A 144,179-nucleotide genomic window follows, 5' to 3' on the forward strand; every position below is an offset into this window, starting at 1 on the left:
ACCTTGTGAGCCTAGCACCCCAAGTGTGATGCCTCAAATGCTTCACACAACACCAAATGCTCTTGGAAAGATTCTTGAGATAATACACACTTCTTAAAATCGGCCAAGCCCTCTAGTTTCTTAGTGTAGCCGATTTTGGTGGAGAATATGATTCTTATATAGTGTTGACACATCTAGGGTTACACCATGTAAACCCTAATGTGTCATGACTCTTCATTTCCATGACCCATGGGTTTGTAACTCCCATGGAGCATCCATGGAGCATCCTATTGGTAGAACCCAACTTCATAATCCATGGAGCCTCTTAGCCCACTATATAAGATATGGATGATTTACATAATCAACCCATATATTTAATTAGTTCTCTTTTGACCACTTAATTAATTATAAATTAATTATTGATCAAACTAATCAAATAATATTATTAATATATTAGAACTTATAACATATTAATAATCTCCAAATGTTATTTCTCTCATTTAGTCTATCCAATTGCATGCTGCCATGCAACCCAAATGGACCATGCCGGGTCGGGTCAAGTACATACCAGAAATAGTTATGGACTTAGACACCTTATCCAACAGCTTCGTGCATGAGGCCTACTAACGGTAAGACTGACTTTTACTCATACATATATATAATGTTAGACTTTTAATGTTATATATAGTATAGGGTGTATTTTACACCTTTTAAATATTAGGTGGTCAAATTTAACAATTATACTTTTAATTCAATTAAATTTTAAACCAAGAACTTTATGGATTTATTAAACCTCTTTTAATTATACACCTAAATTAATTAATAAAACCATAAGGGTGTGATTTGAACTTTTTCAAAACAATACTAGGGTTTTAGAATTTAACATTCCTAATTAAACTTTTAATCAACTTTTAAATTCCAAAACTTGAGGGCAAGTTTTGAAACCTTTTTCAAAATATTAGGGTTTCAACTATATAAATTTCAAAACAACAAAACTTTTGGGTTCAAATTTAAACTATAAAACCTAAGGCGAAAATATGAAACTTTTCATAACAACAAGTATCAAATAACAAATAATCTAAATTAACAATTAATCACATAATTATCCATATTTGATTTATTTAATAATTTCTTGCAAAACAATTTACCAATTTAATCAAAATAGTTAATCAATTATCACATAAGGAAATAAATATTTTATTAATTGATAAATATCTTCAATTAGATCAAGAATATACTAATATATATCATAAAATCGGATTTATATTGATCTAATATGATAAAGGCAAGTATCTCAAAGGTAAACAGCAACAAATCCTGAAAATAGCTCCATCTGACGCTCGAACTCGCCGAGTACCACATTGTACTCGCCGAGTTGAGGCCTACTCGCCGAGTACACTGTGGTACTCGCCGTTTTCATCAGGCAGATAGCTCAAAACTCGATTTTGCAACTTGAACAAACATACAAGGCATCAATACAATAGAAACCAATTAAGTCTCTGATACCATTGATGGGTTTTGGTCCTAAGAACATCTTATGTGCTCATACAAACCCTAATGCTTGGATCTAGGTTCCTCTATTGTACATGCAGGTTATCCAAGACTATAAACCCTAATTCTAGCATTCAAGTAATCATATTAATATGAGAATAGGTTTAAGATGTTACCTTGATTGTTATGTAGCAATAACAATCCCAAATTTCCTTGTATTGACTTTAGAATGCTTAGACTCACAATTGCCACACCTCTAATGGTTCACAAACACCATAAGCAAGAGGATGAAGAGGAGAGAGTATGGAAGCTGCCCAAAACGTGTTCTAACCCTAGAAGGATGATTGTCCACGTTTTTGGGTCATAAGGGATCTATGTATAGGAGGCTATTAGGGTTATCTAACAAGGAAACCCTAATTTGGATGCTTAAGCCCTAAGCAACCCATGGACTCCTTTAATTAAGGCCTTGGACGATTTCTTATGGGCTTCCCCATAGAATTCGTCCACTCCTTAATACAAGGCAATCCATGGCCCAAATTGAAATTATCTTATAATTACAATTCCAGTCCCTTAAGTTTAATTAATCCATTTTAGTAACAAAACTAATTACTAATTAAATATTGACTAATATTAATTAAACAATATGATTTCTCCTTTAATATATTATTCTCATAATATATTAATAAATCATATTTAATCCTTTCTCTCCATAATTCATCCTATCAAGTTGCTTTGGTGAAGGCAACCCAAAAGGACCATGCACCATCGGGTCAAGTACATACCAAAATAGTCTCGAGATGGCGAGTCTCCCTGACAGACTCCCATATTGAACCCAAGCTAAATCTAGCCCATAAATGTCCTAACTAACTACTCGACTTCTGATATTAGGGATTTCCTATTAGGAACAGAATCATTGACCAACTATCCCTTAGAAATCACTACACTCGTCAGTAGGCTCAGATAATCCTTCGAGTAGGAGACCCACCCCTACAACGGTTACACTCAGATGAGAGCTTTGCAACATGGTCAGATCAACTACTCTGAGGTTATTTAATTCAACTGCAAACAACTTATTGTATGCCCCAAATGACATGCAACTGCACACCTAGACCCCAAATCACTGAAATCACTCCAGCTCATCTTGCCGACAAATAGTTGCTTTCCCGAAGAGCAACCGGGACATCCCTGGTCCCAACACGTCTGTCAATTGTCCGGAACACCGGACACCTACCTGATTGGTGAGCCTGCATCCCACGCACAACTGTCCCACATGACCTCCAAAAGATACCTCGTCTGACAATAACCGCCCTATCTGTACCGCCACTTATGGCTCCTTCAATCCTTTGATTCATCCGATCATGATAGGCTGCCAATCTATCGCCACTGAATCCTATGCAAAAAGGTGAATGCTACCAGAATAATTGTAGTCTTACATCACAACTGGTTTCCTTTGACCCACCGCTCCCTGATTCCAATTATGTTGTGACCTACTCATAACCTTGCGAACTGGCCTACAATGGCCTAAGTCATTTGAACGAATACGTGAATACCACAGCTACCCTGCAGTCTATCTATATCTACCGTACTATCTGACCGTTATGAAATCTATGGCTTCCCCGGTAGTCTTATAACACTTTCCACACTATCTGACTACTATTTAATGCTACGGCTCCCCCGTAGTCTTACAACACTTTCACCTTACTAACCATGAGTGAATGCTACGGCTCCCCCGTAGTCTTACAACATTTTCATACCAACTGACCATTAATGAATGCCACGGCTCCCCCGTAGTCTTACATCACTTCCATACTAACTGACCATTAGTGAATGCTACGGCTCCCCTAGAGTCTTACAACACTTTCATCCTAACACAATCGTAGCCCAATTCCTTACCCTTAATCTACCGATTCGAAACACATACAGAGTTGAGCACACACTCCACCAAACAACCAAACTGAACTCCATTTATGACTTGACTTCCAACCTGTCTCCCTAAATTATATTATCAAGCCCCCAAGAATATGTGATACACATGACGGGGTGTCATACTGGACTCCAAACTCGCACATCCCTCCAACCAGATAGCGACTTGGGCCGCCATTTTCCTCGATGAGGATGAGAAACTCATTCCGGTCTAATACCAGCCCCATCCTAAATACCTACGCGATTCTCCCCTACTTAGATTTGACTAAGTCTTCGCAATACATGAGATTTGAAGGTTTCCCAATACTTCTTACTCTTAAATAACCAACTGCTGACAACATGTTTCTTACCCATGCGAGTGTTCTATTACTGGCCCAAACTCCAAAGACCACACAAATTCTAAAGATCAGACAAACACCTCTCGAACCCTAGCAAAAATAATAATCGTAGACGCCTTGAAATGATGTCGCACTTATATCTTGAAATCCAAATAACCGATGCCCATATTCATGACTTTGCAGTAAACCACTTCCCTTAGCGCTTCCAAATGCCGACCTAAGCATAATGGCTGATTCACCAATCCTATCTGTAGACCTTTCGCAGCATCTCCCTGAACCGATCTCGACCATACACCCAAATAACATTGAATGCTCCAAACCAGGAAGGAGGGAAATGAGATATGACAATGTTTGAAGGCATTATCCAAACACAAGCAGGGAAACAAACCCAGAGATACACTTACTAAAACCCTTGAAACAAAAAACTCTCTCGTGCAGTTTCCCGCAAGTACCACACTGAATCCATCACTGTTGGCCTCTCAAAGATTGACTCAAACTTTTGGGTCCCTTTCTGGGGCCCTCCAATGTATGTACATGATCTGATCCCCTCTTCCCAATGTGTCCCAGATCAATCCCTCGTTATTGGCTCTAGAAATCATGACATTCAGGGTCTCGCACCCTGACCCACTCACCAGTTCTGAATGGTGCCTCATCATTAGTTATCCCAAAGAATCCTTTGGAAATTATTCTACAAACCCTCTATTATCAAAGTGTTTACTGCTCAAAGAGCAGTCTAATGAGAGAAGTATCTCAAAAAGCTAGTATAAGCCAAATTGATCTTAATGAGATTTAATTGTCAACTAATAAAGAACCTAAAGTTAGCCCTAGTACTCAACCAAATGTTGATATACATATTGCGCAATTTGACATACATCCACCTCCTCCTCGTAGATTTGATAGCTTGTTTCATTAACTAGTGTTTTATGGTTTCGTATAATTGAGGAATATGATAATTAGTTTGCTGATGCTCTATCGTGAAGCTATCAGGAATCGACAATTAGGCCAAATGCTACAAGATGGAAAGAGGCGATGGAGAGCAAGATTAAATCCATGTTTAATAACCAAGTTTGGAATTAGGTTGTTCCTACATTGGGCGTTAACATTGTTGGGTGTAAATAGGCCATTGACAAGAAGAATGAGACGGATGGGAATGTACACATATTCACAACACGACTGGTTGCAAATGGTTACACTTAGAAACAAGGAATTGATGATGAGGAAACTTTCTTACCAGTAGAAATAATCAAAATATAAGGATATTACTGGCCATTATCACATTTCATGATTATGAAATATTGTATATGGATGTGAAAACATCTTTTCTTAACAGAAAACTATATGAGGATGTCTATATGGCAAAAACAAATGGTTGTGTGTATTCTAAATATCCAAATAGATTGTCCAAGCTTAATAGGCCCATTTATGGGTTCAAACAAGCATCCTATAATTGGAACATTTGTATCAATGAGAAAGTCAAAGAGGTTGGTTTCTTAAGAAACAAAGATGAGAAATTTGTATATGTTGAAGCTTGTAAAAGCGTTATTATCTTCCTTGTACGGTATGTCAATGATATATTACTCATAGGCAATGATATCCCAAAAAGTGTAAAAGATTGACTTGGGGAATATTTCACATTGAAGGTTATGGTAAACGTCATGTATATACTTGTTTTACAGGTCCATAGGGATATATTTAAGCGATCTTGAAGATCTTGAAGAAATACAAGATGCAAGATTCAAAGAAAGGCGTCATGCCTATGCAACATGGAACGAAATTGACTAAGACTTAGTGTGCTGGTACTAAAGATGGACTGGATAGAATGAGTAGAGTCACATATACTTCTGCTATTCAATCGACCATGTATGCCCTGATATGACTAAGACTTAATAGGCCCATTTATGGGTTCAAACAAGCATCCTATAATTGGAACATTTGTATCAATGAGAAAGTCAAAGAGGTTGGTTTCTTAAGAAACAAAGATGAGAAATTTGTATATGTTGAAGCGTGTAAAAGCGTTATTATCTTCCTTGTACGGTATGTCAATGATATATTACTCATAGGCAATGATATCCCAAAAAGTGTAAAAGATTGACTTGGGGAATATATCACATTGAAGGTTATGGTAAACGTCATGTATATACTTGTTTTACAGGTCCATAGGGATATATTTAAGCGATCTTGAAGATCTTGAAGAAATACAAGATGCAAGATTCAAAGAAAGGCGTCATGCCTATGCAACATGGAACGAAATTGACTAAGACTTAGTGTGCTGGTACTAAAGATGGACTGGATAGAATGAGTAGAGTCACATATACTTCTGCTATTCAATCGACCATGTATGCCCTGATATGACTAAGACTTAATAGGCCCATTTATGGGTTCAAACAAGCATCCTATAATTGGAACATTTGTATCAATGAGAAAGTCAAAGAGGTTGGTTTCTTAAGAAACAAAGATGAGAAATTTGTATATGTTGAAGCTTGTAAAAGCGTTATTATCTTCCTTGTACGGTATGTCAATGATATATTACTCATAGGCAATGATATCCCAAAAAGTGTAAAAGATTGACTTGGGGAATATTTCACATTGAAGGTTATGGTAAACGTCATGTATATACTTGTTTTACAGGTCCATAGGGATATATTTAAGCGATCTTGAAGATCTTGAAGAAATACAAGATGCAAGATTCAAAGAAAGGCGTCATGCCTATGCAACATGGAACGAAATTGACTAAGACTTAGTGTGCTGGTACTAAAGATGGACTGGATAGAATGAGTAGAGTCACATATACTTCTGCTATTCAATCGACCATGTATGCCCTGATATGTACAAGGCCTAATGTCTCATGTTCCTTGAGCATGAATATTCATTATCATGCCAACCCAAGAAAAAGTCATTTGATCACAGTCCAGAATATTCTAGAGTATCTCAAGAGGACTAAAGATATACTATTGGTGTATGGTGTTAAGGAATAGTTAAGAATAAAAGGTTATGTAGATGCAAGTTTCCCAACTGGTAGAGACGATTCTCAACCATAGTCGGGTTTCCTGTTCTTGATAAATAGAAGAGCAATAACTTTGAGGAGTTCCAAGAAAGAGATTGTAGTATATTTGACGACATTTTTAGATTGTATTATGCTAATGAAGCTGAAAAAGAGGTTATACAGATAAAGAAGCTCATTAGTTATCTAGGTGTTATTTGTAGCATAATTGATCATGTTGAGATCTTCTATGGAAATGAGAGTGCAATCGATTTTGCTAAGGAACCTCGAGAACACAAGTGTACAAGAAATATAATCATAAAGTTCCACTAAATCAGAAATCTTCTGGAAGACGGGGACATCATAGTGCTTTGTGTATCATCGGAAGAAAACCCAACTGATCCACTAACCAAACCTTTATCATAGATGAAACATGATGATTACACTAGATGAATAGGCCTTACATTTGCTACTGAGTTGGTTTGGATTACTTACTTTGTAGTTTGTATTTTGTAACTGATAAAGTTTTTATTGTATATGTCTTGGTAATTACATTAGTGTACAATCTTCCACAGTCAGACCTACTTTTGGAAGTAAATAGTGATTTAAGACTATCATGGAATTTTGGTAGATTACTCATGGAGATTTATAGAGGACTAGAATGCGATTAATGTTCATGAGTGATTAAAAGTGGATATTTTTAGTATTGAAGTAACCTACACTTAGAGATTACTTCGTTGATTAAATCATGAGTAATTCTAAGATTAAATTATTTCATATTCCTCATATAGAAATGCATGACATTTTTTGGTTTCTCCCAACGTTGTTCTTAATTCGCAGCTATACTGGGTTTAGCCATATATTACATGAGGAACACGTAAGATCTGTGTATCCAAAATCTTGATGTGAAACGACTGTCACGATCCGATACAATCATTAATGGAACATCGTGAAGTCTTACTATCTCCTTCACATAAGCATTTGCAAGCTTATCGCTAGACCATCTCTCATTGGCTGCTATGAAGTGTACACTCTTAATGAACTGATCAACGACTACCCAAATCATGTCGTGATCATTCCTTGTCCTGGGCAGTTAAGTCATAAAATCCATGGTGATGTCTTTCCATTTACTCATGGGTATAGGTAAAGGTTCAAAACTCCCATACGGTTTTTGATGTTGCACTTTAACTCTCGCACATGTTACACAATTTGCCACATATTTTGCAACATCAAGCTTTATCTTCGGCCACCAATAGTAAGGGTTCAGATCCCTATACATCTTAGTGCTTCCAGCATGAATCGATTAAATGGTCTTGTGAGCTTCTTCCATCAAAAGGTCTCTTATTCCTCCCATCTCAAGCGACCAAATCCTATCTTCGAATACCTTAAATTCTTGACTATTAGTAGCAAATACCAATGTTTTGCCTAAACGTTCTTCCTTTCAGTCATTTTTCTCCAAAGCTTCTTCCTGAGCTTTCTTAATGCTTTCCACAAATGTGGAGAAAACTTCTATTCTTAACGCTCTTAGCCTCTTCCTTTCCAGGTTTATCTTTAGACTTAGAGCATCAGTTATGACATTTGCTTTACCAGGGTGGTGAAGTATCTCACAGTCATATCCTTAAGTAATTTTATCCAAAATTTTGCCTCATATTCAGTTCCTTCTAATCAAAGAAATACTGGAGACTTTTATGATCAGAGAAGAGTTTGGACTTTGTGCCATAAACATAATTCCTCCAGATCATGAGTGTGGTAGTTCTTTTCATGCTCCTCCAATTATCAAGATTCATATGTTATCACTTTATCTCTTTGGGTCAGTACATAACCTATCCTAACTCTAGATGCATCCCTATAGACTGCGAAGTCTTCGACTCCGTCAGGTAAAGAAAGATTTGGTGCTTCACACAACTTCTTCTTTAATTTCTCAAATACTTCTTCATGTTTCTTTCTCCATGTATACGTAGCTCCTTTATGGGTCAAAGTTGTCAATGGAGCAGCCATCGAAGAAAAGCCTTGGATAAACCTTTGGTAGTATCTAGCTAATCCTAGAAAGCTTCGAGTCTCAGTGGGACTTCTTGGCCGTTCCCATTTCATCACAACTTCAATCTATGTTGGGTCAACAATTATTCCCTCTTGGTTAACCACATGACCCATGAATTGGACTTCTAGAATCAAAAAATCACACTTGGAGAAATTTTTATACTACTTATCTTTCTTCAAAACTTCCAATACTTCTCAAAAGTGTTTGCAATGCTCTAGTTGGCTCTTTGAGTAAATCAGAATGTCATCTATGAACACTATTACAGATTTATCATGGAATGCTTTACAAACTCTATTCATCAAATCCATAAACGTTACTGGAGCATTGGTTAGGCCAAATCACATAACCAAGAACTCGTAGTGTTTGTATCTTATTTTGAACGCGGTCTTCTCAATATATTGCTTTCTCACCTTCAGCTGATGATATCATGACCTAAGATTGATCATTGAGAAATAGCTCGAACCTTGCAGTTGATCGAATAGGCCGTCAATCGTTGGCAATGGATACTTGCTTTTAACCGTTTCCTTGTTCAACTCTCAATAGTGTATGCGCTTCCTCATGCTTCCATCCTTATTCTTTATGAATAACAGCAGAGCTCCCCATGGTGATGAACTAGGTCTAATGAAACTGAGGTACAAGAAATCCTAAAGTCGCATCAAAAGCTCCTTCATATTTTTCGGTGCTAATCGATATGGTGACGTCGCTATTGGTGTCGATCCTATCATTAATTCTATTCAACTCTACTTGCCTATCAGGGGGAAATCTAGGAAGATCTTTGGGAAAGACTTCTGGATAATCACACACCACTGGTATTCTTGGCATCTCTTTCGTCTCCTTCTTTGCGTAGATAAAAAATTCCAAGTATGATGTGTATCCCTTGGACAAACATTTTCTGGCTTACATCAGGAAAATGATTCTAGAATTCATTCTATATTTGTCCCTATACACCATAAACGACTCTTTTCTAGATGGGTTTACTCTCACCAACTTCTTTCTACATAGTATCTCGACATCATTTGCACTAATCCAATCCATTATGTCGCTTCCCGAAACCAGAACGGCGGAAACTTTCGGGGGGTGGAGGACGTCATGTACATTATCACAAAAATTATACAATAGGAATCAAAGCAAACACAACCATTACATTCATAAAGTATATTATTTATATTTGTTTGATACATAGTTTGTATGACATCAAAATGTATAGCAAAAGTATAAATGATGCTACTCTACAAGCTCCGTCTTTTCAAAACATGCGAGTGTACTTATCATACCGGTTCCCTGAGAATACAAGAGATTTTGAAAGTGTACCAACATTTAAGTTGGTGAGTTCATAAATATGCTTTAGTGATGGAAAACATGTCCTTGTACTTTGAAAATGCTAGTATGTTTGTCTAGAAAATCCAACATTTTCTATAATGAATGTAATGTAGTCATGTATGTTCCTTGTAAATGTATATTGTATTAGTGTACTCAGTACTAGAAAATAGTGTATTATAACTAGTTTTGTATGAAAGCCTTTGTATAAATGCCTGGAATACCACTAGCTGTAGTGTACTGTAGTAGAGTTTGTATGAAAACCTAGGTATGAATGTCTGGTTATCACCAGCTGTAGTGTAAAGTAGTGTACTATAGTTTCATTAATTAAAATAAAACCTTTGAAGTAGTGTTAATCATGTAAAAAAAGTTTTAGTTATATTGTTGTAAGTTACATATAACCATGCTTGATATGACCTAGTGACCTCTACGATGTTCTTCAGGTGTCTGAAAGTTATTACATTTGTCACCCTAGGCCTGCCGACCTAACTGTACCTAGCATTTTATGCGTCTGAAAGACACAAATCTCACGCTCTTCATCCAGCTGACTCTGGTTATACTGTATATGATTTAATTCCGTACCCTGATGGATACAATTGAAGTGGTGACTCACAACCATGTATTAACTAGTTTATGTGTAGTGTTGTAGTCTTGTAGTGTTGTCTTCTACTGTAAATTGTATGTATTGTATTATATTAATGTACTTTATATTGTAAAATAATTATACTTAAATAATTATTTTTGTAGTGTATACTTGTATCAATGTATTAGAGTAGTGCTTCCCATACTATACCTATTATAGTTTGAAGAAATGTTCTTGTTCCTTGTATTGTATTTAGCAAAATAGTGTAGCGATTCTCAAACTATACCACTTATAGTTTAACTGTAATGTACTGAAAACATTTGTAATCTAATTGTATGACAGTAAAATACCTGTATGCTCGGCATGGTACAAAAGGGTTAAACATATATGAATATTTTTATGAAATGTAGCAAATTCTCAGTTTGAATCGATTGCAAAGGTTTTAAAACTGTTTAAAGAGTTTGTATAAGACAAAAAATGTACTTGTGTATTACTTGTGTCCCCCCAAAAAAATATAAAAAAAAAATTGAAAATGTAGGTGTATGAACTCACCTTAAATGTGCGTTAGCTTGAATAGCGAGTTGTAGAGACGACTCTCGGGTAAGCGTACGTGCGAATAACGTTATCCTAAAAACAATTGTTTCTGACGTCGTATTTAAATTAATAAGATAATAATTTAAATAATGAATCAAATAATGTTAGACATAATAATTAAAGCATTAAACAACACTTTAATTATTTAAGGAATAATTACAATAATTATTTGGAATTTTTTGAAATGCTGAAATCGGTTTTCGGTGGACAAATGGAGTTTTCGGTTGGATCTTGATGTTCTTGGGTGATATTATGAAGATTTGAAGATCATATGAAGATTTGAAGCAGGGTTTGAATGTTCTTGATGAGAATATGAAGATTTGAAGGAATCTGGGTAAAATTCTTGAAGATTGAGAGAGTTCACGGATGATACTTGAGAGAATTTTGGGGGTGTCTTCAGATGAAATTTGCAGAAATGGATTGCATTTTTGACAAAACACTTATGTATAGGGGTGTTTACGGGTCATAAGTGGTCCATGGCTTTGGGTTTTCGGTCCTTAATGGATACTTAATGAGTTTTTTCCCCCAAAGTCAACAAGGGAGAAGAGTTTTTGAGTTTAAGTCAAAGGGGGAAAAGGGTTTTCACCCAAGTCTTTTCCAAGGATGGGTTTTCGGTCATAAAGCAACCGAAAACCCCAGTTGGTTTCATTACCGTAAACCCTCTTGATCTATATTCCAAATTCGTAAACCCTTTTATTTTAATTTCTTGGACCGTAAACCATGTGTTCTAGAAATCTAGAACCAAAAAATCATATATGGGGGTGTTAATTATGGCTTAAACATTAGTGTATCAACTTATGTTAGATTATAATATCATAATTCAACTTGGAACTTGAGCTACATTTAATTATTAGTTTATATGCATGCCCTTAAGGCAATAGAGGATATGCATACACAAGAATTGAAATGTAGTTTTTGAATCTTATTGATTTGAGAATGACGGGTTGTTACATTATCCCCCCATTAGACGAAATTTCATCCTGAAATTCTTTCTATAGCGAGTAGACCGTGGACTAGGGAAAAGATGATGGTACTTATGTTGAATCTAGTCTTCTCGCTCCCAAGTGAATTCAGATCCCCGCTTGGCATTCCAACGAACTTCACTATTGGTATGCGACTTTTTTTCGTTTCTTTGACTTCCCTATCCATGATTTCAACTGGTTCTTCTACAAAGGTAAGACTCTCGTTTATCTCGATTTCATCGAATGGAATCATAAGAGTTTTGACATGTGGAAGACAGGGTGTACATTGTTAAGTTCTTTTGGTAAATGGAGTTTGTAAGCTACTGAGCCAATTCTAGTGATGATCTTGAATGACCCAATGTACCTTGGATTTAGCTTCCCACACTTTCTGAAGTGTATCATGCCCTTCCATGGTGAGTCCTCCAACAGAACATGGTGACCAACCTGGAATTCCAAGGGTTTTCGTCTCTTGTCTGCGTAGCTCTTTTGTCTATCTCTCGAGGCTTTAAGTCGTTCTCGTATTTGGACGAGCTTTTCAATGGTTTCTGGAATGATTTTCAGGCCCGTGAGAGTGCTATCAGGAACCTGTCCCTTAGCTAGCTGCATGTCACCCACTTCAGCCCAACACAGAGGGGATCTGTACTTGCTGGCCATATAGGGCTTCGAATGCGGCAGCCTTGATGCTAGAGTGGTAGTTGTTGTTATATGAAAACTCGACAAGTGGTAAATGGGTATTCCATGCTTTACCAAAGTCGATTACGCAGGCTCTCAACATTTATTCTTGTGTTTGAATGGTTCTCTCACTCTACACGTCCATTTGTGGGTGGCAAGCTGTGCTCATGCCCAACCTAGTCCGAAGAGATTTTTGTAATGACTGCTAGAATTGCGAGTTGAATGTACTGTCTCTATCCATGTATTCGTATTATCTCTCGGATGTAATTTCTGGTTAGTTTCCCTCGGATGTAACATCTGGTTAGTTTCTCCATTTTGTTTGTTTCTTTGATTGCAGGAAGAGGGCAGACTTGGTTAATCTATCGATAATTACCCAAATAGTATCATGACCACCCGTAGTCTTGGGTAACTTGGTTATAAAGTCCAATTTAATTCACTGCCACTTCTACTCAGGTATTTTTGGTTTCTGTAGCAAACCTGAGGACTTTTGGTATTCTACCTTTACTATGGCACAATTTAGGCAATTGCCCACGTAGGTAGCTATTTCGACTTTTAGGTTTGGCCACTAATAGAGTTTCTTCAGATCCAGATACAACTTATCTGAGCTAGGGTGAACAAAGTATCAAGCCTTGTGTGCATCATTCATGACTATGTCTCTTTAACCATCGTACTTTAGGGTCTAGATCCAGTTCATGAAATAACAAACTCCGTCTTCCTTGATCTCAAAAGTCTTTTACATTCCTCTTAAGGCTTCACTCGCTGTATTTTTTGGTTTTAAAGCTTCTAGCTGAGCCTCTTTGATTTGCATAGACAAATGTTAATGGATTGTCATGGTTAGTGCCTTCACCCTACGATCTGATTTCTCCTTTCGACTAAGGGCATCCGCTACTACATTGGCTTTACTGGGATGATAGCGAATTTCGCAGTCGTAAGCATTGAGTAACTCTACCCATCGTCGTTGTCTCATGTTAAGTTCCTTCTGATCAAAGATGTGTAAAGGCTTTTGTGTTCGGTGAAGATGGTGCACTTGGTACCGTAAAGGTAATGTCTCCTGATTTTTAGTGCGAAGACCACTGCTCCCAATTCAATATTATGAGTGGTGTAGTTGACCTCGTGCACCTTTAGCTGTATTGAAGCATAGGCAATAACCTTTCCTCACTGCATAAGCAAACAACCTAGCTCATGATTGGATGCATCGCAATATATAACGAAATCCTATGTCCCTTCTAGAAAGGAGACTAGATAGGTGTGTTGCATTGGGCTTGCTTCAAGGTTCAGAACACAATGTCTTGTTTCTCTCCCTAGGTAAAAGTTACACCCTTCTGAGTCAAGGAAGTAAGAAGTTTAGTGATTCTGGAGAAATTTTGTATAAATTTACGATACTAGCCAGCAAGACCCAAGAATTGGCAGATTTTTGTGGGTGTTCTTGGTGCTGACAAATTCTCGATTGCCTTTATTTTGGAAGACTGCACATGTATGCCTTCTTTGCTAACCACATGACCAAGGAAAGTTACATTCCTAATCCAAAACTCTCATTTTGAGAATTTCGTGTATAGCTTCTCCGTCCATAATGTTTCTAGAACTTGTCTCAAGTGCTGACTATGTTCTTCCTCACTTCGTGAATAGATAAGTATATCATCTATGAATACTATCAAGAATTTGTCTAGAAAAGGACAGCACACCCGATTCATTAAGTCCATGAACATCACTCTCCTGGACTTGTAATTGCTGGTACCCTGATCTCAGGTCGGTCTTCGAAAAGTAACTCACTCCTTGGAATTGGTCGAACATATCGTCTATTCTGGGTTGAGGGTAGCGGTTCTTAATGGTAAGCTTGTTCAGTTCGCAGTAGTCTATGCACATTTGGAAAGATCCATCCTTCTTCTTCACGAACAAGACCAGTGCTTCCCAGGGTGAGAAGCTTAGCCTAATGAATTCCTTACTGAGCAAATCGTTTAGCTGGCTGGATAATCCCTACATTTCTGTTGGTGCTAGACGATATGGCGATTTGGCTACGGGGGTAGCTCTAGGAATGAAATCGATTCAAAACTCGACTTGGAGTTCAGGAGGAGCTCCTGTAAGATCTTCAAGGAATATCTCATGAATATTGCAGACTTCGGGGATGCTCTTGAGTTCTTTAACTTCTTGTTTTTCATTAACTACATAGGCTAGGAATGTGTGGCACTCTTTTCGCATGTATTTTTGAGCTTTGATGCACGAAATGATGCGAAGGTTCTTGCTGAGTTTGTTACCGTAGATAACGAGGGCTTTGCTATTTGTAAAATTGAGGCGAATGGCTTTTTTCGTAACAAAGGACATCAGCATGATGACGACTTAGCCAATCCATGCCGATGATGACATCGAAGCTCTTTATGGAGACTGACATAAGGTCAATTTGAAACGAATAATCGTTTAGGGTGAGGGTACAATCTATGAATACATCGTTAGTGCTCTCTTTCTTCCTGTTAGCCATCTTAATAGTGAACGTTTCACTTAGTGGTTGTGGTTTGTGTTTGAGTAAGTGTTTGAAGTTATGAATAACAAAACTCCTCTCTGCACCACTATTAAAGAGAATGCATGCATAAGAGTTTTCAAGGAGGAATGTAGCTGTGACTACTATGGGATCTACTACTGCCTCTTCCTTAACAGGCTTGCCCTACTCCCGCTTCGAAGGTTTGAGCATTACGTTGTGCAGGTGTCTTGCAGAAGCGGGATGTATGCCCCTTCTTGTTGCAGCTAGTGCATTGGAATTCCCGACAACGTCCATGATGAAGGAAATTGCATTTGTCTCACATCGGGAGAGTTCCAACATATCAAATCGTAGGTGCATGAGTAGTGGGAATAGCAGCAGGAATGGTAGCAGCTTGGACTTCCCTTTCGCTTGTTCCAAAATTTCTTCTTTCCACCACCTTCTTTAGGTGGTTCGGAAGTGGTTGATATGGAATCTTGGTGATCTCCATGATCTATGAATGTCTGTTCCAGACGTTTGGCACATTCGAACATGAGTAGATTGGCAGCCAAGAAATTTCCTTGCGTCGGGGGAGTTAGTCCCCATATGAATCTTTCCACCTTCTTGCTCTCGGAGGTGACCATCCCAGGACATAGAAGAGCCAAGTCACTGAACCTAGAAGTGTAAGAAGCGATATCGGAGCCCATCATCTCCAGACTCCAGAGCTCCTACTCTAGCTTTTGCATTTCACCCTGTGGAGAGTATTCAGCTAACATTAGTTCCTTCAAATCGTCCCAACTCATAGCATTGAGTATTAGGAGAGTAACGAATTTGACATGGCTATTCCACCAAGTTAGGTCTCTATCGGTGAAGGTGCATGCTGTAAATTTTACTTTAATAGCCTTCGGGAACACAAATCTCAAATATTGATTCAGTCTTCTCGAACCAACGGGTTAAGGCAATGACACCTCCAGTGCCATCGAAGGATCGAGGTTTGGCATTGGCAAAATCCTTGGTTGAAAACTCCTTATGTAACCCATGACTATCTCCGAAGTTTGATGGGTTGGCACCACCACCTGCCCTGCTAGTTCCACGTGCATTGATTTTTGTCATAGCGGCAGCCACGACGGCTATTACTGTTACTTGAAAGATAGAAGGATCATACTGAGGAGGTGGTGGTGGTGGATTTGTTGGAGGATTGTTGTTCTTTCTTTTGGACTTCTTTGGAGGCATCTTTCTCTAAAATAATTTAAGAGAAAAATGATGATAAGTCCTCTATGGTGGTTATGATTCAGGTGATATTGAACAAGGAATATCTTATCTTGATAGTTATAGTGTTTTATTATGTGATTTATAGTGGAAGTCTACTAATATAAGTAAAAATCGTCTTGAAATTAATAGCAACACTTGGAATGAATTTCGTATGATGTGATCTGTGCCTAATCCCTCCTATAATCACATAGTGTACACAAATTATATATAACTAAAACCAAATAGACCTTCGATTAAGTGATCATACTCTAACACCACAACCAAACAAGGAATAGGAAGTAAAGCTAAACCACTTATTCTAAGTCTCTAAAATCTTACTTATATATATATATATATATATATATATATATATATATATATATATATATATATATATATATATATAACATATATGTATACACTTAGCAATTTTAGATCTTTCAGTAACAGTTCTTTGTTTTCACGTGTTTGGCTCTAGTATTATAACGCTATAATATACTCGTATAAAATTTTAATTGTACGTTTGGTTCTAGTGTTTCCATTGTATGGAGTTTTGGTAGGTTTTATACTTGTTGGAACACCACTATCACTCCCAAACACATGTTGGTCGTATCTGAAATAAATATAGTTGATCAGACTATATTTATCATAGATATGATTACATAACTATCCAGGTTTAACCGTGGTGTCCAACATCTAAATACTTTTCTTTTGTTCTTCTTGTGACATTGTTTCTAGTATGTATGTATACTTGTGTATACTTTTTATAGTGTTTATAGTTGTATATCATGTAAGGTTTGATATACTTAGTTCACTAGAAACAATGCTCTGATACCAATCTGTCACACCCCCAAACCGGAACGGCTGAAATGTTCGGGGGAGGAGGAAGTCATGTACAATATCACAACAATTGTATAATAGGAATCAAAGCAAAACACAACCATTACATTGATAAAGTATAGTATTTCCATTTGTTCGATACATAGTTTGTATGACATCAAAATGTATAGCAAAAGTATAAAAGATGCTACACTATAAGCTCTGTCTTCTCAAAACATGTGGGTGTACTAGTCTTACCGCTTCCCTGGGAGTACAAGTAATTTTGAAAGTGTATCATCATTTAAGTTGGTGAGTTTATAAGTTTGCTTTAGTGATGGAAAACTTGTATTTGTACTTTGAATATGTTATTCTGTTTCTCCATAAAATCCAATATTTTCTATAGTGAATGTAATGTAGTCATGTATGTTCCTTGTAAATGTATATTGTATTAGTGTACTCAGTACTAGAAAATAGTTTACTATCACTAGTATTGTTTTAAAGCCTTTGTATGAATGCCAGGAATACATCCAGTTGTAGTGTAAAGTAGTGTACTGTAATAGCGTTTGTATGAAAACCTTGGTATGAATGCCTGGTTATCACTAGATGTAGTGTAAACTAGTGTACTGTAGTTTCATTAATTAAAATAAAACCTTTGAATTAGTGTTAATTCCGTAAACAAATGGTTTAGTTATACTGCTATGATTTTCATATAACCATGCTTGATATGACCTAGTCATATCTACAATGTTCTTTAGGCGTCTGGAAGTTCTGACATTTGTCACCCAAGGCCTCCCAGCCTAACTGTAGCTAGCAGTTCAGGTGTGGGATTGTCAGTCCTGTATAGATGTATACACAAATCTCTTGCTCTCCCTACAGGAGACTCTGGTTATACTATATATGATTTAGTTTCGTACCATGATGGATACAATTGAAGTGGTACCTCACAACCTTATATTAACTAGTTTACGTGTACTGTTGTAGTGTTCTCTTGTACAGGAATCGTATGTATTGCATTGTATTAATGTACTTTGTAGTGTAAAATAATTATACTTAAATAATTATTTTTGAAGTGTATACTTGTATCAATGTATTAGAGTAGTGTTTCCCAAACTATACCTATTATAGTTTGAATATATGTTCTTGTTCTGTGTATTGTACTTTGCAAAATAGTGTAGTGATTCTCAAACTATACCAATTATAGTTTAACTGTAATGTTCTATAGTACTGAAAACATTTGCAATCTAATTGTATGAATATAAAATACCTTTATGCTCGACAAGTTCAAAATAGATGAATATTTTTTATGAATGTAGCGAATTCTCAGCTTGAATCGATTGTAATGGTTTTAAAACTGTTTAAAAATGTTTGTATAAGACACAAAAGACCTTGTTTTTTACTTGTATCCCCCCTAAAAACATTAAAACATTGAAAATTTAGGGGTATGAACTCACCTCATATGTGCATTAGCTTGAATAACGAGTTGTAGAGACGATCCTCGGGTAAGCGTACGTGCGAATAACATTATCCTAAAAATAACTATTTTTGACGTTGTATTTAAATAATGAATCAAATAATGTTGGAAATAATAATTAAAGTCTTAAACAACACTTTAATTATGTAAGGAATACTTACAATAATTATTTGGAATTATTTGAAATGTTGAAATGGGTTTTTGGTGGATAAAATGGAGTTTTCGGTTGGATCTTGATGTTCTTGGGGGATATTATGAGGATTTGAAGATCATATGAATATTTGAAGGAGGGTTTAAATGTTCTTCACGGGAATATGAAGATTTGAAGAAATCTGGGTAAAATTCTTGAAGATTGAGAGAGTTCACGAATGATACTTGAGAGAATTTTGGGGGTGTTTTCGGATGAAATGTGGAGAAATCAATTGTGTTTTCGACAAAACACTTATGTATAGGGGTGTTTACGGTTCATAAATGGGCCATGGCTTTGGGTTTTTGGTCCTTAATGAGTTTTCGCCCCTAAAGTCAACTAGGGAGAAGAGTTTTCGAATTTGAGTCAAATGGGGAAAAGGTTTTCGCCCAAGTCTTTTCCAAGGATGGGTTTTCGGTCATAAAACAACCGAAAAAACCATTTGGTTACATTTCAAAACCGTAAACCCTCTTGATCTATATTCCAAATCCGTGAATCCTTTTGTTTTAATTTCTTGGACCATAAACCACGTGTTTTATAATTCTAGAACCCAAAACACATATATGGGGTGTTAATTATGGTTTAAACCTTCGTCTATCAACTCATGTTATATTATAATATCATAATTCAACTTGGAACTTAAGCTACATTTAGTTATTATTTTATGAGCATGTCGTTAAAGCAATATAGGATATGCATACACAATAATTGAAATGTAGCTTTTGACACTTATTGATTTGAGAATGACAGGTTGTTACACATTCCCAGTAGGATATCGAAATCGTTCAATTCAAGGGGTAACAACTCCTCATGGAATTTATTCTTGTTCAAGTTGATGGAGATGTTTTTAATGCAATCGCTAATAGATATGAATTTACCACTGACAACTTCTACAACTAGAGAATTATCAAGTTTATCTACAGGCAATGCTAGTGTTCCATCAAATTTATGTGATATAAAGAATTAATTTGCTCCTGAGTCAAGTAATATACTGGTAGGGAAACCATTTACGAGAAAGGTACCTGAAGCGATATCTACTTTATCCCTTGCTGCTTCTAGGGTCATTTGGAATGCTCTTGCCTTTGGCCTCAACGTAACATTAGGCCTTGCTACCTCTTTTTTCTTTAGGCAGTCCCTAGAAATATGCTCTTCTTCATTACATCTGAAATGAACCTTGTTGTTGAATGTACACTCATTAGCGTAATGCTCAGACGTTCCACTTTTAAACAAGTCACCTCCTCGCCACATTTTCCTAAGTGTTTCTTTTTGCATTTATCGCACCATCTTGCTTCACCTCCTCCTCCTCCTCCTCAAAACTTCTTAGAGCCAGACTTCAAGAACTTTCTCTTCTTGTTAGACCATGAAGATCCTTCAAACTTTCTCTTCTCACCAACTTGAACCTTGTTGGCGGCTCTACTGTTAATCATCTCTTCAACAAACTTAGCAGTCCAGATGGCCGCCTCAAGAGTGGGTGCCTGACGTACTGGCACAACATACTCCCATGGTAGTCCCTTCCTATACTTATCGATTTTTGTTATCTTATTAGTGACAATGCGCAAAGAAAACTCCATCTTGTCCGTGAACACATTGGTATACTCGTCAATTAACGTGTTGCCCTTCTTTAATGTCAGAAACTGATTCTCTAGTTCTAGCCTGTTTTGGGTTGAGCAGAACTTGCGTTTAAAGTGTACCAAGAACACTATGCATGTCAATTGTAGTGGCTCATTGGGGCTTATGGTCTTCCCTAAAGTATTCCACCAACGAACAGCACCACTTCTAAACAGACACACTGTATAAGTGGTTTATAGCTTGCCCTTGCAACCACACATTATGAAAGCTAGTTCCATTTAAGAGATCCAGTCCATAAATCCGATCGGATCTTTTTTCCCAATAAAATTTGATGGTTTGCAAGTCGTGAAATCTTTACACTTGCATCCATTCCTTTCAATCCCTTCATCTTGGTTATTTCTTCTAATCACTAGCGATTCAGCTCGGCTAATAGTTCTATTATAGTTTCGTTCTTCTGACTGTCGCTCATTCCATCTAGGCTACACAATTGGCATAGTAGGTCCATCCCTATTCTATGGAAGTAGACGCCTTGTCTCTTCCTGTGACAACCCGAAATTCCTAACCGATACATTCTTCATTTTAATCAAAGTTAGCATCACTTTACTATTTTGTAATATGTTTTGGGTCCATATAAAGTGCTTTAGACTTAATACAATCGAGATATGAGTCTTGGGGACGGTTAGAATGTGTAAAACATCACAAAATCGGGCAAAGACACCAAGAAAGGTGTGTACGGCCACACCCCCGAGTGTGCGGCCAGCCAATCGCACACAGCCAACCGCACACCCCCCTAGCCTCACACTCCAGCCTATATAAAGGGCCTAAGTCAACCTTACACCCTTTTTTACGCTCTTTCAAGTTGGAGCATTCTCTCTCAAGAGTTCTTCAAGTTTTCCTCTCCAATCATCAAAACAAGTAAGTAATACCCTTATATCTTTACTAAAACACGTTGGATAGCCTTTGTCTCGAGTTTGATCCATGAAATCATTATTTTAGGTGATCTTCATGTCTGTACGGCCGCACATACATCATGTGTGACCGCACACACATCTTTTGGCCCTAAAATGGGCTTATACACTTACCCAAGCTTAACATCGACCAAAACACCTTCTTAGAATCATTACAAAGCCTTGGAAAATCGATTTGGACAAGTTTGTAGGAGTGTGTACGGCCGCACAAGCCATGTGCAACCGCACACATCCTTTTTAGGGTCCAAAATGGCCCCAAACCCCCAATCCGGCCAAGCAATGGTCAAAACACCTTCACTAGAACGTCTTAAAGGCTTGGAACCATGATTTTGACACACAGTATAGTGAGTGTGCTGCTGCACACACACTTGGCCGCACACTCTGGCCACACACACACACACACAAAATCCATGCTTTTGTGGCCTTACACTCCAATATAGGGTCATACACCCCTTATGTGCAACCATATGAGTTGATAACACCTAATTCTAAGTGTTTTTATGTCCTTAAGGCATGTCTCTATCACCATTAGTGGTTATATACATTAATGTATTCATACATGTGTAATTATATGTTAAATAGGATTCGTTTTTGCTCGAGACTCCATTTGACACCCAACAATCCTAGCGATCTTTCATTCAAGTTACTCACTGCAGGTGAGTTCATACCCCCTTAATTAACCTTTTAAATATTTTTAAATGCTTATAAATGCTTTTTTGGGGAGGGGGGAATACAAGTTGAATCTTGCTACTTATTATATCAATCACATGTGATTAATAACTAGCATACAAATGGATTTACTACACTTTTAGCTGTTTTACCAAACATATTATTTAAAATGACTTCCTCAAAAATTTTTACACATTAAAACTCTTTGTCAAACTGTCTTACATGTTGTATGTTTCCTTTCAAACTCTGTTACAATTGTGTTTCAAACAAAGGTTTTCCTTATACTTTAAACTTTCTTATTAAACAAACTACCTTCAAATCGTCTTATAAATTGACATCAAGTCATCATTTCTTAATTATTAAACTTTTCAAAGGTTTTACAAAACTTATTTTATACGTTTATATTGTCAAATGCATGTCAATATGCGTATATTTATATATGTAATGTTTAAAGGACTTAGGACGACTAGCTCGCTTTATTTTCTTTTCCTCGTTTGGATGTGGCCTTAGGGCATCGGTAATTATAATTGGTATAGTTAAGGATTACTACTCATTACTACTAATACAATGACACTTACCCAAATTAGTTCAGTCATGAGTCAATACATTATATACTTTACGTGAAGAACACTTTGAACATTATACCAGAAAATATGCTATACAATATACAAGAGAATGTGACATACTACTTTTTGATACGACACTTTATTGTGCTATCACCTTGTAACCAGAGTCTCTTGGAGGGAGATCGGGCATTATGTTTATAGATCTATATGGGACAGACACTCCCACATCTCGACTGCTAGCTACAGTCTGAGCCGATAAGGCGCAAAGGTGACAAAATGTCACCATACTACGTATGACCTTGAGGGTCATCAGATATTCGGCCGTCGATCAGCATGGTTACATACGAGTTCACATTCAAACCTTTAATTAACTAATTAAGAATTAAAGGCAAAATAGACTTTTCGAGGTATATTGTTCATTTAATATCACCTGGAGTCTACATATTTACTTTAGACTCCCCGAGGCGTATTGTACATTTAGTACTTCCTGGAGTCCGTATTGCATTACCTTGTGATTCTATCACATACTCGTTTACGTAAACAATATTTTCATACATATAGCTTCACAGGGGAAACCCCTACTTTTATAAAAGAACGAACATACAAACAATCGGGTCTTGGTAGAAGACTACTTTTTACTAGAAAATATAGGTTTTTCTAGGGAATATACCATTCACAAACATTTGAAATCAGTTATTACACTACATTGTTTCAAACATTTTTATACAATCAAGGACACTAAATACTTATGAACTCACCAGCTTTATGGTGATACTTGCTTTCAAAATAACTAGTATTCTCAGGTCATCAGTAGACAAGTACATATGAAGCTTTTGAGAAGATGGAGCATATACAAGACCTCTCTTTTATTTTGATTATACTTTTGCTGTCTTACAAACTGTAAAGAACACGCTTTTATTATAATTAGTATATTAATGCAATGGATGTTGTTACTTGTCTTTACTATTATGCGTTGTTGTGATACTGTACATGATGTCCTCCACCCCAAAACATTTCCGCCATTCTTGGTTTTGGGGTGTGATAGATTGCTATCAAAGCATTGTTTATAGTGAATCAAGTATATCAACCCATAAAAGACATACAAACTATAAACACATCGGGATTAAAATACTCTGACCAAGAATATATAGTTTTAAATAATAAAATATTTAACTAAGTAAATATATACATTTAACCATACTAGTATCAGTATCATACTAGAACAAAGGAAAAGTATTATGATTGTTGAACAACACAATTAGGCTTAGATATTGTCAAACCTAAGTGGATATAGGCTGATCAACTATATTTTCTGAGGAGTGACTAGCATGTGCCTAAGAATGGTTGTGCTGCTGCAACAAGTCTAAAAACATACCAACACTACCACTACAAGAGCATTAGAGCAGAATACTATAGGAGTACTTTGCATTACTCTAAATTACATATGTGAGAACTAAAAAGGTCGTTACTTGTAGGGAAATAGTTGCTCAGTGGATACTTTACGGTTACTTGTGACTAAAGCGCTATAGACTGAGAATCTGTGATCTTTGCTTTACTTCTTGTTCCTTGTTTGGTTGTGGATTTAGAGTTAGGGTCACTTATTCGAAGGTCTATCCGGTTTCGTTTGTATGTAATTGGTACACACTATGCAAGTATTGGATTAACTAGTAATGACCATCTTATAATTATCTGAGATTAGTATGTCTATTAACTATTCTTTCCCCTATTCTCGCGTAAGTAGCATGGCTGGCTTCCATCTCCCTGGCGATCCGTACTATCCGAACCAAGGCATTGGAGGATGGCTTGATGAGGAGCCCGAAGAAGATCACCCAATACCATTGGATGATCACTGTGTAGAAGGTTTTTCGGATAGTTCCGACTCCGGACCAGAGGTCAACAACCTACCCCCGGTAGCCCAAAACCCAACCCCCGCCCGAGATTTCAAGGTCCCACTCCCATGTGGGCAATAACCTTGGATCAATGGAGTGACGAGCAGGGTCAGCCCTTACCTTTCAATGGACACCGAAGCTTTTACAACATAAGCGAGGGATGTTCAGCTGACCGAGTACTACCCATTATGGTCCGTAGGATTACTAGAAATGTCGAGCAAAGTCATGCATCCATCAACCGAATTGTGGAAGTTGACGCCAACTCTGGCGTTAACACTGTCCGTATTCGCTAACTCGAAGAAGCTATGGATAGGACTAGGAGGACCAATGAGGCTCTGCAACAACAACTGGATACATCCCGAGTCGAAGTCATGGAACTCCGAGTGCGTCAGAGGGCGCACGAACAACATCTTCAGGAAGCTGTACGCCAATTGGCAGACCTGAGGGTTCGCCCAAGGGATACCTGTCGCCAGTAGAAAATGTCAACTTACCTTTCTCTTTTGGTTAAGGAATAGCCTTTCCTTTTCTATGCTCTATGGAGCACTTGTCTATAAACATTCCTAACTTTGAAAGTACTCTAACTAGACTTCTGAACTGCCAACATTTTCCCTTATAGTTTGATGTAAGACCTATTGTTAGATTATTTTTCCCGAACTCAATTTACATCATTAATACCAGTAATATTGGCAGTTGTCTACTCTATGGGAAAAATCTATACTTTCATGTTCCCTACTCTATTATGATGATTCTATCTGATAGTTGGACTATGGCGACTTTGTCAATGAACCACTATAATCATGGTTACAATCGATTCTTACTGTTAACATCATTTTCATAAACTTTCAGTAAAAGATGCCGCCTCGCAAGCGTCCAATCAGAAAAATGCCCGCAACTAAAGCTCTACCACCACCATCCCCTCCGCAGTTCGATCCAGTAATGTTTCAGGCAGCTGTGACCGTAGCTGTGACCGCGACCATGGAGCAAGTAAACTCTGGTGGTGTTAGTGGAATGGGGACTGGCAAGGTGAAATCCACCCACGTGCACGGGAGTGCACCTATAAATATTTCATCAGCTACAAAACCTACATACTTCAATGGAACCGGAGGGATCCTTGCACTATCTTAATGGATGGAAAGAACCGAAGCAATCTTCGAGATGTGCTCATGTCCCGAGGGAAGCAAGATAAAATTTGTTGTTTGCACCTTCACCCAAAGGGCCCTGACATGGTGGAATGGCCATGTCAAATCACTTTCCCTAGTAACAGCTAACGTCATGGGCTGGGACACATTGAAGGACCTTATAACAAGGGAGTACTGCCTGAGGGGTGAAATTCAGAAACTCGACGAGGAACTCTGGAACATCAAAATGCAGGGTTCCGACATATTGGCTTATACAGCCAAGTTGTGCGACCTGGTGGCTCTATGTCCTAACATGATTCCCACCGGAAGCAAGAAAATTGAAAGATACAGCTGGGGTCTGGTGCCCCCATATCGGGGGAACGTTCTAGCTTCACACCCTACGACCTTTGATAGCACCAAGGAATTGGCCTAAAGGATCACCGATCACGAGATTCCTTCTACTCCATCAACAGCTACAACGACTACCCCGCATCAACCAAGACATCTGACAACAAAAGGAAGCAAAGTTGGAACGGGAAGAAGGGAAAATCAGCTCAATCCTTTTCCAAGAACCAACAGACTGTGGCTATCCATGCTGTCACTACTCCTGCTACCCCTATACTAGCCAAAATATATGCAGGGATCCTACCCAAGTGCACCAGTTGCTCCTTCCATCATAACGGCCCATGTCGTGAAATGCACTACACTAATTGGGACCGGAAGGGCCAAACCACTCGGTTTTGTAGATCTCAACCCAAGCCCATCACTCAGGTTCCCAATACTGGAGTGACTCAAGCCTGCTACGGGTGCAACGAGACAAAGCACTTCAAAAGAAACTGTCCGAAAGTTGGGAATACGGGAGGAACAGGGAGACTACTTGCTATTGGCCACAATGAAGCCGTGGCAGACCCCACAGTAGTCATGGGTACGTTCCTTCTCAATAACTCTTATGTTTGTATCCTATTCGATAGTGGGGAAGAAAGAAGCTTCGTAAACCAAAACTTTAAGCACTTACTTAAACCATCACCGCAAACACTAAAAGAAACCTTTATCGTAGAAATGGCTAACGGAAAGACAGAAAGTTCTAACGAGATTTACATAGGTTGTACCCTCATGCTAGATAATCATTCATTCCCAATCGACCACATACCAGTATCAATCAAGTGTTTCGATGTCATCGTGGGCATGGACTGGTTGAGTCTCCATCGTACCGATATCATGTGTTTTGAAAAAGCCATCCGTCTAAACCTACCGAATAACGAAACCTTCATGATCTACGGAGACAAACGCAGTACGAGCCTTCGTATCATCTCAAGTATCCAAGCCCAAAAGTACTTGCATAAGGAATACCGTGCATTCTTGGCGCAAGTTGTTGATACGAACCAGAAAACAAAAGACCTGAAAGACCTCCCCATAGTACACGATTTTCCTGACGTCTTTCCGGAAGAACTCCCGAGATTACCCCCGCAACGCCAAGTCGGGTTCCAAATCGAGTTAACTCTAGGAGCGACCCCCGTAGCCAAATCACCCTATCGTCTAGCACCTGCTGAGATGCAAGAACTACCCGGCCAACTAAACGAACTGCTCAGCAAGGACTGTATAAGACCAAGCTTCTCAACCTGCGGAGCACCGGTCTTGTTCGTTAAGAAGAAAGACGGATCATTTCGTATGTGCATCGATTACCGGGAACTCAACAAGCTCACAGTCAAGAATCGTTATCCTCTTCCTCGCATAGGAATTTTTTTGACCAACTGTAAGGGTCGAGCTACTTTTCCAAGATTAATCTAAGGTCCAGATATCACCAATTACGAGTGCTTGAGAAGGATGTTCCGAAGACAGCCTTCTGAACTCTTAACAGACACTACGAGTTCGTAGTGATGCCATTCGGATTAACTAATGCGCCCGTAGTATTCATGGACTTGATGAATAGAGTATGTCATCCTTACTTGGATCAGTTCGTCATCGTCTTCTTTGATGATATACTTATCTACTCTCGAAGTACGGAGGAGCATAGCGATCATATGTGACAAGTCCTAGGAACCTTACGATCAGAGAAGCTTTATGCAAAGTTCTCAATATGCGAATTTTGAAAACGAAGAGTCGAATTTTTAGGACACATGGTTAGCGAAGAAGGAATCCATGTGGACCCATCCAAAATTAAGGCTATTGAGAACTGGTCAGCGCCGATGACGCCTACGGAAATTCGTCAATTTCTAGGCCTCGCTGGCTACTACCGCAGGTTCATTCACAACTTGTCTCGAATCGCGAAACCCCTTACAACATTGACCCAGAAAGGCGTGGCCTTCGATTGGGAAGAGAAACAAGAGAAGGCATACCAAACCCTGAAGCGAGCCTTGTGCACCACACTGATACTGTCCCTCCCCGAAGGGACAGAAGACTTCATAGTCTACTACAATGCATCCAATCAAGGGCTCAACTATGTTCTGATGCAACGAGGTAAGGTCATCGCCTACGCCTCAAGACAAATGAAGACACACGAGGTCAACTACACCACACACGATCTCGAGTTAGGATCAGTTGTGTTCGCCCTAAAGGTCTGGAGACACTACCTTTATGGTACAAAGAGCACTATCTCTACAGACCACAAAAGCTTACAACACATATTCAACCAGAAGGAGCACAATATGAGACAACAACAGTGGGTCGAGCAACTCAATTGTGACAACCCGAAATTCTTTCCGCCATTTTAACCCGTTTCTTCAATAAAATTCGTCGTTTTTGAATTGTTTCCGTTTCATTATTAAATTAAGTCATTAAATATAAGTAATTTATTATGACTTAATGGATGCTGAAACACGTTAATAACTTAGGAACCCCTTGAACTCAACTTTTGGGGAGTAAACATGAATTTACTGCCCAAGAACATGCTTGGTCCATAACCTCATTATCATGGGCAGTAAACTCCTTTTAAGGTGTTAAAATGCCATCTAAACACCTCCTAAGCCTTGGATTAAAGTCTAGAAACAACCACAATCGATTTAGGGGCTTTAAACTTGATTAAAATCACCCCTATAGGAGCTTACGGCCGTAAACCCCCCCAAGGATAGGTTCCTAGGCCGTAAACTCCCATACATTAGCCAAATGATGCCATAAATACATTCCAAGGCTTGTAAAATTAGTTTGAATCACATGTGATTGATCTAAGGCCACCAAATCATTAAGAGAAGGAAGGTATAGGAGCTTACGGCTGAAACTCCTAGTTTAGGGCCGTAAACTCCCTTTGATGGTTCCTTTGGTAGTTTAACTCATTCCTATGCCTTAGATAAAATCCTAGCAACTTTCCCCAAGTGATATTTGACCATTTAGAACCTTAAAACCCATCATCCATGAGTTCACGGCCGTAAACTCATGTGGACATGGTCTTAGGGCCATAAACTCCCTAAGGAGTTTACTCTTGAAGAGAAAACACATTATCTAAGCCCTATACGTCCGTAGATGTCACCCGGGTCACTCCAAACACCTGATTTGAAGTGTTTTCGCATCTTGGAGTGTAAAATCATATATAATTAGTGAATTAATGTCTAATTAGATACATTTGTATATCATTCCATATTACATAGGAACCTCGCGCGTTATCAAGCCCCGAACCAACGTCTAGCATCCAAATCGACTCAATTCCCGAATGGTGAGTTCATACCCCTACACCTTTTTTTTTGAGTTTTTCAATGTTTTCAGGGGGGGATACAAGCAAAATATAAATGTTTTCAAAATCTAAAACTGATGTATTTCTATAAATATCTGGCAAACTTATAGATATCTTTACCCCTTATGTATTATGCAGAGCATAAGGGATGTTTTATCGATTATAACTACATGGATTTCAGTAAAGGAAACAATCAAATCAATCAAATTATTATTGGAATAATTTGGGATCTTTAGTTCTTGTTTAACGAGCACAGATTTATGTAAAGTTATTAGATAAACTATGTCTGATTCAGTTTATCTCTGTTTAATTTAGAGTATATTGCCAGATAATTCCATTATATTTAACTGTTTTCACTGTATTATGTTTCAAAATGAGTAGTATGTTTGATAACGTCTGAAAAAACCGTGAACAATTTAATACTAGCTTGTGAGATTCGTCATTATTAAACCCTTTGGGTTATCAGTAAATCCTCCCCGGAAGTGTAACTAGATTCTCCTAGAGGGAGAGCGTGGAATTTGTGAATAGATATATTCGGGACTGGCAATCCCACACCTAAACTGCTAACTACAGTTAGGCGGGCACACCCGGGGTGACAAATTTTGGATATCGTCCGACGTCTGACGAACATCAAGGAGGTCTCGGTGTCATGTCAGCATGGTTACCCGACTCACAATACGTATTAATATAAGTTTCTTCACGGATTTGATTTTATATCTACCTTCAATCTATATTTTTATATCTAATACGGGATGGTATTCCCATGGTTTTGAAATCTATATCTGGTACGAGATGGTATTCCCATGGTTTTGAATCTATATCTAGTATAGGATGGTATTCCCATGATTTTCAATCTATATCTAGTACGGGATAGTAATCCCATGACTTTCAATCTATAGTTTTGTGTATTAAAAACTACTTTATATCTAGTATGGGATAGTATTCCCATGGTTTTCAATCAATATTTTTATGTATTAAAAATATATACTGTTGTATTGGATGATAATTCCCAATGGTTTTCAATATATAGTTTTATGTATTAAACTATACATTGTGGTATTTAACTAAACTTTACTTTTAGGAAAATAAGGGTTTTTCCTGGGATAACTGAACTGTACACAACCGGATCGTATAACAAATAGATAACTAAACTATACTTATAAGAAAATATGGGATTTTCTTGGATAACAAACTTTTTCGGAAAACCAAAGGAAACATGTTCATTTTCATAAAACAAAACACTTATAAACTCACCAGCTTTATGCTGATTTTCAAACTGCTTGTATTCTCAGGTCCATATTAGACAGGTACCCAACGATCCTTTTGGCGAAGACAGAGTACGTAGAAGACACGTCATTACTTTTGTTCATACGAGATATATATATATGTATAACACATGTAACTCTTGTTTTCAGACAATGTAAATGAATCTATGTAATGTAAAGTTTTGTGTTTACTATGCTTACTATGTACATTGGTGGTGATATTCATGACGTCCTCCTCCCCAGAACGTTTCCGCCTACGGTTTCAGGGTGTGACAGATTGGTATCATAGCCCTTGTTTATAGTGAACTAGTATACCAAACCTTACATGGTATAAGACTATAAACACTATGGGGCCTAAGTGCTCTGAACTAAAAGTATACCTTAAAATATAAGTATTTTCAAAAGTATACAAGTATACCTAACCGTTGAAATCCGTAACTACAAGTAGAACAAAACATAAGTAAATAGGTGTTGTACGCTGCGGTTAAACCTGGGCAGTTATGTAGTCGTGTGTAGGATCAATATAGCCTGGCCAACTATATTCATTCGAGACACAACCAACATCTGCTTTGGAGTAACTTTGGTATGCAGCATACCTAAAACTTACCCAATACCCAAACAACGAGTCATCGTCACAACAAATCATGAAATACTATGGGAGTATTTCTCGAGCCAAATCCGTTATAGAAACCCTCATTCCAGCATTTGTAACAGCCCGGATTTCAAGGTATCTTTATTGTTTTGATTTTTTTTATGTTTTGAGAGGGGACTCGGCGAGTTGGAACTCAGACTCGCCGAGTAGGGTCGCGATTCTGGACGCGGGATTTGTCTGGACTCGGCGAGTCCAGGATATGGACTCAACGAGTCCGCGCTGTTTAATAAAACCCTAATTTCTCGGGGTTGGGACCTATTTAAAGGGCCTTATGGTCGTCATTTGTACCCAACCGTCCATAGAGAGAAACCCTAGAGTGCTTTAGCGATTTGAGAGAGGAGGGAAGCATTTCTTGACCTTTGTGTGTTGTTTAGCAAAGAAGAGGGAGGTTCTAGCCAAGAGGAGGCAAAGGAGATTGCTATTCTGTGGATTTGAAGCTTAGATCTTCGATCTAGAGGTATGATTTCGGCTCATTTTCTGTTTTGTGAAGTATATTTGGTTTTAGGGTTTCTTGTAACCTTTGTTGGGTTGATTGTTTGGCCAAATAGTCCCATGCTAGTGATGAGGCCTTGGATCTGGATCCATAGAGGTCCAGAGAGCCTTATTCATCAAGCTTTATGGAGAGCAATGGAGGTTATGACCTTGAGTAGTGATATTTGTTGATAACCCTTCATATATAGCCATATAGAGGTTGTTTGGGCACCAAGTTTGGGGCTTTACGTGGTGAATCAGTCTAGGAAGGCCAGATCTATGAATTGTTGGAACAGATCTGACCTTAGATGCAAGTTTGAGTGATTGCATGGCATGGAGTCGCCGAGTCCGATGAGCAGACTCGGCGAGTAGCTTGAAGATTGCCTTGGATTGGCCAGTGATTGATCCAGTCGAGTCATGGGTTGACTCAGTGAGTCAGGGCGAGTTGAGTCAGGGTGGCCCCGCGACTCTCCAAGGTGGAACTCGTCGAGTCGGGGGAAGCACTCGACGTGTAAGAAGGGAATCCTAGGGAGTTGGCGAAAACGTCTAGACTCGCCGAGTTGCCCTTGCACACTCGCCGAGTCCGGTCAAGTTGACCGTTGACCGTTGACCAGAGTTGACCTATGTTTGACTTCTTAGGGATAGTCAAACTTAGAAGATAAAAGTGTTAACAAGAGATGTATGATGTCATAGGGAGATTGTAGCTCGGCGGATCGAGTACGAGTGACTTCGGGATTTGCTAGCTATCGATATTCGCGAGGTGAGTCTTCTCACTATACTGTACCTGGAAGGGTTTGTCTGTGTGACCGGAAGGTCGGATATGATATGAGACATATGTGCTATATGTGATAAGTTAATTGTTATATGTGCTATGTATGATTTGTGTGGGCCGGAAGGTATTATGTTATGGGCCGGAAGGCGATTATGTTATGGGCCGGAAGGCGTTATAATATGGACCGAAGGGTCGGCGTGGGTAGGACCGGAAGGTTTACCCAGTAGGGACGGAAGTCCCCTGAGATACATGGACCGGAAGGTCAGGGCTTGGAAAGGCGTATGTGCGTAAGTTGTATTTTGGGGAACTCGCTAAGCAATTATGCTTACAGTTGTTGTGTATGTGTTTCAGGTACTAGCGAGGACCGTGGGAAGGCGCCGGCGTGATCTGTACACACTGATAGATGATTTATGATCTTGGGATTCATATGATTTGTATTATGATATGACACGTGGAATGTTTATGCCTTGTTTTGGATGAAAACACTTTATCTTGAAATGAAAAATTTGTTTGAAAATTTCCGTTGTTACAAATTGGTATTAGAGCCTTGGTTTGAGGGATTCGGGTGCACCTTCGGGTGTAACTAAACTCAAACCGAGGATTTGAGGAAAACTTTTAAAATAAAGGCATAAACTTTTATAAATGATTTTGTGGTAAACAAGAATGAAGCAGTGTGTACGATCAGTCAGCGCCCGAACGGTAAAGATCCCCAAAATACCTTACAATGTTATGTTAAGAGATATGATAGGATATAAATTGTTATGCATGCTAGAAGACTAGGTATTCATGATAGGACTAGAGTGGCCTGATTTGTGATGCCTTAGTCTAGGGAAGTATGTCGATATGAGATGCTTTGATAGCGTGCAGGTAGTTAGTGCATCACAAAAGTAGAGTACTCACGATTCGGGGTTTGGGGAGGAAGACTTGGGATGAATGCTGATGCGGTGTGGTCGGTAGTATTGGGCCCGTACTACCGAAGGCACCGGGTCAGTGGGCAACCCAAGTAAGAATCTCTAGATATCGGAGACTGAGTAGGGTTGCGTTATCGAGTACGATTATACTCGATAAAGTCTCTGATAGTTTTATGTTGTATTTCAGAGACATCATGGTTGGACCACGCCACAGACCGAGTAGGAGCAGTGTGAGTGATGAGGAGATTCGTCAGATGATTCATGAGGAGGTGGCTGCGGCGATCCGGGCCGAGATTCCGAATATGTTTGGGTCTATTAAGACCACTTTGATGGAGACTTTTGATGAGCGGTATGCCGCGTTGACTGAGGCTGCAGCCGCTGCAGCTACCGCAGCTGTGGCCGCTGCCAGGCCATAGGGAGGTGACTCGTTGCTGTTTCGGGAATTCAGCAACACGAAGCCACCTGAGTTTGACGGGACGTAGGATCCGATCGCTGCGATGAGGTTGATCGCTGATATCGAGGGGTGCTTCTACACTTGTTCGTGTCCGCAGCATCTGAGGGTACGGTTCGCTTTGAACCAGCTCCGTCTGGGAGCGAAGGATTAGTGGAAGTTCGTGACAACGAACTTCACTTTGGCAGAGATTTCAGCTGTGATGTGGGAGAGGTTTACCTCTATGTTCAGAGACGAGTACGTACCCCCGGTGGAGAGGGAACGGTTGGTTCAGGAGTTCTTGACCCTCAAGCAGGGTACTGATTCGGTTACGGTGATCACGCGGAAGTTTCATGAGAGGGCGATGTTCTGCCCCTAGCAGGTGTCCACAGAGCAGGCTCGGATGAGCCGGTACTTGGGTGTGTTGAGGAGGGATATCCGGGAGTTTGTATCAAACTCCCCATATCATACCTTTGCTGAGCTTCAGGCGAATGCCAGGAAGCGCGAGATCGAGTTGGAGACCCAGGCCAGGGAGGAGGCCGAGTCTCAACGGGTGGATCGGCGGCCGGCTCAGTCTCAGCCGGCAGCCAAGCGGACTAAGTCCGCCGATTCGAGGACGGGAGGTCCGAAGGGCCGCACTTGCGGAAAGTGCGGCAAGGGTCACGAGGGGACATGTCGATCTGGTGCCTGCTACAAGTGTGGCAAGAAAGGGCACATCGCTAGGGATTGCCCCAAGGGGTTTATGGTTTGCTTTCATTGCAATCAAACCGGCCATCGGAAGGCCGAGTGCCCTCAGCTTCTTCAAGGATCTGCACCTGCTGCCAGGGCTACTGAGACTCGACCGGTGAAGGCCGAGGCCCCGAGGGCTCGTGGGAGAGCCTTTCAACTGACTGTGGAGGTGGTCCGCGCTGCGCCCGATGTTGTGGCAGGTATGCTTTATTTCATGTATTTATTTTGATGTTGAGATGTTATGCTTATGTTATGATATACGTAGGTACTTTCCTTGTGAACTCTGTGCCTGCTTTAGTGTTATTTGACTCGGGTGCGAGTCGGTCTTTCGTATCTTTGGCCTTTAGTCAGCATATCAGCGTTAGTCGTGAGCCGTTGAGTCGGCCTCTGAGAGTTTTTATAGCTTACGAGAGGGTGATTTGTGCCACGGAGGTTCTCCGGGGATGTGTGTTAGAGATTTTCGGGGTCGAGTTTCCGATTGATCTGATTCTTATTGCGATGGGGGATGTCTGTGTCATTGTGGGCATGGACTGTATGAGCCGATTCGGCACAGTCATCGACTGCGAGCGTCAGCTGGTGACTATACGAGACCCTAGTGGGGGAGTTCTTTCGGTGTACAACAAGGGTACACATTCGGGATCAGCCTTTTGTTCGGCCGCTAGGGTGAGGCAGTGTCTACAGCAGGGTTGTAAAGGTTTTGTGGCGTATGTGATGGATACGCGAGTGACTTCCGAGAGACCGAGTTCAGTTGAGGAGGTACCGGTGGTACATAAGTTTCCAGATGTCTTTCCCGAGGAATTGTCGGGTGTGCCTCCTGTGAGGCAAGTGGAGTTTGGTATTGATTTGATCCCGGGGGCTGCGCCTATCGCTAAGGTGCCTTATCGCCTTGCACCTCTAGAGATGCAAGAGTTGTCCTCGCAGCTCCAGGAGTTGCTGGGGAAGGGATTTATTCGGCCGAGCAGCTCGCCGTGGGGAGCACCTATCTTGTTCGTCAAGAAGAAGGATGGTTCACACCGGATGTGCATTGACTACCGGGAGTTAAACAAGCTGACGGTCAAGAACCGTTACCCGTTACCGAGGATTGACGATTTATTCGATCAGTTGCAGGGAGCATCTTGGTTCTCCAAGATCGATTTGAGTTCGGGATATCATCAGGTGAGAGTGCGGGATGAGGACGTCCAGAAGACAGCGTTTAGGACGCGATATGGGCATTATGAGTTTGTGGTGATGCCTTTTGGGCTCACCAATGCCCCGGCTGTGTTCATGGATCTCATGAACAGGGTATGTAGGCCGATGTTGGATCGGTCGGTGATTGTATTTATCGATGATATTCTGGTGTATTCGAGATCTAGAGAGCAGCATGAGGAGCATTTGAGGGAGGTCCTTGGAGTTTTGAGATCGGAGAAGCTTTATGCAAAGTTCTCCAAGTGTGATTTCTGGTTGCGGGAGGTACAGTTCCTAGGACACCTCGTTAACCAGGAAGGGATTCTGGTCGATCCGGCCAAGGTTGAGGCGGTGATGAGTTGGGAGGTGCCGAAGTCACCATCTGAGATCAGGAGCTTCCTTGGGTTGGCAGGATATTATCGGAGATTTATCAAGGATTTCTCCAAGATCGCAGTGCCGCTCAGCAGATTGACCCGGAAGGGTGTCGCATTCTCATGGGGTCCCGAGCAGCAGACCTCCTTTGAGACACTTCGCCAAAGGTTGTGCGAAGCCCCGGTATTAGCTCTCCCGGAAGGGATGGAGGATTTTGTAGTATATTGTGATGCATCGATTTTGGGGCTGGGCGCAGTGTTGATGCAGAGTGGTCATGTGATAGCATATGCATCGAGGCAGCTGAAGCCTCATGAGACGAGATATCCCACGCATGATCTAGAGTTGGGGGCAGTAGTGTTCGCTCTCAAGATTTGGCGTCACTACTTGTATGGGGTTCGATGTACGATATACACGGACCATAAGATTTTGAAGTACTTGATGGATCAGCCCAACCTAAATATGCGTCAGAGGAGGTGGGTGGATGTGGTCAAGGATTATGATTGTGAGATTCTGTACCACCCAGGCAAGGCTAATGTGGTAGCCGATGCGTTGAGCCGCAGGGCGGGGAGCACTCCACTACGAGATGTATGTTTGAGATTGACCGTGATAGCTCCGGTATTGGATGCCATTCGTGGGGCACAGGCCGAGGCTGTGCGACCGGAGATGCAGAAGAGAGAGCAGGTTGTTGGTTTGGTTTCAGAGTTCGTTACGGATGGACGAGGGCTTATGACGTTTCAGGGTCGGATTTGGGTACCGTTTGTGGGCGGTACGCATATTACTTTGATGGAAGAGGCTCATCGGTTGAAATTTTTGATCCATCCGGGGGCTACGAAGATGTATTTGGATTTGAGGAAAGAGTATTGGTGGCCCTGTATGAAGAGGGACGTCGCATGGTTCGTTGAGAGGTGCTTGACCTGCCGCAGGGTTAAGGCCGAGCACCAGAGACCGCATGGCAAGTTGCAGCCATTGGAGGTTCCCGAATGGAAGTGGGAACATATCACTATGGATTTCGTCACCAAATTGCCGAGAACTACCAGAGGAGTGGATGTAATTTGGGTGATTGTGGATAGGTTGACGAAGAGCGCTCACTTCCTTGCCATCAGTGAGAGTTCTTCAGCGGAGAAGTTGGCGGAGATATATGTGAGGGAAGTGGTATCTCGGCATGGGGTGCCGATCTCGATCGTTTCAGACCGTGATGTGCGCTTCACTTCTAGATTATGGAAGAAATTTCATGAGGAGTTGGGTACTAGATTGCATTTTAGTACCGCATATCATCCCCAGACAGACGGCCAGAGCGAGCGGATGATTCAGACACTTGAGGACATGCTTCGAGCATGTGTGTTAGATTTTGGGGGTAGCTGGGATGCGTATTTACCCTTCGCAGAGTTTTCCTACAACAACAGCCACCATTCGAGCATTGGTATGCCACCCTTTGAGCTGTTGTATGGTAGGAGGTGTCGGACCCCCATTTGTTGGGGAGAGGTTGGGCAGAGAGTGATGGGCAGTACAGAGATTGTGCTTCAGACGACAGAGTAGATTCAGCAGGTCAGACTGAGGTTATTGACCGCCCAGAGCCGACAGAAGAGTTATGCAGACAGACGCCGGTCCAAGCTTGAGTTTCAGGTCGGCGACTTCGTTCTCCTGAAGGTCTCTCCTTGGAAAGGAGTGATTCGATTCAGGAAGACGAGCAAGTTGGGACCCCGGTATATTGGGCCATTTCGTGTGATTGCAAGGGTAGGCCGGGTAGCCTATCGTTTGGAGTTGCCAGCAGAGTTGGGGCAGATCCACGACACTTTTCACGTGTCGCAATTGAGGAAGTGTATAGCCGATGAGTCGGCAGTGGTTCCATTAGAGGATATTCAGGTGCATGCGAGCCTGAATTATGCCGAGAGGCCTGTGGCCATCAGGGATCGGAAGATCAAGGTTCTGAGGAACAAGGAGGTACCTCTGGTGTTGGTTCAGTGGCAACACCGGAAGGGATCGGAGATGACCTGGGAGCCGGAGCGCGAGATGCGGGTGCAGCATCCAGAGCTATTTTCAGAGCGAGACTTCGAGGGCGAAGTCTAGTTCTAGTGGGGGAGAATTGTAACAGCTCGGATTTCCAGGTATCTTTATTGTTTTGATTTTTTTTATGTTTTGAGAGGGGACTCGGCGAGTTGGAGCTCAGACTCGCCCAGTAGGGTCGCGATTCTGGACGCGGGATTTGTCTGGACTCGGCGAGTCCAGGATATGGACTCGGCGAGTCCGCGCTGTTTAATGAAACCCTAATTTCTCGGGTTTGGGACCTATTTAAAGGGCCTTATGGCCGTCATTTGTACCCAACCGTCCATAGAGAGAAACCCTAGAGTGCTTTAGCGATTTGAGAGAGGAGGGAAGCATTTCTTGACCTTTGTGTGTTGTTTAGCAAAGAAGAGGGAGGTTCTAGCCAAGAGGAGGCAAAGGAGATTGCTATTCTGTGGATTTGAAGCGTAGATCTTCGATCTAGAGGTATGATTTCGGCTCATTTTCTGTTTTGTGAAGTATATTTGGTTTTGGGGTTTCTTGTAACCTTTGTTGGGTTGATTGGTTGGCCAAATAGTCCCTTGCTAGTGATGAGGCCTTGGATCTGGATCCATAGAGGTCCAGAGAGCCTTATTCATCAAGCTTTATGGAGAGCAATGGAGGTTATGACCTTGAGTAGTGATATTTGTTGATAATCCTTCATATATAGCCATATAGAGGTTGTTTGGGCACCAAGTTTGGGGTTTTACGTGGTGAATCAGTCTAGGAAGGCCAGATCTATGAATTGTTGGAACAGATTTGACCTTAGAAGCAAGTTTGAGTGATTGCATGGCATGGACTCGCCGAGTCCGATGAGCAGACTCAACGAGTAGCTTGAAGATTGCCTTGGATTGGCCAGTGATTGATCCAGTCGAGTCATGGGTTGACTCAGTGAGTCAGGGCGAGTTGAGTCGGGGTGGCCCCACGACTCTCCAAGGTGGAACTCATCGAGTCGGGGGAAGCACTCGACGTGTAAGAAGGGAATCCTAGGGAGTTGGCGAAAACGTCTAGACTCGCCGAGTCCGGTCAAGTTGACCGTTGACCATTGACCAGAGTTGACCTATGTTTGACTTCTTAGGGATAGTCAAAATTAGAAGATAAAAGTGTTAACAAGAGATGTATGATGTTATAGGGAGATTGTAGCTCGGCGGATCGAGTACGAGTGACTTCGGGATTTGCTAGCTATCCATATTCGCGAGGTGAGTCTTCTCACTATACTGTACCCGGAAGGGTTTGTATGTGTGACCGGAAGGTCGGACATGATATGAGACATATGTGCTATGTGTGATAAGTTAATTGTTATATGTGCTATGTATGATTTTTGTGGGCCGGAAGGCATTATGTTATGGGCCGGAAGGCGATTATGTTATGGGCCGGAAGGCGTTATAATATGGACCGAAGGGTCGGCGTGGGTAGGACCGGAAGGTTTACCCAGTAGGGACGGAAGTCCCCTGAGATACATGGACCTGAAGGTCAGGGCCTGGAAAGGCGTATGTGCGTAAGTTGTATTTTGGGGAACTCACTAAGCAATTATGCTTACAGTTGTTGTGTATGTGCTTCAGGTACTAGCGAGGACCGTGGGAAGGCGCCGACGTGATCTGTACACACTGATAGATGATTTATGATCTTGGGATTCATATGATTTGTATTATGATATGACACGTGGAATGTTTATGCCTTGTTTTGGATGAAAACACTTTATTTTGAAATGAAAAATTTGTTTGAAAATTTCCGTTGTTACAGCATTGCTCCTCAATCTTTCGTTTAGCGATAATTTATTTGCTTTGATAATTCTTTCCTGCTTTATCGCTTAATAGAATTCTATATCTGTCTTAATGAGATATCCCCTATTCCATATCTCTTGGTTCAATTCAGAGGACTTATGATCCTCTCTTTCCTGATCTTTTTAGATCAAGATGCCTCCAAGAAAGAGACCCAACTCAAAGAACAACAACAATCCTCCTCCGCCACCACCTCCTCCCCAATTTGATCCTGCAATATTCCAAGCAGTTGTTATTGCCGCAGTGGAAGCCACCTTATCTCAAATGAACCCCAGTGGTTCAGGAGGTGGTCCCCAGCCCCAAAACCAAGATGATAGCCAAGGACACCGAAAAGAGTGTTCCTATAAGGACTTTATGAACGTGAAACACACATCCTTCGATGGCACTGGAGGTGGCATTTCCCTAAACCGATGGTTCGAGAAAATCGAATCTATCTTTGAAATATGTGCCTATTCGGAATCTGATAAAGTGAAGTTCGCCGCTTGTACCTTCACCAATAAAGACTTGACTTGGTGAAACGGCCGAGTCAAATCCCTAACCCTACCCGTAGCCAATGCCATGGGTTGGGAGGCCATGAAAGAACTTATGCTTGCAGAGTACTGCCCTCAAGGCGAGATGCAGAACCTAGAACACGAACTCTGGAACCTGAAGATGAAGAGTTCCAATATCATCGCTTACACTTCAAGATTCGATGACTTGGCGCTACTCTGTCCGTGAATGGTTACCCCGGAGAGTATAAAGATTGAGAGATTCATCTGGGGGTTGACCCAGCCAATCAAAGGAAATGTCTTGGCTGCAAAGCCAGACACCTATGGCAGCGCTAAATGTCTTGCGCAAACCCTGATCGATCACGGAGATAGCCCTGATGAGGACACCACCACTCCTAAGCTAGTTAAGAGTAGTGGTGGAAGTAAAAAGGAATTCTGGAACAAGCGGAAGGCCCAAAGTACACAAGGATCCTCTAAGAAACAGCAAACGGAAGTAGTCCACGCCACTAGTGCCCCTGCTGCTATTTCTGCTATTGGATCCACTGCTCAGACTCCTACCAGCGGATATACCGATACCCTTCCTTGGTGCAACAAGTGCAGCTACCATCACCGTACTCCCAGGCCATGTCGCAAACGTCTCTACAACAACTGTGGCAAGAAGGTCCACCTTGCTCGAAATTGCATAAAACCAACCCAATCAACAAATCAATCTTCTAGAGCGGGTGTCAGTCAAGCCTTCTACGGTTTTGGCGAAGTAGGGCATTTCAAGAGAAATTTCCCCAAGGCAACAACAACTGGCAACACTGGAAGAGTCCTAGCTATAGGACAAGATGAGGAAGCCGCCGATCCCACCGTTGCCACAGGTATATTTGTCACACCCCGAAAACCAAAGGCGGAAACATTTCCGGGGCGGACTCCATGTTGAGTATCAAATCCAATGCATATAGTAAGCAAAGTAAACAACCATTACATTACATATAAAAGTTTACATTTTTTCAAAAGTAAATTGTACAAGTGTGATACATAGTATATATGAACAAAAGTAAGACGTGTCTTCTACGCACTCCATCTTCGCCAAAAGGGGTCATCGGGTACCTGTCTAATGTGAACCTGAGAATACAAGCAGTTTGAAAATCAGCATAAAGCTGGTGAGTTTATAAGATGTTTGTTTTCTGAAAAATGTATAACTTTCCTTTAGTTTTCTGAAAAGGTTGGTATCCCAGAAAATCTCATATTTTCTTATGTAAAACAGTTTAGTTATCATTTGTTACTAATTCGATTACGTGTTGTATGCTACCCCAGGAAAATCCCATATTTCCCTAATAGTTTAGTTTGATTGAATATTGCAGTGTATAGTTTAATAAATAAAACTATATATTGAAAATCATGGGATTACTATCCCGAACTAGATATAAGATAGTTTGATATACAAGGAACTATAAATAGATATAGATTGAAAACCATGGGACAACCTTCCCGTACTAGATATAAGATAGTTTGATATACAAGAAACTATAAATAGATATAGATTGAAAACCATGGGACTACCTTCCCGTACTAGATATAAGATAGTTTGTTATACATGAAACTATAGATAGATATAGATTGAAAACCATGGGACTACCTTCCCGTACTAGATATAGATTGAAAATCATCGGATTATTATCCCGTACTAGATATAGATTCAAAACCATGGGATTATCATCCCGTACTAGATATAGATTCATAATCATGGGATTATCATCCCGTACTAGATATAGTTTCAAAACCATGGGATTATCATCCCGTACTAGATATAGATAGAAAATCATGGGATTATCATCCCGTACTAGATAAAAGATAGATATAAAATCAAATCAAAAACTGTAAATAAACTTATATTAATATGTATTGTGAGCCGGGTAACCATGCTGATACGACAACGAGACCTCCTTGACGCTTGTCAGACGTCGGACGATATCCATAATTTGTCACCCCAGGCGTGCCCGCCTAACTGTAGCTAGCAGTTAAGGTGTGGGATTGTCAGTCCCGAATAGATCTATTCACAAAATCCACGCTCTCCCTCCAGGAGACTCTGGTTACACTTCCGGGGAGGATTTACTGATAACCTAAAGGGTAATGACGAATCTCACAAGCTAGTACTAAATTATTCATGGTGTTCTCATACGATATCAAACATACTAAACGTTATGAAATATAATACATTGAATATAGTTATATACAATGAAATTATATGGCAATACATTCTAAATGAAATAGAGATAAACTAAATCAGACATAGTTTATCTATTAACTTTACATATATCAGTACACGTTAAACAAGAACTAAAGATCCCAAATCATTCCCATAATAATTTGATTGGTTTGATTGTTTCCTTTACTGAAATTCATATAGTTATAATTCATAAAACATCCCTTATGCTCAGCATAGTACATAAGGGGTAAAAATATCTGTAAGTTAGCCAGATATTTATAGAAATACATCAGTTTTAGGTTTTGAAAACATTTATAGTTTGCTTGTATTCCCCCCCCCCTGAAAACATTGAAAAACATTGAAAAATAGTAGGGGTATGAACTCACCGGACGACGAAAGTTTCTGCTTGGATCCTAAACGTCAGTTCTGGGTTTGCAAACGCACGAGGTTCCTATGGATTATGAAAAGATACACATTTGTATCTAATTAGGACTTGAATTATTTATTAGTTATGGAAAAACAATTCTAGTTGCAGAAACACTCCATTACAAGTGTTTGGAGTGACTCGGGTGACATCTAAGGACGTATAAGGCTTGGATATGTAGTTTACTCCACAAGAGTAAACTCACAAGAGGGTTTACGGCCCTAATGAACCTTTCCCCTTGAGTTTATGGCTGTAAACTCATGATGGGGTGTTCCATGATGCTAAATGGCCTTATATCACTTGGGAAAATTAACTAGGATCAAAACTAGGGCATTGGAATGGATTAAACTCACATATGGACCATTTAATGGAGTTTACGGCAGTAAACTAGGATTTTACGGCCGTAAACTCCCCCATACTCAATCCTTTGATGTTTTGGTGGTTCTAGGTCATTACAATGCTCATAGGAAGGTTCTAGGGTTGATTCCATGGCTTAGGAAGTGTTTGGGACTTGAATTGACCTTGGAAAAGTAGTTTACGGTCTATGAAGATGTTCTTGGGAGTTTACTACCTTAAACACATGCGTTTACAACCGTAAACTCATGTTTGTCCAAGATTCATGGGTTTTGGTGGTTGAAAGTCAAGCATACTAAGTTCTAAACCATTTTTAAGTCATACAAGGTGTCAAGGGCACCTTAACACCCATAGAATGATTTTAAGGTCTAAGGTGATGATTTTACGGTCCAAGAATGTTCTTGGGCCGTAAACTCAAGCTTGTCCCATTTAAGTAAGTTTTGGTGCATTTCCTGAAGGATTCTAAGGTTCCATACTCTCATGGAAGCTTGTTGGAGGTGTTTAGGGGCAAACTAACACCTTAAATTGAGTTTACTCCCCAAGAATAGGTGTTTACAGTCCAAGCATGTTCTTGGGCCATAAACTCATGTTTATGTCCCAAATGATGAGTTCAAGGTGTTCTAAGTCCAATTTGGTAAACCCTTAAGTCATATCTAAGCTCCAAATGAGGTTTGGAAGGGTTTTAAGGCTCAAAAACCCTCATTATATGTGTTCAAGGCCTAAGGAGCTTCTAGGACCGTAAACACATGTTCATGGTCCCATTCCTCATATTTTTCACGAATTTGAAGGCCAAAGGTGTTATACTAGGAGTTAGGATGGTTACCTTGATGATTTGGAGCTTGTTTTGGATGATTTTTGGCTTGATTTCAAGTTTTAGAGAGAGAAAGTAGAGAGAGAGAGTAGAGAGAGAGAGTGGAAAGGCTTCAAATGAGGCCCTCTCAACTTTATATATGCTCAAAGTTTGGGACACGGTGGAATTCTACCCGATACTGACGCTAGACGAGGCTTTTGGTCGCACCCGATTAATTTATCGCAATTACGACTTAGACGAAACTAAATATTTTCTAAATGAAAATAGAAAATATTTTATTGAATTAAAATGTATCCCAACACTTATGAAAATTAAATAGAAGTCGCAAATAAATTAAATTAAAACAAAGTTAATGGAAAAATTGGGACGTAACGGTTTCATTGACGGAACCGGGTTAAAGTGATGGAATAAATTACGGGTTGCTACATTATCCTCCCGTTAGAGGGAATTTCGTCCCGAAATTCAAACTTTAGATGCGACTCGCGGATTTGGAAGGAGAATATGGATACTTCTGTTCTTTTGCATCATCACGCTTTCAAGTGAATTCAGATTCTCTCATGCAATTTCGGGGAACCATTCACTTATCAGAATACGGCTTGTTTCATATGTTTAACCTTTTGATATATGATTTTGATTGGTTCTACCATGAAGCTCAGACTTTCCTTGATTCCGGTCTCATCAAGGGGATTACTATGGTTTCATCGGGTAGGTACTTCTTAAGGACAGAGACGTGAAGTACCAGATGGATGTCACTATGTTTTGTAGGTAGTCAGAGTTTGAAGGTTATGGGATCGATCCTAACGAGGATCTCGAAGGGTCTAATGTATCACGAGTGAAGTATTTCTCACTTCTCAAAGCATATTATGCTTTTCTGGGATAAGGCCTTCAACAGGACACACGCTCCAACAGGAAGGCACATCTTCATGTGGCAGAGGAGCTAAGGGTCTGATGATTCTAAAGGAAATTTCTAGGAGGTTCTGCGATAATAGTCGGCAGAACCCAAGAATTGTCGGGTTTCTATAGGTATCTCCGGTGCCGACTAATTCCCTATAGCCTTAGTTTTTGGAAAGGTCCACGGGTATGACTACTTTGCTTATCTATATGACCAGGTAAAATGGTTTGACCGAAGGGCACCACTACTAACTCGTAGTGATCATATCAAGCCTTGGTCACTGTCTTGGACACGTCATCCTTACTGAGGTTTGGTTACGAGGTAGTTCCAGGGATCAGGCCGGTGCGAGACTTGATTAGACGTTTGGAAGGAATTCTCGGGAATTCTTCTGGAAAGACATTAGGGAAAGAGCTGCAGACTTACCTTTTTCCGATGATTACACGGACAAAGAATGCATGGCACTCCTATCGGGAAAACTTCTTAAGCCTTGATGCACGAAATGATGCAAAGGTTGGATTTAGGTTTGATGTCGAAGATCACGAGAGTCGGGTCGGGGAAAAGATTTAGACGGGCGACCCTTTCGAAACCAAGAATAACAACATGGATGAGACTCGGTCATTACATGTCAAAAATAACATCAAAGCATTTCATGAAAAGTTTTCCATTAAATCGAATGGAACAGAATAATCGTCCGGGATTGAGGATATAATCTATTGGTATGACGTTAGCATTCTCTTTCTCACTAGTTAGCCTTCTTGACTGTACACATTTTTTATTACTAACGAAGGATTGAGTTTAGAAAGATGATTGAATGGATAGTTAATAGGTTTCTCTTTTAGCATTAGAATCGAAAAGAATTGCAGGCATAAGAGTTGTCAAAGAGGAATATACCTACGGCGACAGTGGGATCAGCGGTTGTCTCTTCTCGTCCTATTGCTAGAACTCTTCCAGTGTTCCCAGTTGTTGCTGCCTTGGGGCAGTTCCTCTTGAAGTGTCCAACTTCACCACAATTATAACAGGCCTGACCGACGCCCGCTCCGGAAGATTGATTTGTTGATTTGGCTGGTTTTCTGCAGGTTCGAGCAAGGTGGCCCTTCTTGCCACAAATATCGCAGAATCTTTCACGACATGGCCCGAGAGTACGGTGATGGTAGCTACACTTACTGCACCAAGGAAGGGTACCAGTGTATCCACTGGTAGGAGTCTGAGCCGTGGATCCGATAGCAGAAATAGCAACAGGGGCAGTAGCAACATGGACTGCTACCGTTTGCTATTTCTTAGAGGATCCTTGCATACTTTGGGCATTCCGCTTGTTACAGAATTTCTTTTTACTTCCACCTCTACTTGTGACTAGCTCAGGAGTGGTATCCTCCTCATCGGAGTTGTCTTCGTGATCGATCAGGGTTTGCGCAAGACATTTAGCGCTGTCATAGGTGTCTGGCTTTGCAGCCAACACATTCCCTTTTGTTGGCTGGGTCAACCCCCAGATGAACCTCTTAATCTTTTTACTCTCCGGGGTAACCGTTCGGGGTAACCATTCCCGGACAGAGTAACGTCAGGTCATCGAATCTTGAAGTATAAGCGACTATGTCAGAACCCTTCATCTTCAGGTTCCAGAGTTCGTGTTCTAGCTTCTGCATTTCGCCCCGAGGGTAATACTCTGCAAGAAGAAGCTCCTTGATGACTTCCCAACCCATAGCATTTGCTACAGGTAGAGTTAAGGATTTGACTCGGCTGTTCCACCAAGTTAGGGCTTTGTCAAGGAAGGTGCAGGCGGCAAACTTTACTTTGTCAGATTCCAAACAGGCACGTATTTCAAAGATTGATTCGATTCTCTCGAACCATCGGGTGAGGGAAATGGAACCTCCAGTGTCATCAAAGGATGTGGGTTTCGCGTTCATGAATTCTTTATAGGAACCCTCTTTTCGGTGTCACTGACTGCTTTCTTGGTTTTGGGTTTGCGTACCACCTCCAGAACCACCAGAGTTCCTTTGAGACATAGCAGCTGCCACCGCGGCGTTGACAACTTCCTAGAACATCACAGGGTCAAATTCAGGAGGAGGTGGTGGTGGAGGGTTGTTGGTCTTTTAGTTGGGTCTCTTTCTTGGAGGCATCTTGATCTAATAAAATCAAGAAAGAGAGGATGGTAAATCCTCTGAATTGAATCAAGAGATATCATAGGTATATATATTCTGATTATGCGATAAAGCAGGAAAGAGTTATCAAAGCAGATAGTTTATCGCTAGAGGAATGATCAAGGAACGACGCTTGAATGAGGATTTCTACAAAGGATTGACTCAAGAAATACTCCCATAGTATTTCATGGTTCGCTACGACACTGGTTCGATGTTTGTGGTATTTGGGTAAGTTTTAGGCATGCCGCATACCACGGTCACTCCCAAGCACATGTCGGTCGTGTCTCGAATGAATATAGTTAGCCAGGCTATATTGATCCTAGACACGGGCTCTGATACCAATATGTCACACCGTTCACTATAAACAAGAGCTCTGATACCAATCTGTCTCCCCTTAGTGTTTATAGTCTTATACCATGTAAGGTTTGGTATACTCCGTTCACTATAAACAAGGGCTCTGATACCAATCTGTCACACCTCGAAAACCAAAGGCAGAAACATTTTCGGGGCGGACTCCACGTTGAGTATCAAATCCAATGCACATAGTAAGCAAAGTAAACAACGATTACATTATATATAAAAGTTTACATTTTTTCAAAAGTAAATTGTACAAGTGTGATACATAGTATATACGAATAAAAGTAAGACGTGTCATCTACGCACTCCGTCTTCGCCAAAAGGGATCATCGGGTACCTGTCAAATGTGAACTTGAGAATACAAGCAGTTTGAAAATCAGCATAAAGCTGGTGAGTTCATAAGATGTTTGTTTTCTGAAAAATGTATAAGTTTCTTTTAGTTTTCTGAAAAGGTTGTTATCCAAGAAAATCCCATATTTTCTTATGTAAAACAGTTTAGTAATCATTTGTTACCAATTCGATTGCGTGTTGTATGTTAACCCATGAAAATCCAATATTTTCCTAATAGTTTAGTTTGATTGAATATTGCAGTGTATAGTTTAATACATAAAACTATATATTGAAAATCATGGGATTACTATCCCGAACTAGATATAAGATAGTTTGATATACAAGGAACTATAAATAGATATCGATTGAAAACCATAGGACTACCTTCCCGTACTAGATATAAGCTAGTTTGACATACAAGAAACTATAAATAGATATAGATTGAAAACCATGGGACTACCTTCCCGTACTAGATATAAGCTAGTTTGATATACAAGAAACTATAAATAGATATAGATTGAAAACCATGGGACTACCTTCCCGTACTAGATATAAGATAGTTTGTTATACATGAAACTATAGATAGATATAGATTGAAAACCATGGGACTACCTTCCCGTACTAGATATAGATTGAAAATCATCGGATTATTATCCCGTACTAGATATAGATTCAAAACCATGGGATTATCATCTCGTACTAGATATAGATTCAAAATCATGGGATTATCATCCCGTACTAGATATTGATTCAAAACCATGGGATTATCATCCCGTACTAGATATAGATAGAAAATCATGGGATTATCATCCAGTACTAGATAAAAGATAGATATAAAATCAAATCAAAAACCGTAAATAAACTTATATTAATATGTATTGTGAGTCGGGTAACCATGTTGATACGACAACGAGACCTCCTTGACGCTTGTCAGACGTCGGACGATATCCTGAATTTGTCACCCCAGGCGTGCCCGCCTAACTGTAGCTAGCAGTTAAGGTATGGGATTGTTAGTCCAGAATAGATCTATTAACAAATTCCACGCTCTCCCTCCAGGAGACTTTGGTTACACTTCCGGAGAGGATTTACTGATAACCCAAAGGGTAATGACGAATCTCACAAGCTAGTACTAAATTATTCACGGTGTTCTCAGACGATATCAAACATACTAAACGTTATGAAACATAATACAGTGAATACAGTTATATATAATGAAATTATCTGGCAATACATTCTAAATGAAACAGAGATAAACTGAATCAGACATAGTTTATCTATTAACTTTACATATATCAGTACGCGTTAAACAAGAACTAAAATCCCAAATTATTCCCATAATAATTTGATTGGTTTGATTGTTTCCTTTACTGAAATTCATATAGTTATAATTGATAAAACATCCCTTATGCTCAGCATAGTACATAAGGGGTAAAAATATCTATAAGTTAGCCAGATATTTATAGAAATACATCAGTTTTTGGTTTTGAAAACATTTATAGTTTGGTTGTGTCCCCCCCTCCCCCTGAAAACATTGAAAAATGGTAGGGGTATGAACTCACCGGACGAGGAACGTGTCTTCTTGGATCCTAAACTTAGTTCTGGGTTTGCAAACGCACGAGGTTCCTATGGATTATGAAAAAATACATATTTGTATCTAATTAGGACTTGAATTATTTATTACTTAGGGACAAACACTTCTAGTTGCAGAAACACTCCATTACAAGTGTTTTGAGTGACTCTGGTGACATCTAGGAACGTATAAGGCTTGGATATGGAGTTTACTCCTCAAGAGTAAACTCACAAGAGGGTTTACGTCCCTAATGACCCTTTCCCCATGAGTTTACGGCCGTAAACTCATGGTGGGATGTTCCATGATGCTAAATGGCCTTATATCACATGGGAAGATTAACTAGGATCAAAACTAGGGCATTGGAATGGATTAAACTCACACATGGACCATTGAATGGAGTTTATTGCAGTTAACTAGGAGTTTACGGCCGTAAACTCCCCCATACTCAATCCTTTGATGTTTTGGTGGTACTAGGTCATTACAATGCTCATAGGAAGGTTCTAGAGTTGATTACATGGCTTAGGAAGTGTTTGGGACTTAAATTGACCTTGGAAAAGTAATTTACGGTCTATGAAGATGTTCTTGGGATTTTACTACCTTAAACACATGAGTTTACAACCGTAAACTCATGTTTGTCTAAGATTCATGGGTTTTGGTGGTTGCAATTCAAGCATACTAAGTTCTAGACGCATTTCTAAGTCATACAAGGTGCTAACGGCACCTTAACACCCATAGAATGAGTTTAAGGTCTAAGTAGATGATTTTACGGTCCAAGAATTTACTTGGGCCGTAAACTCAATCTTTTCCCATTTAAGTAAGTTTTTGTGCACTTCTTGAACGATTCTAAGGTTCCATAATCTCATGGAAGCTTGTTGGAGGTGTTTAGGGGCAAACTAACACCTTAAATTGAGTTTACTCCCCAAGAATAGGTGTTTACAGTCCAAGCATGTTCTTGGGCCATAAACTCATGTTTATGTCCCAAATGATGAGTTCAAGGTGTTCTAAGTCCAATTTGGTAAACCCTTAAGTCATATCTAAGCTCCAAATGAGGTTTGGAAGGGTTTTAAGGCTCAAAACCCCTCATTATATGTGTTCAAGGCCTAAGGAGCTTCTAGGACCGTAAACACATGTTCATGGTCCCATTCCTCATATTTTTCACGAATTTGAAGGCCAAAGGTGTTATACTAGGAGTTAGGATGGTTACCTTGATGATTTGGAGCTTGTTTTGGATGATTTTTGGCTTGATTTCAAGTTTTAGAGAGAGAAAGTAGAGAGAGAGAGAGAGTAGAGAGAGAGAGTGGAAAGGCTTCAAATGAGGCCCTCTCAACTTTATATATGCTCAAAGTTTGGGACACGGTGGAATTCTACCCGATACTGACGCTAGACGAGGCTTTTGGTCGCACCCGATTAATTTATCGCAATTACGACTTAGACGAAACTAAATATTTTCTAAATGAAAATAGAAAATATTTTATTGAATTAAAATGTATCCCGACACTTATGAAAATTAAATAGAAGTCGCAAATAAATTAAATTAAAACAAAGTTAACGGAAAAATTGGGACGTCACGGTTTTATTGACGGAACCGGGTTAAAGTGACGGAATAAATTACGGGTTGTCACAATATTCTTCCTCGACAGCCCTTATACTTGCAATCCTTTTCGATTACATTGTTGAAAGAGAATCTGTTATCTATTCAATCAAACATCATCTTAACCTTAGTCCTCCATTAGTAACCGAAATGTCTACCGTCGAGATGTCTAACAACAAGAAAGAGAACATTAGCGATAGATTCATAGGTTGTACCGTTACCACGAACGATCATTCTTTTTCCTTCGACCTAATGCCAGTTCCCATAGAAAGCTTTGATGTTATCATTGGCATTGATTGGTTGAGTTCCAATCATGCAGATATCCTTTATTACGAAAAAGCCGTTCGTCTCAACCTTCCCTCTGGTCAGACTCTCACGATCTATGGCGATAAGTTTAGCTGAAATCTTCATATCATTTCTTGCATCAAAGCTCAAAAGGCTTCCCAGAAGGGAGTGCCAGAAATTCCTAGCCTATGTGACCATCGAGAAACAGGAAGTTGCATCCCCGAAGTCTGCAACTTTCCTGGTGTCATTTTCCAAAGAGCTTCCAGGAATTCCTCCCGAGCGTCGAGTCGAATTTCACATCGACCTAATTCCTGGGGCTACCCTCGTAGCCAAGCCCCTGTATTGATTAGCGCCAGCAGTAACGCAGGATTTTTCCAGTCAGCTTAATGAGCTACTCAGAAAAGGATTCACCAGACCGAGTTCCTCACCCTGGGGAGTCTCGGTATTGTTGTGAAGAAGAAAGAAGGATCCTTTCGGGTGTGTATAGACTATCACAAGTTAAACAAGTTGACCGTCAAAGATCGATATCCTCTTCCTCGAATAGATAATGTTTTCGACAAAATTTCATTCGAGGCCCTCTACGGTGGCAAATACAAGATCCCTTCTGTGCTGGACCGAGATAGAGGACGCACAGTTAGTCAAGAGACCATTTTCCCTAACAGTGCCTTCTTTGGTACTTAAAATCCCGTGAAATCGCATAGAAAAATCATCCAGATCCGAGATCGATTGAGAAGCATCACGAAATAGACAGAAGTGTACACCGATAAACTACGAAAACCCTTAGAACTCTAGATTGGAAACCATGTCCTGTTGAAGGTCTCGCCCTGGAAAGGCATGATACGTTTTGGAAACTTAGAAAAAGTTAACTCAACATACATATGACCTTTCGAGATCCTCGTTAGGATCGATTCCGTAACCTAAAAACTCCGACTACCTTCAGAACATAGCAACATCCATCCTGTATTCCATGTCTCTATTATTAAGAAGGGCCTAACTGATGAAACCCTAGTAAACCTTCTTTATGAGATCGAGATCAACCAAAGTCTGAACTACATGGAAGAATCATCCGAAATCATAGATCGAGAGACTAGATGTACGAAACAAAACCGTATCCCAATAGTGAAGGTTCGCTGGAATGTCATGCGAGAACCCGAGTTCACTTGGGAGCGTGAAGATCCGATGAATCAGAAGTATCCGTATCTCTTTCCAAATCCTTGAGTCATATCTAAAGTTTGAATTTCGGGACGAAATTCCCTCTAACGGGGGGATAATGTGACAACCCGAATTTCTTTCCATCATTTTAACCCGTTTCGTCAATAAAATTCGTCGTTTTCGAATTGTTTCCGTTTCATTATTAAATTAAGTCATTAAATTTAAGTCATTTATTATGACTTAACGGATGCTCAAACATGTTAATAACTCAAGAAAATATTCCAAATAAACAATTAGAAAAATTTTAGTTTCGACCATATCGGGTTACAACAACTTTATCGGGTGCGACCAAAAGCATCGTATAACGTCAGTATCGGGTAGAATTCCACCGTGTCCCGAACTTGAAACATATTTAAAATGCAAAAGGCTTCATTTGAAGCTTTTTCACCCTCTCTCACTACTCTCTCTCTCTCTCTCTCTCTCTCTACAAACTCATTTCTTGGCTAAAATCCTCGAATTCAAGTTCCATTTCATCAAGGTAACCTTCCTAACTTGTTGTATAACCTTTCTAGCTTCCAAATCGATGTTTAATCTATGATTTACGACCATAAACATTTGTTTACGGCCCTGGAATGCTCTTGGGCCTTGAACACATATAAGTTGGGTTTTAGAACCTAAAAACCCTCCCAAATCACTTATAGAGCTTGGATTCGACTTAAGGACTTAATGGATTTCATTTAGAACACCTTGAACTCAATTTTTGGGGAGTAACCATGAGTTTACTGCTCAAGAACATGCTTGGGCCATAAACTCATTATCATGGGCAGTAAACTCCTTTTAAGGTGTTAAAATGCCATTTAAACACCTCCTAAGCCTTGGATTAAAGTCTAGAAACAACCACAATCGATTTAGGAGCCTTAAACTTGATTAAAATCACTCCTATAGGAGCTTACGGCCGTAAAACCCCCCCAAGGATAGGTTCCTGGGCTGTAAACTCCTATACATTAGCCAAATGATGCCATAAATCCATTCCAAGGCTTGTAAAATTAGTTTGAATCACATGTGACTGATCTATGGCCACCAAATCATTAAGAGAAGGAAGGTATAGGAGCTTACGGCCGTAAACTCCTTGTTTAGGGCCCTAAACTCCCTTTGATGGTTCCTTTGGTAGTTTAACTCCTTCCTATGCCTTAGATAAAATCCTAGCAACTTTCCCCAAGTGATATTTGACCATTTAGCACCTTAAAACCCATCATCCATGAGTTCACAGCGGTGAACTCATGTGGACATGGTCTTAGGGCCGTAAACTCCCTAAGGAGTTTACTCTTGAAGGGAAAACACGTTATCTAAGCCCTATACGTCAGTAGATGTCACCCGGGTCACTCCAAACACCTGATTTGAAGTGTTTTCGCGTCTTGGAGTGTAAAATCATATCTAATTAGTGAATTAAAGTCTAATTAGATACATTTGTATATCATTCCATATTACATAGGAACCTCGTGCATTATCAAGCCCCAAACCTACGGCTAGCGTCCAAATCGACTCGTTTCCCGACAAGTGAGTTCATACCCCTACACCTTTTTTTGAGTTTTTCAATGTTTTCATGGGGGAATACAAGCAAAATATAAATGTTTTCAAAACCTAAAACAGATGTATTTCTATAAATATTTGGCAAACTTATAGATATCTTTACCCTTTATGTATTATGCGGAGCATAAGGGATGTTTTATCGATTATAACTACATGGATTTCAGTAAAGGAAACAATCAAATCAATCAAATTATTATGGAAATAATTTGGGATCTTTAGTTCTTCTTTAAAGAGCACAGATTTATGTAAATTTATTAGATAAACTATGTCTGATTCAGTTTATCTCTGTTTTAATTTAGAGTATATTGCCAGATAATTCCATTATATTTAACTGTTTTCACTGTATTATGTTTCAAAATGAGTAGTATGTTTGATAAAGTCTGAAAACTCCGTGAATAATTTAATACCAGCTTGTGAGATTCGTCATTATTAAACCCTTTGGGTTATCAGTAAATCCTCCCTGAAAGTGTAACCAGAGTCTCATGGAGGGAGAGCGTGGAATTTGTGAATAGATCTATTCGGGACTGACAATCCCACACCTAATCTGCTAGCTACAGTTAGGCGGGCACGCCTGGGGTGACAAATTCTGGATAACGTCCGACGGATGATGAACGCCAAGGAGGCCTCGGTGTCGTATCAGCATGGTTACCCGACTTACAATACGTATTAATATAATTTTATTCACGGATTTGATTTTATATCTATCTTCAATTTATATTTTTATATCTAGTACGGGATGGTATTCCCATGGTTTTGAAATCTATATCTGGTACGAGATGGTATTCCCATGGTTTTGAATCTATATCTAGTACGGGATGGTATTCCCATGATTTTCAATCTATATCTAGTACGGGATAGTAATCCCATGACTTTCAATCTTTAGTTTTGTGTATTAAAAACTACTTTATATCTATTGCGGGATAGTATTCCCATGGTTTTCAATCAATATTTTTATGTATTAAAAATATCTACTGTTGTACTGGATGGTAATTCCCGGTGGGTTTCAATATATAGTTTTATGTATTAAACTATACACTGTGGTATTTAACTAAACTTTACTTTTAGGAAAATATGGGTTTTTCATGGGATAACTGAACTGTACATAACCGGATCGTATAACAAACAGATAACTAAACTATACTTATAAGAAAATATGGGATTTTCTTGGATAACAAACTTTTTCGGAAAACCAAAGGAAATATGTTCATTTTCAGAAAACAAAACACTTATGAACTCACCAGCTTTATGCTGATTTTCAAACTGCTTGTATTCTTAGGTCCACATTAGACAGGTACCCAACGATCCTTTTGGCGAAGACGGAGTACGTAGAAGACACGTCATTACTTTTGTAAGACAATGTAAATGAATCTATGTAATGTAAAGTTTTGTGTTTACTATGCTTACTATGTACATTGGTGGTGATATTGATGACTTCCTCCGCCCCGGAACGTTTCCGCCTTCGGTTTCGGGGTGTGACATCAATCACTACGAATGTGAATTCGTTATCACCCGAGTAAAGACAACGTAGTAGCAGACACCCTAAGTTGGAAAGAATATCATGGCCAAAGAGTTAAGTCATTGACCATGACTATCCATTCGCATCTCTCCACACAAATAAAGGAGGCTCAGCTTGAAGCCTTAAAACTAGAAAATGTGGCGGGAGAATCCCTGCATGGAATGGATAAGAACTTGGAATCCAAGGGTGACAGAGCCTTATATCTCATGGACCGGATCTAGACACCATGACACGGTGGTTTCCGAGACTTGTTCATGAAGGAAGCGCACAACACTCGATATTCCGTCTACCCGGGTTCAGATAAGATGCATTTGGATCTTAAAAAGTCTTACTGGTGGCCAAACATGAAAGCGGAGATCGCTACCTTCGTAAGTAAATGCCTTACTTGCGCCAAGGTCAAGGTCGAATACCAGAAAACCATCAAGTCTACTCGAGCAACCGGAGATACCTGAATGGAAGTGGGAGCGGATCACTATGGACTTCATAACCAAGCTACCCAAGACTACGGGCAGACTTGACACCATTTGGGTCATCGTCGACAGATTGACAAAATCCGCACACTTCCTGCCCATCAAAGAAACATAAAAGATGGAGAAGCTTACAAAAATATTATCTCCGATAGAGATAGTAGATTCACTTCAAGGTTCTGGCAGTCACTACAATGCTCCTTAGGAACGAGGTTGGACATGAGTACAACTTACCATCCACAAACCGACAGACAATGTGAGAGAACTATCCAAACTCTGGAAGATATGATGTGAGCCTGTGCGATCGACTTTGGCAAGGCATGGGATACCCACTTACCCCTTGTCGAATTTTCCTACAACAACAGTTATCACACGAGCATCAAGGTTGCTCCATTCGAAGCCATCTATGGCCTGAAGTGCAGATCCCCTTTGTGTTGGGATGAAGTGGGTCACAATCAATTATCTAAAGGACGAGTTCCTGACAGCACTCTCATGGGTCCGAAGATCATTCGGGAAACGACAGAGAAGATCATTCAGATTTGCGAACGATTGAAAGCCTTTAGAGACCGATAGAAAAGCTACGCAGACAAACGAAGGAAACCTTTGGAGTTCCAGGTAGGAGATCGATCCCTTTTGAAAGTCTCACCCTGGAATGGTTTGATACGCTTCAGAAAGAGCGGAAAGCTAAATCCAAGGTACATAGTGCATTTAGAGATTCTCGCTAGAATCGGCCCCGTAGCTTACAAGCTCAATCTACCCAACGAACTCAGTAACATACACCCTACCTTCCACATGTCGAACTTGAAAAAGTGCCTATCCGAAAAGACTCTTGTAATCCCACTCGATGAAATCGAGATCAACGAGAGACTCAACTTCATGGAAGAACCTGTGGAGATCATGGACCGACAGGTCAAGCAAACAAAACAAAGTTGTATCCCGATAGTGAAGGTTCGTTGGAACGCCAAGCGAGGACCTGAATTCACATGGGAGCGTGAGGATCAAATGAAACTTAAATATCCCCATCTTTTCACTTAGTTATGTTGTAATAACTTAGTGCTTGAACTCTAATTTCGGGACAAAATTCCCTCTAACGGGGGGATGATGTGACAACCCGAAATTCCTAACCGATACATTCTTCAGTTTAATCAAAGTTAGCATTGCTTTGCTATTTTGTAATAAGTTTTGGGTCCATATAAAGTGCTTTAGACTTAATACAATCGAGATATGAGTCTTGGGGAGGGTTAGAATGTGTAAAACATCACAAAATCGAGCCAAACACACCAAGCAAGGTGTGTGCGGTCTCACACTCGAGTGTGCGGCCAGCCAGCCGCACACAGCCAACCGCACACCCCCTAGCCTTACACTCCAGCGTATATAAAGGACCTAAGTCAACCTTACACCCTTTTTCACACCCCTTCAAGTTGTAACATTCTGTCTATAGTGAGTGTGCGGCCGCACACAGACTTGGCCACACACTCTGGCCGCACACACACAAAAGCCATGCTTTTGTAGCGCTACACTCCAATATAGGGCCATACACCCTTATGTGAAACCATATGAGTTGGTAACACTTAATTCTAAGTATTTTTATGTCCTGAAGGCATGTCTCTATCACCATTAGTGGTTATATACATTAATGTATTAATACATGTGTAATTATATGTTAAATAGGATTCGTTTGTGCTCGAGACTCCATTTGACACCCAAAAATCCTAGCGATCTTTCATTCGAGTTACTCACTGCAGGTGAGTTCATACCCCCTTAATTAACCTTTTAAATGTTTTTAAATGTTTATAAATGCTTTTATGTAGGGGGGGGGGGGGGAATACAAGTTGAATCATGCTAGTTATTATATCAATCACATTGCTAGTTATTATATCAATCACATGTGATTAATAACTAGCATACAAATGGATTTACTACACTTTAAGTTGTTTTACCAAACATATTACTTTAAATGATTTCCTTAAACGTTTTTACACGTTAAAACTCTTTGTCAAACTGTCTTACATGCTATATTTTTCCTTTCAAACTTTGTTACAATTGTGTTTCAAACAAAGGTTTTCCTTATACTTTAAACCGTCTTATCAAACAAACTACATTCAAATCGTCTTATAAACTGACATCAAGTCATCATTTCTTAATTATTAAACTTTTCAAAGGTTTTACAAAACTTCTTTTATACAATTATATTGTCAAATGCATGTTCATATATGTATATTTATATAAGTAATGTTTAAAGGACTTAGGACGGCTAGCTCGCTTTATTTCCTTTTCCTCGTTTGGATGTGGCCTTAAGGCATCGGTTATTCGTCCGAATGTCATCTAAATATTAGTTATATATCATGTATACATATATAGACATAAAAGCTCCATCAGTCAGTTCAGTACCTTTGGGTAGGAAAGACATACTTTCGGTTATACACGTACATTACTAGTAATTATAGTAGGTGTAGTTAAGGATTACTACTCATTACTACTAATACAATGACACTTACCCGAGTTAGTTTAGTCATGAGTCAATACACTATATACTATACAAGAAGAACACTCTAAACATTATACTAGAAAATATGCAATACAATATACAACAGAATATACTATAATTAGAATGTGACATACTACTTTTTGACACAACACTTTATTGTGCTATCACTTTGTAACCAGAGTCTCCTGGAGGGAGAGCAGGCATTATGTGTATAGATCTATATGGGACAGACATTCCCACATCCGACTACTGGCTACAGTCCGAGTTGATAAGGCCCAAGGGTGACAAAATGTCACCATACTACATATGACCTGGAGGGTCATCAGATATTCAGCCGCCGATCAGCATGGTTACGTACGAGTTCACATTCAAACCTTTAATTAACTAATTAAGAATTAAAGGCACAGTATACTTTTCGAGGCGTATTGTTCATTTAATAGCACCTGGAGTCTACATATTTCTACTTTAGACTCCCCGAGGCGTATTGTAGATTTAGTACTACCTGGAGTCCGTATTTCATTACCTTGTGATTCTATCACATACTCGTTTACGTAAACTATATTTTCATACAGATAGCTTCACTAGGGAAACCTCTCCTTTTACAAAAGAACGAACATACAAACAATTAGGTCTTGGTAGAAGACTACTTTTTACTAGAAAATATAGGTTTTTCTAGGGAATATACCATTCACAAACATTTGAAATCAGTTATTATACTACATTGTTTCAAACATTTTTATACAAGCAAGGACACTAAATACTTATGAACTCACCAGCTTTACGCTGATACTTGCTTTCAAAATATCTTGTATTCTCAGGTCATCAGTAGACAGGTACAGATGAAGCTTTTCAAAAGATGGAGCACATACAAGACCTCTCTTTTATTTTGATTATACTTTTGGTGTCTTACAAACTGTACATAACACACTTGTATTATAATTAGTATATTAATGCAATGGATGTTGTTACTTGTCTTTACTATTATGCATTGTTGTGATACTGTACATGATGTCCTCCACCCCAGAACGTTTCCGCCGTTCTTGGTTTTGGGGTGTGACACTTCCATCTAACGATCCAACATCATTTGCATCATCGCTTGTACTCCTGTCAGTTTCATTGGCTCGGGTGCAGCTGCTTCCTCTGGTGCACGCTTAATCACAAGCCATTGGTTAGCATTGGCATTTCCATTAGTGTTTCTGAATCCGCTTCGGGTTCTTTCCATGTCGATCTATACACCAAAGTAGGCAAAATTAGATCTTTATTTATGATAGACATTTAATCATACTTGTTTCTACGAAAAGTTACATGTCAATTCTAATATCGTAGTCAAACGTCTAGAAATGGGAACACATAAATTTTCCAGATCCGATTGGCAATAAACCATAGATCTGTTCAAATAATAACATAAATCATTTGGCACATATGAGTAATTTAGGCATCTTTACTAAAATAAGCTAGTTCTTGTGTCTAAAATATAATAGACATTCATCTCACAATCATTTCTTAGCATTCTAAGTTTAAGTCTAGAAATCCTACAAATTCGTAGTTTGCTTAAACTAATGCTCTGATACCAACTGTGACATCCCCAATTTCACGGCCAGAAAAGACCAATTTGTTTATGCTTTATTTGAAAATCAAAGGATCATTTTTGATGAAATATGTTGCGGAATTTGTTCCCAAAAATATGATAAGTAAATTATCAGAGCATTTCCGAAGAAATGGGTTTTCATTATACTAAAAAAGATGGCATGACATTGTCAATACAGTACATAAGCATAAACAGAAATAGTACAGGCCTTACAACATCTACTATTCTAATGGCCTATAATCCATAGATATCTAATCAGATCAACACTCCAATGCTCTTTTTCCACTACCTATAATACAAGAAACTAGGTGGGTCAGGCCTAGGAGCTTGGTGAGCATATAGGTTTTTCAACCCACAATAATTAAGTTTATTAATTTCATCAAATCATTCAACCGATTACCTGTTCCCGTTATCCTCACTTTCTGTCCCTAAAGCATCTAATTTAAGGGACCTATCCTAAGGATCATTATCGTAAAGACACTACTTTTTAGTGTATTCCTCAGCAATATATGTTACTAAGATAACCATGAGGGGATGGAGTACACTGGTGAACACATCGTTCACAAATACCTGCAAGTTGCGAGCCTGCTAGCATTCCACTAGACTGTCTAGAATAGTCTGTGGTCATCATCTATACTCCGCTATATGACTAAATCAACTTAAACATCTAGGCCTCTCATAATTTATTTCATCATCTATATCATCTACCCATATTTACCCATCATAATTATGGGTATAAAATACATATACTGTTTAAATCGAATAAAACATGCATATTTTGTGCATCCAACATAAATATCAAGAAAACATATAATATTGTGACATCCCCATTTTCATGGCCAGAAAAAACCGATTTGTTTATGCTTTGTTTTTAAAATCAGAGTAATCTTTTAAAGAAAACAGTTGTGGAATTCGTTCCCAAAATAAAATATGATAAGAATTTATCAAAGCATTTCTTTAAAGAAATGTATTTTCATTATATAAGAAAATCTCGAGATGTCATGTTCAATACATACCAAAAGTATAAACAGAACAAAATAGACCTTACAACAGTTATTCATAACTACTAGCCTATTATTAAAAATCTCTCGTTATGTCAGCCAACTTATGTTCTCGTGTCATAACCTATAATATAAAGATAACGAAGAGGGTCAGGCTTGGATCCTGGTGAACATATAGGGTTTTCAATCCACAATAATATAATTATTATATTCACTTATCAAACAATTAATCCAATTACCCACCCCCATTATCTTCATTTATTTCTTAAAGTTTTACCCTAAGAACCGATTACCCTTCTCCTATACATTGCTAAGGATTGCCCTATGGAATTGGCACAAAGTTTAGTGCTACCAAGGTTCCTAGATTACCTCTAATGAACATGTAGTTCATAATAATTAATGAACCCCTAGTTCAAAAACACCTAATTAACACTTAATTCAAATATCTCTGGTGAACCCAATCACCTAAGGAACACTAAGTACGAAAGCTCTTAGTTCAAACAATGTGATAATAATGTATATCTCAATCTTGCAAAACCACTAATATTATTAACACCTATAAATCATATGTCTAAAAAAATCTATCCCATCCCGTTGATTCCTCACATACTAACCCTATACAATGATTTTACGAGATCTAGCCTAAGGAATCGATATGAACAACAAACCGACGAGGCTGCTTCGGAAATTCTCTGGCAGCAAACGAGGATCAATTAAGACATAAAATGAGGGGAATGGAATAAGTTTCACCACGAACCTTCGTTCATAAAAGAAAGAACCACCAGCCAGTTAAGTCAGGGTAGTTATCTAGATAACAATGCGTAAGTGTGGTTTGACTATCATGAGGTATTATACCCCAAGACTCTCCCTATCCAGCATTGAACTTTGCCTAGCAGTCGCCTGAATGCATGAGGTATTTCACCCCCAGACGCACCCTATCCAGCAATATAACACCAGACATACCTAGCAGTGGTCTATTATAGACACACTTTATTAGGCAGTCTACGAAGTTCCCTTAATTACTTCGTGAAAGAAAACTCTGGCATATGAAGCTCGGTCGATCACTTCATAAAAGAAACGCTGACTCCAAAGCTCTCTCAAAATAAAAGTATGGGGAAATACTACTAGAGTACTCCCGTACGCTCCCGTAACCGACACATAAATCTGTCAAAAAGACTTTGTACATGATAGTACTTCTGGTATATTATAGTACTCTGATATGCGAAAGACTCGTACCCGATAACATAATAGTACCCTGGCACAAGCAGCACCCAAGAAACAGACCTTTGAAAAGGTCTTCGTACATAAAATGTACTTATGTACGTAGGACGTACTCCACCGATCATCAATCTCACAACACACGTACTCTTAATAAGAGGCTACCCAAAGTCCAATCTTAATTGAACTAAACATCCCATTTAAGTCCTAACCCATCACTAGGCAAACCTACAATGCCTATAATCAATTTTTGATACTATCTCCATTTAGGCAACGCCAACTTGTGTATACTTAACACAAGGTTTTAAGTAATAATATCATATATACACATTTTAACACCTATTGAACCATATCTGATTCGCACGTTGTATATCATCAAATATATCTAACATGTATTTCGGACAATGACAAATACTTCACATACATATGTATATTTCATACTTTAATCAATACTCGTATTAAAATCACGTTCCTACAACGGACTATACACATGATACCTTATCGAATGATCACATAGTTCAAAAATACATAATACGTACCCCCGAATCTTAACTTTGCCTCATTACCTAATCCATATTCCCGGATCTAAAACTAACCTCTTGATCTGATCCATACTCTCGAATCTAAAACTAACCTCTCAACCTGATCCATACTCTCAAATCTAAAACTAACCTCCTGATTTGATCCATACATCCAGATCTAAAACAAGTTTATCTCTTTATCCTTTTATCTCATGGTCCAACCCATCTATTATCACCTACAAACAATCTCATCTATTTGTAGATACCCAACATATTTGTAGATACAAAATACATATACAGTTTCACTCATTAAAACTTATATAATCCGTCCATTCCACAATCATCTCAAATAAACAACAATATATTATACACATAGCACGTAATTCATAACAAATACTTAATATTTATGTGTTAGAAGAAAGTGACCACACACTCACATGGTTAGACGATGCTCGTACAACACTACAGCTCTAAGAGTAGTATTCTTCGGTGAAACCGGGATCACTTCGCACACCGAGCTTCTCGTGGGCAAAGCTTCGGCTTGGAAACTCTTTTCTTCACGGGATCTTCGGGCTTTCGGGACTTGCTTCGGGTCTCATGGTTGATATCAGGGCTTCGGGGATACTTCTTTGCACGTAAATCGAGGTAATATGGGTGAGAGAGAAGAGATTTGGCAACCACAAACGGCTACCCCTTCAAATATATTTATAGGGCTCTTTTCTCATTTTCCACGTCATGGGCTTGGTTGTCATAGCATGCGTCATCGTCCACTTGCTCTGTCAGGCTCCAGAAGGCGTCAGAAGCCATGCCACGTCGTGGTCTCTGACAGTTTTGGGGTTTCGCGCCCCGAACTTCCGAAATTCATAGCTTTCGCATACGAACTCCGTTTTTTGACGTTCTTTATATCAACGCGTAGGTAGAAACAAGATCTAAAACTTTCATTTAGACTCCGTTGGCTAATTTTTATTTTATTTTTATTATATTATTTTTAGTAGACCAGGACAGAAAAACTCCGTTATAAACTCATAACTCCTTCGTCTGACGTCCGTTTTCGTATGTCTTTCCGTCGTTGCACTACTATCGATGAGATCTTCAATTCTCATTTAGATTGTTTTGGCTAAATATCTCTCGATCTTATATTCGAACTTTGGGTTGTACACTGCTAAGCCGAAACTTCGAAAAATCATAACTTCCTCATACGAAGTCAAATTTACACGTTATTTTTATTCGCGCTCGCGGTTTAATGTTTTATACGACTTTAATTTAGTTTGATAAGGCCAAATATCACTCAAACTTAAATTCACTATTTATGTCGCACTGTGTCGTGCCGGTTCTTTCACGAAACTTCGACATGTCATAACTTCTTCGATATAACTCGGATTTCGGCGTTCTTTATATGTACGGAATCCTTGTAACATAAACTATAACTTAGTTAAGATTAATCCTTCTAAATAATTTTCCATCAAAAAGTCATTTTTGATGCTTATCGTCTCTAAATTGACTACCCGGATCTACGAGCGTTACAATTATCTTACGAGATCTAGCCTAAGGAATCAATATGAACAACAAACAGACGAGGCTGCTTCGCAAATTCCCTGGCACCAAACGAGGATCAATTAAGACATAAAATGAGGGGAATGGAATAAGTTTCACCACGAACCGTCGTTCATAAAAGAAAGAACCACCAGACAGTTAAGTCGGGGATAGTTATCTAGATAACAATGCCTAGGCGTGGTCTGACTATCATGAGGTATTATACCCCAAGACTCTCCCTATCCAGCATCGAACTTTGCCAAGCAGTCGCCTGAATACATGAGGTATTTCACCCCCAGACACACCCTATCCAACAATATAACACCAGACATACCTAGCAGTGGTCTATTACCGACACACTTTATTAGGCAATCTACGAATTTCCCTTAATTATTTCGTGAAAGAAAACACTAACATATGAAGCTTAGTCGCTCACTTCATAAAAGAAACGCTAACTCCAAAGCTCTCTCAAAATAAAAGTATGGGGAAATACTACTAGAGTTCTCCCGTACGCTCCCGTAACCGACACACAAATCTGTCAAAAAGACTTTGTACATGATAGTACTTCTGGTATATTATAGTACTCTGATATGCGAAAGACTCGTTCCCGATAACATAATAGTACCCTAGCACAAGCAGCACCCAAGACACAGAGCTTTGAAAAGGTCTTCGTACATAAAATGTACTTCTGTACGTAGGACGTACTCCACCGATCATCATTCTCACAACACACGTACTCTTAATAAGAGGCAACCAAAAGTCCAATCTTAATTGAACTAAACATCCCATTTAAGTCTTAACCCATCACTAGGCAAACCTACAATGCCTATAATCAATTTTTGATACTATCTCCATTCAGGCAATGCCAACTAGTGTATACTTAACAGAAGGTTTTAAGTAATAATATCATATATATATATATATATATATATATATATATATATATATATACACACACACACACACACACACACACATCTTAACACCTATTGAACCATATCTGATTCACACGTTGTATATCATCAAATATATCTAACATGTATTTCGGATAATAAAAATACTTCACAAACATATGTATATTTAATACTTTAATCAATACTCATATTAAAATCACGTTCCTAAAAGGGACTATACACATGATACCTTATCGAATGATCACATAGTTCAAAAATACATAATACGTACTCCCGGATCTTAACTTTGCGGCATTACCTAATCCATATTCTCGGATCTTAAAGTAATCTCTTAATCTGATCCATACTCTTGAATCTAAAACTAACCTCTTGACCTGATCCATACTCTCAGATCTAAAACTAACCTCCTGATATGATCCATACATCCAGATCTAAAACAAGTTTATCTCTTTATCCTTTTATCTCATGGTCCAACCCATCTATTATCACCTACCAACAACCTCATCTACCGATGTTCTACCCAACATATTTGTAGATACAAAATACATATACATTTTAACTCATTAAACCTTATATAATCCGTCCATTCCACAATCATCTCAGATAAACAACAATATATTATACACATAGCACATTTTTCATAGAAAATACTTAATATTTATGTGTTAGAAGAAAGTGACCACACACTCACTTGGTTAGATGACGCTCGGACAGCACTACAGCTCTAAGAGTAGTATTCTTCGGTGAAACCGGTATCACTTCGCACACCGGGCTTCTCGCGAGCAAAGCTTCGGCTCGGAAACTCTTTTCTTCTCGGGATCTTCGGGCTTTCGGGACTTGCTTCGGGTCTCGGGGTTGATACCGGGGCTTCGGGGGTACTTCTTTCCACGTAAATCGAGGTGATGTGAGTGAGAGAGAAGAGATTTGACAACCACAAACGGCTACCCCTTCAAATCTATTTATAGGGCTGTTTTCTCATTTTCCACGTCGTTGGCTTTGTTGTCATTGCATGCGTCATCGTCCACTTGCTCTGTCAGGCTCCAGAAGGCGTCAGAAGCCATGCCACGTCGTGGGCACTGTTTCCACGTCGTGGTCTCTGACAGTATTGGGGTTTCGCGCCCCGAACTTCAGAAATTCATAACTTTTGCATACGAACTCTGTTTTCGATGTTCTTTATATCAACGTGTAGGAAAAAACAAGTTCTACAACTTTCATTTAGACTCCGTCGGCTAATTTTGAATTCATTTTTATTATATTATTATTATATTATTTTTAGTAGACCAGGACAGGAAAACTTCGTTATAAACTCATAAATCCTTCGTCTGATGTCCATTTTCGTCTGTCTTTCCGTCGTTGCACTACTATTGATGAGATCTTCAATTCTCATTTAGATTGTTTCGGCTAAATATCACTCGATCTTATATTCGAACTTCGGGTTGTACACTGCTAAGCCAAAACTTCGAAAAATCATAATTTCCTCATACGAAGTCAGATTTAAATTTATTTTTATTCGCGCTCACAGTTTAACGTATTATACGACTTTCATTTAGTTTGCTAAGGCCAAATATCACTCTAACATAAATTCACTATTTACGTCGCGCTGTGTCGTGCCGGTTCTTTGGCGAAACTTCGACAGGTCATAACTTCTTCGTTATAACTCGGATTTCAGCGTTCTTTATATGTACGGAATCCTTGTAACATAAACTATAACTTAGTTAAGGTTAATCCTTCTAAATAATCTTCCATAAAAAAGTCATTTTTGATGCTTATCGTCTCTAAATTGACTAGCCCGGATCTACGAGCGTTACAAATATGAACACAAAGCATGTAATTTATATTTAATACTTCATATCTATTTTTAAGATGAAAGTAACTATGCACTCACTTGTTAAAGTGATGACTCCAAACTCCGACGACACTTCGCTTCTAACAATTTTACTTTCTTTCGACGAAACCTAGTATCATTATCACTCTATTTTAGTCTAATATTTTATGCGACTAATAATTAGTATAGATGTATCATCAACTTAAGGTCTACGTCATGATCTATCAAGTAAGGATCAGCTAGGCAGGACAGTTGGGAGGCAGGAGCATTTCGACATATAGCTTTTCTGAAATCCAACAACCAAGCCCAACGTAACCATTCTAGAAATGTCTCCCGTAAGTAGATCAATCAGTATAATGACTTTGAATCATTGATAAATCTTGTTTATAGGTTCATAATAACTATAATGACCTTAAAAATAAGTTATACTTAAAGTAGGGTAAGCATAACTCTCTTACAAGGGGGATTTTGCCGGAGCTGGGCTCTACAAGGGTAGAACTTCTGAGTCGAAAGCTCTTCTTCTCGGAGCCGTCTGGCGCTCTGGGCTTCGCCTCTAAGACTTGGAAAGTGCTAGGGAATGGGAGGGGGCTAAGGAGGGTATTTGAGATTGAAATAATGAATTTGGTATGAGGAAAAGAGTTTATTTACGCCTCTATTTATAGGCTGAAAATTTGCATTACGTGGGGCAGAATATCGACGTAGTTGGGCGTACTCGGTACGTGGGACATACCAAGCCTGGTACACTGGGCGTACTGGACATGTGTCGCGATCCGGTGGCAAGGCTTGGGGAGGAAGCAACGGTCATGATCTAACCACATGTCACCTCCGAAGTTAATTAAGAAAATTAATTATTTTCTAAAATCCATAACTTTTGCATACAAGCTCTATTTTTGACGTTCTTTACATCCACGCATAGGTAGGAAAGTGATTTACAACTTTTGTTTAGACTCCGATAAGTGAATTTTGATTCTATTTTTAAAGTTATATTTTAACAGGCTTAGACATATAAAGTTCATTAAAAAATCATAACTTTCTCATCTAACGTCCGTTTCATCTCTCTTTATATTGTTGAGCTCCTATTTGCGAGATCTTTGGTTCTCCTTTGGATTGTGTGGGCTAAAAATCGATAAATCTAAAATTTGATTTCCGAGCTGCACATTGTCATGCTAAATCTTAGAAAAATCATAACGTCCTCTAACGAAGTCTTATTTGGACATTCTCTATATGCACCCTCTTGATTTAACGTATACTACAACTTTCGTTTAGAACGCTTAGGCTAAAAAGTATTTTATTGCAAACTCACTTTTTACGACACATAGCATCGTGTCAGTTATGTCACAAAAATTGGACCGGTCACAACTTCTTCGTTATAAGTCAGATTTCAGCGTTCCTTATATCCCCGAAATCCTTGTTACGACTACTTCAACTTTTTTCATAGATATTAGGTTTATCTATTAATTTATTTTTTACGCATATTATTATTATTATTATTATTATTATTATTATTATTATTATTTTATATCGTTATGAGCACGTATATTGCACATAAATCACATAATACTCAAATAATTCCTCTTCATTACTTCAAAATAGGTTAAAATTGTTGACCCTAACTATTATATCATTATACTAAAGCTTAGCCAGAAAGTAGACGTTACATAAGTAGAGGCGTAGCAGGTAAATTTTGGATGATGCCTTTCAATAGATAATACTCTCAAAACCCAACCTCTATTTCTCTCTCTCTATTTCTCTCTCTTATCTTGAAACCCTAGAAAACATCAAAGAGCATGATACACTTCTTCTTCACGTGTCATTCCTGATGAGTAGTTTGGTGATTCTTTGGTTTTTCAGATCCAGAAGATTTCATACTGGTGTTTTGACCTCCTTTGGTGCGATCACAGAAGAGGTATTTGTGTTTGGATTCAATTCCATCCGACTAACTGGGTAGAACTCATAAATCAAAGGCAAAAAATATATGTAACCCTAGATCTCAATTTTCGTTAGTTTTGTTGTTTCCTTGATTGGCTGATCAAGATATTCCATTGTTATTTTACGAGTTACTAGTTTTTGTTGTTTATTGTTTCCATTGTGATTATGCTTTTGTGGCCAAAGATCCTCATAAACCAACGTCTCAGTGAAAGTAGTATTTTACCGATATATACCCTTATAAAGAAAGTTTGTGACGGGTCTTCGACTAGTTTTTGGCCCAATCATTGGATGGGAGATTTATGATTCAAGGAGATACTTAATAGAATTTATCCGTTAGAGACTCAAAAAGATTGCCTAATTTCTCATATATGGAATAATAAGGTTGTAGGAATGTGTGTGGAGAAGTTTAGTGAAGGGTGGTGCAGAAGCGACTTAACACTCAACTTTGATGGCATTTTTTGCGGATATTTTATCGAGCTCTGATAATGACATGTGCTTATGGGAGTTGAGCCCAACTAATGTTTTTGGAATGTCATGTACGGGACAATATAACAATGAGGTAACATTGTCAAAGGGAAGTAATCATACTTGTTGGATTAGATTTGTACCCATTAAAGTTAATGTATTATTATGGACATGGATACATAATAAAATCCCTACTAGAACCAATTTGGAGAAGAGAGTGCGAAACATAACGTTTACTTTGCGTCCGACTTTGGATAAAAGAAATTGAAGATGTTACTCACTTGTTTCTAAACTGTGATATTGATAATCAAATTTGTCTTACGGTGTTTAGATCGATCAATCACCCATTCATTTTCGTACATTCTTTATGAGATTTGAAAAGTTTGATGGATAATGTTTAACAACCGTTTTTTTTTTCAGGTCGAATTGAATTAGGATTTCAAGGATTTAAAAGGTTGGATTTTGGAGAAAAAGGATCCTCACGACGTAAGACATAGAGACTAACAACGTGAGATGGGTTGCATAAACATTTTCCCAGGACTGAGCTCACAATGTGAGCAATAAGAGCTCCTGACGTGAGGAGCGATGCAACCTAATCCTATGATATTTTAGGGTTTCCTTTGTATTTAACAATGTCTAACCTCATTTTAGGGTTTCTTACACTACAAGAAAAATACCCTTTTACGACGCGCAAACCGCGACACACATTGATTTATGTTACGCAAAAGAGAGTGACATTAAAAAAGTGTTATCTCTTTAAAAAATTGAAGGATTTAGGTCACGCATTATTGCGTGCCCTTAAATTAGTGTCTCATGTAAAAAAAATTTAAAAACACGGAGGGCACTTTATCTAAAATGTGCGTCCTCTGTGAACGTCATTGTATGATTTTTACTCAAAACACTCGTTCTTAAAAGGGGGAAATGAAAATTTCTAAAAGTTTTAGATACCCCGCTTCAAGATCTCCCATCGTTCTCTTCTTCCCTTCTCTCTGCAAACCCTAATCACAATACCATCTCTGCTATACACCTCGACAACTCATATAATCGTTCTATAAATTTTTTTAAAAAAAAACTCGCGTTCATTCTTGAAGATGACAAAATGGTGACCAACAACTAGGGCTTTTATTTCCCACTTACATATAATCGTGATTTTCATCAAGATTTTCAAAAACAAATCCCTCACGTACGCTTTTCTTCTTCAATCTCACATCCATTAAGGTTTTTGGCATACAAGAACTCTATTTGACTCATCACACACCAGCTATTAAGGGAAGACGTCAAAGCATTCATAGGCCGGATGTAGCAATAATCGAAGATTCACCTCGCGTCGCCTCATCCATTCGACAATCTTATTGGTCACATGTCCTCTTGTGACCTCGCGTTCACTTTTCCTCGTCGGAGACCCTGGCACCTGACCTCGTCAGAGACTATGACGATTGCTCAAATTTACATGCCCTAGTTTGACAAAGGTATGTTTTGTTTTTTCTCTCTTCCTAATATTTTCGTTCTTCTATCCCCACTCCTCCATAATTTTTGTAAAAAATCCCAAAGCTTACTAGTTTTCTCATGATAAAAATTAGATATTGATTGTTTTAGTCAATAGAGTTTTCATGGCAACATCTCTCTCTCTCTCTCACTCACTCTATCTCTCTAAAACTATTACCCTCCATGGCAACGTCTCCATTTCTTTTGTAGCTGCATACTTTCAATTTTTGTGTGGATCTCATAATCTCATAAGCTTTATCCTCATATGACGATATTTCCCTTCCCACTGTAGCAATATGTGTATTGTTCAATGATACGTACAAGGATGAAATTGCTAACCCTAAGTATGCGTTCAAGGTTGTAGTTTGTTTGCTTTTAGCATCTTCAATTTAAAATTTTTACATAGAATTCCAGATGCATTTGCAGAAGTTTTCATCTTTAAATTTTTATTTTTCAGTTGTTGTGATATTCAACTTTCTTTATGTTCTGTATCACTTGATGTTCAGTGTGACTGAACCACAACTTAGGACAAAGCCTGCTGGTGTATCAAATGTAAGTTTACCTTAGAAACAGCTCTGAAACATCGTGGTGGGCCCTCCATAGTATTTGCCTACTCTTTGGGTAACAATGTATTTTGGTACTTTTTGGATTAGGTGAAGCTAGAAATTGCCCCAAAAAAATATATCCAATTTCTAGATGATCATATTCATGCCTATATGTCACACTTTATGTAGTGATAAAAAATATTGTTCAATAGGACATTATTACAGGGCAAATTACTCAAGAGTATGGTCAACATCTAGGTGCAGTGAATACGATAACATTTGTTAACAACAACAGAAGATTTGTGACTTCTAGTGATGATAAATCTCTTCGTGTATAGGAATTTGGTATTCCTGTTGTGATAAATTACATAAGTTGCTATACATGGATGGGATGGATTAATCAAATATTGGTAAGTATCCTATCTTTATTCTTTTTTTGTCCATTTCTACATATCTAAACAATGATTCTTGAATATTTACATCTTTTTTATATATGGAATATGAAATGTTCAGGGACTAAATCACACTCCTTTTAGAGCTCGCAAACTGAAGAGGTGTAAAAGGAAATCCAGAGTTTTCTACCTGCTGCAAAATGATATGCTTCCTTGTCTGTTTCATATTCAATGTTATTTACTTTTAGTCTGAATTTACAGGTCTTTATTTTGGCTGGTACCATTGCTCATCTTGATAAGGATGCTCCACATTACAAAAAGTATGCACTTCACCACATTTCTCTTCTTGTGTTATAGATTATGATTTATCAAGTATTAATTATGAGTCTTCTCAATTCGGTCTTCTTGCTCGTCTTGTCTGCTTCATATTCGATGTACTATGATTGAAAAATGGGAATCAAAGTCAGATCTTGTTGGAACACTCAAAAGTGAAAGTGAGAGTAGTCACTTTAGATGCACATTGAAACATAATAATCACTTTAGATGCACCTTCAAACACACTTTAGAGATTGTAGTAGCATAAAAAGGTTAAATGGCCATTTAAACATTTTTTTCAACAACCTTTTCCCAATTTATGCAACAAAGTCCTTTTTAGACAAAGTGCACATCAAAATATGCAACATTATAAGGATGTGGCACTAGTTAAATGTTTATTTATGCAAATTTCTTTTTTGTTTTACCAATTTATGAAACAATGTTTGATTTTCTATTAATTTGTGCAACAGACACTTATTACATCTTTTTGAATAAATGAACTATTAAACCCTTAACAAAACCTTTTTCTTCACTAATTAACTTATATCAACATGTTATTACTGTATTGTTCATTGTTTATTAAAAATTAATCATGCGATTCTTGGATTGTAACAAACTTTATACACCATGTTTTTCCTTCAGGATGGAAAACACAGAAGCAAGTTTCTCTACTTTTGGTATTTCAGAATAGGTCACCTCATCCTTCAAACATTTAATACAATCCATGCATACTTTTTCCTTTTTCCTTTTTTCAAATCAATAGGGTTCAATAGTCAATACTCTTTTTCCATTCTGAATATCATAAATGTTTCAACTCTAGGAAGGTGACAGGCTTGTTGCAGAAGTAATTCGCTATATTCTTTTTAAAACACATCAGAATTTTGGATGCCCAATCAAGAGAGACGAATTAAGTCAACTAATAACAAAAAACTATCACCATAGATCTCTTCCAGCTCTTGTCCTTAACAAAGCCACTGCAAAACTTTCAACCATTTTTGGTTATAATTTGATGGAGCTTCAACGTTCTCGCCCTTCATCAAATAATCAAGCTCGATCTTCACAGTGTAAGCAACTTAAATTGATCAAACTTGTGATTTACTGATAATGGCATTTTCGTTATTTTGTCATCCCTTTCCAGGTTCTACTGACATTAAATCATACGTTATAACAACTCAACTTGATCCTGGAGTCTACAAAAAATATGTTGAAGATACAACAAAATCAAACTTGACTGAATTTGCATTTGTTGTTATTGGCATTGTTCATCTTGCTGGAGGCAAAATTACTGAAGGTATTATTATAACTTCTTCAATCAGACCATGATTTATGTTTCAACAATGCATTTAGGTGTGTTTTTTTTACTTAATTGGATTAAGGGAATGAATATGTGTGAATTATGAATTGTAGAAAGTCTTTGGCACCATTTAGGGTGATTGGGGATGTCACAGAATGATGAAAGACACATTGATTTTGGGAATATCAAACAAACATTGGAAACACTTGTCCAACAAAGGTATATTTTTAAATTTTAATAAAATCAGATTCATCCAGGTGGACTCAATTAGAGATGCAAACGAGGGAGGGGGGTGATATTGACGGAGACTGTAATACCCGTACCCGTACACAAATTTTGATGTCCAAACCCGTCCCCGCCCCCACCCGCCAAATCCCCGACCGGTACGGGTGAAAAAATCCCCGTGGGGTATGGAGGAACCCGACGGATACCCATTTAGTAAATAAAATGCCAAAAAGTTGTAAGTCTAATTAATAAAACCCTGTTTTTTTTCATTTTACATTTTAATGGAATAAACAATTACATTTTTGTTTGGTTAATTATATCACTTAATGTGTAGTTCTTTTAAATCAATGACGTGAGTAACAGAAAATTCAAAATCTTAATTGAAATTTCAATGCTATTAAAGGCTTTAAACAAGTCACAACATTAAATGTTAACAAGTGATTAAACATAATCTACACATGTGTAGACGATTCATATGATAAAGTACAATTATAACTTGAAAATGATAATTGCTTAAGAATTAATGCTTAGTATTTAAACACTTTTTTTGTATCCGACAATTATACCCCTGTGATATCTCAATTTCTCAATGATACCAGATTTTTTTATGTACTCTGTTTTCTTTCTTTCTCCATCTGAATGTTTGTGTTGGTTAGAACTTAAAAGTTAGAAATTAACGTACGTTAGTTGTCTCTCACTCTCTGTGATATCTATATTGTAACTGATGTAGAAATGAATGTCATTAAAAACTATTGTGTCATTCTAATCTCGTGTCTCTCAATTTCTATGTAGTATTTATGTATTTATTGTTTACTAATTGATTAAGTCATTGGCTCATTACTTATCAGTTATAAGTTATACCATTCAATTGTTATTATATTATATACATGTACCTTATTTATTAGTTATAATTGCTAATTAAGTGAAGGTAAAAGTAGTATTAGTTTTTTAATAGGCATTCCCTAAAACTAATCAGGAACAAGCTTGTCTTTTCTATATTTGGTGGTTGGTGTTCGTATTCTTGGAGGGGGTTGACATCGGCTGCTTTTAAGGATCTGTTACCTGTTGTGAAGCTCTTGATATCTTGCGGTGTTATGGTATGATAATTAATCAGGAACAAGCTTGTCTTTTCTACCGCTTCTAAAAAAAATATGTGTTTTTGTTGTCAATAAAACTAAGTGACTTTATTTTTGTATTTTTTTACCTTGGAGTTATGGTACAATGTTGTGCTGGTCTTGCTAGCAGGGTACATGGCAAATGCAGAAGTCGCGATATCCGCCTTCACGATATGGTATCAAAATTGTTTTTTTATTTATAATTATATTTTGCTTTGACACGTGTTTTAGTTTTATCTTCTCTTATAAATTTGCTAATGTGTTCAAATTTTTCACAGTGGACGAACTTAGAAATTAGAATGAGGTAAATTCTGAAGTTGATGACATCAAGAACAGTTCAACAAGTGTTGATTTTTGTGTAATCCAAAATTTCCTAAGTCATGATTACATGACCCTTAAGGTTTTTGATTTGTTCCTCTTCTGTTGTATTATATACTTTCTACAATGTCCATTTAAAAACCAACTCCTCCAGCATTTATTTTTGTATAACATATAAAATGAAGTTATATGGGTGTTGGTTTGTGTTGTGTAGTTATGGGACATCAACATGGACTCTGATTAGTTTCAACATTTCAGGTCCATGAATATTTAAGACCTAAGGTATACTTACTGTTCATGTATATTTTTTTATTAGCATGGAATTGAGATAAGTGATGCATGTAGTATGTATGTCCAGCTATGTGATTTATATGAAAACAATTCTATTTTCGATAAATTTGAATGATATATGATAATACTAGTTATAATAATAATAATGTATCTTCTGAGTATGACTAGAGAGTGGATTAATGTGTTTTTGGTGTAGGTGGTGGAGCTTGATTTTCTATATCCAAGTGAGGGGGTCCACATAAGATGGGATAATGGTTACTGTATTACATCAAAAGCTGCAACCTGGGATCTATATGTTGTCACAGGCTACAAGAGATATTGTAGCCCATAGAGAAGCTAATGACAAACTGGAGAGGTGAGTTGAAGAGTTGATACGGATATTAGACTTTGAAAAGCATTTGAGGGTATATTTTTTATATTTCTTGTATCTAATTAGTTTGTAAATTTTTGTTACAACTTCTATTGATTTGTTTTATCTTTCCATGGAATGATTATTTGTATGACATTAAATTTTATGTAATGGATTGTATTTTTTGTAAATGATATTTTATTTTCTATTATAAGATTAAATACAAATTTAAAATTAGTAAATCTACAAAACATATTTTTTTTAAACATTTAAAATTATGATACACAAAAATGTGTGTCAACTTCATTTATGACATGGCCTTTCTTGACAGGGGCTTTGATGATACGCAATGCGAGTCGTAAATGCGTGTTGTAATAGTACGACACGCAAATGCGTGTCATCTTCCTTTATGACAGGGCCTTCCTTGATACGCACTGCGTGTCATAAACGTGCATCGTAAATGCGTGTCGTAATTGCGCGTCGTAAATGCGCGTCGTAAATAGACGACGCGCAAAAGCATGTCGTCTCTCGTTATGACAGGTCCTTCCTTGACACGCATTTGCACGTCGTCTGAGCGTTTTTCGACACGCATTGCGCGTGATAAAAGGTTTTTTTTCTCGTAGTGTTATCAGCCCCAAACCCTCTTTGACATCAGAAAAATCCAAGTACCCATCATTGCTTGATCTTTGGTGGTTTTGAATCTTTTCTTGGTTTGGAGGAGGGAGGAAAGAAGAAGAATAAGGTGGTCTTGTGTTGTTACTTACATGGAATCATCATCTACATCACATCACATTGTTTCTGGACCATTGTAAGTGATAAAGCTCCTGCCTTTATGGTTATATAAGGCTTGATCTACGTTTTTTCCTACCTTTTCTTCTTGATTGAGAATGTTGAATGAATGGAAATAATAAAGTTGGAAACTTTATGGGTTTAGAGGGCCTTAGGAGAGTCTTGGAGTTCAGATCTAGAAAATGGTTGAGTTTTAAAGCATTGCATGAAAGTTGGATGTATTTTCTTCAACGTTAGACTTAAATGAGATCTAGACATGTATTGGATATATATTCCTTAAACGCATCGACTTTCTAGTGTATTAAGATGTTATAAGACTTTCTGGAAAGTTAGAGTTCAAGGATAAAGGTATTAATGACTTAAAAGTTTGATTTTTGGCCTCATATTGTTCTCACAATGTGAGACACAAGGTCTTATGACGTGAGGAGCGGTTGAACCCCTTACTGATGAGCTTATTGTTGCTTACGATGTGAGGAAAGGATGCCCATGTGTGAGGTCAGCTCATGTGTAATTCCTGGAATGAGTTGACTACGTTCGGTCATGATGAGTTGGGATCAGATCGGATGAGATCTCACGACGTGACAAAGGACTCATCACGACCTGAGATGTGATTTTGGGCTTTTCGGCTTTGTTAGGCCCAAGTTTTCTGTCTTTGGGCCTTCTTGTGATTAGGCCCATTTGGAGCTTTGGGTGACTTTTAGGAATTTGGGCCTTCTTGGATTAGGCCCGTGAAGGATTTTTGCCCCAATTAGGAATTTTGGCCATATTAGGCTTCTGGTAATAATTGTTTAGGCCTCAAATTTTGGGTCGAGTGAGGAAAGTGGTAAAGTGGACTTTTACCTTGAGTGTTGGATAATCAGACTAGGATTCCAGCTATGGGTTGTGGACCAATTATTAATTGGTGGGTACTTGATGATGTTAGCGTTAGAATTTTTTTCAGATCAACAGTCCGAGCTTTTATTTGAGCCTTTATGTGAGTTCCTTACTGTGCTTGGTGGGTCAAAGGCACCAATGCGTACTCATGGCTTATTATTATTATAATGCTAGTTGTGTGTGTAACTCTTGCATGTATGATATCTGATATGTATAGCGGTCGGGGCCTAATGACTATATTTTATGCTATTTATCTTTGTGATTCTTGCATGCGTTTATGTGTTTGTATGTATACCGGGCAGGGCCTGATGAACAAGATGTGGGAGGGCCTATCTCATATTACCAATAGATTTGTTTCGAGTGAGGCTCGATGCCTGGCGGAGCCCATTATACGTTTGATATGTATGGTATGTGGTATTTTAGGGAACATACTAAGCTCTGTGCTTAAAGTTCATTGTTTATGGTTTTAGGTATTTACAGTACAAAAGTGAAGGGCCCGACATGAATGCACTGTATCCACCCATATTTCCGTATCTTTATGATTTTAGGATTGTAGTCTGATAATTGTTTTTACCTTGTTACCCTTTTGAATGATTGGAGATGTTAAATGGTATTTATGGTTGATTTAAAAATGAAAATTTTACCTTACAAATTTTGGTCGTTACAAGTTGGTATCAGAGCCTTGGTTTGAGCGATTCGGGCACACTCTCGAGTGTGACTAAACTCAAACAGAGGAATTGGTAATCTTTTGAAATAAAATAAATTTTATAAAATGATTTTAAAGAAAAAAGGGTTGACATGCGTGCAATCAGCCAAGCTCAAGTAAGTGATTCCCAGAATACCCATACATATTTGTTATGATTATGTGCTATGAGAATTGCATGCTAGATTAGGGTTAAGGATCTACTTAGGATTTCATGCTAGGAGATATGCCTTTATATGCCTAATTGTTTAAGCTTTTAAAATTACATGCTAGTGTGAATTTTAGATGACTGGATGGATGGGCCTGATATATGATGCCTTGAAGCCTAAGAGGAATTGAATGTTATAATATATTTGAAATCTTTCTTGGTAGGAAGTGCAATTGAGATGTCCTCTGTTTTGGCTGTGACTTGGAGTGTTACTGCACCAATAATGCTTGGTTTGTGCATTGTGAGACTCATGATGATGTGAGTTAACTATTAAGTGAATATGTGAAGTTACATGTTGCACATGTTAAATAATATTAGAGTGACGAATTTGACCCTATTGCGCAACTCTTGTTTTAGTCTAACCGTTGTACGGATGAGTCTTTTACTCGAAGGATGATCTAATATATGTTGCATGTGATTGTATTCATGAAGTAGATAACTAACATTATTGGGAGTTCATCAGGAGCTGATGGCAGTGTGAGGTCAGGAACCTAAGAGAGCCTAGGGAGTGATTTTAGTGGGTTCGGATGCGTTGCTTAGTGACTACTTAGTGTACCGGTTTGAAAAGGTGACTTAGAGGATTGAAGATGATTCTTGAGGGTAGTATGGATTGGTGTGGAAGGTAGTATTGGGCCTATACTACTGAAAGCATAAGATCCGTAATCGACTCAAGGGGAGTTATAGAGAATCTAGGAAGCTGGTGGGATGAGGATTATTTCGGTATGTATTGATCACGTGTATGATTCCTTTTCAAAATTATGATGAGCACGCAAGGAGGAGGTTCAGGTTCTGGTTCAGGCTCAGGTGAAAGTGTTGATCCAATTGATGAGCAGATGTAGGAGTTCATCACGTTGGAGATCACCCATGGTATTTTCGAACATGGAACTCTTTGATGATCGTCTCAGGGCTTTTCGGACCGATTTTGCAGCAAGGAAGTTGGAGGGGGACCATTATGGGCTTAGGGCTTATGGAGCCCTAGACTCCTTCAGGTAGGAGGATCCTATTGCTAGCTCTTATTATGAGGGGTCGAGGGTTGATTATGCATCATGCCTTCTAGGGGATCGATTGCATGATTGGATTGCCACTAAGGCTTCACGAGCTTTAAGCAACGTGTTACTCAAAATCATCGGTCATGTAACTGGCATACTGGTTGCCAGACGGATCTCGGCCGTTTAGGCAGTTAATGTGATGGTTGAGGTGACTCGGGAGCATGAGATTGCTTTGGAGAGGCAACTGGGAAAGAGGATGCGAACTCATGATTCGAATCTACTAGCAACATCTAAGTAATCTGATGATTATATGTCTTGTGCTAGAGGCTCGATGGGCCACGCCACTTATGCAAAGGGTGAAGGAACATATGAGCATGTGCACGGTAAGTCCAAATGCATTAGGTGAGGACAGAGAGGCGATTCTTGCCAAAAATGCATCATGGAAGTAAAACTGTGTCATCATTGTCATCAGCCTGGTCATATAAAGGAAAATTGCCCGCATTTAGTGGTTGGGTGGATCAGGTTCCATTGCGAGAGCTTCTGCAGGGAAGGGGAGCAGAACCCTGAGACACTATGAGTATGTATCGTATTCTTCTCTTTGATGCTTAACTCATTATGCTAATAATTCCTTATTGGTGTAGGTAAAATGTTATGTTATCTGAAAGGTTGTCATATGTCATTTTGCATACCGTGGACCGTATTTAGAAGAGGCGTGAGTATTCTACATGGGAGACCAGCAACAAATCAGATCTTTAGTGGTATCAGTTAGAATTCAAGAAATCTGAAAGGTAGGTATATCGGGTTTGAGTGCAGGATGTGTAAGGGTGTTCATAGTATCAAGGTAGTCAGGGATTGGATCAGTCATGGGTGTAAGATCGGTAGTTCTCAAGATGAATGTACTGGACATGGCCCAATGCTAGGCAGGCCCAATGTATGTATGTATACATGATACGTATGGCATGTGGATCGTTGGACAGAGTCGAAGTTAGGCCTATATAGCACTTGACTAGGAGAGACCCATGGGTGAGGCCCGTATAATTTTGATAGTATGGGTGAGACCCGTTAGAATAGGATAGAGTGTGGTTTTGGATCACATTATAGTGGGCTAAACCTATGGTCAGTAGTGGGATCAGTTGTGAGATTGCCAATCTCGGCGGCTGATAGAGGAGTATATATTCGTTTAGTGGGAGGTCACCACAAATGTAGGAGATCTTTGACAGATCAGAATTCTGAATTTTTGGTTATCAAGATGTGAGTTTTTAGATTGGTTTGGTACTTATGGGTGAGACTTGAATTGGGAGTCATCCTTAATCTCAATTGAATGATTCAACAGTGATGAATGGTTGGCTATGTTAGCCTTGGTTGGACGAGGAGGGTTGTTGGAGACATTAAGGCAAGCAAGTTTCAGATAGACCTTCATTCATCAGTCGAGTGGTGCAATTTTGTAAGCCTATCAACCTCATCAACCGGTTGGAAATCTAGTATATCATCTAACTGGTAGGTAAGTACAAGACCAGGTAGGTCACAGTTGCATCAGAAATGTAATTATGGGGCTACAAGATGAACCAGAAGTGATACTAGTGTTTGGGACTCATGTTAGGAGTTACCTCGTTGTTAGGTGAGTATATTAAGTCATGCTACATAGGTTAAATAATATCATTGTAATTAATTTGACCCTACTTTGCAACTCTCGTCTGAGTCTAACCATTATAGGGATGATTATTTTACTCATAGGATTATCTGAACCTTTTTCCAAGTGAAAAACTTTCGGAAGCAATAAATGGTCAGAGATTCTATTTCCTAGTTTAAACAATAAGGTAATCAAGGCTTAGAAGGGTTATGATCGGTTTGGATTACAAAGTGGAGTTGAATTGACAATAATTTAGAGTGGGATGACTATTAGGGAGTCAGACACGGTTTTAGAATTTCGGATTTCGGGCAAAGTAGTAATGGTTATTCTCTAGTGGTTAGCTCTAGTGGAGCAAAGATTTGTTTGTCGTAAGGATTTGGGAGACCTGCTATGGCTGGGCTTGGTCATAGATTTGGAAGGTCGTCGTGTGTATGAGTCGACTTATCAGTTCGTACTAGGTTGTGTGAGTATCTGTAACATCCCCATTTTCACGGCCACAAAAGACCCATTTTTAATGCTTTATTTTGAAAGTTACAGTAACCTTTTAAAAAAAAAATTCCGGAATTTGTTACCGAAAAAACATGATAAATATGATATCAAGCATTTCCGAAGAAATGTATTTTATTCATTTTTAAAACATTGGGATGTCATCGTCAATTCAGAAATATAAGTATAAACAGAAGTTACATTCATTATCACTAATGATTTACATCTCCTTAATCTCTCAGTGTAATGTAACTTAATATCGACACTTGTGATACAAATAAACTGAGTGGGTCAAGTTGGGAAACCTGGTGACTACATAGGGTTTTCAACCCACAATAATATAATTATTATGTTTAAACATCAAACAATCAACCCAATTCCCATCCCTATTATCTTATTTACTCTTAAGGAGCCACCCTAAGAATCATCTATCCTGCATTCATTTATTCAAAAATCCATTGCTTCCAGGGTTTATACAACAGACACTAAGTCCATAGCTGCCAATGCTCGTTCCTAAAGAACTAATTCCATAGCTTGTAAAGTTTATTCATCCGGTACTAAATCCATAGCTACTAGTTTTTATCTTATAGGTACTAAATCCATAGCTACAATAGTTTATCTAACAGGTACTAAGTCCATAGCTACCAACATTTATCCAATAGGCACTAAGTCCATAGCTGCCGATGTTATTTATTAGGCACTAAGTCTATAGCTGCCAATGTTTACTCATACCATCTTTCATCTGTCATCGTTCATCTACCCATGTTATACCCAACATATTCGTAGATATAAAATAGATATACAGTTTAAATCATTTAAAACATGTATAAAATGGTTCATCTGGCATAGAAAGCAAGTATTCAAATAATATGCACGCGTAGCACGTAATTTATATAAAATACTTCATATCTATGTGTTAGATGAAACTAACTACGCACTCACTTGTTAAAGTGATGATTCCAAACTCGGGCAGCGCTTCGCTTTTAATGATTCTATTTTCCTTCGACGAAACCTAGCATTATTATCGCCAAGTTTTAGTCTAATCTTCACTGCTGCTAATTATTAGTCTAGATTCATCATTAACTTAAAGTATACTTTCATGATCTATCAAATAAGGAACTACCAGGTAGGATCATATAGGAGGTAGGGTCCGTTTGGTATATGAAGTATACTATTTGGATATCCCACTTTAAATACCTCACTAAATCACAACCTAGACATCATTCTCGTGAGTAGATCAATCAGTATAACGACTTTGAATCACTGATAAATCTTATTTCTAGGTTCATAATAACGATATTGTATTTATGAATAAGCTATATTTAAAGTATGGTAGGCTTATTTCAGTTACAACGGGTTTTATTAAAAACCGGGCTCTGATGGAGCAGAGCTTCTCAGCTGAAAAGCTCTTTTTCTCAGAGCCTTCGTGTGCTCTGACGCTTTCTTCTAGCGCTAGGGAAGTTTCCTAGGCTTTAGGGGGGTTGAGAGAGTCTAGAGAGAAGTCAGAGAGAAATAAGAAAGGCTTATGGTTTGAAGAAAATATGAAGAGTTCATCTCTTATTTATAGGGGGTTTCTCGTAGAGTAAGCCCTAAGTTTCGTCCGTATCTTCCGTGTACAAGCTCCATTTTCTACATTCTTTATATCTATGCATTGGTATTTATGAGTAGTACAACTTTCATTTAGACCTCGTCGGCTAATTCACATTCTACCTCCGATTTGTAAAACTGTATCGAATTTATCGCGCTCGAAGAGTAGGGACTAAGTTTCATCCATATCTTTCGCATAAGAGCTCTATTATTGATGTCATTTATATCCACGTGTTGGTATTTGTGAGTACTAAAACTTTCATTTATATCCTGTTGGCTAATTCTCACTCTATCTGAGATTTACAAAAATATATCGAATTCGCCGCGCTCGAAGAGTAGGGACTAAGTTTATCCATATCTTTCGGATACGAGTACCGTTTTCGACTATCTTTTTATTGTTGAGCTCCTATTAACAAGATCTTCAATTACCGTTTAGACTGTTTTTGTTAAAAATCAACTGATCTAAAAATTAGAATTTCGGGTTGTGCATTGTTGTGTTAAATCTTAGAAAAATCATAACTTCCTCATACGAAGTCATATTTGGACGTTCTTTTTATGCACACTCTTGGTTTAACATATAATACGACTTTCATTTAGATCGCTAAGGCTAGAAAGTATTTTATCGTAAATTCACTTTTTACAATTCCCGATGTCGTGCAGGTTTTGTCGTAAAACTTCGACGGGTCATAACTTCTTCATTATAACTTGGATTTTGGCGTTCTTTATATGTACAAAACCCTTGTGAAATATACTATAACTTGTTTAATATTACTCATTCTAAATAATCTTCCATCAAAAAGTAATTTTTGACGCTCTTTGTATCTAAATTGACTAGCCTGTATCGGCGGGCGTTACAGTATCCCCTTGGGTTTCTGGCATTTCTGGTAGGCAGTAAGGAGTGATTTCGAAAAATAAATCTAATTTAAGTGGTGGAGAGTTGTAACACCCATTTTTTCAGGATGAATTGAATTAGGGTTTAAAGATATCAAAAGGTTGGATTTTAGAAAAAAAGGATCCTCATAACACGATACATAAAGTCTCACTACGTGAGATGGGTTACATGGAGATTTTGCCCGGGACTGAGCTCACGGCATGAGCGATAAAAGGTTACGACGTGAGCTTAAGCCCATGATCTTTTTGGGTTTTCTTCGTATTTAAGCATCTCTAATGACGTGACCAAGGACTAGTAACAATGTGAGATGTAATTTTGGGCTTTAATGCCATGTTGTGCCCTAGTTTCTTTTTTTGGGCCTTCTTGTGCTTGGGCCCATTTGGAGCTTTGTGTGTCTTTTAGGAATTTGGGCCTTCTTGGGTTAGGCCCATGATAAGTTTTGGGGCCAATTAGGAAGTTAGGTCATATTGGGCTTTTGGTTCTATTGGTTTGGGACTCGGATTTTGGGCCAATGTAGGAAAAGGATAGAATGGACTTTTACCCTGAGTGTTGGACAATCGGACTAGGATTCCAGCTATGGGTTGTGGACCAAATATTAATTGGGTGTTATTTGATGATGTTAGCGTGGGGATTATCTGGATCAGCAGTCCGAGATTTTATTTGAGACATTCTCTAGCTTGAGGTGAGTTTGCTCACTGTGCTTGGCGGTTCGAATGAACCAATGTCGACCCATGGTTTATTATAATTAGGATGCAAGTTGTCTGCGTGACTCTTGTATATATGATATCTGATATGTTTACCGGGCGGGGCCCGATGCCACGTGGGGTCTGATGACTATATTGTATGCTATTTATATTTGTAAGTCCTACATGTGTTTATGTGTTTGTATGTATACTGGGTTCGGCCCAATGCCAGATAGGGCCTGATGAATGTGATATGAGAAGGACCCTCTCATATTACAAACATATCTTTTCCAAGCGGGCGGGACCCATTATATGTTTGATATGTATGGTGTGTGGTATTTTGGGGAACTCACTATGCTTTGTTTATACGGTTTACTGTTTATGGTTTTAGGTATTTCTGGTACGAAAGAGAAGGGTCCGACGTGACTGCACTGCATCCACCCATATTTCCGCAACTTTAGGATTTTTGGATTGTACTCTGATAACTGTTTGTACCTTGTTACACTTTTTAATGATTGAAGATGTTAAATGATGTTTATGCTTTAATTAAATATGAAAATTTTACCTTATAGTTTTTGGACCGTTACGTAATACGTTGGTGGTGATTGACAAAAAAGAATTTTTTGAAGTTATTGTCATGGGTAATGTATTGGTAACGTGGAGGTGCTGGAATGACATGGTATATGACAACATCAAATTCCTAAAAAGTACAATCTTCAAAAAGAATTATGCTTAAGTAATTGGATTAGATTAAGACTTGGATCAAGAAAAATAATATAGTTTGGACTATATGGTTAAAAACCTTATCATTTAATTTCTTTTGTTTTGTTTTAGTTACTTGCTAGCTTTTTAATAAGAATCATTTTTGGACTATACGGAGAAAAACCTCATCATGTAATTTCTTTTGTTTCTTTTTCTTCTTGGTACTTGCAATTCTTCTTAATTTATCGTTTTCCGACGTATTGATTCTTAAATATCCAACCATGGTAACATAATTTTCAAAAAAAAAAAAAAAAAAAAAAATCACATGCAATCCTTGCATCAATACAAACTCAAAGGGTCTTATATGTCGTATGCGGTTCGTATAGGAGAAACGTTTGTAATTGGATATAATAAGCTAATGTAATACACTAATACAGGTTGAACAAGTATGAAATAAAAAAATAATTAATAGTTTTAATGTCATATTAGCTTGTGGCATATATTCTAGTTAATAATGATCCAAGCATATATTCACACGTCTACCAATCGCATAACTTATGCGAATTAGATAAGAAATGCCAAGTACAATATCATGAGTTTAGTTGAATGTTCAACTTTTTGAGTTACAAGAGTATTGGTGCATCGGAATATAAGTTCATATATCTGACCTGCACAATACATTATTTTAAAAGGTAAAATAGATGCCAATGAGTTCCTAAATCCACTCAATCGGAATAAAACCAATGGTGGTTTGGATAATATGGCATCAACCATTAAGGAACATAAAACGAGCCTGTAATTAAAGTCTCGGTGAATCAATGATGTCCAATTTTTTAAAATGATTTATAGTCACTGGTCTTTTCTCTTCTAGCTAGAGTAAATAATATGGAAAGAATTTTGTCTATAGTAAACTTTTATAATTATGTGCATGTATCTTTTTATAGAACCTATAAACTCAAATATATAACATTACAATGATAATTATATAACCAAATATTTATTCAATGATAATTAATCTTTCTAAAAAAACACTATCTTTAATTGATTTTTCATTATTAAAAAACTAAATACCTTATGACATTACAAAATCATCCTTCATAGATCCTTTTAAAATATCGACACACATATTGAAATGACATTTTCTCTTATAGACGAAAATAATTCTAGGTCTCATAAATCGATTGTAATATATCGTTTAACAATCGATTAGGAATATGCAATCAACGTATGTTGCTAATCAATTATGAAGAACAAAAATCGATAAAAAAGTTATATCATGAATAACTATATAGTTTTATAAAGTTATACATATTATTTATGGTTTTTAAAAAGATATATACGTAATTAAAATAATTATAAGGATATATAAAGAAAATTCTCCTAAAAAAATAAGGCATCCAACCATTAAACTTATTATCCATCGAACACGGTTTTTTCAATGGAAAAGAATCATATGAATTGTGTTTATCTATGGGCGTATGTTTGAAAGAAAGTAAAGAAGGGAATTTAAGAAATATTTATAGCCATTGTTTGAGTTTGGTATCTCTCTTTCTTTCTCTTTCTTTATATATATTGAATTATAAAAATTAAACCGTTTTTTTTTTCTCTTTTAGATTTAAACAAATAATTTAAATAAATAAATAAAGAAAATTAATGAATATTTAATTTATTAATTTTGAAATTAGAAAGAAAATTCATTAATGAAATTGATATGCATTTATTATTGAAATTAAACACTATCTAAAAATTATTAATAAATTGTAAAAAACTCATAAAATGATATGTGGAATAAACATTAATTTAAAATGACAACAAAATTACATGTGGCAAAATTAATAAGAATGTGACATGTGGCAAAAATATATTTATTTATTAGGGAGGATATATATATATATATATATATATATATATATATATATATATATATATATATATATATACACGTATGAATAATTATGGGCCAATCATTTTACTTACTCCAAGAAATTGATTAATGCATATTATTGAATTAAATATAATGGAAAAATACATCTAAATTAATTACAAATGTATTACAGTCAATTAATATAAATTTAATAAAGGAAAATTTCATATTTTAAAGGATCATAGATTTTATTAATTTTAAAAATCTGATTTTACGAATTATAATTCATTTAATTCGAACATTCTTATAGAATATGTTTATGAGTATATTCAAAAATAAAAATATCCTTAAACTATAAAATAATAACAAAACTCTTGAACCTATTTCTTGATCATGACTTTAAAAACTTCTTGTAAAATAACAAATTCTTGAACCATCAATTGAAGAATAAAAACAAAAATTACATTAATTATTATACAATACAGGTAACAACTGCTAAAAGTTACATTTATTGTTAACAAATAAAACAAAAAAAACTTTCAAATCAAGGAAAAAAAACATCCAAATCTAACAAAGACACTAATACATTCTAAAAGAATAATCTTGCTACGAATCACTTTTAATGTTGTGGTCCGCTCTTCAAGCATTAACTTGTGTGAAAATAAATCTAATTGTAGTTTAGAGTCCAATAATGCATTAGCAAATGAAAAATAAAAAAAATTAAATTCATTTGAAAAAATATACGGACTTATGAATTGCACAAAAACCAATAACCAAGATGTGTAGAACTTGCATAAATCTGTGAGAAAATATACATATTCCATTTCAACATAATTGGAATTAATGATTCCATTCCAATAGAATTAGAATTGAAGATTCAATTATCGTATGCATTCTGTTGGAAAAATATCCAAATAAAAAAAATACATAAGTAGTATATATAAAGGAAATATCTTGTGCTTGAGGGAACCAGGCCTAATCACGTCAAGAAAGAGTAAAAAATATGCAATGGAGTTCCTCACATGATTAGGTTGGGGCAACCATCAGGTCAAATCATTTCAACCAAAATCGATGGACTATAAAAAGGCTGTATTCCATACAGTACAATTTAGCATAAGGTAAAGAAAGGTTTGGGCGTTTAAATCTGCAAACCTATGTATCAAGAAGTATGATCCTTTCAAAAGTGATTCTAGGTTCAATACCAACTGTACAATGCTTAGCCATGGCCTTGGTTTCCATGGATTCTATCGGAAAAGGAGGCAAAATCTCTACCCCCAATGATAACAGAAGATGAATCAATATTAATTTAAGTCACAAATGCATGTGTATATACAAATGAAGAAATGCAAGAATGCTAGGTTAACGGGAGAAGTTGCATCAAAGCCATAAATCTCATTCATGATAGTAGACTAGCTGATCCCTGGCTGACCAATCACTCCAATCATTGTAAAATCGATAGTGTCTGTCAAAAACTACACCCAATCGAGTTGAATATACGACAGACAGATGGGTTAAGTTGACAAAAGGCTAGCAACTTACCGGAAGGAAGAAATTAGGGTGGAAATCCCAGGAGTCGGATAACCGATTGCTGCCATTGCCGACAGACTCCTCACCGTGTATAATTTCTGAACGGAATGGAGATTGATTGTCAAGCGTACATACCTGTTTATCCGGAGAAAGCAGGAGCCCTCACCCAAGCTTTCCATCACCGACTTTCAGTATCAGAAAGAGAAGGATATATATATATATATATATATATATATATATATATATATATATATATAGAGAGAGAGAGAGAGAGAGAGAGATAGTGCGATGGTGAGGGGTGGGTTGTTTAGGCACTGATGGCGGTAGGGGCTAGTGGAACATAGCTGATGGTTTCTTTTGCCAAAGATTGAAGGGTACGCTCAATGCTAGGGCAAGGTTAAAGATGATTAGGGATTAATTAAATACTTATTTAGTTAGCAAAATTAAATAATAGGTAAGATTACATATTTACCCTTATTTAGGTTTGTGAAATGATTGGTCCATATTGATTCCTACATCCACACAATAAATAGTTAGAATACCTGAACCTACCTCTCTCTCTCTCTCTCTATATATATATATATATATATATATATATATATATATATATATATATATATATATATATATATTATGGGTTTTATAGGTTATAACAAACATGTATATGCAGAAAATCACTTAACATTTTAGGACACATACAACCTATAAAGATATATATCATAATACTTTGAAGTCAACATACAATGAACAACAAAACCTAACATGAACCCTAATACAATCGTTTATATACCTTTGAATTGTTGTACTTAAAAATTCCTTGAATCCCTTTATTTGTAGATCTTGAAAGGCTAGCACTAAAAGTATGATGCCTCTAATGGCTCACACCCAAACCTTGGAACTAGATGAGAAGAGAGTAAAGAGGATGATAGCTAGAGAAATCAGAATTCTCTATGAAAAGGAGATGTCCATAAATCAAAGGGTTACCATACTTTATAAAGAAATATTATTTCAAATCTAATAATTATCTAGTTTCCTTATCTAAAATGGAGGCTTCCAAAAACTCTAAAATGGGGTACCAAAACCGTCCACCTCATGGAATTCTCTTATTTGTTTAACTATTGAACAATTACAGCACAATCCTTACATCTTCAATTAACTCCAATTAATACCGAATTAATTCTATATTAAAAATGATTAATAATTAATTAATTTTTATTGATTTCATAGTGTTTTATTAATCTTATAAATTAACAAATATATCATTTAGCTGTTGATCTTATATTAATTTATTAATCACATAATAATTTAACCACTCACCTATCTATTTTCAATTAATATATTAATCACATAATATATAAAAAAAATTATTTTTTATAATCTATTAATCCTATAAGAAACTAATAAATTTATCCACTCTGTACAAATGTCATTCTAACCAGGTTCTAGTTATGAGGACAACCCAAAAAGGCCTTTGCTTTTAAATACAAGCCTATACCAATTTAGTTATAAGCTTAGACTTCTTAATACAACAATATATATATATATATATATATATATATATGTGTGTGTGTGTGTGTTTGTGTGTGGGTGGGTGTCTTTGTGTGTGTCTGTGTGTATATATTGTGACTTGAGCATTTGGAGCATTCTTATGAAGAATTTGGGTTTAATGAAGTACTTGGAGCTTAATGGAGCACTTTGATTGGAATGGAGCATCTAAGAAGGGAATGGATCATTTGTGAAAGGAACATGTGATTTAAGAAAAGGAAAGGAGCATTTGAGAAAGGAATGGAGCACCTGAGAAGGAATATAGCATCTTGTGATGCTCCATGATGAAGATGCGCCATCATTTTCCAAATAATATAAAACTCATACAATATTTTCAAATCTCATGTTTGTCAAATATCATCATAATAAAACATATCCAAAGAACACAAAATACAATCCTCTATCAGTGTGTACTGATCATGTCGGCACCATCCCGAGATCCTCGCTAGTACCTAAAACATATAACACATAACACTGTAAGCATAAATGCTTAGTGAGTTCCCCAAAATACCACATACAACACATATAAGCCACTCGAGTCTATAACTCTATTAGACACTCTGGTCAATGTGTCTTAGTGGGAGCCTCCAGTCCTATAACTCTGTGGACCCTCTAGTCCTAACTCTATGGACCCTCTTGTCCTAACTCTGTGGACCTTCCGGTCCTAACTTTGTAACTTCTGAATCATACGAGGCACAAATCACATAGAAATCACAACATATAAATAGCATACAAATTACTCTGTCACATAACTCTAATTACCACTCTAGGTAAAGTATAGTGAGAAGACTCACCTCGTATGAAGTCGGATAAACTCTCGTCCTTGAATACCCAGATCTAGTCTCCTCCTATCAACAAGATAACATTTCTAATAAAAATCCTCTCATGTTCTCATCTCTAATAATGAGTAGAAGACCATTATACCCCTCTCTGAGCTCTCTTGAATTAGCAAGGTCAACTGAAGCTAACTCTTGTCAACATTCAAACTTTGACCAGACTCGTCGAGTGCACATGGGTGACTCGGCGAGTCCAAGGGCGTCCTCGGAATCCTCCTAAGGCCTCACTCGACTCATCGAGTGATCCTTCTACTCGACGGGTTACCACTGGTCATGAATAATGGGGCAACCCCGACTTGACTCGTCGAGTTCCCTTATGGACTCGGCGAGTTCCTTCCATGGCAACACTCAAACGACCTTCTGATGTCAGATCTGTTTCTCTAACCTACATATCTGACCTTACGATACTCAATAATCACGTAAAGGTCCAATCTTTACACTCATGCAATATCCATAATGCTTCTTTTGGTGAAATAGCTACTAAAATGGAAACCTAGGTTTATATGTACAATGGAACAACATAAAGAAGGATGGTTGGGACTCTCTGGACCTTTCAAGGTCCAGATCTAAGAAGCATTGCACCTTAGGACCTCATATGATTTGAATCCAAGCTAAAGAAGGAATAAGAAAACCCTAGATTCAAGTAGATCACCATAAACACGAGATTGAGCATAGATCTATACCTCTAGTAGCCCCTTCTGATAAAATGGTAGCAGATTTGAGCTCCTTAACCCGTCTAGCTTGCCCTCCTTCCTTCTTTCTTGCAAAATCACACTAGAAATGATGCAAATGGCTTCCTCACTCTCTCTCTCTTTCTCTCTCTCTCTCACACAATATGCTCTCTGGTTCTCTGGTGCTCTCAAGGGTGAAGGTGGCCGCAAATGAGGGCGATAACACCCTTTAAATGGGGCAGATGCTCGAGGATTTAGGGTTTTTGGCCACACTGCGGACTCGTCGAGTCGACTCCCCGACTCGTCGCGTCCCTTCATTAAATCCAGTCAGCAAATCGTGATCCTACTCGAGGAGTCTAGGCGTCAACTCGTTGAGTTCCTCTTCTTGACAAAAATAAATAATTAAATTATGACACCTGGAATTCCAGATGTTACAATTCTCGCCCACTAGAATCAGACTTCGCCCTCGAAGTCTCTCACTACAAATAACTATGGATGTTGCCATTGGACCCGAACCACGGGCACCTCCTTGTTCCTCATAACCTTAATCCTCCGATCCAGAATCGCGATCGGCCTCTGAACATAATTCAGGCTCGCATCTACATGAATATCTTCTAGTGGCACTACCGCCAACTCATCGGCTATACACTTCCTCAACCAAGACACGTGGAAGGTGTCATGTAGCTGGATCAACTCCACAAGTAACTCTAAACGATACGCTACCCCACCCACCCTCATGGTCATCCTGAAAGGACCAATGTATCGGGGCCCTAGCTTACCCCTCTTCTTGAATCAGATCACTTCTTTCCAAGGTTATACCTTAAGGAGTACGAAGTCACCATCCTGAAACTCGAGCTTGGATCGTCGCCTATTCTCATAACCCTTCTGATGACTCTGACCTGTTAGCAACCTTTGTCTGACCTGCTGTATCGGAGAACTCTCCGCCCTGCGACTCAGGGTATCGGCTACAACGTTAGCATTGCCCGAGTGGTATAGGATCTTGTAGTCATAATCCATTACCACATCTAACCATCTCCTCTAGCGCATGTTCAGGTTGGGTTGATTCATCAAGTACTTCAAACTCTTGTGGTCCATGTATATGGTACACCGAACCCCATACAAATAATGACACCATATCTTAAGGGCGAACGCCATACCTCGTCTCATGGGGCTTCAACTGCCTCGATGCATATGTTATCACGTTCCCCCTCTGCATAAGCACAACACCCAATCCTGATATAGACTCGTCATAATACACCATAATCTCCGACGAAGAGTCTCGAACGAGGTCTGTTGCTCAGGACCCCAAATAAAAGCAATGCCCTTCCAGGTCAACCTGGTGAGGGGAACGACAGTCGTGGAGAAATCCCTGATAAACCTACGGTAATATCCGGCCAACCCCAGGAAACTCCTGATGTCAGTGGGGGATCTCGGTACCTCCCAGCTCATAACCGCCTCAATCTTGGCCGGATCGACCAATATCCTGTTCTAGTTAACGAGGTGCCCCAATAACTGGACCTCTCGTAAACAGAATTCACTTGGAGAATTTGGTGTGGAGCCTCTCCGATCTCAATACTCCGATAATATTTCTCAAATTCTCTTCATGTTGCTCTCTACATCTCGAATACACCAGAATATCATCGATGAACACAATCACCGAACGATCCAACATCGTAATGAGTCCTGAACGCCATCTTCAGGATATCCTCATCCCGCACCCTCATCTGATGATATCCCGACCTTAAGTCAATCTTGGAGAACCAAGATGCACCCTACAACTAATCGAACAGATCATCGATCCTCGATAGTGGATAACGGTTCTTGACCGTTAATTTGTTCAACTCCAGGTAATCAATGCACATCCTGTGTGAACCATCCTTTTCTTAACAAAAAGGATCGGCGCTCCCTACGGTGAGCTACTCGGTCGAATGAACCCTTTTCCCAAAAACTCTTGAAGATGTGAGGATAACTCCTACATCTCTGGTGGCGCAAGGCGATAGGCGCCTTGGCAATATGAGTTGCTCCCGGAACCAAATCAATGTGAAACTCCACCTGCCTCTCCGGAGGCACACCCGACAACTCCTCTGGGAAAACATCCGGGAACTCGCGTACTATCAGAACCTCCTCGATAGAACTCGGCCTCTCAGCAGCAGCTCGCGTATCGATTACATAGGCTATGAACCCTTTACAGCCCTGCTCTAAACCCTGTCTCGCTCTGGCAGCCGAACAAAATGTTGACCCGAATCGGGTACCCTCTCCGTACACCGTTAGTACTCCCCCACTAGGGTCTCGTATTGTCACCACTTGGCATTCACATTCTATAACAGCTCCAAATCGGCTCAACCAATCCATGCCCAAAATGAAACAAACATCCCCCATTGCAATCGGGACTAGATCTATCGGGAACTCAACACCGAAGATCTCGAGTACACATCCTCAGCTGTCAACTGGAAGGCTCTCCCGTGAGCCTTCGATGCCTCGGCCTTTGCTTGTTGAATCTCGCTAGCTCATACGGCAGCAGGGGCAAATCCTTGTGGTGCTCCCTATGCCGACCCCCGCAGTTGTGGAGACTTGTCCTTCCGATGGCCGGTCTAGTTGCAGTGAAAGTAAACTGCAAATCCCTTGAGGCAATCCTTAGCCATGTGCCCCTCCTTGCCATATTTGTAGCAAGACACTGCTCGGCAAATCCCCTCATGACTCTTGTCGTACTTACCACAAGTGCGGCACCTCTAGTTCCCTGGTCTCGAATCGGCGTCTTTCCTGCTTGGCAGCCGGCTTGGACTGAGCTGGTCGCTGATCCCTCCCCTGAGACTCCGCCTCCTCCTTGGCCTGAGTCTCGAGCTCGATCTCCCTCTTCTGAGCATTCACCTGGAGCTTGGAGAATGTCTGGTATCGAGTTCACCACGAACTCACAAATAACCCTCCTTAGTATGCTTAGATATCAAATCATGCGTGTCTGCTCAGAAGACACATGCTCATGGCAGAACATCGCCCTCTCGTGAAACATCCTGGTAATCGTAGTAACAGAATCAGTACCCTGCTTGAGGGTCAAGAACTCCTGGGCCAACCGTTCCTTTTCCACTGGGGGAACATACCCATCACGAAACATAGCGGTGAATCTCTCCCAGGTAACCGCAGTTAGCTCTGCAGAAGTGAAATCTGTCGTCACAAACTTCCACCAGTCCTTCACTCCCTAGCGAAGCTGGTTCAGCGCAAACCGTACCCTCAGATGCTCCGGACATGAACACGTGTAGAATAATTCCTCAATTTCAGAGATCCATATCATCGCAGCTATCGGATCTTGAGTCCCATCGAACTCTGGTGGCTTCGTGTTACTGAACTCTCGGTACAGCAACGAGTCACCCCCCTTGCGGCCTGGCACCAGCGACCGCTGTGGTGGCCACATCAATAACAACATTAGTAAGAGCAGTATACCACTCATCAAAAGTCTTGATCAAAGTGGTATTGATAGACCCAAACATCTCCAGTATCTCAGCTCAGATGGTCGCGACCACCTCCTCATGAATCATCCTGCGGATCTCCTCATCGCTGACACCGCTGCTCTCTAGAGTGTGGCGCGTACTCACCATGATGTCTATGAAACACAACACAAAAAAATCAAAGACCCGCTCGAGCATCCTCGCATTCGATCACTCAACCCTACTTGTTCCTTAGTACCCTAAGGATTCTTACTTGGACTGCTCACTGATCCGGTGTTTCCAGTAGTGCGGGCTCTATACTACCTTCCGCAATGCATCAACATTCACTCCAAGTCCTCCTCCTAGGATCCCAAATCACAAGTACTCTATATCTTGCTACGCACATGCTACTCTCCTGTAGGTAACTCATAAGCTCCTCACTGCTACCTATCCGCTCTCGAAGTATCTCATAGTAGCAATAATCTCCTAGGCTAAGTCATCACAAATTAGGCCACTCTAGTCCTAGATATGAATACCTAGCCCACTCTAGCATGCATAGCATATCACATAATATCTAATAACACATAATGTAAGGGTATTTTGGGAAATCACCGTTCGGGCGTTGGCTGACCGTACACACTGCTCCCTTCTACTTTTCTCTAAGTCTTTTACTCTTTTAGAAAAATTGTGTCTTTTTAGGAAAAACTTTCTCAAATCCTCAGTTTGAGTTCAGATACGCCCGAAGGTGCATCCAAATCCCTCAAACCAAGGATCTGATACCAACTTGTAACAACGTGAAAATTTAAAACAAATTTTCATTTTCCAAACAACATAAAACTCATACAATATTTTCAAATCTCATGTTCGTCAAATATCATCATAATAAAACATATCCCAAGATCACAAAATACAATCCTCTATCAGTGTGTACGGATCATATCGGTGCCTTCCACGATCCTCGCTAGTACCTGAAACACATAACACATAACACATAACACTGTAAGCATAAATTCTTAGTGAGTTCCCCAAAATACCATATACAACACATATTAGCCACTCGAGGCTATAACTCTGTTTGACCCTTTGGTCAATGTGTCTCAGTAGGACCCTCCAGTCCCATAATTCTGTGGACCCTCTGGTCCTAACTCTGTGGACCCTCTTGTCCTAACTCTGTGGACCTTTTGGTCCTAACTCTGTAAACTCTTAACCATACATGGCACAAATCACATAGAAATCACATCGTATAAATAGCATACAAATTACTCTGTCACATAACTCTAATTATCACTCTAGGTAAAGTATAGTGAGAAGACTCACCTCGTATGATGTCGGATTAACTCTCATGCTCGAATACCCCGACCTAGTCTCCTCCTATCAACAGGATAACATTTCTAATCAAAATCCTCTCATTTTCTCATCTCTAATAATGGGTAGAAGACCATTCTACCCCTCTTTGAGCTCTCTTGAATCAGCTTGACCAAAAATCCAAGGTCAACTGAAGTAAACTCTAGTCAACGGTCAAACTTTGACCAGACTCGTCGAGTGCACATGGGTGACTCGATGAGTCCAAGCATGTCCTCGGAATCCTCCTAACGCCTCACTCGACTCGTCGAGTGATCCTTCTACTCGATGGGTTACCACTGGTCATGAATCGTGGGGAAACCCTGACTCGACTCGTCGAGTTCCCTTATGCACTCAGCGAGTCCCTTAGGGTTTCCGCTTTTATCAAATCTGTACGAGTCGTTATCTTTTCATTGAGGTTGTTTCTTGCTTTTGATAAGACCCTAATTCAATCTTTACAAGTGGATTCTTAGAAGATATTTATAAAAGGTCATCATGTATCACAATGATTCACAACCCAATCCGATCAATATCTCCAACATCATTGGATCTACAACCAGGATTCCAATCCTATACACTCAAGATTATGAAATTTGGATGCATCATTTTGAAGACTATATGGTTGGATCCGAAGAGAATGGTTATCTAACTTGGGAGGCGATAACATTGGGTCCTTTTGTTCATTTTGGAACAAATAGAACCATTAAGACTCAAATGGAGTACAACAAACTCTTGACTGATGAGGTCAAGATTCCTCAAGATGAAAAGGATAAGTTGTTGTGTAATGTTAAAGCCATGAGAATGATCAGATTTGCTTTAAAGTCTGACACTTTTCGTTTGGTAAGCCCATGCACCACGACAAAAGAGATCTGGGATAAACTTAAAGAGTTGTATTCCACTGATGAGGACCTTTAACATTCTATACAAACTCTATTGCTCTCTGAGTTTGGTGCTTTCCAACAAAAGGCCGATGAAAAACTGATTCAGACATTCGATCGTTTCAACCATCTTTTGAGCAAGATGATCAAGCATTGTATTGGAAGATAAGTGATCGAACAGAAGGTCACATTTCTGAATGGTTTAAGACCCGAATGGATGGCTGTGGTATCAACTATGAAGGCTCACGAGCAGTTTAAAACCTATTCATTGGCGAAAATGGTGGGTATTCTCAAGTCTCATGAAAGTGTTGTGAAAAAGGAAGCGAAAGTGGTGTCTGGTATGGGATCCTTGGCCCTTCTCTCTAAGGCGAAGAGTGTGGCAAAAGATGAAGAAGAGTCAGAAATGTTAGAATGTGATATGACAAGCGAAGAGTATGCAATGATGGTTTCCAACCCAAATTGGTTTTCTTGCAAAAAGTTCCTTGTTGCCAAGAACCGAAACTGGGAAGGAAGTTACATCTCAGAAAAGGCGAAAGAGGAGATCAAAAATAATCTTTAGAATGAAGAGAAGAATGAGAGAAAACTAGTAGGAGACTCCGGATATAACTGCAACTTCTGCCTTGGAAAAAACCACTTTGCCAAAGATTGCATGTAAAGAAAGCTATCGAAGAAAAAGGAGGGTAAAGATGATGAAGCATACCATATGTGCAAGCTGGTGGAAATAAAGAAGAATAAAGCCTCTAACAATACTATGAATGTTTTAATTGTGCAGGAGAATATTGTTGATGATGAGTTCGATGGCGTAGAGGTCTGGTATACAGACTCTGAAGATGAAGAAGTACATAAACCCACGCATGGCAGGGCATTTGTAGCAAAAGAAGATAGTACTGAGTTTGCTGGGAGATGCTTGATGGTGATAGCTGGAGTGTCACAAATGACGGGCTACAGTACCAAAGGCGAGTATGATGAGGCGAATCAGAAGGAAGATAAGTGCTTTGCTGCCAAACCTATCAGTGAAAGGATCAGCGATTGCGATCAGTTGATCAAGAAGATACAATGCATTCTCGAATCAATTAAAATACCTGTAATAAACTATGAAAATGAATTAAAGGATTTGAAATTCAAATTTTCTAGTTTAAGTGGAAGTCTAATGCAAACACGCCTCACAAATGCTAACCTAACCGATCAAATTAGCAGGGTGACATCCAAGAGTGAGGAGCAAAGGATGTGCATAGAAAATATGGAGTTAGACTTAGTTAGAACAAGAGATGAGTTGATTTATTTACAACGTGATAATTTGAAACTTTTGAAACAAAGAATTATTTTTTGTTTAATTTCCAAACGTTTATATTCAAATATTACCGAGTTGCATCTAGATTGTGACATAGGCAAAAATATTCATAAAATGATTTTGCCCTTCTTGGAATTCAAGGAGGACGATGTTGATGCCGATTGTTATAACTGTGAATCCATTGTGTGTTCAGATGAGGTTTTGGATGCCTATAGGATTGGTCTGGACAAAATTGAGTCTTTTATTAAGTCCAAATACCATAAGTACATGCTTAGGAATTTATTGGACGAAAATGACAAAATGAAAATAAAGATCGGAACCATGCAGAAATTCGACTCATTGAGTACCAAATTAAGTTCAAAAATAAGATAAATATGGAAAATTCTTCCGAATTTGATGAGGACAGTGATATGAGTGAAATTTATGTAGAGGATGAGGTTGACTGCTCTGAATTCCTCAAAAGCTATCCCAAACCGGCAAAGCCACTCATATCTGAAAACTCAGTTGAGGTCGCTCGTATGTCCAAGAACAAGTCCAAACTCCTTAGAGGAAAGGAGGTTGTATATCAAAAGGTGCAAACTGTACCAAATCAAGTATATGCCACCATTGGAGTTACCAAGAAGTAAACAGTTGAGCTGACTTCTTTGGTAAATGAAGACAATGCTGATGGGTGTGATAACGTTTTCTGGTCAGCTCCCATTGACAATGCAGACGAAACAGTAGATCTGTCGGAGCAAACCTCATGGAGATTCAAGGTTAGATATGCGGTTGAGCCTCATAACAAGCCTTCAAGCTTTGATAAGCCAAGTACAAGTGGTATTAAAGAAATTCAAGGCGAACCGGTAAAGGAATCAACATAATCATCTCCAAGCAAAGCTAGTGAAGAGAAACCGAAACCAAAAGTAAAAATTCACAAATCTCAAAAACAACTTGTTGAGCAAACACGTCAAAGGAACAGAAGGTAATAGAAGAATCTCAAAGAGAGAAATCAGTTTTGGAATTCTCAAAACGCTAATCACGTTCACAAGGTATCGAATCCACAGGCAAAAGTAAGGCCTTAGACAAATAAAGGTCCATGCACTCACTATAAGTATTGCAGTTAAACGAACCTAAGAAATAGTTTTCGCACTGAATCAAGAAGTTATAAGAACCAAAAGACCAGTTTCGATCCTAAACCCCATCATCTTCATCAAAAACCAAAGCTGAACCCAGTAAAGGATATCAAAGGAAAGGGAACGCTAGTCTTGGACTCTAAAGTTCATGCCAAGAAGATGTTAGCTAACCCTAGGAATCGAAAGACTAGTTTAAATGAGGAATCAAAAAAAATAAACAGTCTAATTCAAATAAAACAAAACAAGAAAACAATAAAATTAAGGTTTTTACCATCAAAAGAAAAGACGAAACCTATTTAATAAAGAGAACATATTTGGTGGATCTTTCTGTTGCAATTCCCTATCCTGTAAAAGGCTCACATGGACCCAAGAAACCTTGGGTTCCTAAATCTGCTTGATTTTACAGGTTATAAATGACAAACAGTTCGATGACGAATTGTACATTTATAGTGGGTGCTCACGTCACATGACAGGAAGGAGGGAAGAGCTAAGGTAGTTTCTGGCCCTTAAGGATGGTGGATGTGCCAAATACGGGAATAATTCATATGGCATGATAAAAGGCTACGAAATGATCACAAACGGTGAATTCTCAATCCGGAAGGTAGCATATGGAGAAGGATTACAGCACAATCTCATCAGTGTCTCTCAACTGGTTGTGGAAACTGGCTTGATGGTTTCGTTCGATGATGAAGGTTCAGAGATTGTTGAAAAGAAGACGAAGACTATCCAGTTAAAATCCAAACGAAAAGGAGAAATGTATCAATTAGATTTTAACCCAATTCGAGGAAAACCAGTCGTATGCCTTTTACCGAAAGCACACTCTGACGAAAGTTGGCTATGGCACCGAATGGTCTCACATCTCAACTTTAAGGATATCAACAAGTTGGTTATCGGTGATCATGTACGAGGACTTCCTCTTCTCAAATTTGAAAAGGAACACTTGTGTGTTGCATGCGAGATGGGAAAGCAAAGCCGAAAGAGTCATCCCATACGTGTTAACACAAAGATCATCGAACCACTTGAACTTCTACACATCGATTTGTGTGGTCCTTCGGCAATCGAAAGTATTGGTGGTAGTAAGTAGATTTTAGTAATTTTTATTGACTTTTCGCGCTTCACTTGGGTTTTCTTTCTTAAACAGAAATCAGAGGCGACTCCAAAGCGCAAAGCATTTATAAAGCAAGTGGAACTACAACTGAGAAAGGTGGTTAGAAATGTCCGAAGTGACAACAGATTGGAATTCAAAAATCAAGAGTTCGAAGAATTTCTTGTTGATAAGGGAGTGCCTCATAACTTCTCTGCTCCCTACACTCCACAACAAGACGGCATAGTTGAAAGGCGAAACGATGTTTGTGTGAAGCAGCCCGAACCATGCTCAGCTTCACCTCCTTACCTTTGTATTTCTGGGCCGATGCAATAGTTGCTGCCTACTATACCCAGAACCGTTCCCTCCTCAATAAGTGATTTTCCATTACTCCATACGAAATATTGAATGATCACAAGCCAAATGTAAAGTTCTTCCACGTGTTCGGTTCAAGGTGCTTTATTTTCAACACCAAAGAGAACCGAAACAAGTTCGTTGTGAAGGCAGATGAAGGGATTTTTCTTGGTTACTACCTACCTTCAAAGGCATATAGGGTTCTTAATAAACGTTCAAAGAAAATTGAGGAAACCTATTTTATCACCTTTGATGATGATTACGTGAAGAAACTTCAATCAAGCTAAGGAACAACAGAGGAATCTTTCCAAAATCAGGACAAGTCTCGGTCCCAATTTCCAATCTATTAGAAGAATACATGTTGCTCTTTGATGAACCAGAGAGAGCAATTGATTCTGAGACAAAGGCAACTGACAACAAGATCGAAAACTTGAATAAAATTATCGATGAAGCAGCAAAAGAAATCATAAGCGAACATCAAGGACCAACCAAACAGCCACATCCAAATGAACCTCCAAAAGAAAGTTCTATATTCCAGCGAGAGTATCCATCACCAACAAAGACCCATGAAGTTCAATTCGAGGGGGAGCATTCAAAACCTAATATTGAAAACGTCTCATCATTACAGGGGGAGAATCCATCATCAACTCCAAACCATGGAAGTCAAACCGAGGGGGAGCATTCTGAACCTGATGTTGAAATCATCTCATCATTCGAGGGGGAGAATCATGATACGAATGATGATTTGGATACTCAATCAGAATTGGAAGCGGAAATAAATGCCAAATTGGATCTTGCCCATGATCCAAACTACCCTCCTCTCACAAAATGGACAACATATCATCCAAAAACTCAAGTAATCGGTGAATCATCTGAGGGAGTTCTTACTCAGTCTCAAATAAAAGCGAAGCAAACTGCTCTGTTCTCTCAAATACAATTTTTCATGTTTAATTCATTCATCTCGAAATAGAACCGAAAATGGTTAATATTGCACTCGATCCCTCCGATTGGTTAGAAGCTATGCAAGACGAACTCAATGAGTTTGAGCGAAACCGGGTTTGGAGGTTGATTCCCACACCTACAGATGCATATGTAGTCGGGTTAAAATGGGTTTTCAGAAACAAGATGGATAAAGAGGGAAATGTAATTCACAACAAACCTATGCTGGTGGTGAAGGGATATTGTCAAGAAGAAGGTATAGACTATGAAGAAACCTTCGCTCTGGTAGCAAGGTTAGAATCAGTGCGAATCTTTTTAGCATATGTTGCACAAAAAAACTTTAAAGTATTTCAAATAGATGTCAAGTGTGCCTTCCTTAATGGAGAACTAGAGGAGAATGTATATGTTGAGCAACCACCGGGTTTCGTGAACGAAAGCTACCCTGATCATTGCTATATTCTGGATAAAGTCATCTATGGTTTGAAGCAAGCTCCTAAAGCCTGGTATGAAACCCTTACTCGATTTCTAAAAATGTCCAACTTTAAACAAGGTTTGGTTGACCCAACCTTCTTTCGCAAGAAAGAGGGTGACCACTTAATGATCGTCCAAATTTACATTGATGACATCATCTTCGGTTCTACGAATCCCAGCCTAACAACTGAATTCAGGAAGTTGATGAAGACTAAGTTAGAGATGAGCTCAATGGGTCTAATTAACTTTTTCCTTGACTTGAATATTAGACAGGGACCCGAAGGCATATTTATCAATCAAGAGGCTTACACGAAGACTCTGATGGCTAAGTTTGGCATGTTGCAAGATTCCAATACATTTTAAAGAGTTTAATAGTATCTTAAAAGAGTTTATGTGATTTTGAAGAGAGTTCACATGACTTTAAGTCATTATGGAAGTATTGGTTAATCCTTTATCGTAAAAATAAGGATTTAAAGCATAAGAAAATCTTTTATGTGATTGATATCACAACTAATGATTAACACAATTAAATTGTGTTCAACTTGTATTGCCCCCCCCACCCCCTAAAAAGCATTTAAAATCATTTAAATGGTAGATTATAGGGGTATGAACTCACTTGATAACTGGTGATTTGGGTAGCATTTCGTTTCTAGGATGAGCTTTCTTGATGTAACCGTGAGTTTTTGATGAAAAATCAGGCTTCACGCGTGCAGAGTTTTTACTACATAAGATTATTATCTCAAGGGTTTCGGAGCGGCGGGGCTTGCTTCAGGTGATAGGGGTGTTACCGGGGCATTGGGGTGGTAAAAAGTGGGTAGAAAGGTGTTTAGAATGAAAAGAGAAATAAAAAATGTAAACCAAATCCGGAGACCTCGGTCCCCTTTTATAGTTGGCCGACCCTTTCACTACGTTGGGCGTACCTTCGTACGCCACGCGTAGGTGCTACCTGGCTTCAGACGTGTTAGCTTGAGTGAGATACATGTATGTATGCGAAGGAGGAGCGACATGGACCATCTGAGGCCTAGAGTCTGAGTACGCTGGGCGTAACCGAGTATGCGGGGCGTACTCCTTCACATCAGCTTCGTAATTTGATCCTAGTACTTCAAAAATTCTTAACTTTTGCGTACGAGCTCCTTTTTTGATGTTCTTTATATCCAAACATAGGTTAGATTATACTCTACAACTTTCATTTAGACCCTGTCGGCTAATTTTGATTTTATTTTTAATGTTATATTTTTAACAGGCCGGGACAGTCAAAGTCTGTTAAAAATTCATAACTTCTTCATCTGACGTCAGTTTTCTTCTGTCTTTTTACCAGTGCACTACTATTGACGAGATATTCGACTTTTAATTCGATTTTTGGGATGCGCACCGCTGTGTTGAAACATAGAAAAATCATAACTTCTTCATACGAAGTTAGATTTAGACGTTATTTTTATAGACACTCTCGGTTTAACGCATTCTACGACTTTATTTAGCTTGTTAAGGCTAAAAAGCGTTTTATTAGAAATTCACATTTTACGTTACATAGTGATTTGTCGGTTTTGACGCGGATCTTCGATTGGTCATAACTTCTTTGTTATAACTCGGATTTTATTGCTCTTTATATTTTTGGGTACCTCATTACAATATCTATTACTTTATTTAACCCAAACAAGAATATTGAACAATTTTTTTTGATGCTATTTTAAGTTGACTTTTATTGAACATGAATGAACTTGGGTTGACTTTTGTTGACTTCAAAAGCTTGAAAATAACGGGTTGTTACATGAGGACAAGTTATGGAGTTCTTTAAAAATATTCAGATCAATTTTAACCAATTAAATTATCATATAATTTACCATTGATCTAATCTAACTCATAAGGCATGATAATATCAAATCAAAAATTTACAAGTAGTTAGCTTATCATATAAACTAACAATTATCTCAAAATTTGACAATTATCTTTTCATTTGGATGAGGATAATCATCACCATATATATATATATATATATATATATATATATATATATATATATATATATATATAAATGAATTATTTGATACAAAACAATTTGTAGTAATGATCCTAAGGCCTACTGGCATACAGACCACGGTGCGTCTCGTGGTCTAGCTGGCCAAGACCGTGGTCCGTGCACACTATCCCAAACCACCGTGGTTCTCCGTGCTCGCGGTCTTCAGTGGTGGGCATCACGAATCAAAATGACCAATGAGGTTGGACTGCTCATTTGAAGAACTGAAACAGAGAAAAAATGAGCCTGCGAGCTGGGTATTTTGGTTGGGGAAGAAGACATAGTTTGTATGTCTTGGGAACTTTTACCCCTGAGATATAATAAATTGATAGAAAATACCTCTAACTAGAAATCCTTTAATATAAATAGTTTCTAAAATGACAAAATAAACCTTGGATTTATATTTCCTAATTATTTAAGTAATATGATTTATTTAAAATATTATTATTATTAAATAACTTATTTTTATAATTAGTATTTTAAAATTTATATATATATATATATATATATATATATGTTTATTAATGTATTTTTGAATTAAATTTAATTAAAAAAAATAAGGTGGAGTGGTGTGTTAGTATGTGGTGAAGTGGCACCCACCACATATGTAGTATGTGGTGGGTATAATGGATGGTCTAATCCAAAACTTGGCCAAAAACTGAAAATCTACCTCCTGAAGAGTCTTAACTATGACCACGTCATGGTCATCAGGCAGATTAAAAAACGTTTTTCTTGCTTTGAACAATTACTAATGCATCAATATCACAGAAAACTACCCTAGGCTCTGATACCACTAATGGGTTTTGAGCACTATAACACTCTTATGGTGCACATACAACCCTAATGCTTTGGATCTAAGTTTTTGATAGTTATACATGCAATAAATAATTTTTCCAAAGCATGAAACCTAAATAGAATACAACTTGATATATGAATCATAAAAATAGTTATAGAATTACCTTTTTTTGTAGTTTGTTGAATTTCACCTTTCAAGAACATAGCACCTCAAGTGTGACGCCTCTAATAATTCATAAACACCACTAACAAGTAGACGACTTGCGAGAGAAGTTAAGAAAACCAAAATCGGCCATACTCTTGCGACAACACTTGTGTCATACAATTTTTGGCTCTAGGAGGTTACATATATAGTGTTAGAATTCCTCGAGTCATGTGTAACCCTAATTCTTACACTTAGGCCAATGATCCATATCTCATATGGATTAACTGTTCATGGACTCTCACATAAACTTAGCCCATCATGAATCAATAGCCCAAAGCATATGTATTACTAATTTACATAATTAGTTTCCGTTAATTTAATTAGTCTCTTTTGATCACTAAATTAATTATTGATAAATGCTAATTAAATAATATGATTTCTCCATTAATATATTATACTCATAATATATTAATAAATCACAAATAACCTCTTTCTCAAATATCCATCCTATCAGATTGCTCTGGTAAAGGTAACCCAAAGGACCATGCTACTATCAGCTTAAGTACATACATATTTTAGTTATAGGCTTAGACACCTAATCCAACAGATGAAGCATTCGAAGATGCACCTTTAGATTTTGATCTTGCATATCCACCGGTGGATAGATGGACACAAAGTCATCCATATGAACAAATTCTTGGTGATCCTCATGATAGAGTGTTAACCAGAGTTCAACTTCGTGCAATGAATGAGGTACTTAACGCAAATCAAGAGTTTTTTATGTTCAATGTGTTTATTTCTTAAACTGAACAAAAATCAGTCAAGACTACTATGGATGATCCTGATTGGATTGTATCCATGCAATCTGAATTGGCTGAGTTTGAACGAAATAAAGTGTGGCGACTTGTTCCAAAACCTGAAGATGTATCAGTAATTGGTGTAAAATGGATTTTCAAAAATAAAACTGACAAAGAAGGTAACATTGTTCGAAATAAGGTTAGGCTGGTAGTAAAAGGATATTCTCCACAAGAAGGTATTGATTATGAAGAAACCTTTGCCCTATCGCAAGACTCGAGGCTGTTCGAATCTTTTTAGCCTATGCATCACACAAGGATTTCGACGTATATCAAATGGATGTAAATTGCGCTTTTCTTAATGTAGTGCTAAAAGAAATGGTGTATGTCAAGCAACTCCCAAGTTTTGTCAATTCTCAATATCCAGATCTTTGTTATGTATTAGATAAAGCTGTTTATGGACTTAAATAAGTGCCTCGAACCTGGTATGCCACTCCTACTAATTTCTTAAAATCATCTAAATTCAAACATGGATCAGTTGATCCCGCTCTCTTTCGAAAGAAATTCGGGAATCATCTTATACTTGTCCAAATTTATGTTGATGATATTATTTTTGGCTCTACTGGTCCCCATATGTCGACGGAATTTTAGAAGATGATGAAAATTCATTTAGAGATGATCATGATGGGCAAAATAAATACTTTTCTGGGGTTAAACATCCGTCAAAGCAGAGAAGGCATGTTTATAAATCAAGAGAAATACTCTCGAAATCTACTATAAAGTTTGGTATGACGAATAGTTCAAAGTTGTGTGTGTTGATGGCCGTCGGAACAAGACTTGATCCTTCGTTAGATAAGCCAGCCGTTTATCTCACATTATACCAAAGCATGATTGGCTCATTATTATATCTAACAACTAGTCGACCTGATATAATGTTTGTTGTTTGTAATCGTGCTGGGTACCAATCAAATCCAAGGGAACCACATCTCACAGTTGTCAATAACATTTTTCACTATCTCAAAGGTTCACTTTCGTTAGGATTATGGTATCCTTTGAAAACAGGTTTTTCATTCAAGCATTTTCGAATGCTGACTTGGGTGGTTGTCAACTTGATCGTAAAAGCACAAGTGGTAGATGTTAACTTTTGGATGGGAAGCTTGTCAGCTGGCTATCAAAAAAGCTAACTTGTGTTTCGATTTCCACAATAGAAGTAGAGTATGTCGCTGCTGCAGCTTGGACTTCTCAAGTCATATAGATTCAAAGTTAAATGCATGATTATGCAATCAACATGAAGAGAGATTCTGGTGTATTTTGATTCTCAAAGTGCCATTCGCATCTTCCAAAATCCAATGCAACATTTGAAGACAAAACACAATTTGCTTTGTTACCACTTTATTAAAGATCATGTTGAGGAAGACAACATTGAAGTTCATTTTGAGAAAACTATTGATCAGCTTGCTGATATTTTTACAAAACCATTGGACGAGAAAACTTTTCTAAGGATTTTATCGGGCTTAGGCATGCTAAATGCGAATGTTGTTCCTGGTTAAAATTTTTCAGAATGACAAGTGATGGCGAACTCTCGCTGATCCATTCAGAGGTTACTGTTCATAGTTAACGCTTTGACATGTTTCACATTCGACATTCCTCTGAACGATTAAGTTCATACTTCGCTATCTCAATCTTTCATTAATGTCGATGCCACTCCTTATGTCGACATTTTACACTTCAGATGTTTGGTATATTTTTCTTTCCTTTCTTATTATGTTTCATTCAAAAATTAAAAATATCAAAAAGATTATCTTATTTTCGTTATTTTCTTTCAAAAACAAGAATCCAAAAATATTTTTTTATTTTATTTTCTGTGTTTAACATGTTTCTGAAGCTTTCTAGCGAAGATCTATAGTGGAACATGTTTTGCAGCTCTAGGGGAAGGTAAATCTTCGATACTTTACACTAGTTAGACGTCCCTAGAAGTATGCTGCAACATGTCGACCCAAGCCTCAATGAGTCAATGTGTTTTCGAAGCCTTAATGGATTTCTCGTCATGAGAATTCCTTCCCAATCAGGCTATACTATCATTAGCCCTAAGCTACCTTACTCTTCTCAAATGAGTTAAGAGTTTTCTACTTGGTCCACTATTAGCAAAGGTACTTTCGATTCTTTAACCAATCTTTTTCATCAACTATTCTTACACATCACACACAATGACACATACCCAAGACATATCAGGTCCAAATCAACCAACTTATAGGTATGTAACCAATATGTGTTTATGATCTGGATTCATGAGACTGTGATGAAAGTGAAACCTAATATTTCAAACCTTTAATGGAATTGACGGGGAACTTTTGTTCTAGACTGTAATGAAACATTTGTTTCAGTACCATTTTCGATACTCAAAATTATATTCTTTCTTTTTACGTGGTCTTGCTAAAATGTTCGACACCCACGAAATTTTTACCCCATAAGATCCAAGATTTTTTTAATATGATTTATAGCTGAGTATCAGTTCGATTCTTTGTTACTTGAAATAATTTTCTCACCATACTTGTCACTGACTACACTGGTCAAACATGTAATTTTGTTTAGAAATTATCACACTTATATTGAGTTGTGATATGTAACGAAATTGTTATCCACCCGTGAATCCTAATAAAAGGAACCCTTCGATACTTTTCTATAAGTATTCGATTGTAATTCACAGGAAAAAACACAAGCTGTTCGACATCTCTCTTGATGTAGAATGAAGCGATCTTTGCCTGGGATCTTCTATTTTATGTTGATTTTTAATTGACATTACAGATCTAAAAAAATTATCTTTATATCGTCTCAATTTTTGGCACACATACACACACATAAGTCCTTGAGGTTTTGGGTTATACCAACTCAAGCTGATGATTTCAAAAATTCTGGCGTATGACTTCGCTTTTCACCCAAAAGTAAAAGAGCCTTGCCTCCATGCCGAAGGGTTACTGGCGGTTCCTATCTTCTTGGGGTAAACGAATTGACTGATTGAAGTAACGTTCTGGTTACGTTGCATTTTTCAAGGAAAAAGTGATCATTGCTTTTCAGACGTGGCTACTTTTACGGCTACCGGTCCGGTTTTCAAGGTGACACCTGGATTGCATTTAATGCTCAAACCTCTTCAAATTCAAATTGGGTTTTACGTATAAAAGGGTTTCCAATTGGGGTGTACGTATAAAAGGGTTTTGGGATATCTCTTTCCAACTGTACGTGATACAATATTTCCGAAATATATTCTTGCCCAAATACATTATGTTCTTCAATTTCATTCAAAACCCTAACAATGGCGGTCGTTCATGAATAACTTGATCAATCACAAACCATAGACGACATTACTTCTCAACCTTTAATGAAGATTCAAAGTACCAACTATCGTATTCAACCGGATGTTACTCAATATCTAGACAATTTGAAAGATGTTCATCGTTGCTCTGAATCATTCGGTTTTATCTAAAGCTATGTCGGCATCATGTTTTGTTCTGATGTTGTGGTTATCTCTTGCTAGTTCAACTGTTGTGTACAACAAGACAGTCAAGGTGGTTACTTTTCAAATGGATGCTGAGAAGAAGTTCACATTGACAAAGAAAGTGTTTTCTCGGACCCTGAAACTTCCGAATGTTGGTCCGTTTTATGAAGTTTTGAATGAACCAGTGTTTCATATGTTCAACGAGATGGGGTATCAACCACCGCTAACCAGGATAAGTGATTTCAAGAAATCCTCTTTGTCCTACGTGTGGAATTTATTGTTTGGAATTTTCCTTCGATGCCTGACGGGTTGAAGTGTTGGACTGGATAAAGCAAAGTTGTAGATATATGCTATGGTTGTAGGGATATACTATGAGCTATAGATGGATTATGCGACACCGTTATGGGAGGACTTTTTAAAGAGCATCATCAACCCGAATGTGGTCAATGGCATTTCGTGTTCTCGATACTGGAGTTTAATCTTGCAATATGCATACGAAAAGGAGGCTATTGTTGTTCTTGAACATGTACCAAAGGCTGAATTTTCGTTGTATCATCATCCAAAGACACTGGAGGATAATCAGGATGCGTTTCCAACAGTTTCTCGTATTACTGATGTAATGCTTCATAGACTTGATCCTACGAATCCAGTTCTGGTGGCTTATCTTACCTCCATCAATCCTTCGATTGAAGCTGTAGTGTTGTTGTCAAAGATGCTGGTGGTCCATCGAAGAAAAGTAAAGGATGCAAGAAAGGTGTAAAGGCTAGTCCTTCGAAGCCAAGTCTTGAGGTTGTTGTAAAGGTTCTTAAAAAATCTCCAAAGAACATTGAAAAGATAGTTGTTCAACCAATTTTTGATGATTCTTTTAATCCATCCAAGTAAGTCATGCTTTCGAAGTGTAGCGTTCTCAAACGTTTGAAGAAAATGGTCACATACCAAGTGGTAAAGATGCTAAGTCGAAGAATATTCACAAGCCCCAGCTGAATAGCAAAGGTGTTGTTATTCACGAACTTCCTTATCCTGTTCCCCCTTTTTCTAAAAAGAGAAGAGATTAAGATATAGCCAAACGGATTTCTAAGAAGCTAAAGAGAAAGGTGGTTGAAGATTCAATGGATGACAAAGTAGTACCAGAATCGCCACTTTGTGATCATAATATGGGCGTTCCATCACCAACGAGGGACTCTCCAATCAAGTTGAATTTTGAGGTGATTGGAGGTCTTGATGGCTCTATGAAAATATCTATTGTGGACATAACCATTAATCAAGGTGATGATCCGAAATATCCACTCCTGAGAAGACTGCTATCACGCACCCGCAGTTTCGAATGCTGAATCAGTTTCTAAAGAGGTTCAAACTTCAGGCATCACTATGAACATATCTGATATGGATGCAATTGTCAACATGGGTGAAGGAGTGTAGAACAATGAACCCAAGGTAATCATACTCTTATTATTTCCTCATTTTCGATACATTTGTTGTTGATACCACCTGTTTCATTACCACCATTCTATATTCCTATTTCAACAACCTTACCTCGATCCACCTAATCACCAACCTTTGAAAACATTCTACAATAACCCATCATTTTTTTATTCCCATCACAACCCACTAAAGGACGGAAAACAGTTCACGACGATGACACCACCGAAGATGTTGAATTCATGGGTATATTTGCTGATATAGAGTTTGATACCGAAGAAGAGAATAATCCAAATCATATGTTGATGTCAGTAAAAAACAATTTAAGATTCTCAATAGGAAGCTGAATTTCTTGTTACAACTTTAAGCTGATGCAGGGGGCAAACATCATGTGTTCGGAATCGAAGTTGATGTTATGCTCAAGGCTCAGGAGCATCGTTTGCAAAATGAGTTGGAGATATTGGATCAGAATAATAAGAATCATATCAAAGCTCAATCTTCAACTCTCCATCATGCGCTTAAGGAGTTGAAGTCTATTGCATGAGAAAGACATTTTTTATATGTTCAAGATGTAAATAAAGTTCATGAAGATGTCAACCTAAAGATTGAAGAACTCCAAGTTGATATGGCCAAGGAAGTTGTAGACCATTCTCATGATTATTCCACACTTCATACCAAGGTCGATATTATAGTTGATGCAATAACGAATGTGGTCAAGTGGTATCAGTCTTTAATTCCAAAAATTGATAAGAAGGTTAAACTTGATGTTTAGAGTTTTGGTAAACTATAAGATCTGGTGAATAATTTCAAGGAATTATTTTAGAAGACTAGTTCAACATCTACATCACTGCTTACTCCTGAGTATTTAACTCATAAGTTTTTTTGTTGGAATCTATCATTCACACATAACTACTTCCTATTGCCAAGCTAGTGAATCTGATGCCAATGGATGCCCCACCTATTCATACAGGGTGGCAGGGGGCGAAGGTGAGTGTTGGCATGGGCATAGGTTCAGAGACCAACATGGGAGGAAGTGGTTCTTTGAAAGGTGATGAAGATGCCAAAGTACTTTGGAAAGTTATAACTACTCAAATTTCTATTCCATTGCCCAAGGTTTCATCAACAATTTCTTCAACAACAACAATGACAAATCCTTTAACGAAAGGTGTGGTAATCGGAACTGCGGTTGGAGGTTTAAATTCTTCGAAGCCATATCCATCAACTGAATAATTGAAAAATAAAGGGAAAGGCATTTTAATAGAACCAACTGTCGAAGAAAAGAAAGTTGTTGTTGAAAAAGAAATAGAGAAGTAGAGGCAAATTCAAAACATTCTTTGACAGAGAGCTAATCACCGTCCTGGTATGGAAAAGGGTGATCCTTCGAAACACTATTGCTATGAAAATATTGAAGCAATAGTTGTTACTAGGAAGACTCATGACTTTGAAAAGATTCCCAAAAAGAGTTATGCTATACAGAACACTAATTTTAATCACTTAGATTTTCCTATCAACAAAATGATGTTCATGCTTGAACAATATCAATCTGCTAATAAATTTGAAGACAAAGAAGAGTTCAAACGCTAGAAGATTCGTTCCCATGCTGTTCTGAGAAAAAGGAAAAAGGAAGTTTGGTCTCTAGTCAAGATAGTACGAGTTCTCAATATTTCCAAAGATGTTATGTTTGAAGGAATGTTGCAGAATTATCGCTTCTATGTAGTGAGAGCAAACAACGTTGCATTCGACTTCTCTATTGTTGACTTCCCTTTAATAAATCTACAAGACTTGAATTTTTTTCACAAGGATTTTGAAGGCAGCTGATGTTTCAAAGCTTCAGTTAACAGGAAAAGAAGATTTTTTTATTGGATTTGCTCACATCAAGTTATTCATGGACAATTTCTATGAGTATCTTGCCTTAACTGATGTCGAATTAGCTTTGGAAATTGTTAAACAAACCACAGTGCCTCAATCAATGTTAAAAAGCCAAGCAAGTTTGAAGAGCTATGAAGATGGGGAGATATGCTTAAAGCCTCTTGGGATTGTTTTTGTAGGAAAGAACAAGAAAGGGAAAACAATAAAGTTTTAGTTTCAAGTATGTGACGTTGAAAGATACACCACTTCTCATTATACCAACCTTATTGTTTGAACTAGTTATGTAAATAACAATGAAGGTGAGAAAGTTGAAATTCACAAAGTGGTGACTTGGTATGCTGAGATTCGAAGGGTGATAGATCAAGCTGCTCAGATGTTGACGACTTAGTTTTGACACTTGTCACAAAAGGGGGAGAATGTTAAGGTCAAAAGATGTTGTGAGGTGTCGAAGATTTTCTAGTCTTTCATAATGTTGAATCATGTGTGTGTATTTGTTTATTACATGGGCATTTTGTATTCAAGCATAAGAGTCTGGGACCCTTATATTTTTTTTGTTTACTTTCCTTATCCCTATATATATAGGATGAGTACTAGACTTAGAGAGAGGTTTTTTCATACGTCGTGTACTCTCTATAACTTCTATGTATTCCTTCAAAGCATAATCGAGCCAACCAAATTATATTTAGATCTCGTGTTCTCAATTTTTCAATTGTAACGCCCTGTTTTTAATTACTCGGTTGGGGCCTCGGAAACCAAAGGGTAGGGGCGATTCGATCTTTTATGAGTCTTGGGTTTATTCGAAAGGTTTTAGGCTTGGAGGTGTCGAGGGGAGAGTAGGGCTTCCCGCCACCTTTAGGGTCAGCCTCCATCTCATCCTTAAACCCCTCTTTGAAACCCTAACCCTAATAGTGAGAGTGTGAGCTTGTAAGGCCATGTTGGAGTGCATTTTGGTGTTCTTGAAGAAGCGTGATCATCTTGGAGTCTCAATGATCAGGGAAGAGCTTTTGGATCTAGGTTCTCTAGCTCATTTTCAAGTCTCAGAAGGTATAAAGTTTCTACCTTGATATCTTATAGCTTGAGATCTATATTAGGGCTTGTTTGGCGTTTTTATGAGCTTTTGGACTATCTCTTGCGAGTTGAGCAACTCCAAAGCTTAAGAAGAGTAGATATGAGGTCCTTTGGTCCATCTACTTCATAAAAATGCAATGCTGATGAGTATTTTAACCTCATGCATGGATCAAGACCCTTGGAAAGCTCTTAATGGGATGTTGGGAGTTTATGGAGCCTAAAAAGCCATAAAGTTGCCAACTTTATGCCTTAAGACGTCTTAATGGACCTAGATCTGAAGTTTGATGTTGAAATCCCGAGTATTAAGCACTTGAAGGAAAAGTAGCTTAACAGAGGAGTACACTGGGCGTACATATAGGTATGCGCAGCGTACACCACTTCCAGTCAGTATGCTTAGCGTACATAGGAGTACGCCCCTCATACTCATCGGTTTTGGGCTTGTAGTGTTTTGGGCCTCGGGTTGGGCTATGTAATGGACTTTGGGTCTTTGCGCTTCAGTGGGCCATCAGGGCCAGATGTTTTGGGCCAGGAATATGTTTGGGCTTAGGGAAAGGCCCATTAGAGGGATTGGGCCGAATTGAGCAAGTTATGCCATTAGTAGATCACTAGTGGGTTTGGAAAGCCTACCTAGTGTTGGTTTTGTTTTGAGGATTGGGCCTTAGTTTTGGATCATACTAGGATAGGGGTAAAATGGTCATTTTACCCCCATGCATGTATTAAAGATTATGGTATGGGCCCCAATTGCTAATTAGGTATATTGATCGGTATTGATAGTCAGGAAGTGGTCGGGGCAGCAGCGAAGGATTTCTTCAGGAAGCTTCTGCATTTGAGGTGAGTTTTCTCTCTATACCAACGGGTCTAAGGCACCAAGGCTGACCCATTTTATGATAGTTGGTATTCTTGCTGTGTAGAGGTGTATGGAATTGGTATGTGTTGATATGTGTAGAGATAGCTTTTACAACTAGTGGTAGATATAGCCTCCAGGGCTAATGCTGGAGATAGCCTTCAGGACTAGTGGTAGAGATAGCCTTCAGGGCTAATGGTAGAGACAGCCTGTATGGCTAAGGGTAGAGATAGCATGTATGGCTAAGGGTAGAGATAGCCTTGTGGCTAACGGTAGAGATAGATTTATAGCTAATTGATATGCATTATGTGGTAGAGGTAGATTTATAGCTAATTGTTATGCATTATGTGGTAGAGGTAGCTTTATAGATATTTAGTATGTGTTATGTGGTAAAGGTAGCTTTTATAGCTAACATGTTATGTGGATTTTGTGTGGGTTATGTTTTGGGGAACTCTCTAAACTTCGTGCTTACAGTTTGTTTGTAGGTTTCAAGTACTCCATACTCCAAGGGCAAGGGCAAGGCGTGATGGCGCAGAGTGCACTCTCTCGCAGACATTTTTGGGACGCTCTGATGTTTGGAATTAAATTTGTATTTGACACATGTTTTGAAAACAATTATAACTAGATATCATAATGTGTGACATTATGTTTGCTTATTTTAAAATGAAAATTTTACTTTCAAAATTAGGTCGTTACTAGTTGGTATTACAGCCTTGGTTTGAGGGATTCGGTCATACCCTCGGGTGTGTCAGGACTCAAACTAAGGAAATGGTAAAATTGTTTTCCAAAAATAACAAAAAAAGCTTTTGGAAGAAAGGAAAAGACGAGAGTTGTCACACCCCGAAAACCGAAGGCGGAAACATTTTCGGGGTTGACTCCACGTTGAGTATCAAATCCAATGTACATAGTAAGTAAAGTAGAACAACCATTACATTACATATAAAAAGTTTTACATTGTTTCAAAAGTAAAGTTATACAGTTGTGATACATAGTATAAATATAGACAAAACGAACGGGTCTTGTACGCACTCCATCCTGGATCAAGTGGATCTTCGGTACCTGTTCTATCAATGACCTGAGAACACAAGCGGTTTGAAAATCAGCATAATGCTGGTGAGTTCATAAGCGGTTTTTGTTTTGTGAAAATGTTCATGTTTCCTTTCTGTTTCTGAAAATGTATCACACGCCAAGAAAATCCCACATTTTCTTAAAAAGGTTGGTTGGTTGTTTCACATTATGTAAAGTAAAGTTGTACACTGAAATCATGTTTACCCATGTGAAAATGTACATTTAGGTTATCTGTTTTGTTATTCTGTTCTGGTTATGTACCAATGGATCCCTAGGAAAGTCCCATACTTTCCTGATTGTTTATTACCAATTGTAAAAGATGTAAGGTTATCCAGTTTGTTACACTTTTCTAGTTATGTAAATGTTTTCCCCAGGAAAGCCCCATGCTTTCCTGAATGTTGGTTACCATTTGTAAAAGATGTAAAAGATGTATTCTGGCTAGACCTGGTTATGTATAAGGTTTCCCAGGAAAGTCCCATACTTTCCTGAATATTGGTTATCAATGTAAAAGATGTATTCCGAAACCTGATTATCTTGTGAAATGTATAAAGTTATTCATTATTACTATAAGTAAATCTCTGTTATCCAAATTGTGAGTTCCATAACCATACTATAGACTGAACCAGTGGCAATAAGTAGTCCACAACTTTATGACTTTCGTCACCCTTGAACCATTTCAGTTCGGCTGTAGCTAGCAGCCAGGATTGGGGTAGTCAGCCCCGTATAGATCTATACACTCAATTCACACTCTCTAAATCCCAGAGATTCTGGTTACGGGTGTAGTCCTCCACTCGCGTATCTCTGTGGAGTGTTCGTCGAGGACGTGTCTCCAATCATACAAGAATAACAAATTTACTAGTAATAATATGATACTCCTCCACTCGCGTATCTATGTGGAGTGTTACCGAGGACAAACAATGTACAAGTTTCATGTTCATATGTTCTAATGTCATGATTTTAACTGATAAAATGTGGAAAACCATTTGTGAAATATATAAAACATAACAGTTTATAAAACCCATTTCACAAATAAATTTTTATGTGATCTGCATGTTCGAATGGTTATCAGTTGTATCAATTAGTATTAAAAGCACATAAAATGTATAATACACACAAGAAAATAAGTTTTTGAGTACAAGAAACCCTTGTACTATGCTTGTGTTCCCCCCAGAAAACAGTGAAAAACAGTGAAAAAGGGTAGGGGTGTGAACTCACCAGACTCGGAAATGCGACGGTTTCGGACACTAGACGTTGGTTCGGGGCTTGATTACTCACGATGTCCCTATGTATAATGTAATAATTTCCATATATATCCAATTAGATTTACAATCACTAATTATATGGAACATTACACTCCAACGAGGTTAAACACCTCAAAACGAGCGTTTGGAGTGACCCGGGTGACATCTTCGGACGTATAATGACTCTAGCTACTTGGGATTTGAGTTTACTCCCCTAGAGTAAACATATTAGGGAGTTTATGGCCATATATCATACACACACATGAGTTCACGGCCGTGAACTCATGTTTGGGTAGTTTTGGGTGCTAAAATGGCTTAAATGGACAAGGGAATGTTGGAATAAATTTCTAAAATGCCTTGGATTAGTTTGATTGAATTTATACACCATTTATGGGAGTTCACGGCTGTAAACATGGAGTTTACGGCTGTAAACTCCCCCAAGCTTAAACCAAAATTCATTTGAGGTGCTTCGGACAATCACATGTGATTCTTGTAATTTTTCCAAGCCTTGGGGTGGTTTAAGGGCATCATTTGACACACTTTTATGAGTTTACGGCCTAGGAGTATGTGCTATGGCCGTAAACTCCTAAATGTAGTGTTTTGTTATGTTTTAGGCTCCCAAACTAATTTTAGATGGTTCTATGATTTATTCCAAGGCTATTGGTTGAGTTTCAAGGCAAACTAACATGTAAAAATGTGTTTACTCCCCATATTTGAGGAGTTTACGGCCCAAGCACATGCCTTGGCTATAAACTCTCTTTTTTCCCATAAAATTCATGTTTTATGTGTTTCAAGTCCCGATTTGTAAGCCTCAAAGTCATATCTAAGTCCCAACAATGTTTTGGAAGGGTTAATTGGCTTAAAAACCCCATTTTTAAGTGTTTACGGCCCAAGCTTGATCCTTGGCCATAAACACATGTTCTAGGTCCTAAAACTCAATTTAAACATCAATTTGAAGGCTAAAGAGGCTAGATAACAAATTAAGGATGTTACCTCTTTGATTTGGAGCCTTAAATCTTTGTTTTTGGACCTTTGATTAAGGATGAGGAGAGAGGTTGGAGAGCGATTAAGGAAAGATGGCCAAAAGCTTCAAATGAAAGCTTTGAGTCCTTTATATAGTGCTCAGGAATTGGACACGACGGAATTCTACCCGATACCGGCGTTAGGCAGGGCTTTTGGTGACACCCGATCAAGTTGCCGTAATTCGATATGGACGATTCTAGAATTATTCCGATGACTATTATGGGGTGTTAGAATGATTTCAAATGGCATTAAGACACCCATTAAGTCATTTTAGATCAATACAGGTTAATGACTTAATTAAATGACGAAATCGGAAACGGATTTGGAAACGGCGTTTGGTTGATCGAATTGGATTACAATTTGAGTTACAAGAAGTGATATGAAATTTCGGGTTGTTACATTATCCCCCCGTTAGAGGGAATTTCGTCCCGAAATTCAAGACAAGATATAAGACAAAATACAAATCATGGATCTGGAAAGAGTTGCGGATACTTCTGCCTCATCGAGTCTTCCCGCTCCCAAGTGAACTCCGGTCCCCGCTTGGCATTCCAGCGAACCTTCACTAACGGGATGCGACTTTGTTTCGTACGTTTGACTTCTCGATCCATGATTTCGATCGGTTCCTCCACGAAGTTGAGGTTTTCATCGATATCGATATCGTCTAAAGGAATCACTAAGGTTTCATCGGATAGGCACTTCTTGAGATTTGAAACATGGAAGACGGGATGGATGTTACTGAGCTCGTGAGGTAAACAAAGTTTATAGGCTACCGGACCAATCCTGGCGAGGATCTCAAAAGGTCCAATGTACCTCGGATTAAGTTTCTCACGCTTACCAAAGCGTACTGTGGCTTTCCAGGGCGAGACCTTCAACAGGACATGGTCTCCAACTTGGAATTCCAATGGTTTCCGACGGTTATTAGCGTAACTCTTCTGGCGATCACGTGAAGCTTTCAGTCGTTCTCGGATTTGGATAATCTTCTCGGTGGTTTCACGGATGATTTCTGGACCAGTGAGAGCACTGTCGGGGACTCGACTCTTGGCTAACTGTGTATCCCCCACTTCGGCCCAGCACAGAGAGGATGTACACTTGCGACCGTAAAGGGCTTCGAACGGGGAAGCCCTAATGCTGGTGTGGTAACTATTGTTGTATGAGAACTCGATCAAGGGTAGATGTGTGTCCCACGACTTTCCAAAGTCAATGACACATGCCCTAAGCATGTCCTCTAGGGTTTAGATTATTCTCTCACTTTGTCCATCGGTCTGAGGATGATACGTCGTGCTCATATCTAGTTTGGTTCCAAGAGCTTTTTGAAGAGACTGCCAAAATCGGGAGGTAAACCTGCTATCTCGATCAGAGATAATGGACGCAGGTACACCGTGCAGTCGGACTACCTCATGGATGTATATCCGCACGAGTCTATCTTCTATGATTCTTTGATCGGAACGAAGTGAGCGGACTTTGTCAGACGATCTACAATTACCCAAATGGTGTCGTACCCACTCGGACACTTGGGTAGTTTGGTGATGAAGTCCATGGTGATCATCTCCCATTTCCATTCGGGTATCTCGGGTTGCTGGAGCAGACCCGAGGGTTTCTGGTGCTCAACTTTTACTTTGGCGCAAGTCAAACACTTGCCTATGAACGTAGCTATCTCAAACTTCATGTTTGGCCACCAATATTGTTTCTTGAGATCTAAGTACATCTTGTCAGAGCCCGGGTGAACAGAGTATCTGGTTCTGTGCGCTTCCTCCATAACTATCTCTCTAAATCCTCTGAGCTTTGGAATCCAGATCCGATCCATGAAACAATGGACTCCGTCACCTCTGATCTCAAGTTTCTTTTCCATTCCTCTCAAGGCTTCGGTTGACACATTCTCGGGTTTGAAGGCTTCTAACTGGGCTTCTCGGATTTGCATGGGTAGGTTGGAATGGATGGTCATCGTCTGGTTCCTCACTTTACGCCCTGCACTCTCCTTTCGGCTAAGGGCATCTGCTACCACATTGGCCTTGCCGGGATGGTAACGGATTTCACACTCATAATCATTGAGTAGTTCTACCCATCGCCTTTGCCTCATGTTTATGTCTTTTTGGTCGAAGATGATGGGTTTTGAGCATTCTAACACTTCCTAAGTGTACATGCAACCCTAATAACCTTGGATCTATGTTTGTCTAATTATCATGGAAAGTTGAATTCCAAGGTTATATTCCTATCTAGCATACATGGGGAACAATTTTAACTTGAATCATAGATAGAATAACTTACCTTGTTGTTTCTTGTGTTCCTTGAAACCTTGTGAGCCTAGCACCCCAAGTGTGATGCCTCAAATGCTTCACACAACACCAAATGCTCTTGGAAAGACTCTTGAGATAACACACACTTCTCAAAATCGGCCAAGCCCTCTAGTTTCTTAGTGTTCAACTTGTGTCGCTAATTTTGTGGAGAATGGGACTCTTATATAGTGTTGGCACATCTAGGGTTACACCATGTAAACCCTAATGTGTCATGACTCTTCATTTCCATGACCCATGGGTTTGTAACTTCCATGGAGCATCCTATGGGTAGAACCCAACTTGATAATCCATGGAGCCTCTTAGCCCACTATACAAGATATGGATGATTTACATAACCAACCCATATATTTAATTAGTTATCCTTTGATCACTTAATTAATTCCAAATTAATTATTTGATCAACTAATTAAATAATATTATTAATATATTAGAACTTATAATATATTAATAATCTCCAAGTGTTATTTCTCTCATTTAGTCTATCCAATTGCATGGTGCCATGCAACCCAAATGGACCATGTCGGGTCGGGTCAAGTACAAGCCCGAAATAGTTATGGACTTAGACACCTTATCCAACAGTCTCCCACTTGGATAAGTCTAATAACTATATCTCTAGTACTTCAGGAACCGACCGGCAATCGTAGCTCTTTCAAGGTCTCTCGGAACTGAGAAGATGATGATACGCCATTTAAGATAAGTGATCATATAATCCTCTGTTCTAGATATCAGCCGGACAAATACATGGAACATTGTCTTGCTTATTGTCCAGCATTTGTTTCCCGATTTCCGATTTGTTTGACATAGAACTTAAGTGAACACATCAACTTAGTTCTGACCGGGCCCGGTACATGGGTCAAAACAAAATCATCGAGGGGCCCAGATATCAGCTTCTAATCCAAGAAGGAACAGATAAACTTCGACTCATATGTTTGTTCTACCACTCATTGAATTACACACAAAAGTACGTTTTATAACATCGAGTTACCAATGCGGTTTCGTACAGTCAATGCATAACCAACTTGTAAGTAACAAATCATATCTCTAGGTTTGAAGACTTATATGATATTACCGTCTCACGATCACTCGAGATAGAATTCCATGAAGTGATTCCAGTGAGCGTGGGTTGAGTCCAATACTCAGAACTTATGAGCACTCATGATTGTTGTAGCCTTGTCCAAGACCTCTACAACCAAACATGACAGTCTTGATTCATATCTACTTCCAACATATGACCGACTGTGGAGGTTTGAATAATATGTTATACCAAACAAAATTATTCTGGAAGTCAAAAACATGCAAAAGAAATATAGTAAACGATCGACAAGAGATAGCAACACTTTTACTCATAAATAAAACATCTTTTATTCATCATCTAATGTCAATTACACTTTACAAATTTCGAGGTTATCTAACTACTAAATCTAATATCATCCTTCAGCCCTATGCTCCGAGCATGCTGAAGATGCTTAACCCGAGTCAGTCCCTTTGTGAGGGGATCTGCCGGATTCTCATCTGATGATACCCTCTTTGCCACGAGGTGTCCTTCTTTGATCCGATGTCTAATGAAATGGTATTTTCTGTCGATGTGTCTGGATCTCCCATGATCCCTTGGTTCCTTGGCTAAGGCAACAGCACTTTCACTATCACAGAAAATTTCCATTGGCTCTTTAATAGCTGGTACAACTCCAAGGTCTCCAATGAAGTTCTTCAGCCATATCGCCTCCTTTGCCGCTTCGCTAGCTGCAATATACTCTGATTCACAAGTAGAATCTGCCACTGTCTCTTGCTTGGAACTCTTCCAAGAAATTGCTCCTCCGTTTAGGGTAAAGACCCAGCCCGACTGAGAGCGGAAAATATCCCTATCAGTCTGGAAGCTAGCATCACTATACCCTACAACTCTCAAGTCATCACTCCCACCGAGGGTAAGAACCCAGTCCTTAGTCCTCCGTAGGTATTTGAGGATATTCTTTACCGCAGTCCAGTGTGCCTTGCCAGGGTTCGCCTGATACCTGCTAACCATGCTCAAGGAAAAAGCTACATCGGGTCGAGTACACGTCATAGCATACATGATCGATCCTACGGCCGAAGCATAAGGTGTTCGACTCATTTCTGCTATCTCAGCCTCAGTGCTAGGGCTTTGTGTCTTACTCAATATGGTGTTACTCTGGATGGGTAACTCTCCTTTCTTGGAATCCTGCATGCTGAATCTCTTCAGCACCTTATCCAAGTAGGTACTCTGACTAAGTCCAATTAGTCTTTTACTCCGATCTCTCAAGATCCTTATCCCTAAAATATAGGCAGCTTCACCAAGGTCCTTCATAGTGAAACACTTACCAAGCCAGGACTTTACTTCCTGCAGGGTTGGAATGTCGTTTCCTATGAGTAGTATGTCATCCACATACAATACCAAAAAGCTAACTATACTCCCACTAGCCTTGACATACACACAAGATTCATCTTCACTTCTAGAAAAGCCAAATTCCTTGACCTTTTCATCAAAGCAAAGATTCCATCTGCGAGGTGCTTGCTTCAATCCATAAATGGATTTCTCAAGCTTACACACTCTATTAGGGTACTCGTTGCTGACAAAACCCTCTGGCTGACTCATGTAAACATCTTCAGCCAACTTTCCATTAAGGAAAGCGGTTTTGACATCCATCTGCCATATTTCATAGTCATGAAATGCAGCTATGGCTAACAGAACCCGAATAGACTTAATCTTGGCTACCGGAGAAAAGGTGTCATCATAATCCACTCCAGGAATTTGAGAGAAGCCCTTTGCAACCAGTCTAGCCTTATAAGTGTGTACTTTACCATCCATGTCGGTCTTCTTCTTGAAGACCCATTTGCACCCTACTGTCTTACGACCTGGTACATTTTCAACCAAGTTCCAAACTTGATTGTCATACATGGATTGTATCTCGCTATCCATAGCCTCTTTCCATTTAGCAGACTCGGGGCCTGCCATGGCTTCCTCGTAGCTGTTAGGGTCATCTTGACTTACTAGTGTCCCATCACTAATAAGTGTCTCACCTTCTGCAGTAATATGGAATCCATAGTAATGTTCAGGTGCACTCCTAACTCTCGTGGAACGTCTCAGAGGTACAGATTTGTCAATTGACTCAACAGGAGTTTCCTCCTCAAGTTGAGGGCTAGAGTTTGAAGTTCCTTCACCGCTTGATTCTTGAATTTCTTCAAGATCAATTTGCCTCCCACTGTCTCCTTGGCTTATAAACTCTCTTTCTCGAAAGACTCCTCTTCTTGCTACAAAGACCACATTGTCACTAGGTCTGTAGAAGAGGTAACCAAAGGATCGCTGTGGGTAACCGATGAAAATACACCTCTCGCTTCGAGGTTCGAGCTTATCATGAGTCTCGCGTCTCATGAAAGCCTCGCAACCCCAAATCTTGATGTGGTCTAGTTTAGGTACTTTACCAGTCCACATCTCGTGAGGAGTTTTGGCAACTTTCTTTGTAGGGACTAGATTAAGAATATGGGCGGCAGTCTCTAAGGCATACCCCCAGAATGAGATTGGTAGCGAAGCTCGACTCATCATGGAACGAACCATATCTAACAAGGTTCGATTACGCCTCTCAGCCACACCATTCAACTGTGGTGTCCTGGGAGGTGTCAATTGTGAGACAATCCCACATTCCCTAAGATAGTCGAGGAACTCTGAACTAAGATACTCACCTCCTCGATCGGATCGAAGCATCTTAATGTTCCTGCCCAATTGATTCTCGACTTCCTGTTTAAATTCCTTAAACCTTTCGAAAGTCTCTGACTTATGCTTGATCAAGTAGACATATCCATATCTACTATAATCATCAGTAAAAGTCAAATAATAACGATTAGCATCCCTTGTGGCATGTTTGAATGGTCCACACACATCCGTGTGTATAAGGTCCAACAAACCTTCACCCCTCTCACACGAACCTGTGAAGGGTGACTTTGTCATTTTTCCAAGTAAGCATGATCCGCAACTATCATCTGACTTTAGGTCAAACGACTCCAAGACTCCATCCTTTTGGAGTTGGCCTATGCGTTTCTTGCTTATATGTCCAAGACGACAATGCCATAAAGATGCTTTATCCAAGTTATTATTAGTAGAATCAATACACAAAACATTATTTCCTAAGTTATCTACAACAGATACAGCTTCATACACACCATCACAAGGTAATGCTTTAAAATAAAGAACATTATTAAAGAAAGCATCAATAGAACCAACTTCATTATTAAATGAAAAGGTAAACCCTTGTTTGTACAAAGCATGAAAGGAAATAATATTTCTTGCCATTCCTGGCGAATAACAACACTTATTCAAATCTAAACTAAACCCACTACTTAGCGATAAAGTATAAACTCCAATCTTGGTAACAGGTAAAGCTTTCCTATTCCCCATGATCAAGTTTATTCTTCCTTGCTCCACATTCTCACTTCTTCTTAGTCCCTGCAAGTCACAACAAATATGAATACCACAACCGGTATCAAGGACCCAAGAATTAGAATGGGGTGAGTTATTAGAAATGATAGTGTAAATACCTGCATGGTTGGGTTTAACTTTCCCATCCTTCACATCTTGCTGGTATTTTGGGCAGTTTCGCTTCCAATGAGATTTTTTATGGCAATAGAAGCATTCAGCCTCTTTTGGGTCAGAAGAAGGAGTAATGAAACCTTTCTTGGTTCCACTTGAAGAAGAGCCATCAAGGGTCCGAACCTTGGTACCCTTAGAAGAGCTCTTTCTCTTCCTCCCTCGACTTTTCCCGATTGCCAAAACCGGAGTAGAGTTTTGAGTAGGAGTGATAGCAACCGACTTCCCCTTAAGACCTGATTCTGCGGTCTTGAGAAGTCCCTGAAGTTTGCTGAGGGTGACTTCTTCCTTGTTCATGTGATATGTCATGCGGAATTGATCATAGCACGATGGTAAGGAATGCAAAATAATATCTATTGCAAGATCCTCCGGGAAGTTCACATTAAGCTTCAGCAAACGATCCACATACCTTTGCATTTTCTGCATGTGGCTCGCGACGGATTCCCCGTCCTTCATCATGGTTGTTATCATGGAGCAGATGATTTCATACCTCTCTTGTCTTGCACTTTGATGGTATCTTTCCATCAAATCTTGGTGCATGCCATAAGGGTAGAAATCCTCATAAGACTTTGGAGTTCCGCTGTCATCGTGGCCATCATGATGCAAGCCACTTTCGTAGCATCCCTTTCATGTGCCCGAAATTCAGCGATCTCCTGAGGTGTTGCAGTGGACTCATCAATCTCCTTAAGCTCCTTGTCAAGGACATATTCTTTGTCCTCGTAGCGGGTAATCATCCTGATGTTTCTGATCCACTCATTGAAGTTGGATCCATCAAAGGTGACTTTCCCACACAAGTTCATAAGGGTAAAGGAGCCATTAGGATTAGAGCCAGAAGCATTGTTGAAAGACATCTGAAGGAAAGAGGACAAGATTAGTTTAGATATAAGAGAGTCCTTAATAAAACACCCAAATGTAATATTAAGGCTAGGATCCAATCACAATATAATATAACTTAGAAGAGGTATGCCGTAATCTAAGCTATATCATATTTGAAAGGTAGGTGAATGACGATTCACCAATTTCCACCACGAAAACCGCAATATTTTAGTATTAGGTTTTGAATGGTTCTTAGAAATTCCTAGATTCTTTGAGATTCAATGAACTTTTCAAAGGCATGTTTCAATCTCGAGTGTGCCCTCCAAGTTTTGTGACTGGGATACCGAGGATCACAAAACGAGGTGTGAAGTAACCATGCAAATCACTTGGTACCCTTAAAGTTTATCACTCAATCGATGTGCCGGTTAACCACACACGCTCCATCGATACTATAATAAACCCTAAGTCACCCTTTACCTACCTTGTTAAGTCCAAGTTAGTGTGCCGGTTAACCACACACGCTCCACCAACAACTTAATCAAAGTGTAAAGTGTAATTTCATGGAATAGCACCTTATTCACATTTTTCCTAAAGTAACTAAGATTGGGAATTTAATAAAACATTTAGTTACTTTATATTATTCATCATACTTTGAATGAGAATTAATAAGTCCTTGTCTTACCCGTTCGGCTAACGACCCTCCACCGATCAAGCAAGCAGTGGGTGAGAATGGACACCCATTAAGTCACCATTTTATAGGCAACAACCTTATACCCACCTTATAGACCGACTTCGTGAATGAGGCGTACTAGTGGTAAGACGACTTTGTTCTTATACATATATATATGATTATTAAATCATAATAATATAAGTATAAGGGTTGAATTTTAACTTTTAAAATTCTAGGGGTTGGAACTAAAGTTTTAACTTAACTTTACTTGTTCCAAAACTTGAGGGAAAGTTTTGTAAACTTTCAAAACTTTTCATTTCTTGTAACTTATGAGTTTAATAGAGTAATAAAATGAGGACTTTTCATTTTTCCTAACTCTTGTGTTCTTTTAATGGTTTTTAATCCAAGAGACTTTTGGTTTTCCATAACTTGAGGACAAGTTATCAACTCCATTAAAACACAGTATGATCATGAATTAATCTACCACATAGGTTACAAATAATTCCTATGATCATCTAAACATCATAAGAACAAGAATATGAATATGAACATTTTCAAGAATCAAAATCACATTTAATCTTTGTAATTTTGATAACTAGTTGTTGTAAATGAGTTAGAAAAGACATTACACCTTCTAAAACAAGTTTTCAAGTACCAAAACATTTTAGGGTAATGATTCTAATTCTTTTCTAGCAACTCAAGTCGAAATTCTGCACTCTGTCGACCCTACTCGCCGAGTGCATAAACCTACTCGCCGAGTAGGTTGAAGATACACATGAACTCGACGAGTCCTCCCCATGGACTCGCCGAGTCCATCAGTCAGACAGCAGAATTTCCGACTTTCTTCAACTTTTAAGCACAAATAACAAACAAACAAGCCTAGGCTCTGATACCACTGATGGGTTTTGAGCATTCTAACACTTCCTAAGTGTACATGCAACCCTAATAACCTTGGATCTATGATTGTCTAATTATCATGGAAAGTTGAATTCCAAGGTTATATTCCTATCTAGCATACATGGGGAACAATTTTAACTTGAATCATAGATAGAATAACTTACCTTGTCGTTCCTTGTGTTCCTTGAAACCTTGTGAGCCTAGCACCCCAAGTGTGATGCCTCAAATGCTTCACACAACACCAAATGCTCTTGGAAAGACTCTTGAGATAACACACACTTCTCAAAATCGGCCAAGCCCTCTAGTTTCTTAGTGTTCAACTTGTGTCGCTAATTTTGTGGAGAATGGGACTCTTATATAGTGTTGGCACATCTAGGGTTACACCATGTAAACCCTAATGTGTCATGACTCTTCATTTCCATGACCCATGGGTTTGTAACTTCCATGGAGCATCCTATGGGTAGAACCCAACTTGATAATCCATGGAGCCTCTTAGCCCACTATACAAGATATGGATGATTTACATAACCAACCCATATATTTAATTAGTTATCCTTTGATCACTTAATTAATTCCAAATTAATTCTTTGATCAACTAATTAAATAATATTATTAATATATTAGAACTTATAATATATTAATAATCTCCAAGTGTTATTTCTCTCATTTAGTCTATCCAATTGCATGGTGCCATGCAACCCAAATGGACCATGTCGGGTCGGGTCAAGTACAAGCCCGAAATAGTTATGGACTTAGACACCTTATCCAACAGTCTCCCACTTGGATAAGTCTAATAACTATATCTCTAGTACTTCAGGAACCGACCGGCAATCGTAGCTCTTTCAAGGTCTCTCGGAACTGAGAAGATGATGATACGCCATTTAAGATAAGTGATCATATAATCCTCTGTTCTAGATATCAGCCGGACAAATACATGGAACATTGTCTTGCTTATTGTCCAGCATTTGTTTCCCGATTTCCGATTTGTTTGACATAGAACTTAAGTGAACACATCAACTTAGTTCTGACCGGGCCCGGTACATGGGTCAAAACAAAATCATCGAGGGGCCCAGATATCATCTTCTAATCCAAGAAGGAACAGATAAACTTCGACTCATATGTTTGTTCTACCACTCATTGAATTACACACAAAAGTACGTTTTATAACATCGAGTTACCAATGCGGTTTCGTACAGTCAATGCGTAACCAACTTGTAAGTAACAAATCATATCTCTAGGTTTGAAGACTTATATGATATTACCGTCTCACGATCACTCGAGATAGAATTCCATGAAGTGATTCCAGTGAGCGTGGGTTGAGTCCAATACTCAGAACTTATGAGCACTCATGATTGTTGTAGCCTTGTCCAAGACCTCTACAACCAAACATGACAGTCTTGATTCATATCTACTTCCAACATATGACCGACTGTGGAGGTTTGAATAATATGTTATACCAAACAAAATTATTCTGGAAGTCAAAAACATGCAAAAGAAATATAGTAAACGATCGACAAGAGATAGCAACACTTTTACTCATAAATAAAACATCTTTTATTCATCATCTAATGTCAATTACACTTTACAAATTTCGAGGTTATCTAACTACTAAATCTAATATCATCCTTCAGCCCTATGCTCCGAGCATGCTGAAGATGCTTAACCCGAGTCAGTCCCTTTGTGAGGGGATCTGCCGGATTCTCATCTGATGATACCCTCTTTGCCACGAGGTGTCCTTCTTTGATCCGATGTCTAATGAAATGGTATTTTCTGTCGATGTGTCTGGATCTCCCATGATCCCTTGGTTCCTTGGCTAAGGCAACAGCACTTTCACTATCATAGAAAATTTCCATTGGCTCTTTAATAGCTGGTACAACTCCAAGGTCTCCAATGAAGTTCTTCAGCCATATCGCCTCCTTTGCCGCTTCGCTAGCTGCAATATACTCTGATTCACAAGTAGCATCTGCCACTGTCTCTTGCTTGGAACTCTTCCAAGAAATTGCTCCTCCGTTTAGGGTAAAGACCCAGCCCGACTGAGAGCGGAAATTATCCCTATCAGTCTGGAAGCTAGCATCACTATACCCTACAACTCTCAAGTCATCACTCCCACCGAGGGTAAGAACCCAGTCCTTAGTCCTCCGTAGGTACTTGAGGATATTCTTTACCGCAGTCCAGTGTGCCTTGCCAGGGTTCGCCTGATACCTGCTAACCATGCTCAAGGCAAAAGCTACATCGGGTCGAGTACACGTCATAGCATACATGATCGATCCTACGGCCGAAGCATAAGGTGTTCGACTCATTTCTGCTATCTCAGCCTCAATGCTAGGGCTTTGTGTCTTACTCAATATGGTGTTACTCTGGATGGGTAATTCTCCTTTCTTGGAATCCTGCATGCTGAATCTCTTCAGCACCTTATCCAAGTAGGTACTCTGACTAAGTCCAATTAGTCTTTTACTCCGATCTCTCAAGATCCTTATCCCTAAAATATAGGCAGCTTCACCAAGGTCCTTCATAGTGAAACACTTCCCAAGCCAGGACTTTACTTCCTGCAGGGTTGGAATGTCGTTTCCTATGAGTAGTATGTCATCCACATACAATACCAAAAGGCTAACTATACTCCCACTAGCCTTGACATACACACAAGATTCATCTTCACTTCTAGAAAAGCCAGATTCCTTGACCTTTTCATCAAAGCAAAGATTCCATCTGCGAGGTGCTTGCTTCAATCCATAAATGGATTTCTCAAGCTTACACACTCTATTAGGGTACTCGTTGCTGACAAAACCCTCTGGCTGACTCATGTAAACATCTTCAGCCAACTTTCCATTAAGGAAAGCGGTTTTGACATCCATCTGCCATATTTCATAGTCATGAAATGCAGCTATGGCTAACAGAACCCGAATAGACTTAATCTTGGCTACCAGAGAAAAGGTGTCATCATAATCCACTCCAGGAATTTGAGAGAAGCCCTTTGCAACCAGTCTAGCCTTATAAGTGTGTACTTTACCATCCATGTCGGTCTTCTTCTTGAAGACCCATTTGCACCCTACTGTCTTACGACCTGGTACATTTTCAACCAAGTTCCAAACTTGATTGTCATACATGGATTGTATCTCGCTATCCATAGCCTCTTTCCATTTAGCAGACTCGGGGCCTGCCATGGCTTCCTCGTAGCTGTTAGGGTCATCTTGACTTACTAGTGTCCCATCACTAATAAGTGTCTCACCTTCTGCAGTAATATGGAATCCATAGTAATGTTCAGGTGCACTCCTAACTCTCGTGGAACGTCTCAGAGGTACAGATTTGTCAATTGACTCAACAGGAGCTTCCTCCTCAAGTTGAGGGCTAGAGTTTGAAGTTCCTTCACCGCTTGATTCTTGAATTTCTTCAAGATCAATTTGCCTCCCACTGTCTCCTTGGCTTATAAACTCTCTTTCTCGAAAGACTCCTCTTCTTGCTACAAAGACCACATTGTCACTAGGTCTGTAGAAGAGGTAACCAAAGGATCGCTGTGGGTAACCGATGAAAATACACCTCTCGCTTCGAGGTTCGAGCTTATCATGATTCTCGCGTCTCATGAAAGCCTCGCAACCCCAAATCTTGATGTGGTCTAGTTTAGGTACTTTACCAGTCCACATCTCGTGAGGAGTTTTGGCAACTTTCTTTGTAGGGACTAGATTAAGAATATGGGCGGCAGTCTCTAAGGCATACCCCCAGAATGAGATTGGTAGCGAAGCTCGACTCATCATGGAACGAACCATATCTAACAAGGTTCGATTACGCCTCTCAGCCACACCATTCAACTGTGGTGTCCTGGGAGGTGTCAATTGTGAGACAATCCCACATTCCCTAAGATAGTCGAGGAACTCTGAACTAAGATACTCACCTCCTCGATCGGATCGAAGCATCTTAATGTTCCTGCCCAATTGATTCTCGACTTCCTGTTTAAATTCCTTAAACCTTTCGAAAGTCTCTGACTTATGCTTGATCAAGTAGACATATCCATATCTACTATAATCATCAGTAAAAGTCAAATAATAACGATTAGCATCCCTTGTGGCATGTTTGAATGGTCCACACACATCCGTGTGTATAAGGTCCAACAAACCTTCACCCCTCTCACACGAACCTGTGAAGGGTGACTTTGTCATTTTTCCAAGTAAGCATGATTCGCAACTATCATCTGACTTTAGGTCAAACGACTCCAAGACTCCATCCTTTTGGAGTTGGCCTATGCGTTTCTTGCTTATATGTCCAAGACGACAATGCCATAAAGATGCTTTATCCAAGTTATTATTAGTAGAATCAATACACAAAACATTATTTCCTAAGTTATCTACAACAGATACAGCTTCATACACACCATCACAAGGTAATGCTTTAAAATAAAGAACATTATTAAAGAAAGCATCAATAGAACCAACTTCATTATTAAATGAAAAGGTAAACCCTTGTTTGTACAAAGCATGAAAGGAAATAATATTTCTTGCCATTCCTGGCGAATAACAACACTTATTCAAATCTAAACTAAACCCACTACTTAGCGATAAAGTATAAACTCCAATCTTGGTAACAGGTAAAGCTTTCCTATTCCCCATGATCAAGTTTATTCTTCCTTGCTCCACATTCTCACTTCTTCTTAGTCCCTGCAAGTCACAACAAATATGAATACCACAACCGGTATCAAGGACCCAAGAATTAGAATGGGGTGAGTTATTAGAAATGATAGTGTAAATACCTGCATGGTTGGGTTTAACTTTCCCATCCTTCACATCTTGCTGGTATTTTGGGCAGTTCCGCTTCCAATGAGATTTTTCATGGCAATAGAAGCATTCAGCCTCTTTTGGGTCAGAAGAAGGAGTAATGAAACCTTTCTTGGTTCCACTTGAAGAAGAGCCATCAAGGGTCCGAACCTTGGTACCCTTAGAAGAGCTCTTTCTCTTCCTCCCTCGACTTTTCCCGATTGCCAAAACCGGAGTAGAGTTTTGAGTAGGAGTGATAGCAACCGACTTCCCCTTAAGACCTGATTCTGCGGTCTTGAGAAGTCCCTGAAGTTTGCTGAGGGTGACTTCTTCCTTGTTCATGTGATATGTCATGCGGAATTGATCATAGCACGATGGTAAGGAATGCAAAATAATATCTATTGCAAGATCCTCCGGGAAGTTCACATTAAGCTTCAGCAAACGATCCACATACCTTTGCATTTTCTGCATGTGGCTCGCGACGGATTCCCCGTCCTTCATCATGGTTGTTATCATGGAGCAGATGATTTCATACCTCTCTTGTCTTGCACTTTGATGGTATCTTTCCATCAAATCTTGGTGCATGTCATAAGGGTAGAAATCCTCATAAGACTTTTGGAGTTCCGCTGTCATCGTGGCCATCATGATGCAAGCCACTTTCGTAGCATCCCTTTCATGTGCCCGAAATTCAGCGATCTCCTGAGGTGTTGCAGTGGACTCATCAATCTCCTTAAGCTCCTTGTCAAGGACATATTCTTTGTCCTCGTAGCGGGTAATCATCCTGATGTTTCTGATCCACTCATTGAAGTTGGATCCATCAAAGGTGACTTTCCCACACAAGTTCATAAGGGTAAAGGAGCCATTAGGATTAGAGCCAGAAGCATTGTTGAAAGACATCTGAAGGAAAGAGGACAAGATTAGTTTAGATATAAGAGAGTCCTTAATAAAACACCCAAATGTAATATTAAGGCTAGGATCCAATCACAATATAATATAACTTAGAAGAGGTATGCCGTAATCTAAGCTATATCATATTTGAAAGGTAGGTGAATGACGATTCACCAATTTCCACCACGAAAACCGCAATATTTTAGTATTAGGTTTTGAATGGTTCTTAGAAATTCCTAGATTCTTTGAGATTCAATGAACTTTTCAAAGGCATGTTTCAATCTCGAGTGTGCCCTCCAAGTTTTGTGACTGAGATACCGAGGATCACAAAACGAGGTGTGAAGTAACCATGCAAATCACTTGGTACCCTTAAAGTTTATCACTCAATCGATGTGCCAGTTAACCACACACGCTCCATCGATACTATAATAAACCCTAAGTCACCCTTTACCTACCTTGTTAAGTCCAAGTTAGTGTGCCGGTTAACCACACACGCTCCACCAACAACTTAATCAAAGTGTAAAGTGTAATTTCATGGAATAGCACCTTATTCACATTTTTCCTAAAGTAACTAAGATTGGGAATTTAATAAAACATTTAGTTACTTTATATTATTCATCATACTTTGAATGAGAATTAATAAGTCCTTGTCTTACCCGTTCGGCTAACGACCCTCCACCGATCAAGCAAGCGGTGGGTGAGAGTGGACACCCATTAAGTCACCATTTTATAGGCAACCACCTTATACCCACCTTATAGACCGGCTTCGTGAATGAGGCGTACTAGTGGTAAGACGACTTTGTTCTTATACATATATATATAATTATTAAATCATAATAATATAAGTATAAGGGTTGAATTTTAACTTTTAAAATTCTAGGGGTTGGAACTAAAGTTTTAACTTAACTTTACTTGTTCCAAAACTTGAGGGCAAGTTTTGTAAACTTTCAAAACTTTTCATTTCTTGTAACTTATGAGTTTAATAGAGTAATAAAACGAGGACTTTTCATTTTTCCTAACTCTTGTGTTCTTTTAATGGTTTTTAATCCAAGAGACTTTTGGTTTTCCATAACTTGAGGACAAGTTATCGACTCCATTAAAACACATTATGATCATGAATTAATCTACCACATAGGTTACAAATAATTCCTATGATCATCTAAACATCATAAGAACAAGAATATGAATATGAACATTTTCAAGAATCAAAATCACATTTAATCTTTGTAATTTTGATAACTAGTTGTTGTAAATGAGTTAGAAAAGACATTACACCTTCTAAAACAAGTTTTCAAGTACCAAAACATTTTAGGGTAATGATTCTAATTCATTTCCAGCAACTCAAGTCGAAATTCTGCACTCTGTCGACCCTACTCGCCGAGTGCATAAACCTACTCGCCGAGTAGGTTGAAGATACACATGAACTCGACGATTCCTCCCCATGGACTCGCCGAGTCCATCAGTCAGACAGCAGAATTTCCGACTTTCTTCAACTTTTAAGCACAAATAACAAACAAACAAGCCTAGGCTCTGATACCACTGATGGGTTTTGAGCATTCTAACACTTCCTAAGTGTACATGCAACCCTAATAACCTTGGATCTATGATTGTCTAATTATCATGGAAAGTTGAATTCCAAGGTTATATTCCTATCTAGCATACATGGGGAACAATTTTAACTTGAATCATAGATAGAATAACTTACCTTGTTGTTGCTTGTGTTCCTTGAAACCTTGTGAGCCTAGCACCCCAAGTGTGATGCCTCAAATGCTTCACACAACACCAAATGCTCTTGGAAAGACTCTTGAGATAACACACACTTCTCAAAATCGGCCAAGCCCTCTAGTTTCTTAGAGTTCAACTTGTGTCTCTAATTTTGTGGAGAATGGGACTCTTATATAGTGTTGGCACATCTAGGGTTACACCATGTAAACCCTAATGTGTCATGACTCTTCATTTCCATGACCTATGGGTTTGTAACTTCCATGGAGCATCCTATGGGTAGAACCCAACTTGATAATCCATGGAGCCTCTTAGCCCACTATACAAGATATGGATGATTTACATAACCAACCCATATATTTAATTAGTTATCCTTTGATCACTTAATTAATTCCAAATTAATTCTTTGATCAACTAATTAAATAATATTATTAATATATTAGAACTTATAATATATTAATAATCTCCAAGTGTTATTTCTCTCATTTAGTCTATCCAATTGCATGGTGCCATGCAACCCAAATGGACCATGCCGGGTCGGTCAAGATCGTACACTTGGTTCCGTAGAGGTGTTGCAGGCTCTTGTGATCGGTCAAGATCGTACACTTGGTTCCGTAGAGGTAGTGTCTCCAAATCTTCAACGCAAAGACTATGGCTCCTAGCTCCAAGTCGTGTATGGTACAGTTGACATCGTGTGCTTTCAACTGTCTAGAAGCATAGGCAATTAATTTTCCCCTTTGCATAAGCACACAGCGTAAGCCTTGATTACACGCATCGCAGTAGACAACGAAGTCCTCTGTTCCTTCGGGTAGGGACAGAACAGGCGCGCTGCACAAGGCTTTCTTCAGTGTCTGGAATGCGGTTTCTTGTTTATCACTCCAACAAAAGAGTACACCTTTCTATGTTAGAGTGGTTAAGGGTTTGGCGATTCTGGAAAAGTTCTGAATGAATCTTCGATAATAGCCAGCGAGACCCAAAAATTGCCGGATTTCTGTGGGTGTCTTCGGTGCTGACCAATTCTCTATCACCTTTATCTTGGAAGGATCTACATGAATACCCTCCTCGCTTACTACATGACCGAGGAAAGTTACCTTCCGAATCCAGAACTCGCATTTGGAAAATTTCGCGTACAACTTCTCGGATCGTAGGGTTTCCAACACTAGCCTCAAGTGTTGTTTGTGGTCTTCTTGGCTTCGGGAATAGACGAGTATGTCATCAATGAACACAATGACAAACTTGTCTAGATAAGGACAACACACCCGGTTCATCAGGTCCGTGAACTCTGCCGGTGCGTTAGTTAGACCAAAGGGCATCACTACAAACTCGTAGTGTCCATATCGAGTCCTGAAAGTTGTTTTGGAAACATCACTCTCATGAACTCGTAGCTGATGGTACCCTGATCGAAGGTCTATCTTGGAGAAGTAACTGGCTCCCTGGAGTTGATCGAAGAGGTCATCTATTCGTGGAAGAGGATATCGGGTTTTGACAGTCAACTTGTTCAGTTCGCGATAATCGATACACATCCGAAAGGATCCATCTTTCTTCTTGACAAACAATACCGGAGCTCCCCAGGGTGAGGAACTCGGTCTAATGAATCCTTTACTGAGCAACTCGTTGAGTTTACTGGATAACTCATGCATTTCTGCTGGAGCTAAGCGATACAGAGACTTCGCTACAGGAGTAGCTCCAGGAATTAGGTCAATACGGAACTCGACCTCACGCTCGGGAGGAATTCCTGGAAGCTCTTCGGGAAATACATCAGGAAAGTTACAGACTTCGGGGATGCTCGCGAGGTCTTTAACTTCCTGCTTCTCGTTGATTACATGGGCCAAGAATGCAATACACTCCTTTCGCAGGAGCTTTTGAGCTTTGATGCAGGAAATGATACGAAGGTTGGAACTGAGTTTATCGCCATAGATTACAAGATATTGACCCGAAGGAAGGTTGAGACGGATGGCTTTTTCGAAACAAAGGATGTCCGCATGATTGGGACTCAACCAATCCATGCCAATGATGACATCAAAGCTCTTTATGGATACTGGCATGAGATCAATAGGAAACGAATGGTCGTTCAAGGTAAGGGTACAACCTATGAATACTTCGCTCGCGCTTTCTTTCTCACCGTTCTCCATCTCGATGGTAAACGTTTCGGTTAAAGGTCGGGAATTATGTTGTAGGTTATGTTTGAATGCATGACTAATAAAGCTCCTCTCAACACCCGAGTCAAAAAGAATATTAGCATATGAGTTGTCGAGAAGGAACGTACCCGAGACAACAGTGGGATCGGCGACCGCTTCCACCCGTCCCATGGTGAGGACTCTTCCGGTGTTATCAGCAGTAGACTTTTTGGGGCAGTTCCTTTTAAAGTTCCCAGCTTCACCACAGTTGTAACAGGCTTGACCAACGACTGTTCCAGAAGATTGATTGGCCGATTGGGCCGGAGCTTTGCAGAATCGGACTGTGTGCCCCTTCTTACCACAATTTGTACAGGAAAGTTCTCGATAGGGGCCAGGGTTGTGGTGATACTTGCACTTGTCACAGAGGGGAAGATTACCAGCATACCGGCTGGTAGGAGTTGGAGTTGTGGATCCCACAACAGAAGCAGCAGCAACGGGGGTAGTAGCAGCAGCAGCATGGACTACTACTATTTGCTGTCTTTTGGAGGATCCTTGGTAAGATTGACCCTTATTCTTCTTCCAGAACTTTCTTTTCTCACCATTGCTTTTAGTCGACTCAGGGGCGGTGGTGGTTTCCTCGACATCATCACTGTGGTCAATTATGGCTTAGGCTAAAGTCTTAGCACTATCATATGTATCCGGGCGAGCAGCTAAGACATGACCTTTTGTTGGATTGGTTAACCCCCAAATAAACCTCTCGATCTTTTTACTTTCAGGAGTGACTAGTCCAGGGCAGAGAAGTGCGAGATCATCGAATCGGGAAGTGTATGCAGCAATGTCAGAACCTTTCATCTTCAGGTTCCAGAGCTCATGCTCTAGCTTCTGCATTTCACCACGGGGACAGTATTCAGCAAGGAGGAGTTCTTTCATGGCGTCCCAGCCCATGGCATTGGCTACGGGTAGGGTCAAGGATTTGACTTGGCCATTCCACCAAGTCAAGCCTTTATCACTGAAGGTACAGGCTGCAAATTTGACCTTATCGGACTCAGCACAGGCACAAATTTCAAAAATGGATTCGATTTTCACGAACCATCGGGACAAGGAAATGACACCACCAATGCCATCGAAGGATGAAGGCTTTGCATTCATGAAGTCCTTGTAGGAACCCTCCTTTCGGTGTTCCTGATTACTTTCTTGATTCTAATTGCTACCCCCTTAACCACCGGAACCACCAGTGTTCAATTGGGACATGGCAGCTGCCACCGCAGTGGTAACAGCTGTTTGGAATAACACGGGATCAATTTCAGGAGGAGGTGGTGGCGGAGGGTTGTTGGTCTTTGAGCTGGGTCTCTTTCTGGGAGGCATATTGATCTAATAAGATCAAGAAAGAGAGGATGATAAGTCCTCTGAATTGGATCGAGAGATATGACATATATTTATTCCAAATAAGCGATAAAGCAGGAAAGAGTTATCAAAGCAAGTAAACTATCGCTAATGGAATGATCAAGGATCTATACGTGAAAGAGGATTGTTACAAAAGATTGGCTCAAGAAATACTCCCATAGTATTTCATGATTCGATACTACTCTGGCGCGATGTTTGTGGTATTAGGGTAAGTTTTAGGCATGCCGCATACCACAGTCACTCCCAAGCACATGTTGGCTGTGTCTCGAATGAATATAGTTGGCCAGGCTATATTGATCCTAGACACGACTACATAACTGCCCAGGTTTAACCACAGTACACAACACCCATTTATTTATGTTTTGTTCTACTTGTAGTTACGGATCTCGACGGCTCGGTATACTTATATACATTTTGAAAATACTTATAGTTTGAAGATACTTTTATTTCAGAGCACTTAGGCCCTTTAGTGTTTATAGTTTTATACCATGTAAGGTTTGGTATACTTTATTCACTATAAACAAGGGCTCTGATACCAATCTGTCACACCCTGAAAACCGAAGGCGGAAACATTTTCGGGGTTGACTCCACGTTGAGTATCAAATCCAATGTATATAGTAAGTAAAGTAGAACAACCATTACATTACATATAAAAAGTTTTACATTGTTTCAAAAGTAAAGTTATACAGTTGTGGTACATAGTATAAATATAGACAAAACGAACGGGTCTTGTACGCACTCCATCCTGGATCAAGTGGATCTTCGGTACCTATTCTATCAATGACCTGAGAACACAAGCGGTTTGAAAATCAGCATAACGCTGATGAGTTCATAAGCGGTTTTTGTTTTGTGAAAATGTTCATGTTTCCTTTCTGTTTCTGAAAATGTATCACACGCCAAGAAAATCCCACATTTTCTTAAAGTTGTACACTGAAATCATGTTTACCCTTGTGAAAATGTACATTTAGGTTATCTGTTTTGTTATTCTGTTCTGGTTATGTACCAATGGATCCCCAGGAAAGTCCCATACTTTCCTGATTGTATATTACAAATTGTAAAAGATGTAAGGTTATCCAGTTTGTTACACTTTTCTAGTTATGTAAATGTTTTCCCCAGGAAAGCCCCATGCTTTCCTGAATTTTGGTTACCATTTGTAAAAGATGTAAAAGATGTATTCTGGTTAGACCTGGTTATGTATAAGGTTTCCCAGGAAAGTCCAATACTTTCCTGAATATTGGTTATCAATGTAGAAGATGTATTCCGAAACCTGATTATCTTGTGAAATGTATAAAGTTATTCATTATTACTATAAGTAAATCTCTGTTATCCAAATTGCGAGTTCCATAACCATACTATAGACTGAACCTGTGGCAATAAGTAGTCCACAACTTTATGACTTTCGTCACCCTTGAACCATTTCGGTTCGGCTGTAGCTAGCAGCCAGGTGTGAGGTAGTCAGCCCCGTATAGATCTATACACTCAAGTCACGCTCTCTAAATCCCAGAGATTTTGGTTACGGGTGTAGTCCTCCACTCGCGTATCTCTTTGGAGTGTTCGCCGAGGACGTGTCTCCAATCATACAGGAATAACAAATTTACTAGTAATAATATGATAGTCCTCCACTCGCGTATCTCTGTGGAGTGTTACCGAGGACAAATAGTGTACAAGTTTCATGTTCATATGTTCTAATGTCATGCTTTTAACTGATAAAATGTGGAAAACCATTTGTGAAATATATAAAACATAACAGTTTATAAAACACATTCACAAATAAATGTTTACGTGATGTGCATGTTCGAATGGTTATCAGTTGTATCCATCAGTATTAAAAGCATATAAAATGTATAATACACACATGAAAATAAGTTTTTGAGTACAAGAAACCCTTGTACTATGCTTGTGTTCCCCCCTTGAAAACAGTGAAAAACGGTGAAAAAGGTAGGGGTATGAACTCACCAGACTCGGAAATGCGACGGTTTTGGACACTAGACGTTGGTTCGGGGCTTGATTACTCATGATATCCCTATGTAAAATGTAATAATTTCCATATATATCCAATTAGATTTACAATCACTAATTATATGGAACATTACACTCCAACGAGGTTAAACACCTCAAAATGAGCGTTTGGAGTGACCCGGGTGACATCTTCGGACGTCTAATGACTCTAGGGACTTGGGATTTGAGTTTACTCCCCTAGAGTAAACATATTAGGGATTTTACGGCCATATATCACACACAAACATGAGTTCACGGCCGTGAACTCATGTTTGGGTAGTTTTGGGTGCTAAAATGGCTTAAATGGACAAGGGAATGTTGGAATAAATTTCTAAAATGCCTTGGATTAGTTTGATTGAGTTTATACAGCATTTATGGGAGTTCACGGCTGTAAACATGGAGTTTACGTCCGTAAACTCCCCCAAGCTTAAACCAAAATTCATTTGAGGTGCTTCGGACAATCACATGTGATTCTAGTAATTTTTCCAAGCCTTGGGGTGGTTTAAGGGCATCATTTGACACACTTTTACGAGTTTATGGCCTAAGAGTATGTGCTATGGCCGTAAACTCCTAAATGTAGTGTTTTGTTATGTTTTAGGCTCCCAAACTAATTTTAGATGGTTCTATGATTTATTCCAAGGCTATTGGTTGAGTTTCAAGGCAAGCTAACATGTAAAAATGTGTTTACTCCCCATGTTTGAGGAGTTTACATCCCAAGCACATGCCTTGGCCGTAAACTCTCTTTTGTCCCATAAAATTCATGTTTTATGTGTTTCAAGTCCCGATTTGTAAGCCTCAAAGTCATATCTAAGTCCCAACAATGTTTTGGAAGGGTTAATTGGCTTAAAAAAAACCCCATTTTTAAGTGTTTACGGCCCAAGCTTGATCCTTGGCCGTAAACACATGTTCCAGGTCCTAAAACTCAATTTAAACATCAATTTGAAGGCTAAAGAGGCTAGATAACAAGTTAAGGATGTTACCTCTTTGATTTGGAGCCTTAAATCTTTGTTTTTGGACCTTTGATTAAGGATGAGGAGAGAGGTTGGAGAGTGATTAAGGAAAGATGGCCAAAAGCTTCAAATGGAAGCTTTGAGTCCTTTATATAGTGCTCGGGAATTGGACACGACGGAATTCTACCCGATACCGGCGTTAGGCGGGGCTTTTGGTCGCACCCGACCAAGTTGCCGTAATTCGATATGGTCGATTCTAGAATTATTCCGATGACTATTATGGGGTGTTAGAATGATTTCAAATGGCATTAAGACACCCATTATGTCATTTTAGATCAATACAAGTTAATGACTTAATTAAATGACGAAATCGGAAACGGATTTGGAAACGATGTTTGGTTGATCGAATTGGATTACAATTTGAGTTACAAGAAGTGATATGAAATTTCGGGTTGTTACAAGAGTGCAACGCACGTGATCAGCCGATCCAAGTAAGTAATTTCCCAATGTGCTAGCTATGTTATTTTGATATTTGGGCTTTGATGATAATATGGAACTTGCTATGTGTATGCTTTTAAAATTATATACGGTTAGGAGCTTATAGTCTTAGAATGATTGATTTGGCCTTATTTCTTGTTCCTTGTCTGGTTGTGGTCCTAGGGTAGAATCTTTTATTCGAAAGTCTATTTGATCCTTTTATGTGTATAATTTGCATGCATAAAGGCAACGTATTATGATTGGTCTGATCGATATGAGTAGAGCAAATCTTAGTGCAGCCTAAGATTGATGTATGCGGTAGTTTGTGGAATATCGTTTGGTTTTCGAATGAATTGGGGTTATCAGGTAGAGCATTGGGGAAAGGTACAGGTAGGTGTGGAAGGTAGTATTGGGTCCATACTATTGAAAGCACAGGACCTGTACCCGAACCAATGTTAGATCTGACGACTTCAAGGAGGACCGGTGTGGGGAGATCCCTTTATGGAAATCCTGATCGTTATGATTTATGACATTTTAGTTCAGCATGGGGGTGACATGATTTGGAGAAGGGGGATCAAGATCGGGATATGGATCTGGGGCAGGATCAAGTGATACTACTGAGGTGATTGATGAGAGGCTGCACGAGCTAATTACATACGAGGTTACCAGGGGCATCCTTGATGCTACCCCAGTCATTTTTGGGACGATCAAGGAGGGCATTATGGAGACCATGGAGGAGAGACTCAGATCATTCAGAGCTGAGATTGTTGCAGGACAGATTGGGGCCCATACTCCCTCATCTGGGAGTTCAAGTGTGTGGGGGCGTTAGAGTTTTTCGGGGCCAGGGACTCCATTTTGAGTCGATGCTGGGTGGCAGATATCTAGAACGCCCAGCGCACGATTTCTTGCCCGGATGCGACAAAGGTGGGATTTGCTTCTTGTATGCTAAGTGACAGAGCCCAGGATTGGTGGGGTAAGGTTACGAGTCAGGTGGGAGTAGCCGGTGTGGCCGAGATGGCCTGGGTCGATTTTGTTCGGTGATTCGACTTCGGGTTTACACCAGCCATTGACGTACAACGGCTTGTGAGGGAGTTTCATGACCTTCAGCAGACCACCGACACTGTGGCGGAGATCACCGCCAAGATTCAGGAGTGAGCTTTGTTGATCCTGCAGTATGCTACTGATGAGGAAATCCGGAGGACGAGATATCATTCCATGCTAAGGGATGATATCTCAGAATTTGTGAGCTTTACAGGGTGCAAAACCTTTAATGAGATGCTAGAGAAGGACCGAAGAACGGGAAATGGAGTTGGACTTCCGCACCAAGCGGAACCCAGAGCAGACGTAGGCAGTGGGGGGTCAAGCTAAGAAGCCTAAGACCTCAGATACTTCCAGCAAGGGTCAGCAGGGTCAGGGCCGGTGTGCCAAGTGCAGTAGAATGCACGGTGAAGTTTGTCGTATCACAGGCATGAGATTCTATGCATGTGGCCAGCAGGGCCACTTAAGCAGGTACTACCCCACGAAAGACTTGATTTTTTTTCACTACAGCTAGATCGGCCATAAGCAGGTCAATTGTCCGAGGTTGCAAGGAGGAGAGGAGCGGTGCCGGTGCTTGCACCCGCCACAATTAGGATTACCGATGGCCACCTTGCAAAGGCGGATACTCTGGCGGTGAAGAGCCACACGTTTCAGTTGACCACTGAGGAGGCTCACGCAGCGCCAGACGTTGTCACTGGTACGTGGCTATTATTCCATGCTCTATATTATTCATATGTATGATGTGTATGTTATGCTGGTATAAGGAACTTTTTGGTCGATGGTATGTCGGTGCATGTTTTATTTGATTCGGGTGCTACCCGATCGTTCGTGTCACTTGCGCTTGGCAAGAAGTTCCAGAATGCCCGAGAACCTT

General features: G+C 38.9%; 1 protein-coding gene and 1 pseudogene across 1 annotated transcript; both read left to right on the top strand.

Annotated features, from left to right (window-relative positions):
• Window positions 1–25,987: 25,987 nt before the first annotated feature.
• Window positions 25,988–73,991, top strand: LOC145099521 (uncharacterized; annotated as a pseudogene).
• Window positions 73,992–101,873: 27,882 nt separating this feature from the next.
• On the top strand, window positions 101,874–107,144 carry LOC145099522 (uncharacterized). The gene is made up of 4 exons (XM_079037088.1): window positions 101,874–102,378; window positions 102,486–102,710; window positions 106,700–106,912; window positions 107,041–107,144. Exons 1-4 carry the CDS (start codon window positions 101,874–101,876, stop codon window positions 107,142–107,144), a joined length of 1,047 nt encoding a protein of 348 aa, XP_078893214.1.
• Window positions 107,145–144,179: the final 37,035 nt, after the last annotated feature.

Source organism: Lactuca serriola, chromosome 4 (genome assembly GCF_051521515.1).
Source record: "Lactuca serriola cultivar US96UC23 chromosome 4, Lser_US96UC23_V15, whole genome shotgun sequence".
Taxonomy (NCBI): Eukaryota; Viridiplantae; Streptophyta; class Magnoliopsida; order Asterales; family Asteraceae; genus Lactuca; species Lactuca serriola.

What these genes read in the sequence shown, in the direction of transcription:
- LOC145099522 (XM_079037088.1), top strand. Translation starts at nt 101,874, where the DNA reads ATGTTGCTCTTTGATGAACCAGAGAGAGCAATTGATTCTGAGACAAAG. An exon ending in GGGATATTGTCAAGAAGAAG is followed by an intron (nt 102,711 to 106,699) that starts GTATAGACTATG and finishes AACAAAAATCAG; the next exon opens with TCAAGACTACTATGGATGAT. An exon ending in AGGATATTCTCCACAAGAAG is followed by an intron (nt 106,913 to 107,040) that starts GTATTGATTATG and finishes TTCTTAATGTAG; the next exon opens with TGCTAAAAGAAATGGTGTAT.